The following is a 118,064-nucleotide window of genomic DNA, read 5'->3' as shown; positions in this document are numbered from 1 at the left end:
GAGGCTCAGAGCAGGGATGAGCCACAAAACCTACATGTGGATCCGATCAGGCTGTCACTCCCAGAAGTAAACTTATCAGGGTCAGACAGAGCCACCTTGGGAGTGAGGAGAGGCTATGGATCCAGCATTAAGATTGAGTTTCTGGCTAGGGGAAAAAACTGATTCTCCCACTTGCTGCCTGTCACTGTCTTCCTCCTCCTCCCTTCATCCTCCAATGTCTCTCCTTCTCGCTCCGTTGCACCTCCCCCCTTGCAGGTGTTATGACAGTGCGTGGGGTAGTGGGCACATTAACCCCATAACGCATGGCCCAATGGCAAACAGATGTTGGGGCTGTGACCAGAGTGCCATTTGCCTCCCTGCTTTTTTGGCGCTTGCCTGGGCTCCTTGATTTTTGTACGGCGCTCCCCTGTATCCCGAGTAGCCTCTTCCATTCATGTCTCTGGGAGACATTTAGTGTAAGGGTAGTTGCATTGTTTGCCATAAACAGACTCATCTCCCCAGCATGTGATGAGATCATCAGTACCTCCTGTTTCGGACCATGTTGGAAGCTGGTCTGCAAATCCGGACTGATGATCTCTTTGTGAGGTGACTGTTGCTGATGTGTCACCTGGCATGAAGGTGACCAAACAGGAATGAAATTCAAAAGTCCTGGGGGAATTTCCTGCCTCACCTGGTAGTGCATTGGAGTTGAGAGTGTTGTCAGAGCAGTACAAGGAAGCATCTGGGATAGCTCCTGAAGGCCAATAAATGTCGAATTGCGGTCCAACAATACCTTTAACCCGCGCTGCGATCTCTATTTATGCGCTACTCCACTTGCCGAGGTGGGTACAGAAATCAATTTAAAGATGCCCTTTAATAGAAAAAAACACTTGTCATGTGGACAGAATCATTTTTTCTAATAACTCAGCTAATTCCAAAATACAGGCTAGTGTAGACCAGGCCTGAGTGGTCAATAGCCTACTAACAGGGCAGTTGACTTTTAGTTTCATGTAGTAGCTTCATTGCACTAAGCTCCAAGTCCTGGGTTTGAATTGCCACCGATGATGGATTGTCACCATTACTTATCACAATTGCCACAAATTGACTCTCATTATCAGACTATTTGCAAAAAGAAATCTGATGGGCTAGAACTTACTTGCAAGAAAATAAATCTTAAATAAAAGATTAATTTCAAAATTGTATGCAGGATGTTTTAAGTACAAAAATAGGAATTTCAGGTACTTTTTTTCCCCTCACCACTATACAAATATACCAAAATGTTTGGGACAGAATTAGCTTCAATAACTGATCTTGTTTGTCCTGTTGGCTGAAAGACCAGAAAATCACATTACATTTTCTTACCTTTATAATTAAATGACTAAACTATGCATTCTCAGCTATAGTTTAAAAAGTTAAACTTCACATATTAACCTTTCATTCAATAGTAATGATGGAATACCATAATGAAACGGTGCTGCTTCCTGCACAAGCTGAAAGCCATATCTTTTTGAAACCCGGGATAAAACTATTTTTCCCGTGGATGAAATAAATATTCCTTGTAATTTCGGACTGTCAATTAATCAAGTTAATGTATCAGATAACACAAAATTAAATGAAATTAAAAATAGTTGTGTTAATTGTGGTTTTAATCAACACGTTAACATATAGAATACCAATTAAATACTCTATTAAATTTTTGGATGTTTCTACATTTCAAATATATTGATTTCGTTACAACAGAATACGTGTACTGTGCCACTTTATATTTTATTGCAAATTATTTGCATCATAAAATAAATATGATTTTCAAGCACCTCAATACTAGTTAGGTGCAGGCAAGTGCATCATCAAAGTGCAGCTACAAATGTAGATCATTATTTTTTACATAATCTACACTCAAAACAAAACAAATGTAAAACTTTAGCACCGCTTCAAGTCAAAGCATGAAAGGCAGACAAAGTGTTAGCGTAATTGGCACATAAATACCCTTGCAATGCTGGCTATAGATCAGGCCCATGCGAACACCTGTCTCACTTCAGGTGCATATAATGAGAAGAAGGCAGCGTTATGATCTGTAATGAAAACAAATGTTTGGTCTTAGCAATGCTGAACAAGTAAGGACTTGCATTCCCTGTTCTGAGGTGAATTGAAAAGTACTAGCAGTCTTATATAAATATTTAAACAGATATAGATAATGGCGGTTAGGGTTAAATATAGTTTGATAATGCAATCAGTTCACCTTAAAAGGGTTGCTTTTCATCGTGGTCTCTGAGACATATGTGCTTTGCATATTTTTTCAAATGGCTTCTTCTGTTTTCAGTTCTGTAAAAAGATCCAGCTGAAGAAATGTAGCCTTATGGGTTGGAAAAAGTCATGCCTAAAATGTGTAAAATACCAATATACATTTATATGATTAATATTAATCAAATTAAAATAAATAATAGTGTAGACACCTCTTGATTATTCAGACCATGTTCTCCCTACAGCACATTAGTCTTAGACTTAACAGGGATTCTTGCCTAATTTGTAATCCATTCTTCCAGGAGCTCTTGCAAAGCCCTGCAGCACCACTCCTGATTTTCTTCTTTTCTTCAACTTTTTAGCTGTGATTTTAATAATTCTGCGACACTTTACTGCTTTAAAACTAAATCGGGTTCCCAATAAACAGTATCTCCGTTTCTGTTAAAACCTGCTTTTTTCTTTTACACGTCTCAAAGGTATGACTTAAAGCTCCAATGCTTGTCCCACTATCTCAGATCTGAACAAATCCTTATGCGTGTAGAATTTCCATGATAGCTCATTAATCAAATACTCATAATTTAATTTCAGCAATATTACATGAGAGACTTACCTTCATGGAGGAATTCAATTTTTTTCCTGTTTCTCTTTTGATTACCATTAGGATACTATAGATTCAGGAGGTTACCTTGCATATACATTTGACTTAATAAAAGTAAAGGTGGATGGGGTAAATCTTTTATTGGGACAACTTCTACTGGTGAAAGAGAATGATTTGCGCTCTAGAGTTTCATCTTCACCTCTTGGGAGCTGAAAGCTTGTCTCTTCACCAACAGGAATATGGTCGCAGTAAAAACTATTACCAACCCTTTATCTCTCAAACAGGACCAACAATGCTACATAACAAGTGCAAACAAATTTCAAAAACACATACAGATATTATAAGTATCTGTCCAGCGGAAATTATTCATACCTCATCTGTGAGGAAATTGAAAAGGAGAGGTTATAAAAGAAAATCAAGATCAGCTTGGGCATTGCCTGGTTAAATGGGCCACCACTGTGGCAATTAAAGACATGGCCTACAAGAAAGAAAGTGATGGGGTTTCTTGTAAGAAACTAATTACAACACAGAATGATTGATAGTTAATAAATTAATAATCAAAGCTAATAAATAAAGCCAGGTAATATTGAACACTTACATCTCAAATCAACAATGACATTCCTACTAAGTAAGGAGCCTGACCAACCAGTTCCAGAGAAGCCTTCTCTCACATGGAACATGTGAGCATTGGATTTCCTACACGGGGTTGGTTTCAGGCTCTCTTCTGATTCCTACACTCTCTTCTTAATGGTTATTCATCATTGGAATTGGATTCATTCATTATATGAAATGGTTCTTCATTGGTTTTTGATTTTTGGTGGGGATAGCTTGTTTCGATGCCTTACTTATATAAATATAAGAACAACCTATTGTAAAGTATTTCAGTTTAAATTGCAGATGGTAACAATTTAGGTGACAATACCCTGCAATGAGGGAAAATTCAATTCTTATGGGCCTTTACATTTGGATTTAAGATTTTCAGTTTTGTCTATAGAAGGTGATGGGGCTTTTTCTTATTCCTACCCCTTATACTTTTCTACAGACCTCTCATAGCTAATCTTTCCTGTAGTACTCTTCAAGCTGCTAGTTTATGATTTGTCTGGAAACCTTATTAAAATGTATCAAAGATGTTGCTCCCCCAACTCTCCTCTTGCAGGTGGGTGTTTGACAGTTTACGCTTTTAACTGGGCAGGGAGGTAAAGTTACATTTAGACTGGCCCCTCTTCTAACATAGGCTCTTGTCCAATCTCTGCCAAAATTGCTTTCTCACACCTTTGCTCTACAATCCTTGTACTCTGCAATTTCTCTTATCCATTTAGTATCTTTAACTACTGCCATTCATCTTCTCTTTCCCTCTTCTCTATTGAATACTCCTGTGGACTCCCCTAGATATCATTTCCTGTCTACTCACCCTAAACTATATCTGTGGTTTCAGTAGGTGCAAAAATGAGATTTGTTGGGATGTTTCCCCCATGAGTTTCTTGTAACTTACTTGTGTTTCTGGAACAGTAAAAGGATTGGTAACCTTATAAAAAAAGGGGGGGGGGGAGCTTGTATCTCCTTAAGAAAGCTGAATGTACCATTCCTCCCAGAACACCTACTTTTTGAGTATTGAGGCTAAAAAAGGCTGCATTGTAGAAGGTGTTTTAGTAATTACTTGGCCAACTCTAAGGGTTTGGTCAATTCTGTTCAGTAAAAGACTGAACAACAAATTCGTCAACTACAAAGACACTGAGGTAGACTCCTAATTGTTAAAAGTTCCTATCTCCAATGTTACATACACTCTGTAAATCTCCTATGCCTCTCAAAGAAGTTTCCCTCTGTTTCAATCAATATTATTTCAGAAGATTAATTGAGAATCTAATTGTAGTGGGGAGACTTCAATGAAATGCTAGACCTGCTTTTCTATAGATTGAGCAGACACCAGCAGTCCCAATCCCTTGCTAGGCAAGCTTTATGCGTCAAAATCAAAGAATTGGATTTGAAGGACATATGGACGGCTGCAAGATCTAAGGGAGAACTATGCTTTTTCTCACCCTCACCAGTACTTGTGATTTGTTATTTTCTGGTAATGGTGTTTGGTGACCGCTGTTGTTAAAAAAAATAAAGCAATTATGATTTCTAATCACCACAACCAGTGGTATTGCAGCTCTTTTCCTCCTGAAAAACTAGGAGACTACCAGAAGGAGGTTAAACTCCTCTTTACAATTAACACACAATCTAAGACGTTGTGGAGGAAGTTTTTTCTTGGAATCAGTGACAACCCACTTGTGACCCCTGAGCATCTTGTGGGCCACTTTCAAAACATACTAATGGCAATAAATCCTACTCCTCCCATAAAAAGAGAACCAGGCAGGCTGAGATGGAGAATTAAATAGAAAAGGAATTAATCCTCAAGACAAAAAAATGCTGATATACTTTAGTCAGCACCTATCCCCAACATCCTACAAATTACTGAATTTGTTTGGGAAATCCTCAGGGTACAAAAATAGATTAGCACAAGTCAGAGGCTGCCTTGTACTCTAGAGGGCATCATAATATCGCCTTCTTAGATAAAACTTATCTCTGGCAGTATGCAGAATCAAGTACTTGGGTGTCCTCTTTCCAAGGAACAGAAAAGATATGGCTGAAACTTATTTTCAGTCCTTTTATCTCAGATGGCTTTGGATTTACATAAAATATTAGGTCCCCCTCTATCGCTTTTGGGGAAGAGTTAATATATAAGAAACCAATGTCTTCCGAGACTTCTATTTGTTCTTAGCGCCTTACTAGTTTAATATTCCCTCTTCTATTTCCTCCCCTCCCCACTCAAGTAACAACATTTTAAAAGTCCTGTGGGGATGTAGGCAAAAAGTCCAGGTTATCCTTTGGAAAAATGTAGCTGCTTATTAAATCATGAGGCTTGGTCTGCTCATCATCAGGCTTTACATCAGGGGCAGCTCAAGACACCAGCACGCCAAGCGCGTGCCTGGGGCGGCAAGCCACAGGGTGGGCTCTGCCGGTCGCCGCGAGGACGGCAGGCAGGTGCCTTCAGTGCATGCCTGTGGAGGGTCTGCTGGTCCCGCGCTTCGGCGGACCTGTCATAAATAGATAGCTAAGGGTAATGTTTCTTTACCTGTAAAGGTTAAAGGGAACCAAACCCTGACCAGAGCACCCATCAGGCCGGATTTAAAGTGAGCGGGGGAAACTTTGGAGGTGGTTTTGTTTTGTGGTGTTGTTTTCTCTCGGCTATGGGACTTTTTTTTTTTTCTAATCCCACTTTTCTACCATTCGTTGCAAGTTGAAAACAGTTATATTGTATTTTGTATTACATGTGTGAGTTGCTGGAATGTTAATTGATAGCTTTTGTTAGGGCGATTATTCATAATTTTTTAAGCAATAGCTCTGTTTTATGTCATCTTGATGCAGTGATGTCTGTTTTTTTCTTTTCTTTTATATTAAAGCTTTCTTTTTTAAAACTTGTTGGATTTTTTTTCCTAGTTAAAGCAAGGGGATAGGATCTCTGTGCCAGGAGTACTGTCTCTTCTCAGGGAAAGATTGGAGAGGGGGGAGAGAAGGAGGGGAAGATAAATCGTCCTCTCTGTTTTGTGTTTCAAGGGATGAACAGGAAATCTCCTGTATCCCAGGGGGGAAACAATGGGGAGAAGTAAAGAGCAGGAAGGGAGTGGGTTATTCCCTTTGTTGGAGGCCTCAGGGCATCTGATTCTTGGGGTCCTCCAGGAAGGTTTGGGGAGACCAGAGAGTTTTATCAGGTACTCAGAATCCTGACTGGCGGCAGCGAGATAAGATCCAAGCTGGTAAATTAAATTTGGAGGTTCATGCTAAGCACCAGATTTTTGGACGCTAAGGTCCAGATTTGGGACAGAGGCTTATTACAGACCTCCGCAGGCTGCAACTGAATTCGCCGGGACCGCGAGACCTCCCGCAGGCAGCACGCCGAAGGCAGCCTGCCTGCCGTGCTTGGGGAGGCAAAAATACTAGAAGTCACCCCTATTTACTATATAGCCTCAATCTTGAGCTAAATGACACAATAACTGATTCACTGATACCAGGTCCACAGCCCGGCTGTGCATGGAGGAAGAAATTATAGTCCCACTTATCACTAGCATCAGTCCCTAAACTCCAGACTTCTATCATTTCCCTAGAAAGAGATCTGTTTACATTTTGGCTGCTAGAAAACCTGGTATCTGGCTGCTTCTAGTATAAGTCAACCCTTAGTACACTCAGAAACTCAGTTTGGGGTAACTCCAAAATTAAATGCCCATAGATCCTTCTGTAGCTGATTGGACTAAATAGGATTTTGAGCATAAAGCCATAACTGAAAATTACCTTCATGCCCTTCCCAAAGGATAGCAATACCTTCAGCTTAAAAATGTTTCTGCAACATCGTTTGGACTAGGTGCCCTTTCAGTCCTCGATGCCTCCTAACTGTTGGGGCTTTCTGAATTTGTTACAGTGGTAGGTGTGACTTGCGTAGTTGTGTCTTTATTGTCAGAAAGCCCAAACAAGTTAGAAAGCAGTCGAGGACTGAAAGGGCACCTAGTCCAAACGGATGTTGCATAGAAATTTTAAGCTGAAGGTATTGCTATCCTTTGGGAAAGGGCATGAAAGTAAATTTATCAGTTATAGGCTTGAATGCTCAAATCCTATTTTAGCCATCAAGCTACAGAAGGGATTAATGGGCATTTAATTTTGAGTTACCCCAAACTGGAGTTTCTGAGTGTACTAAGGGATGACATTATACTTAGAAGCAGCCAGATACCAGGCTTTTCTAGCAGCCAAAATTGTACAGATCTCTTTCTAGGAAAATGATAGAAGGTCTGAGTTTAGGAGAGAATGCTAGTGAGAGTGGGAACTATTTCTTCCTCCATGCACCGGGCTGTGGACCTGGTATCAGTGAATCATTTTGTGTCATTTAGCTCAAGATTGAGGCTATATAGTAAAAGGGGTGACTCAGGTATTTGCCTCCCAAGCAACGGCAGGCAGGCTGCCTTCCGGCGGCTTGCCTGCGGGAGGTTCCCGGTCCGCGAATTCATTGCTAAGCCTGCGGGGAGGTCATGAATAAGCCTCTGTCGCCAATATTGGACCCCCCCCCGTTTTAGCGTCCAAAATCTGGGTGCTTAGCATGAACCTCAAATTTAATACCAGTGGAATCTTATCTCGCTGCCGGCCAGTCAAGGAATTCTGATACTGATAAACTCTCTGGTCTTCCCAACTTTCCCTGGAGGACCCCCCAGATTCAGATAGCCCTGATCTCCAAACAAAGGGAAGAACCACTTCCCTTCTCTCTTTACTCCTCCCAAGATTTTCCCGCCCTGGGGATACTAGAGATTTTCCCTGCTTCAAATCCCTTGAAACACAAAACGAAGGAGGACGATTTATCTTCCCCTCCTTCTCCCCCCTCCAATCTTTCCTGAGAGGACAGTACTGCCTGGCACAGAGATTCCTATCCCCTTGCTTTAAATAGGAAAAGAAAATCCACAAGTTTAAAAAGAAAGCTTTATATAAAAAAAGAAAGAAAAAACACATAACATGAAACAACTGCATCAGATGAATAACAAGAGCTATTGCTTAAAAGAAAATATGAATAATCAATGCCCTTATTCAAAAAAGAATATCCAATTTAAACATTCAGCAACTCCACAACATGTAAATACAAAATACAATATTAAAACCTATTGCTTTCCTTTTGTACTTGCAACTTGGAACAGAAGGGAGAAAAAAGCTTGGAGAATAGAAAAAAAAAAAAGCTCTCTCATAGCCGAGAGAAAACAACATGGCAGAACAAAGACAAAACACACCCAGAAGTTCCCCCCTCACTTGAAAAAATCCGGTTTCCTGATTGGTCCTCTGGTCAGGTGTTTGGTTCCCTTTAACCCTTTACAGGTAAAAGAAACATTAACCCTTAGCTATCTATTTATGACAAGGTCCGCCGAAGCCGCGGGACCAGCAGACCCTCCACAGGCATGCCACTGAAGGCAACCTGCCTGCCGTCCTCGCGGCGACCGGCAGAGCCCACCCTGTGGCTTGCCGCCCCAGGCACGCGCTTGGCGTGCTGGTGTCTTGAGCTGCCCCTGATAGTAAAGCCTGATGATGAGCAGACCAAAGCCTCATGATTTAATAAGCAGCTACATTTTTCCAAAGGATAACCTGGACTTTTTGCCTACACCCCACAAGGACTTTAAAATGTTGTTAACTGAGTGGGGGAGGGGAGGAAATAGAAGAGGGAATATAAACTAGTAAGGCGCTAAGAACAAATAGAAGTCTCAGGAAGACATTGGTTTCTTATATATTAACTCTTCCCCAAAAGGATAGAGGGGGACCTAATATTTATGTAAATCCAAAGCCATCTGAGATAAAAGGACTGAAATAAAGTTTCACCATATCTTTTCTGTTCCTTGGAAAGAGGACACCCAAGTACTTGATTTCTGCATACTGCCAGAGATAAGTATTATCTAAGAAGGCGATATTATGATCCCTCTAGAGACAAGGAGCCTCTGACTTGTGCTAATCTATTTTGTACCCTGAGGATTTTCCCAAACAATTCAGTAATTTGTAGGATGTTGGGGATAGGTGCTGACTAAAAGTATATCAGCATATTTTTCTGTCTTGAGGATTAAATTCCTTTCTATTAAATTCTCCATCTCAGCCTGCCTGGTTCTCTTTTTATGGGAGGAGTAGGATATTATCTTGCCATTAAGTATGTTTTGAAAGTGGCCCACAAGATTGCTCAGGGGATCAAGTGGTTGTCACTGATCTCCAAGAAAAACTTCCTCCACAAACGTCTTAGATTGTGTGTCTAATTGTAAAGAGGAGTTTAACCTCCTTCTGGTAGTCCCTAGTTCTTCAGGAGAAAAGAGCTGCAATACCACTGTTGTGTGATTAGAAATCATAATTGCTTTTATTTTGTTATTAACAACAGCGGTCACCAAACCACCCATTACCAGAAAATAACAAATTCACAAGTACATGGTGAGGGTGAGAAAAAGGCATAGTTTCTCCCCTTAGATCTTGCAGCCTCCATATGTCCTTCAAATCCAATTCTTTGATTTTGACCATAAAGCTCTGCCTAGCAAGGGATTGGGACTGCTGGTGTCTGCTCAATCTATAGAAAAGCAGGTCTAGCATTTCATTGAAGTCTCCCCCACTACAATTAGATTCTCAATTAATCTTGAAAATAATTGATTGAAACAAGAGGGAAACTTCTTTGGTGGAGGCATAGAGATTTACAGAGTGTATGTAACATTGGAGATAGGAACTTTAACAATTAGGAGTCTACCCTCAGTGTCTTTTGTAGTTGACAGAATTTGTGTGTTCAGTCTTTTACTGAACAGAATTGACAAACCCTTAGAGTTGGCCAAGTAATTACTAAAAACACCTTCTACAATGCAGCCTTTTTTAAGCCTCATACTCAATAAAGTAGGTGTTCTGGAGGAATGGTACATCAGCTTTCTTAAGTGAGATACAAAGTCCCCCCCCCCCCCTTTTTTTTATAAGGTTACCAATTCCTTTTACTGTTCCAAGAAACACAAGTAAGTTAACAATAGAAACTCATGGGGGAAACATCCCAACAAATCTCATTTTTGCACCTACTGAAACCACAGATATAGTTAGGGTGAGTAGACAGGATAATGGATATCTAGGGGAGTCCACAAGGAGTTTCAATAGAGAAGAGGGAGAAGAGAAGATGAATGGCAGTAAGTTAAGTACTAAATGGATAAGAGAAAATTGAGAGGAGGTACAATGGGGGATTGTAAGAAGAGACAAAGGTGTGAGAAAGCAATTTTGGCAGAATTGGACAAAAGACCATGTTAGAGAGGGGCAGTCTAAATGTACACTTTCCTCCTGCCCTAAGGTAAAAGCAGAATAAATGACTTGTTCCCAACACTCCACCTGCAAAAGCAAGAGTAAGTGTGTGTGTGGGGTGGGAGGCAACATCTTTGAATACATTTTAAATAAGGTTTCCAGACTAAAATTCATATATAACTATGCAGCAGTTGTAAGAGTACTACAGGAAAGATATAGCTATGAGGGTCTGTTAGAAAAGTATGAGGGGTAGGAAATAAGAAACAGCCCCATCACCTACTATAGACAAATGAATCTAAAATCCAAATGTAAAGGCCCATAAGAATTGAAATGTTGCCCTCATTGCAGGGTATGTCACCTAATGTTTACCATCTGCAATTTAAACTGAATACTTTACCAGTAGGTTGTTCTTAAGTTTACTATAAGTAAGGCATCGAAACAGCTATCCCCCCCAAAAATCACAAAACCAATGAAGAAACCATTCATATAATGAATGAATCCAATCCAATGATGAATAACCATTATTAGAAATGGAGTTAGGAGATCCAGACAGAGAGCTGACCAACCCCAGTTTGTAAGGCAAATCCAATGCTCACACTGTTCCAGTGAGAGAATAGGCTTCTCTGGAACTGGGTTGGTCAGGCTCCTTACTTAGTAGGATGTCATTTGTTGATTTGAGATGATAAGTGTTCAATGATTACTCCTGGCTTTATTTTTATTCTGATAATTTAATTTATTGAACTATCAATCATTCTGTTGTTGTAATTAGTTATCTTACAGAAAACCACCATCACATTTCTTCTCTGTGGCCATGTCTTTAAATTGCCACATGGTGGCCTCATTTAACCAGGCAATGCCCAAGCTGATCTTTATTTTCTTTTAGTAACCTCTCTTTTTCATTTCCTCACAGATGTGAGGTATGATATTTCCCTGACAGAATACTTAATATACTGTATGTGTCTTTTGAAATATTTTGTTTGCACTGTTGATGTAGCCATGTTGGTCCTAGGTTATGAGAGATAAGGTGGTAATAGTTTTTACTGGACCAATTCCTGTTGGTGAAAGAGACAAGCTTTTCAGCTCCAAAGAGGTGAAGATGAACTCTAGAGCGCAAAATCTTCTCTTTCACCAGTAGAAGTTGGTCCAATAAAAGATTTACCCCATCCACCTTTACTTTTTATGTAAGTCAAATGATATGCAGGTAAAACCTCCTGAATTCAATATAGTATCAGACTCGGATAGACCTCAAAGAAAACAGGAAAAAAATTGAATTCCTCCATGAAGGTAAGTCTCTCAGTTAATATTGCTGAAAAATTAAAGTTAAAATGAGTATTTCTGATTTAATGGCTGCAAAGTCAAGGGAAAATTCACAGAATCTTAAGTTTGTTTTGTTCTCTTGGTAGTGGGACAAGCATTGGAGCTTTAAGCTCATACCTTTGAGAACGTTGTTAAAAGAAAAAAAGCAGTGGTTTTACAGAAACTTGAGAATACTGTTTATTAGGACCCAGATTTAGTTTTAAAGCAGTAAGTGTCTGCAGAAATTATTAAATCACAGCTAAAAAGTTTGAAAGAAAAGAAAGAAAATCAAGGAGTGGTGCTGAAGGGCTTTAGCAAGAGCTCCTGGAAAGAATGGATTACAAAATTAGCAGAATCCCTGTTAGTCAATTAAGACTAAGTGTGCTGTAGGGAGACATGGTGCTGAATATCATAGAGGTGTCCTACACTATTATTTATTTTAATTTGATTAATATTAATAGCATTATAAATGTATATGGTATTTTACACATTTTAGGCATGACTTTTTCCAACCCATAAGGCTTACATTCTTCAGCTGGGATCTTTTACAGAACTGAAAACAGAAGGAAGCATTTTGAAAAAATATGCAAAGCACATAGTGTCTCAGAGACACACGATGAAAACGCAACCCTTTTATAGGTGGAACTGATGCCATTATCAAACTTAATATTTAACCCTAACCCCATAATTATATCTGTTTTAATATTTAATATAAGACTGCTAGTACTTTTCAATTCACCTCAGACAGGAATGCTAAGTCCTACTTGTTCAGCCAATTGCTAAGACAAACAAATTTGTTTTCATTTACAGACATAACGCTGCTTGCTTCTCATTTATAATGTCACCTGAAAGTGAGAACAGGTGTTCGCATGGCACTGTTATAGCCAGCATTGCAAGGTATTTATGTGCCAGATACGCTAAACATTTGTATGCCCTTTCATGCTTTGACTTGAAGCGGTGCTAAAGTTTTACATTGTTTTGTTTTTGAGTGTAGATATGTAAAAAAATAATGATCTACATTTGTAAGCTGCACTTTGATGATGCACATATTGCACTGCACTACTAGTATGAGGTGAATTGAAAAATATTATTTATTTTATGATGCAAATATTTGCAATAAAAATATAAAGTGAGCACAGTACACTGTATTCTGTTGTAACTGAAATCAATATATTTGAAATTGTAGAAAAACATCCAAAATATTAATGAGTTTAAATTGGTATTCTATATGTTAACAGTGTGATTAAAACCACAATTAATCACAACTATTTTTTAATTTCAATTTATTTTGTGTTAATTGCATACATTAACTGTGATTAATTGACAGCCTGAATTACAAGGAAATATTTTATTTCATCCCACGGGAAAAAATAGTTTATTCCTCGGGTTTCATAAAGATAATGGCTTTCAGCTTGTGCAGAAAGCAGCACCGTTTTCATTATTGGTATTCCATCATTACTATTGAATGAAAAGGTTAATTGTGAAGTTAACTTTTTAAACTATAGCCTGAGAATGCATAGTTTAGTCATTTAATTATAAAGGTAAGAAAATGTAATGTGATTTTCTGGTCTTTCAGCCAACAGGACAAACAAGATCAGTTATGAGCTAATTCTGTCCCAAACATTATTGGTATATTTGTATAGTGTGTGAGGGGAAAAAAAAGTACCTGAAATTCCTATTTTTGTACTTAAAAACATCTGTACAATTTTGAAATTAATCTTTTTATTTAAAGATTTATTTTCTTGCAAGTTAAGTTCTAGCCCATCAGATTTCTTTTTTTGCAAAATAGTTCTGATAATGAGAGTCAATGTTGGCAATTGTGATAATGTAATGGTGACAGATCCCAGTCATCGGTGGGCAAAATCAAACCCAGGACTTTTGGAGCTTAGTGCATGAGCCTCTACTACATGAACTAAAAGTCAACTGCCTGTTAGCTAAGGCTATAGACCAGACTCAGGCCTGGTCTACACTAGCCTGTTATTTTGGAATTAGCTGAGTTATTTAGAAAAAAAATGATTCTGTCCACATGAGCAAGTGTTTTTTTTCTATTTAAAGGGCTCTTTAAATTGATTTCTGTACTCCACCTCGGCAAGTGGAGTAGCGCATAAATAGAGATCGCAGTCGCGGGTTAAAGGTATTGTGGACGCAATTCGACATTATTGGCCTTCAGGAGCTATCCCAAGATGCTTCCTTGTGACTGCTCTGAACAACACTCTCAACTCCAATGCACTAGCCAGGTGAGCAGGAAAATCCCCAGGAACTTTTGAATTTCATTTCCTGTTTGGTCACCATCAGCACAGGTGACCATCAGCACAGTCCACCATCACAAGAGATCATGCAGTCCCGGATTTGCAGACAAGCTCCAACATGGTCCGAACAGGAGGTACTGGATCTCATCACATGCTGGGGAGATGAGTCTGTTATGGCAAAATGCAAATACCTACACTAAAGTCTCCAGAGCCATGATGGAAAGAGGCTACTCGAGGGATACAGGGGAGCGCCGTACAAAAATCAAGGAGCCCAGGCAAGCGTACCAAAAAGCCAGGGAGGCAAATGGGCACTCTGGGTCACAGCCCCAAACATTCTGCTTTTGCCATGAGCTCCATGCAGTTATGGGGGGTAATGTGACCACTACCCCACCACTGTCCATAGACACCTGCAAGGGGGGAGGTGCACGGAGCGAGAAGGAAGAGACATTGGAGGATGAAGAGGAGGAGGAGGAAGACAGTGCACAGGCAGCAAGTGGGGAATCAGTTTTTCCCCCTAGCCAGAAACTAATCTTAATGCTGGATCCAATAGCCTCTCCTCACTCCCAAGGTGGGCTCCTGTTCCTTGACCCTGGATAAGTTACTTCTGGTGAGTGACAGCCTGATCGGATCCACATGTTTAGTGTTTTGGGCTCATCCCTGCTCTGAGCCTCATCAGAGCTTTGTTCTCTGCAAAATATTTTTTAAAATACTCCCTTTTTCTCCTCTCGCAGGTGCAAATGTTTCAATGTGGCCCGTATCTACTCCGTCCCAGGGGCTGGTCCAGATTAGAAGGTGGAAAAAATGAACTCGGGAGGACATGTTTGTCGAGCTCATGCAGTCCTCCTGCACTGATAAGGCCCAGCTGAATGCATGGAGACAAACAATTGCAGAGTCCTGTAAAGCATTACAGGAACACAAAGAGAGCAGGGAGGCATGTGATGAGAGCAGGCAGGATGCTATGGTCAAGCTCGTGGGGAGCAAACTGACATGCTGTGCTGTATGGTGGATCTAATGTGGGAAAGGCATCAAGACCACAGACTTCCGCTGCAGCTCCTGTATAATCAAACTGCCTCCTCCCCAAGTTCCATAGCGTCCTCACCCGGATGCCCAAGAACACGAGGGGGAAGGCTACGGGGACCCACACACTCAACTCCAGAGGATCGCCCAAGCACCAGAGAGCTGGCATATGCGAACTTCTGATTTGGTTTCTGGACTTTTCCTTCCCTCCTCCTCCACCCCACTACTCAACCCTATCCCCTCAGTCTACCTTCTAATTTCTCTCAGTGTGTTGTGCATCAAATAATAAAGAAAAGTTTTTAAACAATTTTGACTTTATTTCCTTTCATATATATATAGGGTGCTGGTAATTTCAAGAGAAACAAACATAATTGTCACACCATACCCTGGCCAGTCATGAAACTGGCTTTCAAAGCTTCTCTGATGCACAGCGTGCCCTGCTGTGCTCTAATAGCCCTGTCATCTGACTGTGTGAAACTGGCAACCAGGTGAATTGCCTCAACAACCTCTCACCCCGCCATAAAAGTCTCTGCCTTATTCACAGATATTGTGGAGCACATAACAAGCAACAATTACAGTTGGAATAGTGATTGTGCTGAGATCTAACCGAGTCAGTAAACTGCGCCAGCACCCTTTCAAACGTCCAAAAGCACACTCCACCACCGTTCTGCATTTGCTCAGCCTATAGTTGAACTGTTCCTTACTACTTTCTAGGGTTCCTGTGTAAGGCTTCGTGAGCCATGGCATTAAAGGGTAGGCTGGGTCCCCGAGGATAACTATAGGCATTTCAACATCCCCAACAGTAATTTTCTGGTCTGGGAAGTAAGTCCCTTCCTGCAGATGTTCAAACAGACCAGAGTTCTTGAAGATGCAAGCATCATGCACCTTTCCCGGCCATCCCACGTTGATGTCGGTGAAACATCCCTTGTGATCCACCAGTGCTTGCAGCACCATGGAAAAGTACCCCTTGCAGTTTATGTACTGGCCCCCACGATGTGCTGGGGCCATGATGGGGATATGCGTTCCATCTATCACCCCGCCGCAGTTAGGGACCCCCAGCGCTTTAAAGCCACCCACGGTGGTCTGCACATTTCCCAAAGTCACTACCATTGATAGCAGCTGCTCAATGATTGCGTTGGCTACTTGGATCACAGCAGTCCCTACAGTAGATTTGCCCACTCCAAACTGATTCCTGACTGACTGGTAGCTGTTGGGCATTGCAAGCTTCCACAGTGCTATAGCCACTCGTTTCTCAACTGTGAGGGCTGCTCTCATTATGGTGTCTTTGCACTTCAGGGCAGGGGACAGCAAGTCACAAAGTTCCATGAAAGTGGCCCTGTGTATACAAAAGTTTCGCAGCCACTGAGAATCATCCCAAACCTGCAACACTATGCAGTCCCACCAGTCTGTGCTTGTTTCCTGGGCCCAGAATCAGCATTCCATGGCATGAACCTCGCCGAATGCCACCATGATCTCCCAGTCGCACATGCCCTACTTCTAGGAACATCTGTGTCCATGTCCTCATCAGTATAGTAATCACATGTCGTCGCTTCCTTGCCCGGTTTTGTAGGTACTGAACATACTGTTGGATATGTGCGAGGTATTTACAATGGTCAAAACTGTGGCAGAGATCTGAGCGGGCTCCATGTTTGCCGCACAATGGCGCACAGTTAATCCTTGAAAAAGGGTGCAAAATAAGCTGTTTGGTTCAAGATGGCCAATAAAAGGTGGCAAATGGTTGTCTTCTGTAACTTCCACGGGAGCCCAGGACAGCGTCCGCCACTTTCTCCAGATTGTCTGTGTGGCTCCATTCAAGATGGATGAGAAACAGCAGGGAACTGTTGCCTTCAGTAGCTTCCACGGGAGCCCAGGACCAACAACGTGGAAAAAGTGGCGAGAGCAGAGTTTGCAGCAGAAGTGTGAGCAGAGTTTGTGGCTTTGTTCATGATAGCCAAGAAACGGCAGGAAATAGTTAGATGAAAGAGTAGGTAGAAAGAGGAGAGGACATTCAAAGTGAATTCAACATACCAGGAGACAGGTAGTGCACCATGCTGCACCATCTGCTGGCAGTATGGCATCTGCCGTAGCTTTCACGAAGGGAGGAGTGAGTGACGGTACACACCCAGAAAAACCTGCAAAAATGTTTTTGCCCTATCATGCACTGGGAGCTTAACCCACAATTCCAATGGGCGGCAGAGACTGTGGGAACTGTGGGATAGCTACCACAGTGCAACGCTCTGCCATTCGATGCTAGCCTCAGTACTGTGGACGCACTCCGCAGAATTTACGTGCTTTACTGGGGACACAACATCGAATGTATGAACTCGATTCTGGAAGTTTGAATAAAATAACTTCAAATTAATTTCGTACTGTAGACATTCTCTCTAAGTGGTCTTGATGCCACTAGATGGGACAGAACACCACACCTAGGAAGTGTGTGAGATACAACAACACCTTAACTTATAATAAGATTAGATAGCTAGGAAAATAGATTTCCACACAACTGAATAAGGACCTAAAATCCAATGCCCATCAAAATCATTGGAAAGCCTCCCACTGATTTCCATCAGTTTTAGGTCAGGCCCTAACTTCTTAGGCTGAATAAGAATTCCCCTAGGGTGTCAAATGAGTCTGTGCCATGTAAGCTATAATAAAAGAATAAGAAATCCAAGTTTGAAACTCAGTGTTAGTAGGTGGAAGCTGAGCAGCTGACTTTTATACATGATTGGACTTCTTTTGTACACTATAAATGTTAGAGAATTACTGTTATACCATATGTGGAAAAGAGACACAAGATAGTCTGAATATTTTTATGAATTTCAAGGCCAAAGTTTGATGTACCATATTGTTTTAGTACTATCATAAACTTCTTATAAAATGAACTGAGTTCATAGAAGTTCATAACTACAGAAACAATGCACAAAAAGAGAAATGTTAATCTGTAACCTGACATATTGTCATTAACCAGAAAATTAGAGATTTTGGGTTTATTTACCTGGAAATAAGATTTATTCTTCCTTCTCATTTAATGAGGAGAATTGCTTCCAATTTGTACTGTAAAAAAATTGCTTTCATTAGTGTTTTCTAATATACATTTTATGAAAAAGTTCCCATAAAAATAATCAATGTTTGAGAGATCATTTCAGAGTTTTAGAGACATGCCTACAAACATGTCACATGCTACATTTCTATGAACAGTGCCTGCTGGCTTTCCTGTTTTAAATCCTAGAAAGTGTGTCCCCATATATTCTAGGATGACAGAACTTTAGTACTCATTGGATGAACATTTATGGAAACATGACTAAAAATAAGAGAAACCTAAGCACACTTACACTTAAACCTTTTTTTTTAATTCCTACATTACAACAGTATTAAAAAAATCTAATTTAAAGTACAGTCCTACTCTGAATAGTGACTATGCGAAGAAATGTGTATTCAGAGTCATATTTAATGACAATTTTTCAACTTTTTACTCTTGTTCACCCTTCATAGGCTGAAAGCTAAAGCATAATTTCCAGGGTGGATTCTCCAGTCCAATACATTCATAGATAAAGATTTTGAAGACCAGAATGGACCTTTAATATCATCTAGTTTGACTTTCTGCATTACACAGGGCATAGAATGTCACCCAGTGATTCCTGGATCAGGCCAATATTTTGTGATTGAGCTTGAGCATATAGTATTCAGACAGCACAAAGTGGATATATTCTGGCCAGCTGAGAATGCCCTTTAGATTGTCAGAATCCCAACAAGGGCAGTCAGGGTCAAACCTGAAGCTGTGAGTAGCAGAGGAGTGCATAGTCAGGTCAATACCAAGGGTCAGAGTCCAAATTAGGTTCTGAGTCAGGAGGCAAAGGCAGCAATAATGCTTACTTCAAAGCAATGGTCAGCCCTCCTGCTCTAAGAGAGTTTTTGACAATCTCTACCAGCAAAGGACCTAGTACTTCCTCACTGGCCTGCACCAGCTAGGAAGGACATGGAGCCAAACCAAAAGCTGTGAGACAAAATTCTCTCACTATTTCCAGAGAGTATTACCACCTGAAACTCTAGCAGAAAAGATGAGAAGACAGTCTGGATTAAGCAGATTATGTAAAATTTGAAGCAAATCTGCATTTTTCATGTATGAACAAATTCATTCTAGGAATTTTAAGGCAACTGTAAATCATAAGATTCATATTTAAGAAATGAGTTGAATATGTAGGAACCATCCCAAACTTAAGGATTGATCCTACGCCCATTGAAGTCAATGGAAAGTCTCCCATTGACTTCAGTGGGATTTGGATCTAGCTTTAAAGATCCTATGCAGCAAAGCACTTAAGCACGTAATTGTTAAGTATGTAAGTAGTCTCACTGACTTCAGGCTAGATTGGGGCCTATATACAATCCAAAACTGTGACTTTTTGTAGGATTGTAGTTGTTATATATTGGTTTTTAATTTGTTTAAGAAAAATAATATGGTCTAAATTAATTTTCACTATGGTCAGAGACTTTATATTTCAAAATATTTTAAAGATTTGGGTTTTTTACACTTTAAACACAGAAATGTATTTGATGACAGATAACATGAAATCATTTCTTATAAGAATCTAACTACATTTTGTATAAGTGAATTGATCTCAGACACAGAGGAAGGATCAGATCAGTTCATTTGTTCTTGTTTTTCCCCCACACCCAGGTGCATATAAATTCACTTGTTTAAAGGTCACATGCATTCACAATTACCTGGCAGGTTGTTAAGATGTAAATGTTGTAACTGCTTATAAAAATCCAGTGGAACCATAACATTAAAAAAAAACTCAAGGTCAAAAACACACATAAAATTGATACATTTTGCTAAAGAAACTTTGTGGGATTAACATGTGTACATTAATTTTCAGCCTGAAATGAGTTTTTAGGATTAATTTTGAAAACTCTGTAACTAATACTTTATAATAAAAGTGTCCTATTACTTGCCAACATAAACAAAAGAATAGTTGTCACCTGGAAAATCATGCAGGATACTGGCATAACTCTTTCCAGGACAAGGATTCTTGCTTTATGTTTGGCAAATTTTACCCATTCCTCAGAACTATGCAGATTCACTGCACTGCTGAATATAAATAATAATATTAATAATAACTAAGAATTCCAATTTATTTCCATAACTATTTGTGTGATTTAATATTTGTAGTGAGGTAATGGCTAGGGGCCCTGTGACAGTGTTGGCATTTACCACCACAGCACCTCCTGCTGGTTGCTCCAGGAATTAGCTCAGTCTATGGGGAACACCCTCTGCTGGTGGTGTCCCATCCATCATCTATTCCTCACTGGTGTCTGGACCCACATTGCTCCCTGCTCAGCAGCATCTTCAGGGATTGGGTCTCTATTGTGCTAAGCTCTCTACACACATGTGGTAACAGACGGTCCTCCTCCAAAGAGGTTACAGTTTTAATATATTACCAAAATATATTGAGAGCCATTGGGTTAAAGCATATCTTTTAAAAAGCTGCCTAGATATCACTGTTCCCTTTTCTCCTTCCCTACAAACATGAGGTTAGGGAAGGAGAAAAGGGAACAGTGATATCTAGGCAGCTTTTTAAAAGATATGCTTTAACCCAATGGCTCTCAACCTTTCCAGACTACAGTACCCCTTTCAGGAGTCTGATTTGTCTTGTGTACCTCAAGTTTCACCTCACTTAAAAACCACTCGCTTACAAAATAGAAATGAAAATATGTATCACAACACACTATTATTGAAAAATTGATTACTTTCTCATTTTGTCTGTATGAAATTTTAGTTTCTACAGACTTTGTTAGTGGTTTTTATGTAGCCTTTTGTAAAACTAGGCAAATATCTCCATGAGTTGATGTACACCCAGGCTATATGTATCCCTTATTGATAACCACTGCTTTAATAAAGCTTCTGGGAGAAATTCTATGGCCTATGTGTAGGGCAGTGAGGGGGAGCAATGCTCATAGTGGTCCCTTCTGGCCTTGGAATCTGTGAGTCCCCCTGTTCATCCCCTTCCTTCAAATACCATAGGAAGAACAGGATTGCCTGCATTGCCCTCAGCCTGCTCATAACTCTAGCAGTTCTGCATTAAAATAATGATATAATCAATTCTCATCCTTCAGGTCTTCAGTTAGTTACCTGTGGGGATCAGGAAGGATTTTTTCCTCCTCATGCACCATTGGCTTGAAGTACTCTGTTCATCCTTTCCTCTAAAAGATCAGAAATTGTCCAGAGCTGTAAACAGGACAGGGGGCTGGGAAGGATCAGTTCTCTTTGTAGATGCCTTGATAGTATGTTTTTCTCTCACACACAAGGTCATACTGATTGCCATATTTGGGGTTGGGAAAGGAGGAGTTCCCTTTCCTTTGCAGCATGGGGTGCGGTTTGCCTGCTAGGATCATTTGGGCATTTTTCACCTATCCAATTCTCTGCTATTGCAAGGGCCTCAGTCAAGGGTGGTACTTTGGGCTCTTCTCTGCCTGTGGCACAGTTTAGTAGTCTTTGGGCTTACTGTAGTGATAACTGAGTGAAATTTAATGGCTTGTGATGTAGAGGAGGTCACACTAGATGATCTAATGGTACATTCCAGCCCTAAACTCTATGAAACGGAAATGATCATGTCTAGTACAACAAAAAGCAGGCAGAGCACACCAACTGTCTATCCTTTGGCACATAATTTGTAGTCATCATGGCACAGGTGAATTCTAAGAAGAATAATGTCATGGATTTTTATGAATTTTAACAGGGAGCTCCTCCCATGCATCTGGGGCAGCATGGCAAAGAGTACAAAAATCTTGGGATAAAATTGGGCTAGAACTGATGAAGGCAATTCCTACTTCTAGTATATGCTTATTAGTCCAGAATGCCTTTGCTGACCACAGATGTTTCACAGCAGAGAAAGGGTGACCCAGTGGTTAGGATGCTAACTTGGGCATTGGGCATCAGTTCAATTCCATCCTCCATCAAAGGCTTCCTATGTGACTTTGGGAAAGTCATAGCCTCTCTGTACCTCAGTTCCCCATCTGCAAAATGGGGATAATAGCATGTCTGTATCTCACAGAGGTGTTGTGAGGGTAAATACTGTTGAAACCTTGTTATGGTTGAGTTTAAACCCCATTGAGAGAGGTGTGAACTTATTCTTCAATTAATATTCCTGTAAACATAAGTCCAGAAGATAACAAGTGTGTGTGAACCTGCTCAGGAGCTTTTGGCTGAGTCATGTTTTGTGTAGAGATGTGTGAGAGGGAAGAGAGATCACATAGAAACTAAGGACAGCCAAGAACAGAAAGTGAGGGAGTGGCAAGGGAGCCAAGCAGGAGCCTGTGAACACAATGTGACCATGGAAAAAGCTAGAAAGCTTTTTTGGGCCTCGTGATGGCTAAAGAGGCTTGGGAGCATGGGTGGCAGGTATAAAAAGCCAGCATATAATAAGTGAAATTGGGCTTACATTTTAAAAAATGGCTTTAAATTTTGTTGAGTTGTGGGTTCCAGTTTTTGGGGCTTGTGTTTGGAGCTCAGCTTTATTTTGGGCTTTGCTATTTGCGTGGGCTGGGAGTGGACTTCCGTTGGAGGAAGTTTGTGCTTATTATGCACCATGCAGGGTCTGGGGCTGCTGAGGAGTCAGTATATCAGTGTTTCTCAACTGATTACCCATAGTGGGCCACATATATGTATTGCCTGGGCCACAAGCAGGGCTGGATTAATGCTCCTGTGGACCCAGGGCTATTTGATTTTGTGGGGCCCCTGTATACAAGTCTTTTTCCTGAGACAGAGTTTGGTGCAGGAGGGGGCTGAGGCAGAGGATTAAGGTGCAAGGAGGGGCTGCGGGGTTGGGGAGAGAGTTTGGGCACAGGAGGGGATTCTGACCTGGGGCAAGTGGTTGGGGTGCAGGGTCTGGAAGGGAGTTTGGGTGCAGGAGGAGGATTCTGATCTGGGCAGTGGGTTGTGGGGGTGTAGGCTTTAACTAGGAGGTGCTTACCATAAGCAATTCCTGGTCAGCAGCACAGCAGGGCTTAGGCTGCCTGCCATAGCCACAGCCACATGCTGCTTCTGGAAGTGGCTGGCTGTTCACATGTCTCTTTGGCCCCTAGGGGGAAGGGGCCAGCAGGTCTCCATGCACTGCTGGCACCTGCAAATGCCACCCCAGTAGCTCCCATTGGCCGGAAGCCAGCCTTCTCCTGCGCTCCCCCGCCAGGGGCTACAGAGACGTGCCAGCAGCGAGCTGTTTCTGGGAGCAGCGTGGGGCTACAGCATGCAGGCAGCCTGTTTGAGCGCCCCTTATAGCGGCCCAGAGATCGCTGCCTTGATTTATTTTTGCAGGGCCCCCCCTTGAGTTGGGGCTCTGGACTGCAGCCCCTAAAGCCTCTGCCTTAATCCGGCACTGGCTGCAGAGGCAGGGTGGCAGGGCAGCAGCAGCCACAACTTCGATCTTCACTGTGCAGGGCAGCCAGACAGCTACACTGGAATCCCCCTCCCCACATGGCTCCCCCAGACCCCTGCCATACGGGGCCACCCGGGCACCCTGGAGCCAGACTCCAGCACTTGCAAGGCCGAGCGGCTGTCCCGGACCCAGACTCTGTGAGGCTGGGCATCTGCCCTGGATGCCAGACTCCCACCATGCAGGGCAACCCAGCCAGACCCCTCCACAATGGGCAGCTTGGACCCCCAACATGCGGGTCAGCCTTTAGCACACAGCTGAGCTGGGCTGCCTCCGTGTGCTAATTGGGCCACTTGAGGCCCGCCAGTTGAGAACTACTGCATTATATGCTACTCAGCTTCCTGGATTCAGTAATCTCCCTAGACTCCAGAGAAATTACCAATGAACACAGGAAGCTGGGTAGCAGATACCACCGCCTCAGCTGCCCCTGAACCGGTATAGTGCATAATAATAAGCTCAGCCTTCTTCAGAAAGAGCTTTTGCTTTTCCCACCAGGTGGTTCAAGGTTACGGGAGGGGAAACCTGTCATTTTCTGGGTGTTTTTTTGTGGCTCTGAAGTCTGCACTTCAAGCACTCACACAAAACAGCTGGTCCAGCTGCTCCCCCTTCCCGGTCATTCTGTGACCGTGGAGCAGGCAAGTTGGGGGGGTGGGCGGAGGCCGTGAAACCCAGCTGGCCAGAGGGAGCCACAGCCCACAGAGTGGGATGCTGCAGCAGGGAAATAGTGTGTGAAAGCCCACTGAGCTCCTTGCAGTGTGTGGGGGGTGGAGGGGGACAGATGCTGCATGCTAGTCCCGCTCCCCTATCCCCCTTTTTTCCTAGTTCTGTTGCATAGAACATGAAGTTACACATTAATTCTATTAAAATACATTTGTGTTTAACATTACTAAAAAAATTATGGAATTTGTATAAACACTCCCACTCTGCTCCCTCTGAAATGGGTTGTGCTTGTTTTGAAAGTCAGCACCTTTTTTGAGAGACAGACACTTGGTAACCCCCTGCTCCCGCCCTTCCCCGAGGCCCCTGCTGCATTCCTCCTCTCCTCCAACCCTTCACCTGTGAGACCCTCATTTGCCACGTCTCTCCTCACTCTTCCACCCCAGGAGGAGAGGAGGGACACAAGGAGTAGTGAGGGGCTTCATGGGAGAGGGGGTGGAGGAGAGGAGGGATGTGGCAGGTGGTGGGGATCTTGTGGGGAAGGGGGAGGAGAGGGACAAGGTGAAAGGGGAAGGGGCCAAGCGCAGAGTGGGCAGGGCCTGGGGCAGGGCAGATGTGGGTGGGGCCACAGGCAAAAGATGAGGGACAGAGGGCTAGACTCCCCCAGGAGAAGTTTCGCATGCCACCCATGCTTGGGAGCTGTAAGCTAAGAAACTGCTCCCTTTGTTTTCAGTTCCTTCTATGTTCAGAGATACAGGACTTTGTACATTCCTTGTAAATAAACAAGATTGCATCAAAGAAAGTACCAGTCACCATCAATTTCTACTTCCAACTGGAACATCCCCAGGCCCCCAAACTGTGACTAGCTGCTTAGAAGAGGGGTATTAGGAGTGGGATCCATTTTCTACTGAGAGAGATTGCGAGCTGGTATGCCTGTTGAAACAAGATGGAACACATAATGGATGTGCTTGCAGAAATCAAAAACTGCCAGTGGGATATAAAACAAGACTTGAAACAGGAGGTGGGAGGCATCTGGAGGATTCCCAGAAAAGTCAGAAAGTTGTCTTGCAGGGAGAGGTCACCATTGGAGTAAAAACTGAAAAATGTCCAAGAAGACTGGGAAACCCCACTGCAAAGTTCCCAGGCTGGAACGACAAGACACAACAAAGAGGTGACCGGCAACCTGACTGCCAGAGACCAGAATTTTTTCTATTAAATAACAGAGACCAGACAAGCTTTATCCAACTTGGATCTTGCTAACAAAGCTGATCTTCAGCAAGGACGTAAGGAGCTGAAAATTCAGCTCCATAAGGAAATCAAAGGATCACAGTGAACAGCAGCTGTCTGGAGGAGGAATTGATCCAGCCAAAGGAGTTGAGGAAGACCAGATATTTATAATAGTTTCTACTCTATTTATAACCCACAGAGGCCCAGATGGGAAAATGTGGGCTGTTCAAGCTCAAATAATTTAAAAGCCCCCAGTCTTTGAGGACAAAACTCACTGGGAGGCTGCTGCCCCTACAGCCAGTCTAGCCTGTTTGGAGGACCTGTCCAATGCTCCTTTCCTGGGATGGGAGTGGCAGAACCCTGAGGCCTCCAGCAGGGGGTCTCTGGGCCTAGTCCACCCCATCACAGAGGCTTATTTGGTTCAATTCAACATTATAGCTCAAATGAATGGCTGGGAAGAGGGAGAGAAAGGAACTTTGTTTGCAGCCTATATGGGTGGCCAAGCACTTATGGTGCGGCAGAACTTATCCCCAGAAAAGAGACTGAGCTATCCAGACCTGATGCAAGACCTTGAGATGTGGTATGGAGTTAGACATCAATATGAGCTGAACAGGGAACAGCTAAAGGCTAGAAGGAGAAGGAAAGAAGAAACCACTTGAACTAGCAGAGGACCTGTAGAGGCTAGTCCTGGCACAACCAGATACCAACAAGGCCTTTCAAAATAGACTGGTGATGGACCAATTATATAGATGCTCAGCTGCACTTGGACTTGCAGATCAAAGTCAATGAAAGAAGACCAAAAATGCTCTGAGAGGCTGTGGAATTTGCCACAGAACTTGAATCTTTTCTTGAAGCACTATACCAGAAGAGGAAGTAGTTGCTAGAGAGGAAGCTGATCACCATGAGCCCTGAAATACTAATATGTCTAATATATATGATGACAGAAAGGGTTATAATCTGGTTCATGACGATATTGACCAATTAGAATATATGATAGACGTGTTTTGTAAAACAAGGGAAATTGGCAATAATGAAAAACTAAAGGAAAAAGTTCATTTAAATGCTGGTACTCCAACAAAAATGGCCACAAAAGAAGGATGGTTATAAATTTAAAGCAGGTCATTACGGACTGTCACAGGTGTCTAGTGGAAACCTCTCTCCCAGTTTGGGAAATGGGAAAGTGGGGGAACATGAAGCTGAAGAGGCAAAGCTTAGTGGAAACACAAGCCTCAGTCCCAGATTTTGTTTAGATCTTGGCAGTTAAACAATAATGGGAATATGGCTAATAACTGTGTAATCAAGGCCAGGAAAGCTTTACAAATTTATTCTGGGGAAATTTTCTTTCAAAATATGACCCAGGTGAGACAAACAGTTTATAGATAAAGGGAGATTTCTTTCCCTTGAAAGGGCCACACAGAATTATATTGCCTGTGTTCCAAGGAGAGCAGAACTGTTTTCTCAGTATTTCTCTGCATGTCCTGGGCTTGGTTCCTGCTCTACATTCCAGGCAGCAGGACTGGCCAGCCACACAGGAGGTAGTAAGCGGCACTCTCAGCCTGGCCTGTGGTCCTGCACACACAGGAGACACACAGAGGCACAATGCCTCTTGGCACTTCCCCTGGAGTAATGTGTTTTCACAATATCTTTTACTCTGGGCTGTGCTTAAATGGTACAATCTAGCTCTTAGGTCTCATTTACACAATTTGTATGGATTTAATTAAATTGGTTTAGAAACTGATTTAGTTAAATCATGCAACCTCCCCACTCTTATTTTATGTTGACTTAGCTTAAGTTGATTCCTTAGGTCATGTCTACACTATACATGCTGCCACAGTAAGTATATCACGTCTGTGTGCATACTTGGCTGCTTGCATCGGCACTGCATGTACTCATCAGAAGCGATTGTGTCAATGCAAAATGTGGTGCATCTCGAGTAGGTGTCACTGTGTGGCATAGAATCATAGAAACATAGAAGACTAGGATTGGAAGAGACCTTGAGAAGTCATCTAGTTCAACCCTCTGCTCAAAGCAGGACCAATACCAACTAAATCATCCCAGCCAGGACTTTGTCAAGCCAGACCTTAAAAATCGCTAAGTATGGAGATTCCACCACCTCCTTAGGTAACCCATTACAGTGCTTCACCACCCTCCTAGTGAATTAGTATTTCCTCATATCCGACCTAGACCTCCCGCACTGCAACTTGAGATCATTGCTCCTTGTTCTGTAATCTGCCACCACTGAGAACCCTTCTTCATGTAGTTGAAGGCTGCTATCAAATCCCCCTCACTCTTCTTTTCTACAGACTAAACAAGCTCAGTTCCCTCAGCCTCACCCTGACCATTTTTGTTGCCCTCCACTGGACTCTCTCCAATTTGTCCACATCCTTTCTGTAGTGGGGGGCCCAAAACTGGATGCAATAGTCCAGGAGTGGTCTCACAATGCTGAATAGAGAAAAATAATCACTTCCCTCAATCTGCTGGCAATGTTCCTACTATGCAGCCCAATACGCCATTAGCCTTCTTGGCAACAAGGGCACACTGTTGACTCATATCCAGCTTCTCATCCACTGCAATCCCCAGGTCCTTTCCTGCAGAACTGCTACTTAGCCAGTCGGTCTCCAGCCTGTAGCGGTGCATGGGATTCTTCCATCCTAAGTGCAGGATTCTGCACTTGTCCTTGTTGAACCTCATCAAATTTCTTTTGGGCCAATCCTCTAATTTGTCTAGGTCACTCTGGACCCTATCCCTACCCTCTGGTGTATATACCTGTCCCCCCAGTTTAGTGTCATTGGAAAACTTGTTGAGGGTGCAATCCATCCCATCATCCAGATCATTAACAAAGATGTTGAATAGAACCAGCCCCAGGACCAGCCCCTGGGGTACTTACTTGATACCAGCTGCCAACTAGACATTGAGTTGTTGATCACTACCCATTGAGCCTGACAACCTAGCCAGCTTTCTATCCACCTTATAGTCCATTCATCCAATCCATACTTTTTAACTTGCTGGCAAGAATATTGTAGGAGACCATATCAAAAGCTTCACTAAAGTCAAGATGTGTCCTGTCCACGGCTTTCCTCATATTCACAGAGCCAGTTATCTCATCATAGAAGGCGATCATGTTGGTCAGACATGACTTCCCCTTGGAGAATCCACGTTGACTGTTCCTGACCACCTTCCTCTCCTTCAAGTGCTTCAAAATGGTTTCCTTGAGGATCTACTCCATGATTTTTCCAGGGATTGAGGTAAGGCTGACTGGACTGTATGTGCATACAGGAAGTTGTAGATCTGTTGAAGTAACAAATCAAACCCTGAAATGAAAGCAGCCAGGATGCTATGGTTATTCAGATTATTCATACTAAGCTTCAAAATGAGCAAATCGGAGCAGACTATATCATGAATTAAACTAGATTATGTTATTTAGCTGTGTGATCCAGTGTCTCACAAAGTATCTCTGCTGGGCTTCCTCCTTTGGACCAGATCATGGTCTGCTGTTGTGTGAGTACTCAGGCAAGGGAGGATATGCTCCTTGGTGCAAAAGAATTGTGCCTTCTGGTGCAAATCACCCTAATGGGAACAGGGACAAGGTAGGGTAATCGGGTCTCTCCTACCTGCCATGGTTCAGGCTGTTATAGTGGGTTCACTCCCACTAAGGAGGAATTTCTCCTGGAGCTATTCTGCACCATCCCTAAGACAGTGGGGAAGCAATCCTGAGAATTAACAAGCTAATAAAATCCTCAGTAAATAGCATGGATTTTCCTTATGGTGGGATATTAGGGGATTTTTCAGAGCTGTTTACATGAGTGAAAGTAACCCAGGAGTTCATTCAAGACTTTGTTAAACATTCTCCTTTGGGAGGGTGGAGTTAAGAGCACACACACGTTTACCTCACTGGGCTAGGCAAGGTCCAAAGGGAATGGTAAAACCTGACAAACATCAACTATTGAAAGCTTTTTCATCATTACAGTTTATTCAGGATGAGTAAAGTCCAGCCCTGTCACATGTCTCTAACTACATTAAACCTGTCAATTGCTTCATAACCTTCCAGAAAAGGAGAAGAAAGGGTAACTAAGAACAATTCTAATGGTAAGTCAGTACATTTATTTTTATTTGAGAGATATTTAACAAAATTCAACGATATGTAAAAGGAAAAAAAAATCCAGAGTAACTGCAGGATTCTTTAAATAAACACATCATATTGCTGTTTGTTTTATAACTATGATAAATTACAGAAAAAATAAATGCTTTGAAATGATAAACTCAGAAGGATCTTGCAAATACAAATACATGTGTATACACACGTAAGCAAATGTATTGATTTCCATGGCGAGTTCTGCTGAAAAACTGAAGGCAGAATATGATCCTGGTTTTAAACGAAATGTCACCTAGATATTTTTCCTGAGCTTAATAGCTGTATGTTCTCTCAGTTAAATGCTAGCTTATAATTAAATTTTCTGAGATGCTTGATTTCCTAAATAGATTAACATGGGTTCTGAAGATAAATGAAGCTTAAAAACTGAAGGCAGAATATGATGCCAGTTTCAAATAAAATATCATCAACACATTTATCCTCAGCTTAAAAGCTGTATGTTCTCTCAATTAAGTGCTGACTTATAACTACATTTTTCTGTGATGCTTCATTTCCTAAATAGATTAAAATGGGGTCTAAAAATGAAAGAATGTCTGATGCAAATGGAAGAGCTGGTGATGCTGCTGTATCAGACCAGGATTGTGAATCCAAAGGCAAATGGTAAATATTTTAATCTATTTTAAAACATTTTTAGCATGTTAACATTTTAAAATATTTAAGTTCAGATTTTACCTTGAAATACGTTTTACATTGATTACATACTTTTCCCATGAACAAAATTCTTTTGAAATCTACTATCTTTCAAATATAAATAAAATATTTAGCAGCTTATTAGGCTCCTATTGAATTCATCAGGTCAGAGAAAGTCTGTCCCACTAGCAGACTTGGGCCAGCAACACTGACTGAGCCTTTCACTGGGGCAATGGGATAGAGACAGAAAATTCTGTCATCTTGCTCCTTGTTCTTTCCCATAAAGAGGGGAGTGGCAGTTATATCTATTATACTTCATTAAAAGGCATATCTAAAATAGTGCTAGAACTGAAGCTGGAATAGATAATGGACAGCTAAAGCACATATGCCTGAAAGTTGAGTAGGAATTATGGCTTTTTAGTAGGGGTGACTAAAGCCTAGTCTACTCCTAAAACTTAGGTCTATCTAGCTATGTTGCTAAAAGGTGTGAAAAATTAACACCCCCAAGAGACATAGTTAAGCAGCCTAAGCCCCAATGTAGACACTGCTAGGCTGAAGAAGAATTCTTCTGTCAAACTAGCTACCACCTTTTGATGGCATGGATTTACTAAAGCAATGGATAAACCCACGCTGGTAATGTAGATATACCCCAGGGCCAAAGACAGTTTTATGTATCCTGAACACCATTCCTGCTACTTCATCAGTCTATCTCATATAGTAGTGAACTGTGTCAGGAATTGATTCTGTGAGTTCTGTCCCCCTCCCTATTTAGAAAATTGAACAGTGCCTCAACTTATGGCTTCCCATGCCATATAACAGGATCACCATAAGACATGAATCCTCATAAATATGTTAGAGGTAGGGGATTGAGTCCAGCCTGAGGGGAGATTCTGAGAATCAGGAGGTTTCATGGCACAAGCTGGAGAGAAGTGCTTTGTCACAGGTGAGCCTGATATGGGTGTGTGCAGGGCCAGCTCCAGGCACCAGCACAGCAAGCAGGTGCCTGGGGCGGCCAATGAAGAGAGGTGGCACATCCAGCTCTTTGGCGGCAATTCAGCGGTGGGTCCTTCTCTGAAGGAAGGACCTGACGCTGAAGTGCTGCCGATTGTGCCGCTTTGGGCGGCAAAAACCCTGGAGCTGGCCCTGGGTGTGTGCAGCTGTTACTTTGCAAAGTGCTACATAAAACCTAGGATCACCATTGACAATGTTAAAGGGGAAAAACTCAGCAAAATTTGACCTTTCATCTGGACCTTCCTGGGCATCCCTGAGGCCATAGGTCTCCTGCAAAATCTATGAACAGGGCCGGCTCCAGGCACCAGCTCAGCAACCAGGTGCTTGGAACAGCCAAGGGGAAGAGGCGGCACACCAGGCTCTTTGGCAGCAATTCGGTGGCGGGTCCCTCAGTCCCTCTCGGAGGGAAGGACCTGCCACCGAATTGTGACCGAAGAAGAAAGCGGCGTGGTGGAGCTACCACTGATCGCGATTGTGGCTTTTTTTTTTTTTCTGCCGCTAGAGGCGGCAAAAACTCTGAAACCGGCCCTGTCCATGAAATACTTAGACTTTCTGCCTTTGCTATCGTAACATCTAAATAAGTCTAATAAGCTTTGGCTGCAAAGTGCGGGATTTTTTTCAGCAAAATCTCTAGAGAGGTATGGGCCTTTTCTTGGATTCTTTGGTGGAGGATTCCAGAATGAATCACTGACCATACAGAGAGAAAGAATCATATTGCTGGAGTTCATCTTCCTCCTATTTCACACTAAGGAAGCACATTTCCTGACTACATTGGATGAAGACAGCCCCTAAAATTTTATAGGACTTTGTTGCTCTCCTTGACTTCTGAACATGGGTATCCAGTCATTCATTAGCATTAGTACTTACTGAGTGATACATTCTAAGAAGTCAGTAACACTGAGAGAAAAAACTGTCACAATTCTGATTATATGGTAAACAGAAGGCATGAGGATTGTCAGCTAAAATTTTCTCTCCACCTCCCCAGTTTTGTCCTTGATGGATGACTTTATAGAGTCAAGGTGGGTAAAAGTAATATATTTTATTGGACCAACTTCTGTTGGTGGGAGAGAGAAGTTTTCGAGCCACAGAGAGCCCTTCTTCAGGTCTGGGAAAGGTACCTCATCCACCTTGGTTTTCTAATATCTGGGACCTACATGGCTACAACTACACTGCATACAACAATAGATTACTTGATAGTCTGTTTACTGTTGCAAAGACGGCAACATCTACTAACATACTCAGTTTAATTTGTATTGGAACGTGATGTAACTCAGATACTTACTACAGCAACTGAAGGGTTTTTTCTGTCACCATAGTAAATCCACCACTCCAAGAGGAGGCAGCTAGGTCAATGGAAGAATTCTTCTGCCGACCTACTGGTGTCTAGGGACTTAGGTCAGCTTAATTATATCATACAGGATGTGAAATTTTTCATAACCCTGAGTGACATAGCTAAGCCAACCTAACTTTTTAGTTTAGACCAGCCCTCAGGAAAAGACAAACTAATACAAAGCTGTATAATGCTGGAACTATTGTCATATTTTCAACTAGATATTAATTAGGTATCAGTGCTCAATGGCTATATACATTTTTCTAATTTTTAGAAGTATTTATTAAAGGGAAGTTATGGTGAGGCTTTAACTGAGGAATGTGCCTACCACATGTAGGTGGAGTTCATAAGCTATTGTTACTGTGTGATCTGCAAGTGCTGTTAGCTGCATTGCACAAATATGATCATCTTTTTTTTTATTTACATCTGCTCAGAAAGCTGCAATTATTTATTTTGGATATGGACCTTGCTACTGTAACTCATGACTGTATCACGTCATTATTATAACACTATAATACTATCATAAAACCTTATCTACACTAAGGAATTTTAGAAAAAAATTTCCTGGTGCTATGATTCACCAGTGGGAGCGCTCCAGTAGACAAAGCTATGGCAGCTTTTGGTGTTTTGCCACTGTGTCAGTATAACTTGCACAGATTTGATTGCATGATTGGGACTAAGTGTGGATTTCTCACTTTATTTCATAAAATAACTACAGCTGGAGTTTCTGGAGTGAATGACCAGTATAATGCCCCATGGACAACAGATTGTGTTGCAATAATGTTAAAAGTGAAATAACTCCAGATAAGTTACAATCATAGAATCATAGAAGTCTAGGACTGGAAGGGACCACGAGAGGGAAACTTCTCTGCAAACTGTGCACATTTTTTCTGTGTCTGTGTCCGTATACTTTTCCATTAGGTTGTACTAAATATGTAACCATCACAATAGGTTAAACTTTGCCCCTCCAACTTTTAATTCTCCCTTCCCCTCCCACCATAGTCTTCTCCTTTCCTTCGTAACAGTTTCTACTCAGCCACTTGCTTTCTTCAAAATCAGGCCTCAAATCCTGCAAACTGATCTATGCAGGAGGACCCTTACACTGACAGTCATACTGAAGTGAATGGGGCTCCACATAGGCATAAAGATTCTTCTGTATGGCCCAGTTTGCGGGCTGAGTCCTAAATTCTTTTTTGATCTCTACAATACTTTCACCTTTGGGTCAGCTTGGAGAGAGCATAATCTACATGTTTGTCAAAAGTATGGATTCAGTAAGAAATCAAGATATATATAGGATAACCAAGCTATTTCAAAAGATTACCAGGAGTTACTATTAGTGAGTTTCTGTAATCTAGCAAATTAACCAAAATTGTTAATTTCCTTTCAAATGAACATTTGGAGAAGTACCATGTTGATGTTCTTTAATATACTTGGAGGTTTCTTAAACACATTGCGGACAATATTTACAGAAATAAACTAAGACTAATCTGAAAATCATCTTCATTTTATGTTCTTATATTTCCTACATTCTTGTTTAATTTTGTTTAGCTTTAACTGTATTACTACTTTAAATGTTAGAGTTGCAGTTAAATATTTTCTCTTTACAATATATTAAAATAATCATTCATATTCAGCAGTGAGGACAAAAAGAAGCCAAAGAAACCTAAAGTGGTCAGCCCATTAACAATGGTAAGAGATATGCTATATATATATTCAACTTTAATAATGAACTTTAAACAATGTTTTTTAATGTTTCAAGTCTTACTGATAAGGCCTGATCTACATTTCTGGTATACTTGTGTGGATACAGTTTATACCAGCCAAACTGTGCTTTTGGCTGTACGGTGTATTCCACACACATCTCTCCCCCACAAGTAAAGTAAGCTGTACTGGCAAAAATGCAATTTTACCAGTATAACTGCATCTACCTAGGAGATTTTGCTGGCAGAGCTGTATTAGTCACCCCCTGCACCCCTAGTTCCAACACCTATGACACTGACCATCATAGCTATACTGACAAAAGTTTGTAGTGTAGACCTGGCCTTAAAAGTTTTACCTGCATTACTATGTCAATTAAGGGTATTATACTTTACCAGCAAAGTTGTATCAGTAAAAACACTAATGTGGATGCAGTTATACCAGTATAAAGGTGCCTTATACTAGTATAGTTTAATTTGGTTCCTGAACTAGAATAAACTATACCAGTGTAAGCATTTTAATACCAGTATAACTGAGTTCTTTTGCTGCTGTAACTATACTAGTATAACTAAAGTGGCAAGACTTTGGTGGGGTTTTTTTGCTGCCATAAATATACTGGTGTAGTTAAAGTGGCAACACCTTTGAGGACAAGCCTACACTACAGACTTTTACTGGTATAGTAATGTCAGTTAGGGGTGTGCTTTTTTTGATATTTCTTTATCAGTAAAAGTTGTACCGTAGATGCAGTTATACTGACATTAAAGTGTTTTGCTGCGATAGCTTATTTTGCTTGGAGAACTGGTGTAAACGATACCAACAAAAGCACTTTTTTTGACAATATAAGCTATGTTTACAGTAGGAGAGTTTGCTAGTATAGTTATACCAGCAAACTTTTTCTAGTATACACCTGGCATAAGTAAAGACAACCCCTTAATAACAGAGAGATTTTTATACTGGTCACTCTAGCCAGGATGAAATCTTTGCTTTTAACTCATTCTTTTGTACTTAGGTATATTAGATATGTTTTGTGCATGTGGTATGTTAATGTTAATTACTACTGTTTAGACTCTAATATGGTAACAAATGTTAGCATCCATGAACAATAGCAGAGATTTATAGGAAAGTCCACAGAATTATTGCATTGATGTTCAATAAGTGGCTTATGAGCATCCTCAAGCAACCACAAACTTTTCTATGATCTCCTTTCCACTATGTATGAGTTGCAATATCTAGGCATTTTGTGATTAAATTAAAAACAAAAGATGAAGTATGATTATCTCTCATTTTTGGCTTTTAGATAAAAGGACTCTTATATCCTTCACTCTGGATTTGCTGATTTTTGTGGGTTCTTGTCAGTTCCTGTATTCAGCATAATTTTTAGTTAATTATTTTTAACAAGGTAGCTAAAGTACATTGAAAGCTCAAATACCAGAGAGAATGATTCTCTTTATATCGCAAAATGCCAGCCAAATTTTGTCCTCAAGGTCTAACGTCTGTTGATTTTAATGGCAGTTTAAGGGCGAAATTGTCTCTGTATCAAGAACCACACTATTCTAAATAGGAAATATTCTGTGCAGTAGGTACTACTTAATATTATTCAGTATTATTCTAGCTGCACAAAATCCCACTAGACATCTTGTTCATTTTAATTGGATGATGCATACTAATATGATATATGCAATCATATTAATGAATCTCTAGCTCAAGGTGCAGTATGAACAATGAGCGTGCTTCTTTACTTTGTTAAATCAGTACAATTACAGTGACTCCAGTGTTGTTACTGAAGTGGAGTGGCATGGAGAATCAGACCTAGTGCTCTTCTTACATGTAGAGCCTGGCCCAAAGTTGAGTGAAGTCAACATGCTTTTGATAATGCCTATAATATATCAGGAAATACTTTTTTTCTTAGCATCACATTGAAATTTGTATTGCGTGAGGACTTCATATAGTAAAATTAGTAAGGGATGCTCTATACAGAGTTTATTACTGCTTTCATTATACTGATTTAGAAACTGGTGTAGCTCAAGTGGTACAACCCCATAGTATGGACACAGTTATACCAGTATAAGTTATACCAGTATAAATAGGGACCTACAAAATTCACGGCCATGAAAAACACATCATGGACCATGAAATCTGATCTTCCCCCAGTGAAATCTAGTGTTTTGGGTGCTTTTACCCTATACCATACAGATTTCACATTGGGGGTCCTGATCCAAAAGACGGTTGTGGGGTCACAAGGTTATTTTAGGAGGGTCGCAGTACTGCCACCCTTACTTCTGCGCTGTCTTCAGAGCTGGGAGACTAGACAGCAGCAGCTGTTGGCTGGATGCCCAGCTCTAAAGGCAGCGTGCTACCAGCAGCAGTGCAAAAATAAAGGTAGCAATACCATACCATGTCACCCTTACTCCTGCACTGTTGCCTTCAGAGCTGGACAGCTGGAGAGTGGTGGCTGCTGACTGAAGGCCCAGATCTGCAGGCAGCAGCGCAGAAGTAAGGGTCGCAATACCATACGATGCCATCCATACTTCTGCACTGCTGGTGGCAGCTCTGCCTTCAGAGCTGGGATCCCAGACAGCAGCCATCACTTTCCAACTGCCCAGCTCTGACGGCAGCACCACTGCCAGCAGCAGAAGTGCAGAACTAAGAGTACAGTACCACAACCCCACACCCCCCCCCCACAACCTTGCAACCCTGCCACAACTTCTTTTAGGGTCAGGACCCCTACAATTACAACACTGTGACAGTTCAGATTTAAATAGGTGAAATCATGAAATTTATTATTTTTAAAATCCTATGATCATGAAATTGACCAAAATGGACTGTGAATTTGTTAGGGCCCTAGGTATAAAGATGCTTATATCAGTACGGCTTATTTCTATAACTTTAAATTATTTTTGTCAATTTAAATTTTAATCAGATAAAGTGGAATGATATAAGAACTGTGCGTATACAAGACTTCAGCTTTTCTGGCTTTTTGTTATTTTAACTGTGCATTCCTAATGTTGTGTTAGCCCTCTTTAATGCAGGAAATTAGAGAAGCTTTCAGCAATGAAGGTGTTCCCATTTTCACATGAAGGTGTTCCTATTTTCAGTTTCGGTACTCTGATTGGTTGGATAAATTACTAATGGTGCTTGGCTCTGCCATGGCAATCCTTCATGGTGCAGCTCTCCCAATCATGATGATAATCTTTGGAGATATGACAGATAGCTTTGTTACTCCAGGAAACATATCTTATTCAGGTAAGAACTGTCCTCGTTTTAAATTGATAACGTTAGAATACAGCTTGTATGGAGAGAATAATTGTCTGCATTACAATAAAAACAGGAAGGAATGGCAGCTTATCCTGTGGGTAATGAATCCAATGGAGTCAGCTTGCTCCTAATGACTGATTCAAATTAATCTGTGGCCCATTTATTACAGAGGAGATATACTAGAGGTTAATTTTGTCCCCTGTTTCCAGGCCTTCCTAAAATATTAAAAGCACCCATTAACTATTATACTGATTTCTGAAGAGCTGGTACTTCTTTTGAAATGTCACAGAAGTGAAAATGTCCTGTGACACTGAATGTGGAGTTGAGGGAAGAAAAAGGTGGATGAATGTGAAATTGTGAGATGAGGTATATGAAAAAGAGAACAGGTAAAATACATAAACAATATCTCAAAAATAGGAGGCAGTTTGAAAGTCACAATAATTACAGAGATATTAATAAACAAATGATTAAATCATGTATTAAAGTCTTACCCAGTAATGGCAAACCACCAGGCAAGCATGATACTCAATGTTATTTATTTATTAAATATAAATATTGAAATATTGAAATATAAATTTTCATGTGGTTATAGATAAACAAAAGGACAGAGTCCCTGCCCCAAAGACTTTACAGTGTAAGGTTCAATTCTCCAGGTATGAGCTCCTATCACCTTCCTTTTTAGGGACAAAGAAAATCTTAGTCCCTAATATCTTTGTTAGAAAAAGAAGCACTCTGGTTTAAATATGTGGGCTTTTTCCCCCCGGGAACAAAACAAATTGATTACAGAGAACACACCTTCAGTGCACTTAAATATGAAGTGCTAAGACTGAAGTCTGTTCATATTCATGTAATGAGAAAGGTTTTCAGGAAATAAAAGAAAAGGATCCTTCTCTCCTATAATTATTGTACCTCTTATGAGAACAGATAAATGCCTTTTATATTGGTCTAAGGGAGAAAACTTGACAGATCCTTTGGTTTTTTTTCATTGATCTCTTCTATGTCCTCTTTGTCCTGTAGATAATTCAGCTAAAAACATCTAATCTCCTCTTGCTAGCCCCAGTTAGATCTTATCAATTTACTTTGAGTCCCTTTTCAGTCTTTCTGGAAATCTTCACTTATTTCACCTAGCCTTTGTTAGGGGGTGACTAGACTACTGATTTTACCTGCACTTAGAATTTCCTAAACTTCTGCAAAGACTTCTGTTCTCTCTCTCATTATTTGATTAGAACTATCCTTCTGCCTTTACAGGCAGACAGTTAAGGCACAGAGGGTTGGATGCTGTTACAGTGAAGAGTAAGAGATGGCTTGTAAGATCTGTGGGACTAGACCTTGGGATGGCTGACAGCCCCCCATTGTGACAAGAGAGGACATACTAAGCCAACACCAGGGAGCACTGGGGAGATTAGGCCCTGCAGGAAGTGCTGCACAAAGGATCCAGACTGACAGTACCCTGCAGACTTCTGACTGGCCAAGCACACTATTTAACCTTAGAGTGTGGCTTAAGGCAATCACACAGATTTCTAGTCTGCTGTGACTCCTGACCACACCTTGCTTTCTACCCTCCGGTCTCTAACTCAGCTTGACTCTGACTTTTGCCTCCTTATTCTAGCCTGGTACTATCTCTGGTCTCCAGCCCCAGCCCGACTCTTGCCTATTGGCGCTTACAGTGATCCCCATCACTGATTACTGTCTTGTGGCCATTATTGATGTATGGAAACCAGCCAGCTATGACTGCTCTGCCAGACTACCTATGCCTCAGACCCTTACATGGTTTCACTATTGCTGATCCAGAGAGATATAAAATTATGTATCCTTGCACTGTCTGCACCCTGGGGAATATTAATATTGAGCTGTTACTATTTCTGACTTCCCTCAGGATTTCTATTTAGAGGAGTATAAAACATTAGTTTATAACCCATCTATGGAGGATGCTGAGGGGATGAAGTGAATCAATTTGCTTTTTGGCAGACCTGGTCAGGCCTTTCCTGAGCCAGTACTACTTTTATTTTTTAACCTGTGCTGGCCCGCTAGAGCTTCCCTGGTACAACAGTGACAATAGTGACTTTGTGCAGTTGTAATTTTATTTCCTGATAGGCTTTACGCTGCTGAGACCATGCAGTTTAAAAATAACATGAGTAAGTATATGAAGGAGACATATGATCTCTGCTCACTAACTTTGTTCCTTTCCTCTTCTAACATCTTGTTTGAAGTTATACAGTAGCAGACTTCTTCAGTCACATTCAAAACACCCACGTTGAAGCCTATATTATATTTTGTGTTCTTGAATACTTAATAAATTCGTGCATTCATTGGCGATTATTTTCCAAAACATGCCCCTTTGCTTTCCTCACAAGCATCATCCCACATGCTATACCCAGAATGAAAGGAAATGTTTCATGATACCGGGGAAAAGATTAAAAGATTTACAATTCTTGTGTATATGTCAGAGCTTCAAACCATTATATCTCTTTCTCAATAGATGCCTTCCACTTTTTAATTAGTTATTGTGGAAAACAAGTCTTGTAACAGTCTTTTTTTAATTTGGAATTTTGTGCTGTAAAGTACGCATGCACAATTCATGATGTTTAAGATCTAAATTTAACAAAGTAAGCACATTGGCAATGTTTATTTCATAATTATAATAATAAATATGGCTGCAGTAGAACTAATTTCAATCATAATTGTAATTTTTTTTGCTTTTCATTGCACTGAACATCTCAACATGCTTTACATATGTTAATTAATAAAGGCTTATACAACACCTACCAGTAGGCGTTAGAAATAATATTATCCCCCTATTGGAAATGGGGAAAGTGAGGTAAAGGCATGTTAAAGCTAAGGTTACCAAGCAAATCAGCGATGAAGCCAAGAGAATGATTCAGATCACTTGCTTCTCACCAGTGTGCTTTAGCAACTACACTTCTTTCATATCCTTAATTAACAATAATTAGTTGAATAAAAACATAGTCACCTAACAAATCAGACAATAGCTTTAACTACCATCACTGTGTTCTCACATAGACTGAACGTTCTATACTCATAAATCCAATGGCAACATATGGACCTATATTTGTAAAGTGATTAAAGGTACTTCTTGATAATACTAATAAAGTCAGTGTCCATTCTAGAATGAATATAATAGGCAAAATTCTGATATCAGCTACACTTGTGTAATTCCAGAGTAAGTGACAGCAGAATTTAGCTTTATATTGTAATTGCCATTGTTGCATTATAGGTACAAGCCTGCACTTTTGGCCTGAAAGTCTAATCATACAGCTTGTTGTATATCCTGAATTCCCACTGAAGTCAACGGAGGCCTAGGGTACTTTGCACTTCTCAGGATTTGCTCAGCACCTTAAAGGATTATGAGTTTATAAAGCAAAATTATTAAAGCATGCTTTAGTGTACACTTTTAACAAAAACTTCTTATGTTTTTCTTTAAGGGAATATTTCTTTTAATCCTTATCAGAAACTTGAAGAACAAATGACCAGGTAATTAGTAATTGTTAATTATCTTCAGGATTGCCTTTCTTTTAGTCAGTGGTAGAGGTCTCTGGTCAAACCATTATTTCCCTAAAGGTAATTTTATATTTAAACCTATGGAATAAACAGCTAGTGAGTTAGATACATGTCAGTCAAAGTGTTACATACAACTAGAGGGTTACACTCTTTGTTACTTGTGCTGTCCTAGTACACTGGGCAAACCCAGAGCTCCTTGCATTCCTCCATTCCCACTCCTCCCCTTCCCAGCACCCTCTCATCTCCTTCTACTTCAGGAACACCCTGCAAGTCCCCCCTTCCCCGCCCAGATTGGGAGGATTAACGGAGCTAAAATGAGAGCTATTATAAACTGGAATGTGTTCATAGCTGCCATGCACAGGTTCCTTGATTTAGCTAGTTTATAGACAATGACGTAGGTAGTTGAAGTTGCTAGCTTTGCTAACTTGATGACAAGGACTCTGTGCATGCCCTCTGATCCCTCATTGCCTCCCCAATTTCTCCCTTTTGGTTTTCATCAGAGGCAATAGGATTCTGCCCACTGATGCCTAGAACATTCTGTTTGCAATTGATCAGATGCATCATTCAAAAGTTAATTGTGTTATATCCAAACATGCTAGCAGAGAAATGCTATCTAACTGAATGTAAGGCTTCACAAGTTCAGCTAATTAAACAGCAAACTTTCAAATAATTCTTCATCTTCTGGTGTAAAAAAATTAAAATAATGGATGAAGACCATAGTTTTTGACCTCCATGACTGTTCCTCCTTATTTATGTCCATAATAAGGTGGCAGAACTCTTCTTTTTCTCAGACCCTTTTATGCCTGTGGTAGACTCCTACATAAAGCTGCTGACTCATTGCAGCAAAAGTAACTTGTTAACTGCGGGCTACTAGGGAGGTAGGACAAAGGAGTTACTAGACAGAAACGCTGGAGACAGTCAAACACAGAAAGGAAATTTAAGCATATGATTTTGAATTATCAACAATGCTGAATTCCAGGAAGTTGTGGATGTTGGATGTTAAATCAAGGTCAGAGTGCTCTGCTGAGGATGTTGTAGGGACTCAGCCCATTCCAATGACATTGTCCCAGCGAAAAAAATATTTTATATACACTTTCTATTTATAAACTCTTATAAAATACCATATAAAAACCAAGATAAGATAAGGCTTGTCAAATGAGTATGCAAGCATGTTACAGACATGCCAAGGGATAGCAAAGGTGTTGTCAATGCTAGAAGTATTTAATATAGTCAACACTGCAGAGTAGAAAACTTCTTCAATAGATAGCATCCATAATGTGTAGTGTTTACCTGCAATATTTAATTTAGATATTTATAGAGTACTCATCTCTGTAGTACCTAGTGATTTATTGATACTGTATGGGGCTAATTTGTCAGTAGAAAAGATTGCCTGAAACTATTCTTTTCTGCAGTGATAACAGCCGACTGTAACAGCTAACTCTCATGAATGAACCGAAAAATGTTCTCACTAGTTAACCATTATACTTCTTTTTGTTTCTTTAAAACCATCTGGGGCCCTGATCCAAAGCCCATTGAAGTCAACAGAAAGACACCTACTGACTTCAGTGAAGTCTGTATAAAGCTTTAGCAAAGAACCTATCACTGTACAAACTATCACTGTAGCTCAGAGAACCAAAAAACATAGGTCAGGGCAATTGTAGTTCTAAAAACATAAGAACATAAGAACGGCCATACTGGGTCAGAACAAAGGTCCATCTAGCCCAGTATCCTGTCTTCCAACAGTGGCCAATACCAGGTGCCCCAAAGGGAATGAACGCAACAGTTAATCAGCAAGTGATCCTTTCTCTGTTGCCCATTCCCAGCTTCTGGCAAAGAGAGGCTAGGGACACCAGCCCTGCCCATTGTGGCTAATACCCATAGATGGACTATCTTCCATGAATTTATCGAGTTCTTTTTTTAACCTTGTTGTAGTCTTGGCCTTCACAACATTATCTGGCAAAGAGTTCCACAGGTTGACTATGTGTTGTGTGAAGAAATGCTTCCTTCTGTTTGTTTTAAACTTGCTGCCTATTAATATCATTTGGTGACCCCTAGTCCCTGTGTTATGAGAAGGAGTAAATAATACTTTCTTACTTACTTTCTCCATGCCAGTCTCAATTTTATAGACCTCTATTATATCCCCCCTTAGTTGTCTCTTTTCCAAGCTGAAAAGTCCCAGTTTTACTAATTACTCCTCATGTGGAAGCAGTTCCATGCTCCTAATCATTTTTGTTGCCCCTTTCTGTGCCTGTTCCAATTCCAATATATCTTCTTTGAGATGGGGTGACCACATCTGCACACAGTATTCAAAATGTGGGCGTAACATGGATTTATATAGAGGCAATGTGGTATTTTCTGTCTTATTATCTATCCCTTTCTTAATGATTCCTAAAATTGTGTTAGCTTTTTTGACTGCCACTGCACATTGAGTAGCTGTTTTCAGAGAACTATCTACGACTCCAAGATCTCTTTCTTGAGTGGTAACAGCTAATTTAGAACCCATCATTTTATATGTATAGTTGGGATTATGTTTTCCAATGTGCATTATTTTGCATTTATCAACATTTAATTTCATCTGGCATTTTGTTGCCCAGTCACCCAAAGTTCTCTGGGCAAGTAATTTTCCCCCTTCTTTTACTCTAGAAGATTATGAACCAAAAGAATCACCAGTGCATTTTTTTGTGATTATAATAAATCACATCCTGGTAACTGCCCCTAAAACATAGGCTAGATAAGCATGGAGAAGTAAATAGAAATTAAGTAATAGGAAAGAGGTAGCAGGATCACAGAGTTGAGTTGGGGAGATAGACTGTCATCAGGAAAGAAGTGCTGTTGGGCTTTTATAAGATATCGGCTTTTATAAGGCTGTCCCTAGTGGAGTAAGAAATAGACCAGTTACTGAAAGTGATTGTTTGGTTTATGTTATGCTTAATGTGGTTAAATAAAAGTTTAGCACCCAGAGGTTGGACACATAGTTAGTAGATGAGTTTGAAGAGATCTGAAGAGTCCTCTAAAAAGTTAGGAAAAGAAGCCAGGATTGCCTGATATTTACAGACAAGTGTCCTGAGTGGAAGATTGGAGTGGTAAAAGGGCTATAGTAGTGACCCAGAGACAACAGTATTGAACAAGGTGAGTGCCCAGGAAGGGACAGGTCATGACAATTTACAGTTAAGATAGAATAAAAATTAAGTAGAGATTGAAAATCCTATAGTTCAGGATTTATATAGGAAGTCGTATAGGAATCCTGTACTTTATTAAAAAAACCTACTAAATTATGGGTGGTAAGATTATATTTCCCTATGCACAGTTTATTCCATAATTGTCCATTATAACATTCTTGCACCTTCCTCAGAAGCATCAGGTACTGCCTGCTGTCAGAGACAGGATGTGGAAATAGGTGGACCACAGGTTTGAGTCAGTGTAGCAATTCCTATATTTCTATGATCTTTTATTCCTTTTCTCTTTTCATCCAACTCTCATTTTCTTTTCTTTCTTCTCCCGTGCTCTTTTTGGGTTCTCCTTCTTCTCTTTTTCCCCCTTCCATTTTCCCTTGCCCTTGTCTTTCCCTTTCAAAAACCACAATTTCTCTTTTCTCCCTCCTTTACAGGAGTCAGCCTTTCCCCTGAAGATTGTGGCCCTACCTACTTTCGTTGTCTTTCACAGGCCTTACCCATGTACTGTATAACCAGCATGCCTGGGCTTGCCTCTGAAACTAATTTATCTTCAGAGATTATGATGTTAAATTCTAGTCCCTATTATACATTAAACTCAATTTACAACAACAGAAATTAACATAAAAATTACATGGATGAATTCAGGAATTGGGTTCTAAAAATGCACACATTACGTTTCTTACTCAAATAATAGTTATACCTAAAATCCAGCTTTCACCCAGAACATTTGTTGTTGAATTGTTAATTCACAGTGCAATGTGCAATTAACTTTCACCAATGATTCTACCAAAATAAATTTGATCAAGAAGGAATTTCGCACATAATTGAATTCACTTTGTTAAGGATTGTCATAAAAAAAAATCCTGTAATACTTGCTGTTGAATTTTAAAGATTCTTTATATAGAGACAAGGTGAATGAGGTAATATCTTTTATTGGACCAACTTCCGTTGGTGACAGCAATAAACTTTTGAGATTACAGAACTTTTCTTCAGGTCTTAATATCCTGTGACCAACCCAACTACAACAACACTGCATGCTGTTTCATTATAATTTTACAGTGTTTAAGGTGTTTGAAGGTCAACATTTAGCTAATCATTCAGCTTTAAGTTACCCATTAACCTATTTTTATAGTTCAGTTTAGGTATGATTAATTTTATAAATTATGAAATCTCAAAGTAAATTGAGTTGTGTCACGCAACAGTGGGAAAAAAATCATAGTCACTTTCTTCTAAATTGGGACAAAGCACTTTATTAGAATATGGAAAACAGAATTATCACCAAAGCTACTCTGTCTCTTTTTGTACTTCACTGCTGAGCTTTTGCTTACAACTTTCCTAATCCCTGTCCTGTCTGGCTTCCAATTCCAGCTACAGTTTTAAAGAACAGTACACATAATTTACATATCTATAGGTGTGGGAGGATCCAGATGGCTTTTATCTTTATGTAAATGTACTAATCTGGAAATGAAATATGGCATGTGCCTCACACAGAGAAAGATTAGCTGTAATTTCCTATTGTTTTATGGCTATGGCTCATGGAATAGTATTGAATAAAATTAAAATTAAAATACATGTTATGAATATACATATGAGCTAGAGGAATTTGCTAAACTTTAAATTATCATAATAAAATGGAATTCCACGTAAGGAATTTATTGGCATATACCTGCAACAAAGGTTTATTTAATCTTTTTTTTTTTTTTGTCCTGTTATGTGTGGAGGATCATTTTGATTGAACTGAATTAGCTCTATAGAAGAAGCGTTTTTTTTGTTTTTTTTTAACTTCAAGAATACATACTCATTTTAAAACTAAATTACTTTAAAGTTCTCTCACTGATGAGTAAATGAAATTGTGTATAACTAGTAAAGGATGATGACAGTCAAACATGAAATATAATTTCAATTACGTTATCCTTGCTACTTCAATGGATTCAGAATGGGATTTTCAAATTCCACCTTTTACCTTTCTTCATTGTTAGCAGTATAGTACTTCCACAGTAAAGTATACTCCAAATAGGTTTTCTACCCATATGTCAGGAGTCTCTGAGCTATCCATTCTTAGATAAAAAAGTACAGGTTTTCAGGTAACTTGTGGAGGTCACACATTTAGGTGGACAGATATGAAATATGGTTCTAAAAGGACCTACTGAAAAATATTTGCAACACTGAAGAGAGGAAAAAAATTCAGATAGTGTCCAAAGAATATTCTATATTAGTTTACTTATGTATGTAAAGTACTGAAGTTAAAATCTATACCTAAAAGACTTGTTTGGGATGAAAAAAAATCCAATTTAAAGGATCTCTGCAATTTTGTTCCTTTCAGATATGCATACTATTATTCTGCACTAGGAGCTGGTGTTCTATTTGCAGCCTACATGCAAGTTGCATTTTGGACACTGGCAGCTGGCCGGCAAATTAAGAAAATCAGACAACATTTTTTCCACTCAATAATGCGACAGGAAATTGGGTGGTTTGATGTGAATGATGTTGGGGAACTCAACACTCGACTTATAGAGTAAGTATATTTTTAACTATCAGTTGCGATATTCCCTTCACAACAGTGTTTCTTTACCTTATTAAACATATGTATGAGCTATATTAAAATATCTTCAAAATCCTTATATGAAAATCTAGTGAATTTACTATCTACGTGTTGAAATGTACAACATGGAGAACCCTGCAGACTGGACTCCTTTACTCTACCAAAGAACAAGGATGTCACAGCAGTGTCCATGCCAGCATTCTCATGCTGCCAGGGCAATTAAATCCTATCCTGAGGGATCATTACCAAGAAGGAAAAATATAGTTCAGTTTTCATGCACATTGAGGCTCTGAGCTAACAAGATGCTGAATAATTCTGACAAAAGGTCAGGCAATCTCAGCTCCCAATCATTTTCCTCTGCTCACATGAAAGGAACCGCTCTGTCTTTCCTGGGATCCACTAGAGAACTTTCAAATGAGTCCAATATATGCATGTAGGAAATGACATGGAATGGATAGATTGGGTCCAGCATGGGCAGTCTAGGATGGCCTTTAACCCTGTTGGAGGTCATTTGGGAAAGGTTACATTACATTTTCCATGGGGAATGTCTAGTTGTCCAAGGTTGAATTATATTTTCTCCTCAGGAGAGCTGTCCTGGAGGCAGCTGTTGACAAAGATTGGAAAGAGGAATGGAGGAACCCTACAGCCAGTGTGCGCCTCCACACAGTTGTCCATGTTCCTCAAGTGAATCCTCCAAGATTTGCATGTAACGTTTAAGATAATCATTCTGAGTCTACAGGGTTTTCTTCCCTGGCCTCCTCCCATGTGTGTTTCTATTGGATGAAACATTTGTGACCTATGTTAGGTGTGGATACAAAGTGTATTGTAGCTAAATTAATCTGCACTTAGAGCTTTTAGAAAATGTGACAGAATTGACAAAGCGTGCACCATCAGTAAAAAAGCTTTTGTATTTTCCACTTTCCTCAACACTTCGGATGCAATTTGTTTTTTAGCGATGTGTCCAAAATTAATGAAGGAATTGGTGACAAAATTGGAATGCTCCTTCAGGCAATAGCTACATTTCTCACAGGATTTATAATTGGTTTCATAAGAGGATGGAAATTAACCCTTGTAATATTGGCAGTCAGCCCTGTCCTGGGACTCTCAGCTGCTCTCTGGGCAAAGGTGGGTGAAAGCTGTGAATTTTCTCTGAGATGTACAATTACACTAAAGTGTCCTGTTTCAAGTGAGTGAGCCTCTTAATTTCCTCACTAAGAGTCATAGTACATTTAATTCCTTAGGACTGTTAAAAAAATCATAGCTTTAGATTTATCTACACACAGAAGTTAAATTACAGAACTATACTTATACTGGCATAATTAAAGTGATATGATAGATTAAAGTGTCCCTAGTGTGGACACAATTTTACTGATGTAACAGTGGTTATATTGATATAGCTTATTCCTGTATGGGAAAGGGAAGAAGCCATACCACTATAAGGCACCCTTACAACCATATAACTGTGTACACAGTAGGGGTTGTATCAGTGTAACTATATTGGTAAAAACTCACACACCTAACCAAAATGGTTATACAGGTACAAAAACTTTTAGTCCAAACCTTAGTCTCAGAAATAGACTTTTTTCCCAGATTTGTTATTGCTTTTTGCTGGGATTTTCAAAGGGGCCTAACAAAGTTAGGTCCCTAAATATCATTGAATTTCAGTGGGAGTTGAGTCCCTTGATCCCTTTGGCTTGTGAAAATCCCAATCTCTGGATACATATGGAAAACAGAATCATATAGATGTAGGACTGGAAGGGACCTTGATATGTCATCTAATCTAGTCCAGATGTTCCTAGCTGCCGTGTGGCCCCTTACAGACTGTAGCCAACTGGCATAAACTACTAACCTACCTGGGATCAGAATGGTGCAGATCTGCTGAGAATCAAACAGGGAACCATAACCAGTTCACTATGAGTCACCCACACATACACTTATGCTCTGGGTGAAAGCAGAAAATCTAGGTCTCAGTTTTTGATAGACGCTAACACTAAAATTTAATTTTTATATAATTGATGTATTCTTTATTTCTTATAATAAGTAGTTTGGCCCATTTTACGGTATTTAAGCAAAAGGCTTATTTTCTGATAAATGGCATTAAAATGCATTTTTGGAAAGAGGAAACTATGGTAAAACGACATAAATAATATGCTCAAGCTGATTCAATTTTTCTTCTAACAAATGTTAAAATATTTTCCTTTAATACAGATACTCTCTACATTCACTGACAAAGAGCTAACTGCATATGCAAAAGCAGGAGCTGTTGCAGACGAAGTTCTGGCAGCAATTCGGACGGTTATTGCTTTTGGAGGACAGAAAAAAGAAATCAAAAGGTCAGAAAAATGTTTTCATACATCAGCTAGTTAAACTCTCAGTTTAAATGTTTTGAATTTTTCTTGTATCTGCACTGCTGAAAGTTTGTTACCCGGGAGCTGACAAAACTGGTTCCTTGGTGAAAGTGATCTTCAAATAAAGCTAGAGTACTATTGTACTCAGTGCATTTTGGGGGTAATTAAGACAGGATGTTGCCTAATAAGAATGTTCTTTTACAGGTTTTATTGTAAGCTGAATAATGATTATTTATTTTTCCAGAGCCTCACAAAACAAAGACATGGTCAATACTCCAAAGGGTGTACAATCTAATTTCAATATCACACAATAAGCAACAGACAAAATAGACATATAAACAGACAAAGATGGGGAATGGGGAAAGAAAAGACAAGGGTAACACTAATAAGATTATGTGGTTACTCAATAAGCCATGGCATGTACACATCTTGATAGTTCCATTAAGTTAGATTCATTTATTCTTATTGTATTATGGAACAGCATTCCTGTCATTTGTCCTGAACTTTTATATAAAGATGACCATCAGAGCCACAAAACTTGGCAGGAACTCTCCACTGACTGTGGTTGCTGAAGGTGAGAGGGGCCATACAACTCATCTCAGCACCTTTCTTAGAGTGCATATCTCCATAGTATGTGAGTGCACCTCATCAGTACTCTCTTACTCATCCACAGAGTATTTTCTTCCAGCTTCTGGTACTTGGCACTGTGTGCCCTAAAGCAAGCCACTTAGAATCATAGAATCACAGAATATCAGGGTTGGAAGGGACCTCAGGAGATCATCTAGTCCAACCCCCTGCTCAAAGAAGGACCTAATCTCCAAATAAATCGTCCCAGCCAGGGCTTTGTCAAACCTGACCTTAAAAACTTCTAAGGAAGGAGATTCCACCACCTCCGTAAGTAACCTATTCCAGAGCTTCACCACCCTCCTAGGGAAAAGTTTTTCCTAATATCCAACCTAAACCTCCCCCACTACAACTTGAGACCATTACTCTTTGTTCTGTCATCTGCTACCACTGAGACCAGTCTTGATCCATCCTCTTTGGAACCCTCTTTCAGGTAGTTTAAAGCAGCTATCAAATCCCTCCCCATTCGTCTCTTCTGCAGACTAAATAATCCCAGTTCCCTCAGCCTCTCCTCATAAGTCATGTGCTCTAATATTTTTTATTGCTATCTGCTGGACTCCTTCCAATTTTTACACATCCTTCTTGTAGTGTGCAGCCCAAAACTGGACACAGTACTCCAGATGAGGCCTCACCAATGCCAAGTAAAGGGGAATGATCACGTCCCTCAATCTGCTGTCAGTGCTCTATATATACCCCAAAATGCCGTTAGCCTTCTTGGCAACAAGGGCACACTGTTGACTCATATCCAGCTTGTTATCCACTGTAACCCCTAGGTCCTTTTCTGCAGAACTGCTGCCTAGCCACTCTGTCCCTAGTCTGTAGCAGTGCATGGGATTCTTCCATCCTAAGTGCAGGACTCTACACTTGTCCTTGTTGAACCTCATCAGATTTCTTTTGGCCCAATCCTCTAATTTTTCTAGGTCTCTCTGTATCCTGTCCCTACCCTCCAGCGTATCTACCACTCCACCCAGTTTAGTGTCATCTGCAAACTTGCTGAGGATGCAATCCATGCCATCCTCCAGATCATTAATGAAGATATTGAACAAAACCGGCCCCAGGACTGACTCTTGGGGCACTTCGCTTGATACCAGCTGCCAACTAAACATGGAGCTATTGATCACTACCTGTTGAGCCTGATGATTTAGCCAGCTTTCTATCCAACTTATAGTCCATTCATCCAACCCATACTTTAACTTGCTGTCAAGAATACTGTGGAAGACCATATGAAAAGCTTTGCTAAAGTCAAGGAATAACATATCCGCTGCTTTCCTCTCATCCATAGAGCCAGTTATCTCATCATAGAAGGCAGTTAGGTTAGTCATGCATGATTTGCCCTTGGTGAATCCATGCTGCTGACTGTTCCTGATCACTTTTATCTCCTCAAAGTGCTTCAAAATTGGTTCCTTGAGGATCTGCTCCATGATTTTGCCAGGGACTGAGGTGAGGCTGACTGGTCTGTAGTTCCCCAGATCCTCCTTCTTCCCTTTTTTAAAGATGGGCACTACATTAGCCTTTTTCCAGTCAGCCGGGACCTGCTCCGATCCCCATGAGTTTTCAAAGATAATGATCAATGCCTCTGCAATCACATTTGCCAATTCCTTTAGCACTCTCGGATGCAGTGCATCTGGCCCCATGGACTTGTGCTTGTCCAGTTTTTCTAAATAGTTAATTTAATTTAACTTAATTTGCTTGTACCTCAGTGCCATCTTTAATAGAGTGACTGGTCCCTTTAAAGGACGATAGGCAGCCCCCCTCTCTGGGCCATAATTATTAGCTGCTTCTGAGTCTGTGGGGACAGGACTAAGGAGATCAGGTGATAGGTTAAGGGACACCTGGACCTCAGAAAAGGGCTGAGGGAGATCAGTCTGGGTTGTGGAACTATAGGCTGGCACACAGGGAGAAAACAGAGCCCAGGAAGGGGCTGAGAACAGTACTCCAGGGGAAGCTACCTAGGAGCAAAGTGCTCTATATTGGAGTAGGGGAAAGACTCACAGGTAGCCCTGAAAGGGGTTGAGAGCAGCTGAAGAGAAGCTCCTGAAGGATGGAAGAACTTTTTTGTTTATTGGGACATATTAGCTGGACTTTTGTTGCCCTGTGTAGCGTTTCGGGACTGACCCCTGCAATGCCTCCTGCTGGTCGTCTCAGGGAATTAGCTCTCCAGTAGTTGGAGTGCCCTCTGTAGGCCGGTGTCCCATTACTGCTTGGCCCCCGTGTCTCTCCTGGACTCCGGTGCCCCATTATCTGGGGTGCTGCCCCCTGGCAGTAACCCCTCACTCTCAGGGTCTCCCCTTCCCAGGGACCCTGAACCCCTTAATCCCAGCTTGCCTCAGCCAGTGGCTACTGTCAATCAGCAATGAGCCCCCGCTCCCTAGAGCAAACTGCAGTATAAGAGCCAGTCATCACAGGCAAGGGGGTAGGACCTGCTGTCTTCCTCTACCATCCAGTACCTCAGGGACTGGGCCTAGGACCAGGCCCGGCAGCCTGGGGAGTCAGGGCCACCCAGAGCGAGGGGCAAGTGGGGCAATTTGCCCCAGGCCCCGGGCCCCACAGGGGCTCCGCAAGCCGCTCTGGGTTTTCGGCGGCACTTTGGCGACGGGCCCTTCACTCACTCCAGGTCTTCAGCAGCAGGTCCTTCAGTGCAGCGCAAGACTCGGAGCGAGTGAAGGACCCGCCGCTGAAGTGCTGCCGAAGCCTTGGCGCACTGCTCGGTGAGTACAAGCACCGCAAGTGGCGGGAAAAAAAAAACAACACAATCAGCGGCACTTAGGCTGCTCTACCACTGCCACTTCATTCTTCGGCTGCATTCGGCAGCGAGTCCTTCCCTCTGAGAGGGACCTACCACTGAATTGCCGCCGAAGACCCAGTCCTGCCTAAGGCCCCCTGAATCCTCTGGGCAGCCCTGTGGGGAGTCGCCAGGATGGAGCTCCACTGTTCCTCTGGCCTTTCCCCAGCCCTGCTTCACTCCCAGTACCTTTGCAACTGACAGCCAGGCCCTGCTCTCTCCAAGACCAGAGAGAACTACCCTAGCTCCAAGCTAGCAGTCTTTTATAAGGACCTGCTGTGCTCTGTTTGGGGAGTGGCCCCAGCTGTACCTGCTTTCCTAAGCAGCCTGGGCTTTTTCTTACAGCCCCAGCCCTCTCCCAGGTCTGGCCTTAACCCTGTCAGGGCCGGAACGGGTAATCACCCTGCTGCACCCTGGAAAGGGTTGTTTGTTTACAACATGGCCAGAGGTCCAAGCCACATCTCTAGCACTGACCTGTATGTGGAAAGCTGAAGAGACTCACTTTGAGGAAAGCATCTGAGGCAGGGAGCACCAGCAGCAGCATACTCAGCCAGCAGAGGTTGCTGCACAGCAACCACATCCCATTGCACTCTATATAATATCCTACAGGAGTGCTGCGATTACACATTTTTAATGTTTGTGAGGTGTACAGGTATTGCGGTGACAAGACCATTTAAGCACATAGATAGATTTTACAAATTATGACTCAGCTCTGAAAAATGGTGCCAACTATATCTGAGGATCTGAATCTCTTGAGCCTCTGTCAGTCCCGTGGTTATACAAGTAAACATGACAAATCTGTGGAAAATTGCGGGGAGACAAAAGGGCAACTGTAGGGAGGATGTCTGGAGGTCCTCTGTTGGACTATTTCTATTTCGTGCTTTTAGGATGATTTAAAGACATTTAAAATGAAAAAATATGAGGAATAAATTATTACATAATTTTTAAAAAATAGCCTTGCAATTATTTTTGAGACAATTGTTTTCCTAGTCTGCAATACTTCTAGTCTGTATTAGGAATTACAGTACTTGTCTTTCATGGACAAGACGAATACAGGCTCTTGAAGAAGGCTTCCCATTCTATTCCCACTTATTTGGGACCTTGTGGATATTTAAGTACACATAAGGATTCCACCCAACCGCCAGATTTATCTCAGGTTTCTAATAGGGAACTGCACTGCAATTCTGAATATGTCCTTTTGACTGTTTGTTTAAGAGACATGTTATTATTTTCCTTTTTAATCTAGAAAAGAAGAACTGGCTTTCAGAAAACTGAATACAGCTTAGCTAAGGTAGAGAGAAGAGACTAGTATATCTGAATGAAGTTATAAAACTCTTATCTTATAGTGAAATTAAAGGACAGATGTTAGAGAGTTTATTCCTTCACTTTCACACTTCCCTGGTCCTTCTCGCATGAACAGAGAGCAACAGTACCCAATGTCCAAAGGTACAAACAATTCAATGTTTATTGGGGTGAACTTCTAGCAAGCTTAAATCCAAGTTCCTTTTTCCTTATTTTCGAATCTCAACTTACTTCCTTGTTTGCCCCTAATTTATATAATAATATTCACAGCTATACCTTAATCAATCATTCTACTAAAATTTACCTAACCAATCCTAACATATTGTAACATGAATAGCTGACTAATTATATCCCACTACCTTAATTAGTTTACACCCAGCAAAATTAATTATACAGCAGACAGAAACAATCACAGAACCAGACAGAGACCATGCAAATAAACATACTAAACAATACAGAAGTGAGGATTTCACAACTACATCTATACAGACATAAAGGTTTTTACAACTACATCTATACAGACATAAGGATTATCCAGATGTGTCTATTGATAAGTGAGTTCTTACCCGACAGAAAATTTATTAAACTAAATTTTCTTCCACATCTTCTAGGCTCTTCCCTTTCTCAGGAGGTGGTAGATCGAATCACCTTCCTAACAGCCCCAGATTGCCTTATTTCAATATGACAAAACAGGGCCTCAGACTGTCACAGTGAGAGAAGGCCCTTACACAGATAGAATCAAAATCATTGTCTTTCTTTTATTCCTCTGTAACTAGCTAAGTGATAAGAATTCACCTAACTTCTTAAAGTATAGGCCTTTGCAGACAGGTTTGAATATCTATATCCTAACAACATCCCTTCTCTTTAATCGATCCTCTTTTTTCTTACAGTTGGCGCTATTAGCTAGCAGGCCTAGTCACGGAAGCAGGAGTGGTCATTACATTAATTAATGTAAATTTTTTATATATCTGATTGTTATTTGTTTGTTAAAATGGTGTCTGTACCTAGAAAATTATTGATAGGCACAGTGAAAAAAAGAAATGTAATATGCTATCTTTTTTTAAATTCCCAACATGTGATTTTTCTTGCAGGTATCATAAAAATTTAGAAGATGCCAAAAATATTGGAATCAAGAAGGCTATTACAGCCAACATTTCTATGGGTATTGCTTTCTTATTGATATATGCATCATATGCATTGGCATTTTGGTATGGAGCCACTTTGGTGCTATCTGAGGATTATACTGTTGGAAAAGTCCTTACGGTAAGTGTACCTCAGTAGATCAACAATTTTAATTAAAAATACCAAGCAGAATTTTGGGAACTTGTCTGGGTTTAAACCCGGGAGCTGCGGGCAGCCATGCCTGCAGACGGTCAATGTAAACAAAATGTCTCACTGCCTGCCAGCGGATTACCCTGACAGCATGCAGGTTGCCCACCACTGGTTTAAACAGAATGAGTGCACTGAGTTACAGTGCATATAACCCTATTGAAGTCAGTGGGGATAAATATGCTGTACACTGACACTGAATTTGGCCTGCTGCACCTCAGTTTTCATCCATGCTAAGTAAAACGAAACATAATTATCAAACTACCACTGTGTGGGCATTGGATGTCTCATAGGATTGATAACATAATAATCCTTTCATCTGTAAGTTGCTAGTTTTAGTTCAGACCAACTCAGTAATGACCAAAAATTGTTTCCATCTGATACTACTTGGTAATCACTGGAGTCGGAGGCCCATGTTATATGACAGAGGTATAACCTTTTGTAACTACCCCTATATCATGTGGGTGGAGCCAGGAAATGAGGACCAGTCTCTTTCTAGTACTTCTGTGTGTCACAACTTTATTACTGCCAATATACAAGGTCAGGTCAGTTCCTAATGGACAGATGTTCACATCACTAAAATCACCATCCTTTTTGGCATATGACTGGTACCCTTGCTGGAGGTCTGGGTAGAGGAGCTAAGAATTCAATGAATATAGAGACTGAACTATCATCTCACTTTGAGATGATCCCTCCAGCATGGGATTCAGGCCTTGATTAAAGAATTTGGGAGCCCTGTGTAGTATGGAAATTGGGCCCTGCTCCCTTCTATGAACTGGACAGCAATACCTCATACATACCCCATTGCACACAGACTCTAGAATGCCCTTCCTGCCCCACATATACCCCAACAACCCTTCAAAACCCTCCAACTTATCCTAACAACCACCACCACACACAGTCCAGCAGCCCTGACATACATCCCACTCACTACAGCCCCCAACATCTCCCCTTCATCCCAACATGCTGGCTTCCAACAGCACAACCTTCAAACCCTTCAGCTTCCAAGACATGTGTCCCTATGCATGCTCCATTTCAGATGTGTATGCATCTCCTGCACCTTTGAAGATTTTTGGTAGCAGTGCTCATTCGGCCCACACATTTGCCCTATATGTCCTCATGGTCTCTAGCAAGGATATATAGGGCTGCATGGGTGAACCGCCATCAATTTCTTCTGAACTGTCTTTGGCCTGAGATGGAGCACTGAGCATGTCCAATTTACTGTGTTTGTTAGATAGTAATTAATTAGTTCTATTTAATTAGTTTGGAGTTATTCTTTCTCTTTTGTGCTTTCCCCCTTTCAGGGGTTAATTTTGGACTCTTATTTCTGGGGTATGCCAGTATCCCCAGGTTTTAAATGTTGTTCTTCCTGCTGGGAATCCTTCTTGGTTAGTATTGGACTCTGTGTCCCACCCTCTTTGAGATCACCAAAAACGTCAGGGGATGAGAGGTCTATGTCTGTACCTGCCATACCAACAGTCTTGCACTGTAAGTGAAAATGTCATCAGGAGAAGAACAACTATTAGATCTCCTTAAAGCAGAGACCGCAGACCCCAAGTGGAGTATTACTGAGGCTCCAAGTACATCTGGTACCATGAAGGTATCTAATGCTTCTAAAAGCTCTTCCAGAAAAGAATTGGTACTGAAGAGATCCTCTGCTACAGGTAGTCACTCACAACTATCTCAGCAGACATTCTATGACAAAGAGATTGTCACTGTCTGGCTCCTTAGTACCCTCAGTATCTACTTCACCACCCTGGACTGCTCCATCTGAATCTATGCTTGCACAGGTTCACCTTACAGCAAATACTAGCTAGTTGCAGTTAATTTTGACCTCCATTGTTCCTCTGGTGCCACAGGAGTTCTGTTACTCAAGAGGCCTCTTTGTACCCAATGAATTGAGTTTCCTTTACTGTCTAGTTTTGCTCATCTCTCAGTACCAAGATCCAATGAGCCACTGACAGCACCTTTCTTGTCAGGACCCTCTGGTTCCCCATCTTCTTCCATCCAGGGAAAGCACTTATCACCTCCCATGGAATATACGAATGACTGTGACTTGCAACTCTCTGTTTGGGGATCTCCTATTTACTCAAAGGAATGTTATTCTCCTCCACATACAGGGAGAAAGAAGGAGAGGTGACCTTGACCTCTGACCACCTAGGGTAACCAACAGTGGCTACCTGCACTTATGCCTTATGGTCCACCTTATTGGTCTTACTGGGATCCATGGGTCCTGTATTGTCAGCAATTTCTAAGGGCCCTGCTTTCCCCCTGCAGGGAGCATAGACATTTTTGCTCTCCCATACCTTCACTCCCTCCTTACCAGTCAGAAACAGTAGAGGACACCTTTGAAGAACAAGAGGCAAGGGCTTATCAGGAAGTAACACCTCAGATGAATCTGTCCTTGTCATGACTCGATGAGGCTGAAATGCCTGTACCATCTTCAATGGCAGATGAATTCAGGCAATTCCAGCAGCTAATGAAGCAGATGCACTTTAGATTCCTCTTGAGCAATCCCAGGACTCCCATGATAAACTCCTGGATATTTTACAGACCTCTGCTTCAGCACATGTGGCACTTCCAATTAACACGGCTCTTATAGTACTGGTCAAGACCAACTGGTAAACTCCAGTTACAGCACTCCTGACTTGCAAGTATGCCGACCAAAAATATTATGTCCCAGCCAAGGATTTCGAATTTTTATTTTCACATCTGTCACCAAATTCCTTGGTTGTAGATGCTGTTAATGAATGTAGGAGGCAGCATAACAGAAAAGCTACTCCCTATAGCAAAGAGCAGAAGAGCCTTGATCTTTTCAGTTGCAAAAGCTATTCCTCTGTGACAATACAATTTTGAATAGAAAACCATCATGTCTAAACAAGTCTACAGTAATTCCTCACTTAATGTGTGTTCATCATCACGTTCAGTTTCCTCAGGGAATGTTTGCAACTGCAGCCATGCATCTATTGTGTCTTCTACCTCCGTTCATGCTGCCTTGTAGGGTATGAGGCTACATTAACAACAATATGTTAACCCCTGAGGACTCAGCAGAGTGCTAGTTCATCATTTAGCAGCAAGGCATTCCCTGGGAAATATCCCACCCTCTTCTATCCTCTGAGTCTACCACCTCAACCAAGCTTCACAATCATCATTGTTATGTATGGTCTTAAATTGTTTGTTTAAAACTTATACTGTGTGTATGTGTGTGTGTGTGTGTGTGTGTATTTATACACACACACACACACACACACGTCTTTTTTGGAACCTAACCCTCCCCCCCATAAGAATTAATGTAAATGGGGGGGGAGGGTTAGGTTCCAAGGGGAAAATTGGATTCACTTAACATCATTTTGCTTAAAGTCAGGAACATTACAACATTAAGCGAGGAATTACTATACTGAATATTTGCCAGAAGAACAATGAGAGAATTTAAAGGCCCTCACAAGCGAGGGTCAGCTCTTGGTGGAGACATTTCTATGGGCTTCTTTGGATGCAATTGATGCAGCCTGATCCATATGCTTGGATGCAGTCCGATCCATATCCTCTGCAATCATGATGTGATGAGCAACTTGGCACCAACTATCTGGTTTTCTGTACAGGCCCTTCCCTTTGATGGTCATAAATTGTTTTCTGACTGTATGGACGATTCACTTTACAGACTGAAGGTTTGGGACCCACTATCAGATCCCTGAGGATCTATGCATCAGCAAATAAGAAAAATATAGCAAGTCTCAAACAGTGCAGAGGTCACGCCCAGCTCAATTTTTTGGTTTTCACAAACCACCTGAGCTTCTAGCTAAGAGATCTAGGTATTCAAAGAAGAAACCATCCATTTTTATAACCACTTCATCGCAGCCACTTGCATTGTCCAAGCATCACTTTTCATGGCTTGGTCGAGAGTCCAAATCTTCCATTTCACAAGAATCTACTGTTGCAATCTCTAGCCCTCTTTCCCCCTTTTGGATTCCACCTCTCTCATTTTTTATCTGCTTGGGAAACAATAACATCTGACAAATGGCTTTGGAGGTTGTAACATCCAATTATTCCTTCCATTTTACCTCTGTCTCTCTCTCCCATTCCCTCTTCCTGTTCCTTTTCTGGGACAGATCTCATGATAAATTGCTGAATCAGGAGATTGCCTCTTTTCTATGTTAAGAAGCCATAGAACCTGTTCACTTCAGCACAGAAAGAAAGGGTTCTATTCCAAGTATTTTCTGGCCCCCAAAAGGATGGAGGATGGAGACTAATATTAGATCTCACACACCTCAATAACTATATGAAACACCAGAAATTCAGGATGGTGGCCTTTGCACTTATAATTCTCTCTCTAGATTCTGGGGATTGGTTTGCAACTCTCAACCTTCAGGACACATATTTCCACACTGACATTCACTCCCTCACAAGAAGTTTACTTCATTTCCAGTCAGCCATGACTAAGGCTACATTTTAGTCACAGGTATTTTTAGTAAAAGTCATGGACAGGTCACGGGCAGTAAACAAAAATTCACTGCCCGTGACCTGTCCATAATTGTACTATATATCCTGGACTAAATCTTGGGTGATCTGAGGGGGACGGCCCAGGGATGCCAGGGGTGCCCTATGAGGGGACAGCCTGGGACCCACACTGCTGCTCAGAGTGGGGGGTTGGAACGGCTGACAAGCTCCCTACTTGGCTCCCCAGAAGTAGCGACATGTCCCTCAGCTTCTAGGCAGAGGCGCGGCCAGAGGGCTCTGTGCGCTGCCTCCCCCCATGAGCACCAGCTCTGCAGCTCCCATTGGCCAGAAACCATGGCCAATGGGAGCTGCTGGGGCGGCGCCTGCAGGCAGAGGCTTCACGCAGAGCTGCCTGGCCGCACCTTTGCCTAGGAGCAGAGGGAGGGACATGTCGCTGCTTCTGAGGAGCCTCCCGAGGTAAGCACCATCCAGAGCCCTCACCCCCTCTCATGCCCCAACCTCCTGCCCCAGCTCTCTCCCACACACAAACTCATGCTGCTGGGGAGGGGGGACATATTGACCTGAGACTGCCCCAGCAGCAGCCAGTGCAGCTGGCCCAGGGGCTGCCCGAGCAGCTTTAGATTTAGATTCTGCTCCTAATGTAACAACCATGTCAGTGTCATGCAAATATGAACTGTGTCTAAAATGTTTGGCTCTGTGTTTGCTGGTAGTAGGCCTGGGATACTTTAACCTTCTGAAACCAACTGACAGAGATTGGAAAAGATATTCTTTTAAAAATACATTAAACATATTCTGTTTTACTTCTGAGTCAAAAGGAGCTTTAAAAACTGCTTCCAGTGGATGGGGCAGACTGTCTGGGACATTTATAGCCCTAATGCACCCTCATTCCTGAGTTCTCTATAAAAGGGAAGCTGGAACTTTGCATAGTTTAGGGAAGCTGAAAGAGTAACAGAATTGTCTTTGGAGAATGACTCACTACAACCCTGTCTACACACAAAAATGGTGTGTGATATCTGAGGTAACTCAACCAATCATCACCCTTATTCTACAGCTAATTTGCACGAGACTGCACAAATGATGGAGTATTTAGCCTCAGTACCACAGTTCTTCAGACATTAATATGCCACCCGTACAACAAAATACAAATTCCTCAGGCACAACTTTCACATAAATCAATACAAATCTCCTAGCATGACTCGCACACTCACCTGAGTCATCAGTTTACTGTTTCTTAGAGCTGTGTTCCCAGAGAGCTGTCTGCTCAGGGAACCACCTGCCCCCCACAACAACACAACCAGCACACACAATAACTCCAGACACACAGAGACATAAAACCAGCCCACATGATACTAAAACTCTTACCATAAAACCATAAGCTTGAGCAACAAAGGAGCGGGTCATCAAAAGTGGAGTCTTGTAAAAGAGAAGAATTTCTAAAGAAAGATACTGTCAGAAGGACTTCCTCTCTATTTTCCCAAGAAGATGGAGAAAACCTGTTTGGTCAGATAGGAGAATAAAGCTATTAAAAAAATGCCAGTCTTTTCAAAACTTCCCATGAATTTTTTTCAGTTTGCAGGAGGGAGTGACGAAGCAACTGAAACGCAAAAGATTTTCAGTTTCTGAAAAGCATTTTTGGTGAAAAGTTTCGGTTTCTATCCTTTTGTCAAAAATGGGAAAATCATGACAAAAATGAAAATTTTCCATTAAAACATTTGTTTTGGTCAAAAAGCCAGTTAACATTTAAAATATTTTTAGCAGTAAAAAGACTCAGTCCCTAAAGGTTGGTTGTCCTGTTTATTATATACAGATTTGTTTACTTACGTCTGTAGGGAGGTTAACCTAACGCCTCAAACCATCTCTGGCTTGTCCTAAGCATCAGCACCCGAGTCTAAGCAATATCTATCTTGGGATCATCTCATGAAGGAACATGATTCCCATCTTAGAGTCCCTTTTCTTCCTCTTGTCCTTTATCTTTTGCCTCAGTAGCTGCCCTTCCTTTCTTTTCATCTTTGAATCTAGACATGCTGAACGTGTATAACAGACATGAAAGCTTTTGCACTAATATTAGTAAATATTCATGAATAAATGTAGTTACCTCATTACAGTTTGATGACTGGATAACCTGGTAGGATTCTTGTAATTTTTTTGTTTAGGTCTTTTTTGCTATATTAATTGGAGCATTTAGTGTTGGACAGACTGCACCAGGTATGGAGGCATTTGCTAATGCAAGGGGAGCTGCCTATGCAATCTTTAATATCATAGACAATGTAAGTATCTTTGCTATGACTATCATTTGAAAATAAAGTGAGTCAGATTTTTTTAAGTCATGGCTCTCTTTCTGGGTCTGTGATTAGCAGGCACAAAAAATTGTGAGTGCAATTTGAAGTCATTTAAATGTCTAATTATCTGACATGGTGTGGCAATGAGATACTTAGATATTTAAATAGCATCATGTACACTCATGAATAAAATTGTAGGTGCAAATTTGTGCCTGCAATTGTTTCTACTTGCAACACTGCAGAGTCAAAAAGGAGGCCAGATTAAAGCAAAACTGAAAATCAAACCCCAAAAATCCTTGTGAAACTTGCATAATCAAATATTTTTTTACTGAGAGTCTAAACAAGAAAGAGGAGAAACCAGTAATGGGTCTTGTGAGTCTAAGCTTAGTTTTTTGTGATATTATATGTCTTTAGATATTCATAATTTACAGGTCTGAGTCAATCCCTGGTTTACTTCCAGTTATTTGACAGTTTAACATCTACTGTAATGTCCAAAATGTGAAACAGATTATTTGTTTTCTTATAAATAGGAATGTGTGTATGTAAGCAATGACACTGTGGGAGGTGTATTTATCAGTCAGTTGCTCTGCCTACACTAATCTGTTTTTTCTAAAATTTCCAACTCTTGCTGCACTGGTGGTAGCAATGATTGGAGTACTAGTGTAGGTGGGGCTTACATGCTTGCTGCTGTTTTTACAACCAAAGATTCCAGATCTGCTCAGGATAGGGCTAGAAGTAATAGTGATTAAAAACTCTGCTTCACAGTCTATACTAGTGCTGCAGCTATTGTTATAGCCAGTGGAGCTGCACCACTGATGGCGCAATTGTGAGCGTTTTCTCAAAAAAGTATAGAAGACAAGGCCTAAGGGCTAGATTAGGCAAGCCTTCAAAACTTGGAACTCCCACTGACTTCATTTAAAAGCCAATGGAAGTTCCATGGACTGAGAACTTGAGAATTGGGGCTTAAGAAGATAAAAATATTTTGAATAAGGCTGTCAAGCAATTAAAAAAATTAATCTTGATTAATCATGCTGTTAAACAATAATAGAATACCATTTATTTAAATATTTTTGGATATTTTACATTTTCAAATATATTGATTTCAATTATAACACAGAATACAAAGTGTACAGTGCTCACTTTATTTTTATTACAAATATTTGCACTGTAAAAAACAAAAGAAATAGTATTTTTCAATTCACCTAATACAAGTACTGTAGTGCAATCTCTTTATAATGAAAGTTGAACTTACAAATGTAGACTTATGCACAAAAAACCCCTACATTCAAAAATAAAACAATGTCAAACTTTAGAGCCTTCAAGTCCAATCAGTCCTACTTCTTGTTCAGCCAGTTGTTCAGACAAACAAGTTGATTTACATTTGCAGAAGATAATGCTACCTGCTTCTTGTTTACAATGTCACCTGAAAGTGAGAACAGGTGTTTGCATGGCACTATTGTAGCCGGTGTTGCAAGATATTTACGTGCCAGATGTGCTAAAGATTCATATGTCCCTTCATCTTCAACCACCATTCCAGAGGACATGCGTCCATGCTGATGATGGATTCTGCTCGATAATGATCCAAAGCAGTGTGGACCAATGCATGTTCATTTTCATCATCATCTGAGTCAGATGACACCAACAGAAGGTTGATTATCTTTTTTGGTGGTATGGGTTCTGTAGTTTCTGCATCAGAGTTTTGCTCTTTTAAGACTTCTGAAAGCATGCTCCACATCCCGTCCCTCTCAGATTTTGGAAGAAACTTCAGATTCTTGAAGCTTGGGTCGAGTGCTGTAGCTATCTTTAGAAATTTCACATTGGTATCTTATTTGCATTTTGTCAAATTTGCAGTGAAAGTGTTCTTAAAACGAACAACATGTGTTGGGTTATCATCCGAGACTGCTATAACATGAAATATATGGCAGAATGTGGGTAAAACAGAGCAGGAGACATACAATTCTCCTCCAAGGAGTTCAGTTACAAATTTAATTAACACGTTATTTTTTTAACGAGCATCATAAGCATGGAAGCCTGTCCTCTGGACAGGGCCAGCTCCAGCATTTTTGGCGCCATATGCGGCACCACAAAAAAAAAAAAAAAAAAAAAAGCTGCGATTGGCGGCACTTCGGCAACAGCTCTGCTGCCACTGCTTCATTCTTTGGCGGCAAATTCAGCAGCAGGTCATTCCCTTCGAGAGGGACTGAGGGACCCGCTGCCGAATTGCTGCTGAAGAACACACCTCTTTCCGTTGGCAGCCTCAAGCACCTGCTTGTTGCGCTGGTGCCTGGAGCCGGCCCTGCCTCTGGAATGATAGCTGAAGCATGAAGAGGCATATGTCTACACTGCCATGTTTTTTCACACCCCTGCTCAAGAAAGTTTCAGCGCTGTAAAGTGGCAGTGTAGACAAGGCCTTATCTTCCTAGAGGTGATCCATCCAGGTCAGGGTGAGGCAATGTGATAAAGATTGCTGCCAGCTGTGCTGCAGCTGTCCTGTGGATAAATAGAGGAACTCAATCTCCAATGTTGTCTACTAAATTCAAACAAAAGTTTTTACTGGTTCTTTTTTTTCAAAGTTCTCTCCCCCTCTATTGCATATGTAGCTAAGGAGCAGAGTAATGAAGAGACAAAACAGGTAATACTGGTGACATGGGTTGGAAGCCTCACCTCCCAGTGTAATTGTTGATTTCACCCAAGCCACCAAAAAATTACACTTAATATCGCTAAATAATTACGTTCTGTTCTAAGACTTTTAGCAGGTGGCATAATGTAATGAGAATGTCATTAGGAAACATGATCAAATTTACTCTTTTCTTCCTTTTCATTTCTATTTGGTGTTTTGTTCTATCTAGGAACCTCAAATTGACAGTTTTTCAGAGACTGGCTACAAACCAGACCACATTAGAGGGAATTTGGAATTCCGTGATGTTTACTTCAATTATCCATCTAGGCAAGATGTAAAGGTACTGGAAATGAAGATCACATACATTCCAAATTAAAGATAAATTGATCATTTAGTGACAGGGAAACATCACTATAAATACATTTTCAAAAGGTGGAGTTAGCAAAAACCTCTCTCTTTAGCTTGTACTGCTAACTTGTGTGAAAACCACAAACTGCCTTGTCTTCACTAGGATTTTACCTCAGGCTAGCTAACTTAAGTTAAGAAATTACTTAGTTTTCCTAGTGGAAACAGATCCAGAGTGGCTTTGCACAAAAGTTAAAGGATCTGTTGCTATTATAAACCCAATCCCATCTGCTAATATATTTATATCGAGAAAAAATATTTATTTTAGCCCAGTAAGAATGATGGTATAAAGACCTCCACAAGTATCTATGGTATAAGTCTGTTAAAATGTGTTTAAATACAATATATTTTCATTAGGTAATGTCAGTTTCTGTTAAATTTAATTACTTCCTTCCTATGGCATTACAGAAGAGCTCTCTTATAATTAAGCATTATTAGCTTCTATTTCCCCCCTAAAGAAGTACTAAAATTAATTTTCAGTGTAACATGAAAATGCCCAAGTGGCAGATCTCCATATCTTCATCTCAGCATAGGTTTTCAAGAGCTCTCTTCATTCCCTGAAGTTGGGTAGGTAGTGCTGACAGCCACAAGGGCCCTTCTGTGTAGACCAGGAATCCATTTCCAGTCAGGAGTAGGGCAGTACTGTAAAACTGAAAGCCTGCGAAGGGATTCTTCTTTTGCTCTTCCACCACAGAGTTTAATGGCATCTTCCCTGCTCTGCCTCTCTGGTTGAGCAGAGGAGGTAGGAAAGATTAAATCCCCATGGAATGCAGCACTTCACACCAACTTTAGCTGTGAAATGCTGCATTCAAAAGGATTAGTCCAAGAAAACCTGTTTATAGTAAAGGGAAGAAACTCCACTCAAAGGTCATGTCTTCATTAGGGAATCCTCCAAAAAGCATCCCTTCATTGGTGAGTATTTTTCTGTAAAGTCCCCTAGTGTTGGCATTCACTAAAGCTTTATCTACATTTGGGACATTTTCAAAGATTTGCCACCATTGAGAGCACTTGTTCAGATTCACAGGTGACAGCAAAGTTGGGAACCCAACTGTATAAGAGCTGCTGGCATTTTAAGCAATGTATTATCTAGAAATGTTCAGAACAGGGCTAATCAACATTGTACGTAAGATGCTAGCATCCCATCTACATAATGGATCTCAATTTTGCTATCAGTAGTAGAGCAATATTAGTAATGATATTGCAAAATTTCCCTAGCGTTGGTTAAGACTTTGGCCACATCTACACTACCAACTTTTATTGTCATAATTCCCCATCGGGGTAAATTATGGCTATCAATTTTGCCAGTATAGACAAGTGTAAAAATTCCCATATGAATGAGTACAACTGTAGGGAATTCAAAGCAAGAAAAGAAGCTTTTGCATCACAACAAAACAGACATGTTTTGATATGTCTGTGTTCGCCATATATTGGTTCTACTACAATTAGTTCACCCTCCAGGTTGCATGGTAAATGCTCATAAAAAGGGTATGGCTAATAAATGAGGATGCTACTACATAAAGACAGAATGTAGTATGTATATGTGGCAATGGTTCAGCAGAAAACGCAAAGTGAGCCCTGGTGTAAATAGCAACTATATTGTGCAATGTACTGATATTGAACCAAGTTCTGCTGAAAATTTGGAGAAATTCCACTGAAGTCGCTGGACTTTCTCCAGATTTGTATGGAGTAAGGAAGACCAGAAATTGACCCATTATGTTTTTGTTAATTTTTTTCATTATTATTTTCTTATGTAGATATTGAAAGGCTTGAACCTGAAGGTTAATTGTGGCCAGACAGTAGCCTTGGTTGGTAGCAGTGGCTGTGGGAAAAGTACAACTGTTCAACTGATCCAGAGATTTTATGATCCAGAGAAGGGCATGGTAAGACATCTGAACTGAGCTGGATGCTTTATATATCAAATTACTGTAATGTTTAGCAGTGGCCTGACTGCTGATGTTTAGATGGCAAAATACAAATGTCTTCCTAAATAATATAGGTAATCTTGGAGGAGTGTATATCCTTGATTGGGACATTTACATCCATGTTTTAATTTTCTTTACATTTAGATTACTATTGATGGGCAGGATATTAAGACCCTAAATTTAAGATATCTGAGGGAGATTATTGGTGTGGTGAATCAGGAACCTGTGCTATTCGCTACTACTATTGCAGAAAACATCCGCTATGGCCGTGAAGATGTCACGATGGAAGAGATTGAAAAAGCTGTCAAGGAAGCCAATGCCTTTGACTTTATCATGAAACTGCCTGATGTAAGCAAGTCAACTCTGTTGTCAAATTCTTCTCTATTAAACCTTCTAATACCAAATAGCTCCTTAAAAGGAGTTTCCATAACTCAGAAGTTAGAGTGAGCTAAATCTATAATTGCCAATTCCAACCTTGCCAGGGCTTTTTCACATCTTGCTTGAAAGATGATAGAATCAAAGTAATTTTAAATCTGCAAGTCATGGTTTGATGAATACTTTGCAGATGGTTTAGACCAGCAGTTATCAAACTGTGGGTCAGGACCCCAAAGTGGGTTGCAACCCTGTTTTAATGGGGTTACCAGGGTTGGTTTAGACTTGCTGGGCCCAGGATTGAAACCTGAACCCCACTGCCCAGAGTTGAAGCTGAAGGCAGAGACCTTCAGCCCTGGGTGGCAGGGCTCAGTTTACAGGCCCCTTGCCTGGGGCTAAACCCCTTGGGCTTCGGCTTTCACACACACACACACTGTGCCTGGGGCAGCAGGGCTTGGGCAGGCTCAGGCTTCAGTCTTCACTCCTGGGGACACATAGTAATTTTTGTTCTCAGAAGGGGGTCGCAGTGGAATGAAGTCTGAGAACCCCTGCTTTAGACTGAAAAATATCAGAATCCTGCAAACACAAAAAATAGGAAGATAAAATCATATAACCTGCTTATGATACAGTCTCCTTGGCTGTACTTTGGTAAAAGAAAAAGATTTTGTGGACATTGCAGATTGAGCACATCTCTGTCTTTACACTGTCTTTTAATAGTATTACATGTTAAAATAAATATGTCATTGAGAGATCTGAAAACCTATCAATACGTTTGCAGAAGTTTGAAACCATGGTGGGAGAAAGAGGGGCACAACTGAGTGGGGGTCAGAAACAGAGAATAGCTATTGCACGAGCTCTGGTTCGCAACCCCAAGATTCTTCTGCTCGATGAGGCAACTTCAGCTTTGGACACTGAAAGTGAATCAGTTGTGCAAACAGCACTGGATAAGGTCTGTATAACTTTAAAACAAAAATCTTTAAACTTTTCAAATTTTGCATAAGCAGGTGTGAGCTAAATTTTCTGAGGTAAATTTTAATTTATATATAATTTATATTTATTTGCCATTGACTTGAGGGTACACTGAAATGCTTTTAAAATAAATACATTTAAAAACACAATTTGAAATTCTAACTCACCAGCAATATATTTAGCTAAATGGCTTCACTAAGGGTTACATTTACTTAATCACTTCGACATTTTTTAAAATTTTACCCTAATTGTTTAAGGCAGTTGGCTACACAGATCTTTGCCTATCCTGTATTCTTTGTTGTCTGTATTGTGCACATGCCCATGTTTACAATATAGTTCCAACTTATTACTCAACCACATCCTTGAAACTTCTTTCCCCATTCTTTCTTGGTCTCCTTATGTGAGTATTCATATTACTTTATGGGTAAGCATGATTTCATGTACAGTACATACTTCCAAAATGAGGTTCCATCAGCCTCTGCCTGGTCTTTCTGGTGTGTCTGCCACAGGTACTGGGGTAGGCTGGGAAACATTTGTCTAGCTGATGATTTGGACCAGATATATGTACACCCAGCCCTTGATCAGTCGCACCATGTGCTTCTTGGCAATATTATGCAATCCAGGATTCTATCACATGCCTTTTGTGGCACATATATCAGTGTGACTCCTGATCTATCCAGACATCTGCATCTCCTCTTTGAGACACAAGATTTTTCAGAGAAGGATCTGCTGTTGTGTGAAGCGTGGGGGAGAAAACATTATAATTTACCTCTGAAAGATTTGCCATGAGCCAGGCATTCATGGAGTAAACGCCATCAGCTACAATAGAAATTGAATCCCCATCAGTCTTCTATTTGATTAAGCTGGACTGAGGGACGTCTGACAGGATAAGAATTATGTGATCCCCTAAATTGCCAGCACAATAATCATGCTCTTGATGTTCATCATGTGCCTCTGTGAGTCAGAATACCTCCCCGTGGTGCTCCTGGAGCAACGTAGCTCTACTCTATCCTACCAATGCAGGTCTGTGCCTTAGAGGCAAAACTGAGCCCTTTTGAAATTTATAATTTTATCCAAATTCTCCAATATTCACATAGTGTCTCTGCTCCCTGAAGCCTTTTCCCAGCATGCACAGTCAGGAACCTCTCTTCCAGTTCGTAACTCCTGCTAGACGTGATTGGGTTGACGGAGGCACATTGTCTGGAGAGCATTCACTTGTCCAAACTGTGAATCTGGATCCTCTGAAATCTTAACAGAGAGCTTTCCATCAGTACATCTGATTGTACATTTTTTTAATGATATTCCATACAGGCTGCTCTGGGGCCAGAAGCCTGGGCTTCCAGGGTCCTTGGCCCCTGCTTGGGCAGTTGTGCCATGGGAGGGCTTCCATGCTTCCTGCATGGAGTTGGGAGCTCAGCAGTCCAAAAAACTGGAGTCTGGAAATCCTTTGGGTTCTCAGACTTCTACTCTCACTGTCATGGAATTGGGAGCCTACAGATCCTAGAACTCTGGGGAAGACCTGCCATGCAGGGGGACAGCTGAGGTTTCCAAACCCCTCAGCTAGCTATTGCTCAACTCCAGACTCAGGTCTAGAAAAGGAGGACTCCTCCTTCCAGTCCCTCTCAAAGATCTGCTCAGTTTATAGTTTCTGCTCTTGCAGAGAGAACCATCTGGCTCTTTTATACTTATACTTAATTATCTTCTGTTAGGGTTTGCTTCTAACTTATAGGAGTCTTCTTAGATACCTTGAAATTGTCAGGTTATCAGTGTCATATTCTTTTTTCATAAGATACTAACTCCTCCAATCCTTAACTTGTGGTTGGGAGTGGATTTTAACATCAGAGCAACAGTATTCTCTTCACATACAGCTAAAACAAGTTATTTCTTGGATTGGGAGTAAAAGATTATTTCAATCCTTAAAATTACGTAACAATATTAAACTGTCAGATCTAGGTGCTGTTCTTCTCAGCACAGACCACATGTTACTATTGGCACCTTCGGTGTCTCTTCAGAAAGGAACGTAATAAACAGTCAAATGAAATATTGATGTTCATTGAAGAATTTAAACTGAATTACACATAGCTTGGAGCCTCTAGCTGGACTGTAAGATTCTTGTATCAGTTTATTCCAGAATTAGTGTTAAAATTGACATTTAAAACCTTCTCTCATCTGATTTTTAAACCAGCTAACTCAGGCATTTGAGATATAATTTGTGAGACTAAGACAACTCCAAAATCAGGTGGGTAATGGAAGTAACTTCATAGAGAAAATTTTAGAGAATTACAGGTGTAGCTTTTACTTAGCTTGAGTAAGGGTTGCAAAATCAGGACTTTACAAACATTAACTAAATGAATTCTAAAGTGCTTTGAAGTAGAGCTTTAGGAAAACGCAGGCTTTCCTTTCCCTGGAAACCTCAACATTTCAAAATTACTTTCTGTTCTGAATTGGAACAAAAAGTTGAAACATAAAAATTCCAAAATGTGTTTTGAATTGGCAATGTTGATACAAAAAGTTTCAATATTTTTGATCAAAAAGGAATATTTTGAAATATTGAAACAAGATTGTTTCTGATCTACATTTGAAACAAAATAATTTTGAAATGTTTAAACTGCTTTTTGTTTCAGTTCACCTATTCAGAAAACTGAAATTTGACAAAGCCACAATTTACAATGGGAAAATTTCAGTCAAAATATTTCAACTGGCTCTACACTGAAGATGAAAAATCTATATGTACATGTAGTTATTAAATCTACTTTTGTGCCATTTCTAGGCTAGAGAAGGCCGCACCACCATTGTAGTAGCTCATCGTTTGTCTACAGTCCGAAATGCAGATCTTATAGCTGCATTTGAAGATGGAGTCATCACAGAACAAGGGACCCATCATGAACTGATGAAAAGAAACGGAATTTACTGCAAACTTGTTAACATGCAGGTAATTTTCCTGTAACCTGTCTTCTAAGTTTCATCATGTTCTGTGTTGCTGATTTTATATTTGATTTTATCAATCAGAACCCCAACTTCACAACATTTTGTCAAAAATGAAACTGTAGAGGAAAGAGTAGAAAGTGTTGCTTGAGACAGAAGAGCTCTAAATTGCAGAACTGGGAAAGCTCCAAAAATATGCACAGGATCAGTGCAAATAAATGGAAATGAATAAGGGAATTTTGAGGCCAAAAGTCCTAAGAATATTGGATTAGAGATAAAGCAAATTAAATGAGGAAAAGTAAAGACAAATTGTGTCAGTCCTAGCTCTGATAGATACTCTGAATACTTAGCCATCTACTGAACTTATCCATGCCTCTGGTGAATCTGGCTCCAGAAATTTCTTTTAAATCTGGTCCATCTTCATCATCCTCTTTATCTTTTAAGTCCAGAATTTTCATAGAGTTACATAGTAGTTGGGAGATTTTGCTTCCCTTCTTCAGTATTTGGAAATATGCTCACTGAGAACTCACTTCTGCTAACTTTACTCACAATGAGCCTGATTCTCATTTACTTTGAGATTATTCTGCACCACTCTGATCAATCCTATTCAATTTATTCATAAATGATCTGGAGAAAGGGGTAAACAGTGAGGTGGCAAAGTTTGCAGATGATACTAAACTACTCAAGATAGTTAAAACCAAAGCAGATTGTGAAGAACTTCAAAAAGATCTCACAAAACTAAGTGATTGGGCAACAAAATGGCAAATGAAATGTTAATATGTGATAAATGTAAAGTAGTGGCACATTGCGAAAAAATAACCCCAACTATACATACAATATGATGGGGGCTAATTTAGCTACAAGAGTCAGGAAAAGATCTTGGTAGTCATCGTGGATAGTTCTCTAAGAGGGCCATGCAGTGTGCAGAGGCAGTCAAAAAAGCAACAGGATGTTTAAGAATCATTAAAAAAAAGAGGATAGAGAATAAGACTGAGAATATATATTGCCTTATAATAAATCCATGGTACGCCCCACATCTTGGAATATGTGTACAGCATGTTGGTCTCCTCACCTCAAAAAAAGATATTCCAGCAACTAAGAAAAGGTTCAGAACAAGGGGCAACTAAAACATTAGAAGCAGAGAATCCTGTGGCACCTATATAGACAACAGACGTTTGGAGCATGAGCTTTCGGGTGAATACCACTTCGTCGATTGAAATTAGTGGAAATTTCCAGGGCAGTGTATATATATTATGCTAGCAAGCAAGTAGAGAAACGGAGGTTAGTTCAATTCAGGAGGATGGCCCTGTTCTAGGTAGTTGAAGTTGTGAAAAACCAAGGGAGGAGAAACTGAGTTCTGAGTTGGCAAGCACATTCATCAGTCTTTTGTTCGAACCCTGACTGGATGGGTGTCAATTTGCAGATGAATTGAAGCTCACAGTTCTTCTTTGAAGTCTGGTCCCTGAAGTTTTTTGCCCTGCAGGATGGGCTTCTGGGTACACGTCTGGCTCTGTTGATCTGTTCCTTATTTCTATGCGGTTAGTCATTTCTAGAACCATGTTGCAAAATAAGTGATGGGCACCATTAACACCACCTATATCGAAAACCTACCGACCGCTATGGCCTACTTCATGCCTCAGCTTCATCCCGGGCACATCACCACAATCCATTGTCTCTACAGCCAAGCAACTGAGGTACAACGCATCTGCTCTAACCCCTCGACAGAGAACCAACACTACAAATCTCCACCAAGGCCATTCTTTCAAAAATACATACCCGCACGAGGAAATTAGGAAACAGATCAAAACAGAGCCAGATGTGTACCCAGAAGGCCTCCTACTGCAAGACAAAACCCAAGAAAAAACCAACAGTTACTCCACTGGCATCACATACAGCCCCCCAGCTAAAACCCCTCCAACGCATATCAGGATCTACAACTCATCCTGGACAATGATCCCACACTTTCACAGCCTTGGATGGCAGGCCATCCTTGCCCACAGCAACCTGCCAACCTGAAACGTATCTCACCAGGCAACTGCACCACCGCACCATAGTAGCTCTAGCTCAGAATCAATCCATGCAACAAACCCCGATACCACTCTGCCCACATATCTATTACCGGCGACACCATCAGCAGGACCTAACCAGATCAGCCACACATCACTGGTTCATCACCTCACGTCCACAATGTTAAATTATACGCCATCATATGCCAGCAATGCCCCTCTGCTTATGACATCGGCCAACTGGACAGTCTCTACGGAAGAAGGATAAATGGAGCACAAATCAGATATTAGGGAGCAAGTATACAAAAACTGAAGGAGAGCACTTCAACCTCCCTGCCACACTATAGCAGACCTTAGGTGGCCATCCTGCAAGCAAAGAAAACTTTCAGGACCAGACTCAGAAGAAGAAACTGCTGGAGTGCGTTCAGGTTGCGAGTGCGTGTGCAGAGAAGTGTGAGCGACAGTCAGTCGTTCATGTGGTTGAGGAGCGAGTGAGCGGTGAGGTGTTGTCGTCTGTGATAGACGTGGAGCGAGAGACTCCGGTTCTGCAGCTTCCCCGCTCGTGACGAGAGAGATTGTCGTGAAAAAACAGGTCCCTTCATACCTTCTGCATTGAAACTAACCTCTTATTCTGCTAGTTGCTTGCTAGCATATACATATACCTGCGCCCTGGAAATTCCACTACATTCATGTGACGAAGTGGGATATTCACCACGAGACAATACTATGTCTTTCAAAACGTGGCTCTCCAGTCGGTTTATTAAAATGGTGCATTCAGGGGCTCCCTTCGTGCTAAGATGACTTTACAGATTCAGACTAACACGGCTACCCCTCTTGATCATACTTTAAAATGAGTTTTATGGTTGTGGAGAGGGTCCCATATTGACGAAAGATTAGAGAGGCTTAGGCTCTTCAGCGTGTAGAAAAGAGAGACTAAGAGAATATATTATAGGGAGGAGATATTGATAAATCATGATGTGATGTGAGAAAGTGGTAAGGCGCGACACATAAAATGTGATTTTTACTTACGTGTGCCACCCTGTAAATGGGAATACAAGAACTAGGTCAGCCAATTGATGAAATTGAATAGCCGCCACGTGGTTTAAAACAAATAAAAGCGAAAGTTCTTCTCACCAGTGTAGTGAGCCCTCAACCCTGTGGAACTCTACACTGAGGAGGTATGTGGAGGACTAGGACTATACCAGTGTTTAAAAGAGAACTGGATAAATTCATGGTGGTTAAGTCCATAAATGGCTATTAGCCAGGATGGGTAAAGAATGGTGTCCCTAGCCTCTGTTTGTCAGAGGACGGAGATGGATGACAGGAGAGAGACCACTTGATCATTGCTTGTTAGGTTCACTCCCTCTAGGGCACCTGACATTGGCCACTGTCGGTAGACAGATACTGGGTTAGATGGACCTTTGGTCTGACCCGGTACAGCTGTTCTTATGTTCTTATATAATGGAAATGGTCTTAACGTGGGTGTGACTGGTTTACAGCCATTTTAAAATCTCCTTTATACTGCAGGCTTTGTCTACATTACCTCGCTTTTAGTGACACTGCTGTACCACTACAACCGCGCTGCTAAAAGGTGCTCAGTGTAGCTGCTGTTCGTCAGCAGGAGAAAGCTCTAAAAACTTTCTGCCGACAAAAAAGTTCCTGCCAACAAAGTGCTGTTCAGACTGACGCTTTTCATCAGTAAAACTTTTGTCATTCAGCGTGTGTGTTTTTTTAACCACACCTAAATGACAAAAGTTTTCCAAGGAAGTTCCAAAATAGCCAAAGCCTAAGAGAACAATGCAATGGAACTCAATACAAACAAGAAACAAGCTCAATAAACAGCACTTTATTCAACAAATTGTCTTATTTCATTCTTGAGGGGTTAGATTCTACGCAGCCTGAGTCAGAATGGCAGATCAGACTATGAGCCCAGAGAGGATCTTCAGAAATACAGTTAATCTGTTTTATCACCACTAGATTACCATATATCATTCAGAGCTGATCATTATTCCATTTAGTTAATAGTGGTTTTGGCTACTCTTGAGTTTAATCATTTGAAAGTTCAAGATATTATATTAATAAATTATTTTCTTAGCATGCTATTGTGCTCCATTTCAGACAATAGGAACTGAAGTTCAGTCAGAAGAAGAAGCTGAAAACACCACCAGCGTGGCACTGAAAGAATCAATTGGAAATGGCTTGAGAAGGAAATCGACTCGAAAAAGCATCAAGAAGTCAGAAATACAGGATGATAGCCTTGATGTGAAAACTGTTCAACCTGTATGTGTCTTTGCTGGAAATATTTTTTTTTATTATGCTGCATCTAGTATCCTTTGTTTCCTTAGTGGGACAGTAATATTCAGGTAGAAGTGATTTTCCCACCTAATGCATAAGAAAATGCCAAGTTTGCAGAGAGTTCACTCAGTGTGAGATAGGAGAAAAAGGAGGCTCTTGCTTAAGGGAACATAACAATAAATGTTAATATTGTGTGCAAACATGGCATACAAAGACTGGATCAAAATCTGATAATATGGTAGAAACAAATAAGGATGCTTGTTAACGAGTTAGTCTACAGAAGTACTGAGAGACCTGAGTGGATGTGGGGGGCAAAATATTTGGAACAAGTATGTAGAGTCTGAATCACATTTTGATCTGGTCATATTCATAACTTCCTTGGCTTTGCTAAACATGAACATTCATACAAACAAACTGAGGCTTTAGTTTGTTTAAAAGTTTATGGAAAGAATTTAGGTCCATAGCTCATGAAAATAAATTGGCTAAATTATGAAACAGAATGCCATGAAGCAGTCTATATAGGTTATATCAAATAGTCATGGAGCAGAAGCAAAACCATGTAATCATTCACACAGTTCACTTCATAAATTCTGAATATCATATAATTGAATTCATACTTGCTACAAATGCTTTGCGATCTGTAGGCTGACTTGTTTGCATAACAAACATTAGTAAAAATGATGATCTAGTTGTGGATAATATAAACAAATTGTTCATAATGAATAATCAAGTCAGATCCACCTAATACCATCAAATGCACTAGCAAAAACAAATAAAGTGGTCCTAACCCTGAACCTTTTATCTGTGCAACCTCGCTGAAGACAAGAGGAATTTTGTGTGTAAGCCCTGCAGGATAAGTTTCAAAATGTGATTGTCAGAATTAATATACATGTGTTCTAATAACACATTTATCTTTTTCTGTCTCTTGTTTCAGGAATTAATATTGTGTACTGAGTAACAGACAGAATTACTGCATATAATTCATGAGTTGTGTTATTAAAAAGCAAATAGTTTTGGGTACCCAGGAATGGAAGCTGGGAGTATCTAATTGACTATCCATATGCCTTCTTCCCCACACCCCGATGTGTTACATAATTGTTCTAATGAGATTCATATATTCTAGGATGAAAATGTGCCTCCAGTTTCATTTCTGAAAGTTATGAAGCTGAACAAAACTGAATGGCCTTACTTTGTAGTTGGAACTTTCTCTGCAATTATCAATGGAGCTTTACAACCTGCATTTGCAATAATATTTTCAGAAATTATAGGGGTAAGTTCTTACAAAATATGCAATAAACTATCAACCACTTTTAACTTTGACTTTGAGTCCCACCTACACTTAAGTTTCCATCTATCTTAAATAATTTAAAAAAAAAAACACCAAGAGAAAAATGCAGAAAATACATGCTATGTAAGGAGAACTATATTTAAAAACTAGATTAATAGTTTTCAATAAGGTACCTGTGGGGCATAAAAGGATACTGCTAAGGTATTGTTCAGAATTTAACTCATTTTGTTAATTCACAGTTGAGTTTAATAAATGCCTGGAAACTTATAGAAAGTTATGTCTAAGCCACAAATGCATACTGTGCAAAGTGCCCAAACAAGGTTTATGCACCATTTAAGCCCTGTTTTTGTTGTTGTTGTTGGTTTGTTTGTTTTTTGGTCATTATTAATATAGAAGAACTGAAAAAAAACATTCAAATTACACAGATGGTTTATCCTTAAGAACATTATCTTAATAAATTCACATGTCCACACAAGTTTAATAAATTATATTCATAACAGTTTCCACATTTTTCCCTTACCAGTTTCACCTTTAAGTTTTAAAGAATCAAAGGGGTCTCAGACAGTGACAAAAAGAATATTATGTTAATGAGTTAAGTGGTGCACGGACCTTGTGCAGATGTCACTTTTACCCATTGTTTCTTAATGGAGGGTTACTGATTCTGAGCGGTTATTTTGGAAAGTACCAGTGAATAATTCATTTGGAAGAAAGCTAAAGAATTAGATGAAATTTGCAAACATCTAATTTGCAAAAAAATCTTGGTCCAATATCAAATTTACTTGTTATCCCTTTAATCACGTTTAATACATATATTTAGATTGTATATGGAACAATTTTTATAGTGGGGGGTGCTGAAAGCAGAAACCATATATTTGGTTGTTATTACTACTTCAAGTCAGAGGGTGCTGTCACACCCCCAGTACCCCTAGTTCAAGCCCTCTATGGATATGTGTAAATACAGCAAGGTAATCAGGGGCGACTCTAGCTTTTTTGCCGCCTCAAGCATGGCAGGCAGGCTGCCTTCGGCGGCTTGCCTGCGGGAGGTCCCTGGTCCCACGGAGTCGGTGGCATGCCTGCAGGAGGTCCGCTGGTCCCGCGGCTTTGGCGTACTCATCACTGAAGCTGCGGGACTGGCAGATGTCTCCTAGGCAAGCTGACGAAGGATCCCTGACTGCTGCCCTCACAGGAACCGGCAAGGAGCCTTCCGTGGCTTGCTGCCCCAGGCACGCATTTGGAGTGCTGGTGCCTGGAGCTGCCGCTGAATGTAATATGGGAAGATTTGTACATAATTTAATTAAATAAAATTAACTTTGAATTCTCTTCAATAGATTTTTGCAGACACAGACAAGACCGTTGTAAGAAACAAGTCCAACTTGTTTGCACTGCTATTTTTAGCACTTGGGATCATTTCTTTGGTTACTTTTTTTCTTCAGGTAGGTTTTATTATTTTGCCTTTAATATAATTGTTCACATTAATTTAGAAACTAGATCTGAAGATATTAAGCATTCAATGTATTTGAATCACATAACAAGGGAGAAAAATAAGTGATAGTATACTTCCACTTAAAGTGCATGTGGAGAAGGTTATATTGTGCAATTAATTTAAGACTATATAGAGATAAATTCCTCAGAGATTAATCTAACAATATTACATTACTTTACAATACTTTTTTTTCCACCACAAGATGCTTCCCTGTTTGTAATGAGTTAAACTCTTTTGGCCACATTTTCAAAAATAGTCTTTAAACTTCCGCATGCAAAATTGTGCACACACCCATTCTCCCACATGGAGAATCACATATTTTTTCTGAAAACTACCATTTTCATGTACAAGTCAGACAACTGTGTGAGTGTGTATACCTGATTTGCACAAACATGTTTATTCAGGTGCAACATAGACTTTCATCACTGCTACCAGCTTTGTCAAATCACTTGTCCACTTCCACACATCCACCATTGCACCTTCTTCCAGGTTGCACCTTACACATGCAGTGATTTTTCTAAAAGGATCTGCAGGGCCTCTACTCCCTTTTTTCCAAATCCAATCTCAAGTCCCACTCTCCTGTGACACCTGCAAGAAAGGAGACGTTGAGGGGTGGCCTTTGTAAGAAGGTGCAGCTGAGCCCCACTGGCTTCTGCCCCTGCTGCACCCACAAACCAGCCAGAGACCTCTACATCGGTGCAATCAGTTGTGCTCTTTACAGTTTACTTTCCCACCACCTTCTAGCTTCAGCTTCAGTGTCACAGTCCCCAGAACTGATAACTCCTGCAGCCAGCAGAGATGAGCTCTCTCTAACCCAATCCTTTCTTTCTCCCCCTTGCTTCTCTCCTGCCAGCATTTATGTAGCCCTGGCTAATGAGGCCAGCAGCTGTTCCCCCTCTGCCAATCAGGCTTGGGCTTACTCAGCTAGCTCCTATTCCTCTTTCTTGATTAGAGCTGGCATGACAGAGGCCTGCTCAGGGCTCCTGAGCCAGCACCCTGTCATAGCCTTGCATAGGTGATATGAACTTGTATCTATTAAAATATATTTAATGTTGTGAGCTGGCACCCCAGCATGTCAGTGCCCCCCTTTGGTCAGATAGGGCGCTGTGAAGAGTCTGCTCAGATTACAGGGGTGGTCAGTCTCCCTTTCTTGTCTGAGTCTTTATAGTCCTGTTCTGGAGGCAGGGACATTAATTTCTGTCCCCTCGAGCTTGCCTTTATGTTTGGCAGGGATTATCTGGCCCTCACCCTCAAGGGACTTGAAACTCCTTTGGCTCTTAAGGGATAGGTAGGGGAAGCCAGGCCCACCCACTCCACTGGCTTCCAGTTCAGGGCTATCATTCTGCCACAAGTTTTCCTGCTGTGTCCTGAGCTTCCTACCTCCCTTGGTTCAGTAGGTTTCTGCAGTCTGTGGCTCTGGTCATCCCTTCTCTGGGTCATTGTCAGTCTGGGCAGGGCCAGTTCAGGCTTTTTTGCTGCTCCAAGCAGCAAAGAAAAAAAATTAAATTAAATTTTTTAAAAAGCTGCAATCGGCGGCACTTCAGCTGCTGCTCGACTGCACCGCTTCCTTCCTCGGCGGCAATTCGGCAGCAGGTCCTTCACTCCGAGAGAGACTAAGGGACCCACCGCCAAAGACCTAGATGTGATGTCCCTTCCTATTGGCCGCCCCAAGCACCTGCTTTGTTCGCTGGTGCCTGGAGCTGGCCCTGACTCTGGGGCAGCTTCTCAGCAGCTTAGTGATAGAACCCTCATGCTCTGACCTGCTGGTCCCTCTGCTTTTCATCTTTTATTTTCCCAGCTGCTCTGAGGCTCCCAATCAGCACTGGCTGGCAGTTCCTACATTAACCCCTTGGTTGCCAAGCCTGCATGGCATCTATGCATCCCATGACAAATATATATAAAAAGTGTACGTATTGAAAATCTCACCATTCCTAAATTGTTTACTTTCTTAGTCCCTGATCCATTAGTATGGATTGCAAAGGCAGACCTCTTTGCCCACCTTGAGTGCTAATTGAAGTCAATGGGGTTGTGTGCAGATTCAGGGGTCTACCCACAAAGAACAACTTGCATGAAGAGGGCCTTAGATTCTAAACTTTTTGGGACAGGAACTCTCTGTTGGTATTTGTACAGTGTCTAGCATAATGGGTCCCCGGTCCTGATTGGAGTATTTGACTGCAACCACAGTAGAAATTATATGGGTGTAAATAAAGAGATGATATTTTGAAATTTGGCCCTTAATTGAGTTTTTTTTTTAAATAGAGAATGGGCTACATTTTCAAAACATGATGCTAAAGTGTCACTTACAAAGTATCTGTACACATGTAACCACGTGTATGTTTATAAAACATGTATTTGCATGCACAATTGCCCATTTTGTTTGTGAAAATGTCTCTTTATATATGGATGCAACATAGAGCCTGAGTCTTGAAAATTTAACTATATGTGTGTATGTATATATATATATATATAATAGGTTTGACCTGCAATACATGTTATCATTTTTATAAATTTGGGGATGATGTTATAAATTAAACATATGAATGGTAGAAGTGTATTGTGATATGGCACTCCCAAACTAGCGAGAAGAAATTAATACAAAGATGTATCTATTTCATAAGATGTTTACACAATATGCATGCTAAGATGTACTTTTAAATATGTCCAGTTACTTTTTTTTAAAGTCACATAACTGTGGTAATTTTTTTACTTCATTATTGTATAGTTTTCAACAATTAGAACTAGAAAAATAAATGTGTTCACTATAAAAGTGCCATAGTAATTTTGCTTTATATGATATAGAGGAACTGATATGTAGTTGTGTCCAGGTTTTATATTGAAATAGTATAAAATTTCTTCACTATAGAAATGTATTCAGTAGATTCTGAGAACAACTATTTGCAGTAGATTTGTAGAGCTGTTTCCCAGCTGCAGTTGTAGAAAGTGTGGGAATAAGCAAAATTATAACAATAATGACACTGACAAAAGTTAATGTCATGATAGAAAAAGTGGCAATAACGTTTCCCCATCATTTTCATTGTCATGGTCCCATTTATCACCTACTTCCTATGACATTACATTGATTCATGCTTGTGACTAAAAATAAGTTTAGCTGATTACCAAGTGCTGAAGCACTGTTGATGTGTTAGGACTAGATGGCTTAAGTGACTTGAATTGGGGCACTGAGAGTGAAATCCTGACTCCACTGAAGTTGATGGGAACTTTGACATTGACTTCAGTGGGTCAGGATTCCACCCTGAGCCTTTTACCTTAAAGTCACTGACCCATGTAGTTGTGATAGAAAATTGCTCCCTGAAGCATATTAGTGGAGCAATGTAGGAAAATGTGCCTTTGCTTTACACTTTTTATTTAGAAATCCCTGTGCTCTAAATCTGCTATCTCTCACAAGTAGCAACTGTCTTTTAGAAGTTTTTTTAAATTGTTTATAGCTAAAATATTGTGTAATCTATACAATGTGTTTTTGCCTATGTAGATACAGATATTCGTGTGCTTATCTGATAACATCAGAATAGTTATAATTATATAATAACCACTCTGTTTATTCTCAAAGGGTTTCACGTTTGGCAAAGCTGGAGAGATCCTCACAATGAGGCTTCGATTCATGGCATTTAAAGCAATGCTTAGACAGGTAAGATTAATATGTATTTAGGTTTCCAGAGTTTTATATATCCATGTTTGTTTAGGTTTTTAAAATGCCGTAAAGTTTCAAGTCATACTATGACCTTGTCTACACAAACAATTGCCCTGATTTATTTAAATTAGTTTTAGAAACTGATTTAAATAATTAAGTGCAATCTTCTTGTGTGGACACTCAAATCAGTTTAAGAAATACTTACATTGATTTTATCTCAAGTCATATGAGGCACTTTTGAACCAATTTAAGAGTGTCTGCACAAGGAGGCTGGCTTATTTAGTTAAATCAGAGCAGCTTTTGAATGTTGACATGGTTTAACTGTATGACTCAGAGCTAGGATGAACAGATAGCAACTATGAAAACTCAGGACAAGAGGTGTGGGGTAGTAGGCACCTATATAAGACAAAGCCTCAAATATTGGGACTGTCCCTATAAAATTGAGACATCTGGTCACTCTACTCAGAGCATAGTGTGCACTCTAGGAACCTGATTCTGAAATTCCAACTCTTGTTCTAAGTATGAAGTTTTGCACCTCCAGATAAATGCACCTACATATTAGGATCCGCAATTAATAATTGTCACAGATGATAAAATTTACACATCTGACTACACTCACAAAAGTAGAGACTGAGTCAAGGCCTTCTTAAAAGTTAGGCCCAATAAGTGGAGAAATCCTATGGAATGTCCCATGTTACAGAAGTCATCGTATCCATTCACAGAATAGCAGGAGGCCTAATGCTATCTGGAGATACTGGTGATAGCACGCTGAGCAGCAGGACTTACAGCACCTTTTAAAAACAGAAAGCATGCACTCCCACTGTACCAGCCTCCAGTTGCTAGCCAATGAGCAGCAAGGAGAAGGACCCTGCCTATGCCCTTTATCTGCCATGCAAGCCCTTTTTGATTGTGTAGTTTTGCTAGTTGTACTTTTGTGTTCTTAAGACACTGCCTGCAGCTTTGTGACAGCTTTGAACACAGATGTACTGGAGGTAAGGGACTTCCTGTAAGCTCTCCCAATTCTAATGCATCTTTTCAAAGGCAGCCAAAATTTGGACCTAAAGATCTTTTTTCTGTGCTGCCACCTTCATCTGTTGCTTTTTCTGATAGTTGCTTCCTTTTAAGCCCAGCCTTGCAGAAGTGTATCTCCAATCAGATAGAACTCCACCCCTTCCTCATCCGCTTCAGCAAGCTCCTTCCACAGCACCCCACTCATCTGAATGTGCAGTGAACTTCAAGAGCTACCTGGGAGCATATTAAATTGTAACTTGCATAGGCAGTTTATTTTTATCTCTTTTTATATTTTTTTTTAAAAAAAGCAAAGAAACAATGTAAAGCTAATGTTTGTTCTATGCAAGAAAAGGGCTACATACTTTTAAACAAAAAAATCAGGAAATATGTAAGTTAAGCTTCTCACAGTAACTTTAGCTCATCCATATTATTACTAGAGCTGAATGAATAATTGATTTTTCTGGCCAAAACTGAATTTTCATTCAGGCTGAACAAAACCTTTCAAACAGTGTTTCAAAATGACATTTCAAAATGAAATGGTTTGTTTGACATTTTCATTCCTCCCCCTCCCCCCCCCCATTATTTATTCAGCTGAAACTATTCAACGAATTTGACTTGTTTTAGTGGATAGTGTCCATCACCCTAAAAAAAACTGGTTTCTTACCCGTATTGTAACTGCACTTTTTGGTGAATTTACTATTTGATTGAAAATTTCCTTCCAGCTGTAATCATTACACAAATGGACCGCATCTTGTAAATAGTGCAACCATATTACTAAAGTTATGCATGTGCTTCAAGTGATTCGGGATCAGGAATTTATGTTTTCAATTAATTAATATGTAATGTGGATGAAATAATGTTCCTGTGAAAATTTAACTTTTACATTTTCTGACTTTTCTGGTGTTTAAGTATATCACCTTAATCTTGCATTCGTATGTTTTTCCATTTAACTCAGTAGCTATCATTTTCAAAGTGCTTTAAAATCATTACCCAATTGATACCCTAAACATATTAACCCATATTGCTTTAGAGATATAAAAGAATACAATGAATTAGCCCTTTCTGCAGAACGTAGTAGGATACTGTTTTCAAATTTTGGTACTGGTGTTCTAATTAATTTTCCAGCCCTACATAGACATTTAACAGATGTTCTCTCAGACTCCACAAAGATTTGCCAACAGTATTCAAAATTCAGAGACTTTTCAGGGCAAACTCATCTTGTGTTTTGTAGATTTCACAGCATTTTATTATATGGTAAAACACCTAACAGGCTTGTCTTAGCTACTTCAGAGAAGAAATGCCACATTAATCTGAGTTAATCTTTTTAATAAGCTTTACATTAAGTGAGACTGTGTCACTTTCAAACTATACTCATCAAAGTGGCTAATTTCATAACATTAATATTCTGTGCAGACCTGATTACCAAAAATAAATGAAGTCCAATCCATTTACATAGACGATACCTGCTGAAATTGCAGTTAGCCTGAGAAAACACAGTGCTGTTGTTGTTAATGAAAATTACTGGCATTTACAGCTTCAGGTAATTTATACATCTTGAGTTATAAATTACTTTGCGCTCTGCCATGTTTATTACACAATCAGGGCTAAGAAACTGGTTAAATCTAAAGAACTAAAACTTCATACGCTCCTCTTATAATCCAAGTTTAATTCAATTATCTTTTGCAGCACTAATTTTTCATTTGTTTTATTTTGTGGTTTATGGAAGGCAAACTATACTTTTTCAGATCCTAGTAAATATGTTTCATGTCATTTTGTAGGACATCGGCTGGTTTGATGACCCTAAAAACAGCACTGGGGCATTAACTACAAGACTTGCTAATGATGCCTCACAAGTGAAAGGAGTATGTAATATACATTGTTTTGGCATTTTTCATATTTGGGTTGGCATATAGTAATGTTGTACTATGGATTTTATTTGCTTTATAGCAATCCTAATTTTGGTGACAATTGAAAACCATTATTTATTAAAAGGTTTTGGATGTCACACCAATGTATTTTATAATGATAGAGAACATGATATGTATTTACAATATAATATTCTAGTGAACTATTAGTTCTTATAGTCTTATTGCTGTTCAGTGCTGTTATCTCACCTACGAATCCAATTAACTATGAATTTATTTATTCAAGGAGTCTGTTTAAAGTTATCAGTCTAATCACTTTAGGTATGTATGTAGCACCCATGATCATAGTATCTAAGATTCTAAGCCTGCAAAACATTTAAGGTTGTGCTTGACTTTAAGGATTTTAGTAATCAGTAATTTCCGTGAGCCTACTCACATGCTTAAAAGTTAAGCACATATTTAAGTGTTTTGCTGTACTGGGATCTAAGTGATGAAAAAATGGTTCGTTCAAACTCCCCCTCCATCAGTTAGGCAATTGCATATTCCAACATGTTCCTGGCAGATTTGAAGTTATAGTTGTAAATGCAAAAATATGAGATTTATAAACTCCCTGTTCAGCCTTTGTAGAGGAGTCTATAAATTACCATTTAAAATCTGAAGTGATCATATGGAAACTAGAGAGAGAGATGGATCAGCAGCAGCAGAAGGTGATCTAGACGATGGAGTGATCTTCCAAAGAATATGCAGAAAATCCAACTTTGGGGACATGTCAAACTAGACTAGATAAATACTCTGGGGAATAATCCTGATTTCTAGAGATGGGTCTAGTTCAAAAGTATTTTTCATGCCTAATTTCTATGTTATTGCTTTATGCAAAATTATGGAATACAGTTGTTTTATTTGGGTTTTGTTGTTCCAGGCTACAGGTGCCAGACTGGCTTTAATTACCCAAAACATAGCTAACCTTGGAACTGGAATTATTATATCACTGGTCTATGGCTGGCAGCTGACTCTTTTGATTTTAGCCATTGTGCCAGTCATTGCCACAGCAGCAGTCATTGAAATGAAAATGTTGTCTGGACATGCAAAAAAGGATAAAGAAGAACTAGAAGTTGCGGGAAAGGTGGGTTCCAGTGAAGTTCATCTCTTTTTTAATATTCTACTGTACAATCATGTTCAACAGGGCTTAGTAATGGATCAAGAATATATTCTTTCTTAGGGAAGTGGAACTCTGCATTGTTGTATTCTATTCTTTGTATATGTTGATGTATCTGCTAGATGTGGAGCTCAAAACTGAAAACATCTACTATTAATTAATATTATTTACACTGTGATAACACCCAGAATATGCTCAGCTCTTAGGATCACATACCTCTTCTTTCTTTTCTTTATTTTTTGTCCTTCCCTTCTTTCTTTTCTAGCATCTTTTGCTTTTTTGGTTTCATCTCTCTTCAGCTTAGCACACTTCTCCTCTTTCTTCCATATTACCTCTATCTGTGTGAAACTGTCTGTACATCTTCACCAACGAAGAAGCAAGAATGCATGATAGTTACAGTGTAACTAATACCACCCACCAGTTCCTTTTTTCATTATTTTCTTTCCCGAGTGAAAAAGGAAAATAAAAATTGAAGAAAGGGTTTAAAGAAATTTTTGAAAGGAAAAGTTGAAAGAGGTGAGAGTCACTTTATGCCAAAACTCCTTTAAGAGCAGGGTATCCATTCTATCACTTCTCTGTTCTTAGCCTCTTACAAGTTTGAGGATCCTAACTTTGCACCCAAAGGATAGCTCTGTGGGAATGCCTACACTTTAAGTTTGGGATGTGATTCCCAGGTTGAGGAAACATATTTGCGCTAGCTCTCATTGAGCTAGCATGCTAAAAATACAGTGTAGCCATGGTCGTATGAGCAGTGGGAGGGGCTAGCCATCCCGAATGCATGCCAAGTGTCTGTGACTGGCATGCAGTTGAGGCAGCTAGCCCCTCCTGCTGCTGACACTGCTGCGGCTACACTATTTTTAGTGTGGCAGCTCAATCAGAGCTAGCATTAGTATGTTTCCTTGAGCTGCTCAAAGTGTGGAAATACCCTTTGTGAGTGCTTTTGTCAGTGTCAACATGTATCTTAGCATATTTCATAGCCTAACTATGTCCTGCCTCTTCTATACTCCCCTTCCTACCATCCTATTATGATCACACAGAGTTGAGAAGATGACTTCAGCTAAAGGCTCTGGATATGAGAAGTCTTGATCACAGTTTCTCTCTTTCCTTGCTTCATGTCATATTGATAGGAAAGCTGCTCAGAATGGCTTTCTCTCCTTCCAAGTCAACCAGAAAATGTTCTTATAATTCTCCAAAGTTACCTGTAGGCTTTTTCACATAAACAAAACGCTAAATCTGTTTTTAAATGACAGGATTTTTGTCGTACATTTCTCTAGAGTGGTTTCCTGGCAAGGTCAGATAGCCAAATAGTAAATATTTCATGGAATATTGCCACTAAAACTTGTTAAGGGTATTCATCTGTTAACCCTTCCTCCAGAGACATTTTAAAAAATAGCTGAGAGGATTCAAGTCATCTCTGCTACCTATCTTATATTTACAAGAAATAATAATACTTTGTTCTTCTATAGCAACTTCCTTCTGAGGCTTTACAAGAACTTTACAAACTAACACATTATGTCTCACAGTACTCCTTCGAGGTAAGTAACTATCACCGTTGTACAGGAAAGAAAAGTGGCAGAGAACTGAGGTGACTTACCCAATGTCACAAAAGCAACTGGTAGAGCTAGCGACAAAACATAGTTCCATGTAAACCCTAAGCCTATGTTTTAACCATTAATTTCTTAGCCATGAGTGACTTTCACCTAAATATTTCCTTGTTCACAACAGCATTGTACGCATAGCCAGTAGACAAATCTGTTACATTATTTTCTACCTTGTGCATTGTCAAAAGAATTGTTAACTAAGTTCTAACTGGAGATCCTTGACCTTGAGGCATTCAGAGGTGTGTATTTCAACTGCACCTTTGCTACAACTACAAAGCATCTCAGCTGAGTCCAGGTTACTGGTGATCAGGGCTGGTGCAACCATTTAGGCGGATTAGGCTGTTGCCTAGGGCGCCGAAATTTGGGGGCACCAAAAAGCGCCCCCCAATTTTTTTTAAATGGTTGAGCAACCGCTGCTGCTGGAACAGAGAGGGAGTCTGAGCTGCCGGGGGCAGCCGGCAGCCCAGGGTGTCCCCTGGGTCAGGGCGCTGCTGTGGCAGCCGGTAGCGCAGGGCTTAGGCAGCAGGTTCTATATGTTTGTGGTGCTCGAGCACCAGCAATATTCAGGGCTGGGGGCCCTGCTCCAGCAATATTTGGAGCTCGGTCTCTCCCATGAACCCCTCATCCTCAGCCCCAACCCTCACCTTCATGCACCCTAATCCTCTTCCCCAGCCCTGAGCCTGCCCCACATCATGAACCCCTCATCCTCAGCCCCAACCCTCATCCCCCTGCACCCTAATGCTCTTCCCCAGCCCTGAGCCCCCCCACGTCATGAACCCCTCATCCTCAGCCCCAACCCTCATCCCCCTGCACTCCCTCCTATCGCCAAACTCCCTCCCAGAGCCTGCATCCCTCATCCCTTCCTACACCCGCAGCCCCAGCCTGTACCCAAACTCCATCCCAAAACCTGCACCCCTCCTGCACCCTAATCCCCAGCCCAGGACCTGCATCCCAGAGTTCCCCCCCAACCCCTCCCAGAGCCTTAGGCAAGTGGGGGTGGAGTTTGGGGGGGTAGGTTCTAGGCATCACCAAAATTTCTATAAACTTGCCACCCCTGCCCCTGGGTCGGCGTGCCACCGGCAGCCCGGGGGTTCCACTGCGCAGTTGCTGCTTCACTTCTCCCACCTCCCAGGCTTGCGGCGCCAATCAGCTGTTTGGTGCTGCAAGCCTGGGAGGAGAATTAGAGCAGGACAGCATGCTTGGGGAGGACACGGAGCAGAGGTGAGCTGGGGTGGGGAGGTACCCCAGGGCTTCTCGGTCCAGAGGGTGGGGAGCTGCTATGGGGACGGGGGGCACGCTTCAGGGTGGGGAGCTGCTGCAGGGCTGAGGGGGCGCAAGGTAGAAGTTTCGCCTAGAGCACGAAACTTCCTTGCACTGGCCCTGCTGGTGATAATGTGTAATGCCCATGGACTCCAGTCATTGTCAGCCGGGATCAAATCTGGGACCTTTGGTGCTTAATGCATGAGCATCTACTGCATAAGCTAAAAGACACATCTGTCTTAGCCAAGGCTGTAGCAGGCTGATCAATCTCTAGCTGGTATAGCTGCCACACAAAGTACCACACCAACCAGGCATGGGTTACATACTTCCCCTAGCTGAGGAAGTGTGTCGTGAGCTTCAGAGCCTTTCCAGTTGATATCCTGAATGAACCACCACTTGTAACGCCACTCCATTGGCCACTCTGCTCAGGATGTCTTGAGATCCTACCTAACACATCTTTCAGGGATTTCAGCTCAGTGATTTCAGCTATTGGTAGGGAGAGCCTCACTGCTAGTGCAAGCTGGGCCGTCTCTCTCATCAGAGACTGTCCCATAGCAGACCTAATGCTTAGACATGGTTTTCAGTGATTTCAGCTCTATTGATCTGCAACAAAAGACTCTCAATTGAGTCTTAATCAGCTCTGTCATCACACAGTGGAGAGGGGAAGGGTCAAATGGTGTCTAGGACCCTTAGGCAGAGCCCACACCGCTATGTACAAAAACCTGACCACACCCTCTCTCATCTCTACTAGGCTTTGGCACCCCCGCCTTAGCAAGTGCAGTTCATTTGAGGATGAACCCCTCAGTCAGGGCATGCCAAGCACAGTTCTGCATCCCTTGATTCACACAACAAGGATAACAAGCCTTTATTACCCCTCCACCCAATAACAAAGTGACTTGCAATCCAACACCCACCAAAAGTGGTCATTTGTGCAAAACAACTCTATCCTGCTGCTCACCTACACACAGTGGATGAGTCCATGCAAACAAGGTCATCTCCTAGAGTCCTCTTCCCCAGCTCATCACTAGATGTCAGGGGAGAGCTCATTCAGACCCTGCTTACAAATGCATAAACCAGAAAGAAAACTCAGAACCAAGGATGAATTTACAGGGTTGGCAGATAAATATATATATATATATATATTTCTCCCATATGTTCTTCCAGTACTGTTCAGTTTCTGCTGCTGGTGGCTCTGCTGTTATTGTGTTGTTGCACTGCAGTTGAGAGTACACCTTGGATGGTTCCTTGGAGAACAGGGCATTTACTTTTTTGGCCTCTGCTTCTCTAGTGTATCTCCTTAGCCTGGTAGCCAGTGCTGTGAGCTTTGTTTAGCAGTCTCTAGGGCTTTCAATGGAGTCAGGCCTTGTATTTTTCAGTAGCCAAGTCTTATCCTTAATCTCTACACCCTTCTGTAGTTTCCACCAGCTGACTAACTTCTCTCCGAGTCGCCTTGATCTTATTCCTCCAACCTCATTTTCCAGGTGGGTACATACTGTTGTTCTTCTTGATCGTGTAGCCAAGCATCTCCAGGATTACAGAGGCTGTAGCGTATACCAGTTCATTGGTTGAGTTATGGGTAGTAGGGATTGTGATGAGGGCTCTATTGGCATCTTCTAACATACTATCTGATGGTACTTCTCCACTGAGCCTGGTAATCGGTCTCGAGGATTGACTGTAGCTAGTTTTCCATGATCTTATGCCTCATATCAGCTGCTGTGCTCTGCAATGGAGGAGGTGACAGTGAAGTTTCAGCTTCAGGTGTGGGCCGCACATCCACTTGTTCTTCCAAGTCTTCTTGAGTCTGGAGTAATTGTGTGAGTTGGTCTATCTCAAGCTGTGAAGCAGCTTCCTCTTTACTATGTTGAAGCGTTGGGGTAACTAGCTGTTTCTCAGTAAGTGTGGATGTAGGTCTTTTGTCCATCCACAGTCCCTCATACTTTCATATATCCCCTCCATTAGGTCTACTGTTTGATAGCATTCCATCAATTCCAGGTTCTCTTGTCTCGTCATGAATGGTTTGTTCCAGTAGCCACTTATCGTCAGATTGTCCTGGTTCCTCAACATCTGGCGCGGACCTTGTTAATCCGGGCGACGTCCGAGCCGGCATGACTCTCCTAGTTCGTGTCACTCTCATATTTTGAGGTAGGCAGCTGAAGCGTTAGGGGTCTTTGCCAAGGACCCCTACTGGAAAGTTGGGTACCAACCGGGATTTGAACCCGGTCTTCTCGTATCAAAGGGCGGTCTCCCGTATCAAAGGGCGGCGCTCTTAACCACTACGCTATCCAGTCGCGCCAGCAGAAACTGAACAGTACTGGAAGAACATATGGGAGAAAGAGAAGACTCATAACACCAGTGCAAAGTGGCTGCAGGACCTGAGAACAGAGCACAGCATCTCCCAGAACAGAAACCAGTCACCATCACAGTAGAAGCATCCAGCAGCGGGTCAAAAACATGAAGAGTGGACAGCACCTGGACCAGACATGATCCACACCTACTGGCTAAAGAAATTAACAGCAGTGCATGAACGCCTAGCAGCACAGATGAACCAGCTGCTAGCAGCAGGCTCCACCCAAACTGGCTAACACAAGGAAGACAGTGCTGATCATGAAAGACCCCTGCAAGGGGACAGAACGGCCAACTACCGCAATAACCTGCCTCCCCACAACATGGAAGTCCTATCAGGCATCATAGCTGCCAAGTACAGGACCACATGGGCCAGACATGAGCACAGCTCAGAAGGGCATTGGGAACAACAACCAGAGGCTCAAAACACCAGTTGCTCATAGATAGAGCAGGTCGCCCAAGACTCAAGGTCTAGACAGACAATCTGAGCACAGCCTGGTTGACTATAGAAAGCCTATGACTCATGCCGCACACGTGGATCTGTGAATGTCTGGCGCTATACAAAGTCAACAGGACACTAAGGACCTCCTCAAGAACTCAATGGGACTATGGAGACAAACACTAGAAAGTCAACTCAAGGCAATTGCAAAGTGGGCCATCAAGTGCGGCATATACAAGGATGCACTGTCCCCGTGCTGTCTGCATAGGCTTAAACCCCCTCAGCCAGATAATCCAAAGGACTGGATACGGGTACAGGTTCAGGAGTGGAACTACCATCAGCCACCTCCTCTACATGGAGACATCAAGCTGTAGCTAAGAATGAACGAGACATCGACTCGCTATATCCACTGACGCAGACTTACAGTGAGGATATCGGGGATGTCATTCGAGACTGGAGAAGTGTGGCCGGCATGGTAGTGAGAGAGGGAAGTATCAGACTGATGGGGTGGAAACTACAGCGGGCCACATAGCAGACATACAGACCAGCTACAAGTACCGTGGCATCCCGCAGTCACATGGAAACCACGATAGGAAGCAAGGAAGACGCAACATCCAAGTATCACCAAAGATAAGACAGGTCCTGAAGAGGCAGCTCAGTGGAAGAAAAAAGATCCACGCCATCAACGGATACGCCTGCCGGTCATCAGATACCCTGCCGGTATAGTGAGCTGGCCAAAGGAGGACATGGAGGCTGCGATGTGAAACCCGGAAGCTCCTCACAATGCACGGAGGTTTCACCCCAAGTCCAACACCAGAGGACTGTATACCAGCCGGAAAAGAAGGCGGGCGGGGCTTGGTGAGCGTCAAGCCACTATCCTGATGAAACCGGAACATCCAGGAGTACATCAGTAAGAGGCCCAAAGATGAGCTGCTGAGAGAATGCCTGGGCAGCAGCAGACATGGGAGAAGACCAAGCAGAAGAGTGCCATGGCAAGCAAGACCTTCATGGGATGTTACCATCGACAGATAGCTGAGGTGGGTGGACATTGGGAAATCCTACCAGTGGCTGGAAGGCTGGACTAAAAGACAGCACTGAGGCACTGATCATAGCAGCACAGGAAAAGGCACTGAGCACCAGATCATTGAAGCAGGGGTCTACCACACTAGAGAGGACCCAAGTGCAGACTGTGCAGAGAGGCCTCAGAGACATCCAACACATATGGCAGGATGTAAGATGCAGGAGAACAGCATACACTGAACGCACAACAAGTGGTGGCATTGTGCACAGGACATCTGTTACAGCGTATGGGCTAGACCCTCCCAAGACCAGATGGAGATTCCGCAGAAGGTGTGGAGAATAGCAGGCTAAGATTCTGTGGGACTCCAGATCCAGACGGACAGGCAGGGTACTGCGGCAATCAACCAGACATCGTGGTAATAGAACAAGGAGCAGAAGACAGCGGTGGTGATAGATATAAGCAGTGCAAGCTGACAGCAACATCAGGAAGAAGGAATATGAGAAGCTGGGACGAAGACAGGGCCTGAAGAGGAACTAGAAAGGATGTGGAAAGTGAAGGCCAAGAAGTAGGTCCCAGTGGTAGGAGCCCTGCGGCTGTGACTCCTAAGCTGGCGTGAGTGGCTCCAACAGATCCCAGGAACAACATTCGAGAGCTCTCTGTCAGAAGAGTGCATGCATGAGGACAGACTCAAGATACGGCGGCAGACCTCAAACGCCCAGGCCTCTGGTAGAGGACCCGAGGTTGAGAAGGACACATACCACCCATAGGCGTGAGGAGGCGGAATTTTTTTTTTTCTACATCTAAGCAGATCAAATTTGACCTGGAGTCTTTGAAAGACAAAGCTCTATTCATGCATTTTTAGAGTGACTTTTCAGAACAGCCCTTCAAAGGGGTGCACATTTCCAGTAGGCCCTAAGAGAACTTCATGTTTCTGCTTGCATAGGAGCCTGATATTGGACTGGGCTGCCTAAATTTTGTTATTTTAAATGTGAGCCTGTTGTATACCACTTTCAGTATCTAGCCCTTACTGTTAAACTATTTGTCACTGCATATTGTTATGTCTAGTTGATCTAGGCAATTATTATGCTTTGGTTTAGGGAAAAAAGACACCAATGAGGGAATGTGCCAGCTAAACTGTAACTTTTATCCTCCATTGTCTTATCCAGCTGAAGGATAATGTTAAATACACTCATTTCAATTATCCTTTGTTTAGTGTAGGAGGCCTATGATTTATGAGCCTGAAGTCTTCAGTGGGTTACTAAGCATTTGTCACTGTTAAAATAATCTAATTTGATGAGTGAGCAGTTATACAGATTTAAATAAGAATAAATTTAATTAAAAAGGAAATGTACATTTGCTTACATGATTGCATAATACAGAAGCAATGCAAACTAGCCTCACTGATTATTCAGAAATTATAGTTTTTGTTTTATGAAATTAGTTTTCCTCTGCATAATAGTAATTTTTAACTAATCACGCATCCAAATAATTGTTAGCTTTAGTGTTCAGGAATAACTGTGGAAGAAGCAGGAGTTCTGGAAATACAGAGTCGAATTAGTTGCTGTGGGGTTTCACCCTCAACTATTTGCCTTTTAACTCTTGCTAATTCCCTTTGCTGTTTATTACTTTCTTTCCTAATTCTGAATACTTCTGCTACTTTTTTCCCAGGCTACCTTGTAGTATGATCTGTCTTCACAGCAGGGTGGGGGAGGGGGGGGAGAGATGGGGACTTAACTAACATTTAAAATTAACTATTAGTATGCCATACTATAAGAAAAGCTAACAGAATGTTAGGAATCATTAAGAAAGGGATAAATAATAAGACAGAAAATATCATATTGCCTCTATATAAATCCACAGTATGTCCACATCTTGGATACTGCTTGCAGATGTGCTCATACCATCTCAAAACATATATTGGCATTGAAAAAAGGACAGAAAAGGGCAACAAAAATCATTAGCGGTATGGAGCAGCTTCCATCTGAGGAGAGATTAATAAAACTGGGACGTTTCAGCTTGGAAAAGAGATAAGTTGGGGAGATATGATGACTAGTGTGGAAAAAGTAAATACAGAAGTGTTATTTACTCCTTCTAATAACACATGAAATAAACATCACCAAATGAACTTAGTAGGCAGTAGGTTTAAAACAAAAGAAAATATCTCTTCACATAATACACAGTCAACCTGTGGAACCCTTTGCTAGAGAATGTTGTGAAGGCCAAGACTATAAGGGGGTTCAAAAAAGAACTAGCTAAGTTCATGGAGAATTGGTCCATCAGTGGCTCTTAGCCAGGATGATCAGGGATGGTGTTCCTAGTCTCGGTTTGCCAGACGCTGGGAATGGGCAACAGGGGATGGATCACCTGATGATTACGTGTTTTGTTCATTCCTTCTGAAGCACCTGGAGTTGAGACAGGATACTGGGCTAGGTGGACCTTTGATCTGACCCATTTTTATATTTTGACTTTGATATAAGAAGTCTTGTTCATATTAAATAATTTCCCGTAATAAACTATGGATTCCTAGTGGGATTTTCAAAAGCATCTAGGGGACTAACCAGCTAAGTCCCCTTTAAATAGATGTTGGGTGCCACTTATGAAAATACCACCCTGCTCTATTTATTATGGCCTCAAGGAAAGTTTTTTCAAAAGCATAAAGTCAATAGGACTGCCATTTGTGCCTTTGAAAATCTTCCATAATTTTTTGAAAGTGAGCAGTAATATTGGATATCCCATTCAGGACACCTTCAATAGGGTTGATTCTTCAGAAAATTCTGAGCATCCACCTTCTGAAAATCAGGCCACACAGAAGTGAGCACTAATACTCACTGGTCACTATTGAAAATTTAATTCGGTGATTTTTATATCATTTATCCCAAGCTCTTTTTACCAGGTCAGAATTAGAAATTACTGTGTGATCTTATATTTCTGTTAATGAGCATATGCTCTCTATTACAGATTGCTACTGAAGCCATAGAAAATATTCGAACTGTTGTTACTTTGACCCAGGAAAGAAAATTTGAATTTATGTATGGACAAAATTTGCAAGGACCATATAGGTAATAGATATAAATTTTTTTTAAAAAATCAAACTTAACTTTGTTTTAGAACTGAATGTAAATTTTCACTAATAGACTAAAACAATTTATTCTCTGCTGGTGTATCACAAAATCTCCTATATCAAACCCAGTTTTAACAATATACAATATCTTTTGCTTCAGACAAACACAAGCCATCATAACCATAGTTGTTTCTGTTCTTTGATTAAATGAGATTTTTCTTTTTATGTCCTCTATGGTATTATTGGTATTTGCTATTGCAGTACCTGGCATGTCCTCATCAGTTTTATTTCTCTTGAAACTATGTTCTTGAAATCGAGCATTTCATTTAGCAATTCTTGCAACCAGAATTCCTGTATTTTGTGGTTGTACATTTACTTCTACTTTGTATACTGAGGCAAAACTCTTATTAAAGCCAATGGAATTTTGCATTGGCAAGGACTGAAGGAGCAAGTTCCAAAATTGTATAGTAGTTTCAATAGTAGAGCACTGAGCAGTTACACTATTTCATCAGCCTAACAATACAGGCAATATAAAGCATCATATCATGTTTGACATGTTTGGTTGGGGCTCAAGGCAAAACAAAGGACAGTATATTGCTCTATTGGGATTACTTTTGCTCCCTGCGGAATCAGGACTTGTTAATAATTTCCTTCTTGTGCTGTGAGGTTGTGCAATTTCAAAAATATGTTTAATTAAATCCTTGAAACTTGTAACCATACCACGGATTGTAAAATAATTTTAACACAATAGTGTTCAGACTCTATAGGGTAGGACAACAGTTGCTCCTGTCAGATGTGTTTGGGATATCAGCTATATGGGATCAAGGCACATGGGATTCTAAAACATACAAGAATACTGTTGTTTTAGGACCCAGTCCTGCAGGAGTTTGGGGAATGACCTCATCCCAAAGTACTGAGAACTTGCAATTCCTGCTAAAGTCAGTGGAAGTGAAGGGCGCTCGGCATCTTCTCAGAAATAAATACTAGAAGTAAAATACAGTTATGTATATATTATCTCACAATACTCATTCTTTGTTACAGAAATTCTGTGAAGAAGGCACATATCTTTGGACTTACTTTTGGCCTTTCACAAGCAATTATGTATTTTTCCTATGCCGGATGTTTTCGGTTTGGTGCCTATCTAGTGGTAAATGGACACATGGATTTTAAAAGTGTGTTTCTGTAAGTGTCTTTTTGCAATTTCTTTTTTGTCCATACAGGGGAAGGTGTTTTATATATGAGGGATAATAACCTTATGAAGGTAAAACCAGGAGGACTAGAAGAACAATACATAGACCATTGTTCGTCTACATGCTGACCTGCAGCACTGGCCTTCATCTTGAATTAAGATCAATAACTTCTGTTATCTTTCCAAGTTGCAATGCTCCTAATAAGCATGTCAGCTGGGGCCTTCATTTAATTATATATGGAATGCTGGTAGATGTTGGTATAGCTCTCAATGTGCCTTGTCTCAAATGTTGTGTACTGGCTTTTAAGGAAGGACTAAATAGAAATAGCGGAGGGAGTATTTTGAAAATATGACTAATACTTAACATGTTATAATTTTGGCTTCAATAGTCCACCTTTCTGATGTCTGTTAGTGAAGTGCCTGCAGGCCCCAAATGAGATTGGAGCCCTATTGTGCTAAATGCTACATGTGGCTAGCTAGAGTCTCTATCAGAGTTTATGTAGTCAAAATAGAAAAGACAAAAAAAGCATGTGAGGAAAGTATTATTAGTATCTCTATTTTACAACTGGGCGCTGAGAGCCCATATGGTGTTGATTCTGCAAGTGCCTACTTTTGGTTGCTGCAGTGCATACCTACGTGCAAGATCAGGGTCTGAGTGACTTGGTGTGACAGGGTGGGACTCACCACACTAGTGTCTCCTGCTGGTCATCTTGCAGATCAGTACGCCAACTCCCAGTGGTGTCTCACCCACTGTCACTTCTCCTCCTGGACCCGTGTTGATCCAAGGACCATAGCATCCTTTTCAGGACCCAGCCCTCTGGCTGTGCCATACTCTGCATTCCCCCTTTCCAGGGGTCAGTACTGCAATCCCACTGTCCAGCCACTTCCTCAGTGGCATGGGGGAGGGAGGAACCTGGGCCTCATAGCACCTCCCCCATTGGCTGCTTTTCACATAGCCTCCCCAGGGCTCCATTAACCCCTTACAGGCCGGGGGGGGGAATGTGCTATAAGACACTCTCCCCCTTAAGACCAACTGCCCTGGGCAGGGGAATTACCTTCCCTGCTTCCCCCACAGCTGTGCCTGCAGGACATGCCTCTCGTGCCTCAGGTTTTCTACCAGGAGGAGGAACTTGCCATTCTGCTCCATGTCTCTGAATTTCCCTCTGAACCTCTGCATTATTTTTTGCTATTCACCAGGCCTCCTTGGTGGCTTTCAGTTTCTCCCATAACACCTAGCCTTGGCTCCCAGCACCACTTCTCCCAAGGTCTGAGTCCCAGCTACAGCTTGGCTTCTTAAGTGTGAGTTCCCTTGTCTGTCTGGGTCCTCTCCATCCCAAGTCATCTTATCCACCATCTCCCTAGCACCTCCCACTGGGCATGGAAGATTGCTCCCTGCCCAGTCATCACCACCACCTGACCTAGCCTGGTGTGACCCACAGTGCCTGGGGCAGCCCTCACTGGAAATGCCAAGGACAGGCTTCAAAACGGAGAGCAGATACCCACCAGTCTTGGGAGTAACACTGAAGTCAAACTCCCCAACCTGTCACCAGTTGTGCTTCTAATTCCCTACACTGGTTATCAAGAAGCAAAACAAGAAATCACACAGCTCCCTTTATTGCATTCTAGTTCTCTGGCCCCCAGTCAGCGCCTAGGTCCAGTACAGTGAGAAGTTATTTAAACAACTCTGCTCACATATACAAAATGTTCTTCTGACCCCAAAGGGTTAGCCACATTACCAGGTCAGTATAGGTTTGAATCTTACCCAAAATACTACACTGCCAGCCAATCCTTTAATGTCTAAAACTAAAGGTTTATTATAAAGAAAAAAGAAAGAACAAGAAGAGGGATGGTAAATGGTAAAACAGTCAAATACATACAAAGACTTAAAAGTCCATCAGGTTCCTGGTAGTACTGGTGAGTTTGCTGACTTGAAAGTCCCTCTGGAACACATCCACAGCTTGGATGGGTCATTCAGTCCTTTGTTCAGAGCTTCGTTTGTAGAAAGGTTACTCCAGAGCTAATAAGCAGGAATGAAGACAAGAAGCAGGACTGAAGACAAAATGGACAAGATGCAGCTGCCTTTTATAGTCTTTTGTCATGCAGCTTGGTTTACTCTGTTCCAAGCACAAGCTACCCAGCACATGGCCCGGAAGTCTTAGAGTTCTGTCCATAGGCATGCACCTGCATGCCTGGCTGAGTCATAAGGTGTATCCCTTGTCTTCTATCCATGGGTCAGTTGAACAGCTGATGTCCCTTGGCTAGGCAGTGCTGATGCCAATCTGTCTGGGTGTGTCACCCAGATGCGCAGCACAAGTTTGGAACTACAGACATACCATACATATAACTTACAATACAAAGGTGATACAAACACATTAATGAGATTATCATACCTGGCAAATTATAATATTTGTGTAGATAATTTACACAGCATATCTGGCATAACCTATTACAATTTTACAATATTGGTATTCATAATATCCTAAATTCCATACAGTGTCACACCTGGTTCCCAGGCACCCCTTTTCTATCCTGCCTTCTCCTAAGGGGGTAATACCTTCTTATACAGCCCTCCTCATGGCACAGATAAGAAAACCTTTGCTTCCCTTTGGTCAGAGGCCTCCCATGGTCCTTCCATTGCTCAGGCCCTTCCCCTGGGCTACCCTTGACCTTACCACTCCAGTATGGGCACTCCCTCTGCAGGTACCTCTGTTGCCCAGAGGCCCAACATGCCCATCCCCTCCCTGTTCACTTCACAGGCGGAACTCTCCTGGGCTGTCGCTCTTTCCTACTCTCTGCATAAGGCTTCTCTCCCCTATCCCAGTAGGGGCAATCTCTCTTCAAGTGTCCCCTCCACCCACAAGTGTAAGACTGTTCTTCTCAGGCTTCTGGCCTCCTGACCTGGGGCCTTGCTTTTGCCCCAGGCCCTCTGGCCCCTGCTCCCCTTCTGGAGGATCTTGAGCAAATAATGCTGCTCTTCCATCAGCTGCCTCAGGCATTCCTGCAAGTGTCTCTGTGCCTTCCACTGTTGCTGCTGGTTCTCCAGGGTCTGGCTCATTAGGCCCTGGATCGTGTCCAACATTATCTTAGTCTCTCACTCGGTCCCCTCCCCTCAGAGGTGACTGTGTGCCCGCATTCTGTACCATGTGTGACAGGGTGGGATTCACCATGCTAGCACCTCCTGCTCGTAATCTTGCAGCTCAGCTCCACAGGTCGATACGCCAACTCCCAGTGGTGTCTCACTCACCATCACTTCTCCTCCTGGACCCTTGTCACTCTAAGAACCATGGCATCCTCTTCAGGACACAGCCCTCCAGCCATGACATACTCTGCACTCCCTCCTTTCGGGGGCCAGTACTGCACTCCAATTGTCCAGCCACTTCCTCAATGGCATGGGGGAGGGAGGAACCTGGGCCTGCCCATTCTCCAGATCCGAGCCCAGCTGTGTCCCCTCCAGCCTCTCAGTATATATCCCTGGGCCACTTCCCCACAACCCCAGCACCTTCTTCACCCTTACCTCAGGGCCTCAATATGCCAATCAGCCAGGAACTCTCTCTCACTCCTCTGTTCCTGCCCAGCACTGCTCTGTCTACAGTGCTAGCTTTCTTCCACCTGCACAGCAGCCAGTTCTCCCTCCTTGAGCTCCAGGGAGCAACTGACCCTCCTCTGCCCTGCAGCTTTTCTTATATGGGCCTGCCAGGCCTTGATTGGCTGTGCCTCATAGCTCTACTCCTATTGGCTGCTTTTCACCCAACCTCCTGAGAGATCCATTAACCCCTCACAGGCCAGTGTGGGGTGGATACCCCATCACACTTGCCAAGTCACCCAAGAGATCTGTGGTAGAGCCCTTAAATGAATCCACATCTATTGGATGAAATCCAATGGGAGGTTTGCCAGTGATGGCAGTGGGACTAGCATTTTAGCCCTGGAAGTGGGTTAAGATTAACATGTTGTCTTTCTTGACCTACCCCTAGAACAGCGGTTCCCAAACTGGGGTTCGTGAACCCCTGGGAGTTCACAAAATGTTACAGGGGGTTCTTGGGGAAAAGATTCCCTAACGGCAGACAGAGCTGTTCCTAGGAACCCCAGCAGGGGCCAGCAGCCCAGAGCCCTTGGACTTCCAAGAGCTAAGCAGATCAAAGCAAGCATATCTATTACACCGAGGAGGTTTAAACTTCAAGACTTCTTATAAGAAATGGAAAGGGATGTGGGTATTTTTTGCTGTTTTTAAAATTAAATAGGCAGCTAGTATTATTTTTAAAATTATTATGAAGAACAAGTTTAAGCTTTGTTGTAACATGTGTTATTTGCCTGGACTACTCAAGACCTCAATGCTTGTGTAGGAGGAACTCTTTGAGTTAGCTTCTTAAATATCTTCATGCTGTTTCACATCTGATACTCCTTGATGAAACGTAGGAGCCTTGTCGTATAACAGTCTTATCCAAAGTGATACAAGCTATGAAAGTGAGATCTTGGAAGAGTGTTGCCATTTTCATAATGTAATAAAAATACTGTAATGATAGATAATAATTAATAATAAATAGTATGAAATAAGCATGTCATAAAAACAAATTTTATGTTTCCAAGATCACTGCTTTTATAATTTATACTCAGGTAAAGGAGAAAATCCCTGGAAATATTCATTTTTAGGAGGGGGTTCACGAGACTTGACATTTTAGTGAACGGGGCTCACAGGTTGTTAAAGTTTGAGAATCACTGCCCTAGAAAAATAAAGATACCTTTTTTAAAGTAAGATAATGAATAGCCTTCTTGTGGTTACTACACTGATGTATTTGGATATAATTTACAATTACATATTTCCAAAACATCCGTGTACTTGTGACTGGGATAATTGGCTAACTACTGTTGAAAGTTAATCCCTCTTACATACTTAGATATGCCAAATAGCACCAATTATTAATTTTTAATTATTAATCACATTTATTATGGTAATGCCTAAGGGCCAACCAAGAATGAGGCCCCATTCTTCTAGGCACTGTATGGACACAGTAGCAGACAATCCTTGCCCTAAAGAGCTTAGTCTAAATAGATAAGACAGAGCGGGTGGGGGAAGAGGTAGAACACACAAGCATGTGAACACTGTAATGGCAGCAATGTCATGAATTCCACAGTTTTTTGCAGGTTGGGAGGGGAAAGGGTGAATTAGGAGGCAATCAATTAAATGGAAATTAAAGTGAAGGAAGAGGGGGCATTAAAGAGAGAGTGTGTGAGAGAAGCAGAGTAGGGGAGAAGTGGGCAAAATGGGGAAGTTTGGAGTGAAGCTGAGATGAAAATATTGTGAGAGAGGACAAGGGTTGGAGCAGACAACCAATCAGCACAGAGCAGAGAAAGTCCAGTCAAAGCTACTCAAGCTGCTCCGACTGTCTGGAATTTCTAATTGGTTTCTCCCTGCAGAGAGAGAAAGAGAGAGAGAGAGAGAGAGAGTCTCTCTCGCCTGCACAGTTTTAGATCCGTGGCAGCTTGGTGGTAGGCCGGGGTCACTCTAGCTTAGCCCCATTGTATGCCCTCACCCATATACAGCAATCCATGTTTTAGCTGTTTCTGCAGATGCTCCTTTTGCCTTCTTCCCAATATCCAGAATCTCACTTAAGTCCTTACCTGCCTCCCTGCTGCTAAAATTTGGGATCCTGCAAAAAGTTAGCAATTGTATTAATAAATAAAGGAAACACCGAGTTTGGAACAGAAGCTTGTTTCTTACTTTATTAAAAGTGGATACATTTACTCATGGTACAAGACTACTCATTACAATGATATTTAACAACTATTAATATTTTTAACTCTAGCCATCTCCCTCTCAATAGTTTCCACCCATTGCTCCACAACCTCATTATTTGATATTTTTTATTTTCTCTCTCGTCTTGTTCGCGCAGGGTATTTTCAGCTGTTGTATTTGGTGCAATGGCACTAGGACAGACCAGTTCATTTACTCCAGACTATGCCAAAGCCAAGATGTCAGCAGCACACCTGTTCATGCTGTTTGAAAGAGCCCCCTTAATAGACAGTTACAGTGATGAAGGACTAAAGCCTGTAAGTTGATCATTGTGTTATGGACAATATCACCTACTACCCTAACTAATGTAATACTGAGGTTTTCTTCCCCCACTCACAAGTTAAGTGTTTAGATTAACTGATCCTTGGGGCCATTAACATTGTTTCATCCAAAAACTATGTGGGCCAAATTCTGCTTCTGCCTGCTCCTTCCTTGCATTTCTTTGTGGAGAGCCCTCTGCAAGAGCCAGTGAAAAATGGGAACAATGCTGCAGAGGCAGCCAGTTCCTCTTCTATGCAGGAGGAGCATATCCATGCATGGACTTTGGAAATATAATCAGGCCCTACATTAACATTGTAAAATGTTTTGAGATTCAATTTATAAGCAAGATGCTAATAATAAATATTAGTGTACTATAGGAGCTAAGAAGAAGGTGAATCTAGGTGGGCATCACTCAAAGAGGTAGACAGGACGATAGCAGGTCAGTGAATTATTTTTATTGTGGTATTGCACACAAATAAAGATGGCAGGACTTTGCTCCAAGGAACTTACCATCTGACTAACACTTCTAATTTTTAAAATAATAACAACAAAGTCTAAGAAAATGCTGTTAACACTTACCAGGAATCATAAGTTTGACAGTAAGCATTTGAGTGCATATATGGTCATAATTAGTAATTTAATTTGAAAAAAAAACCCTCTAAAGCAGGATCACTTTGGTACACAGGCCAAGAATATCAGATGTAGCTATTGTTATTCAGTGCTTAACTTGAGACTCTCAAAGGGACCTGATTTACAGAAAGCATTAGACGAAGCTGGTGACCCAAAATTACCATAATTTTTGAAAATTTGTCCTTATGTTAAAACTGGTGTGAAGCTGAACTAGCAGAATCTCTGTCTTCAAAATAATTTTACACTGTGTGTTAATTTTTGAAACGTCACAAAAAGGACCGGATCCTGGCTGTATTGAAGTTAATGGCAAAACTCCCACTGAAATCAATAGGAACGGGATGGTTCTAGTTCTCTGTACATTGTTTTATGATCTGTCAGAATTCTCCTAAAAATTGATCAGATGTTACCATTTCAATTATAGAATATATTTGGTGGCAACATAGCATTCAAAGAAGTGAAGTTTAACTATCCAACTCGACCAGATGTTCAAGTGCTTCAAGGTTTGAATATTAATGTAGAAAAAGGACAGACCCTGGCGCTTGTAGGCAGCAGTGGCTGTGGAAAGAGCACTGTTGTTCAGTTGCTTGAGAGATTCTATGATCCTCTTGATGGAGAACTGGTAAGTGATTCCTTGTGAGAACCTGGTTAAATGACAATTTACCTATCTTATTCTTGTTAATATAATAAAATGTAACAGATACTTTTGATATTTTTGTATCCTTTGTGAAGATTAAGTTGAGGTACTAGTGGATTTTTAGGGTTCTGTGTTTAACCACAGTGAAAGTAGTCAGAATGCAAAATTTTGCACACTTTCCCTGTCATTTTGAGTTAAGGGAAGTGATTCATGGATGAAAATTGCTACATGGGCCTGATTCAGAACATACTGAAGTCATTGGAAAGACTTCCACTGAATTCAATGGGATTTGGATCGGGTACTATGATGGCTAATTATTATAAACCTATAAAATGTATTTGATGCAGATACACTTTTATATATTGTACTAATATAAATGCCCCTCCCTCCTGTATCTTAAAACTATGAGCAGCAGAGAAATATAGGACTTTTGCTCCTTATTTTTAATGTTAAAGACCAAATCTATGCAATTTAAGGTGCATCCAGACACCATAGTGATGAATATTTCCTAAATGCTTACAATAATCTAGGTTTGAAACGTGTGTAAAGTGCATATAAAACCTCCCTATTGCATAATTAACATTTAAAAAGCACGTTCATATCAATTTTTATGACATAGCAAATGAAGGTTACTTATTTGTGACCAGAGTTCTTTGAGATGGACTCTGCATATTCCCAGTCTTTGGATACTCTGACTGGATGCAGCCAGGATGGTGGAACCTTCTAGTAGCAGTGACAGTTAGGGCACCCCATCCATCTTTCCTTTGCCCTTCGTGTTTGAGTGTGTTCTGCGAGCATGGTTATGAAAAGGGGAGCGTCACCTGTTCCTGCCTTAGTTCCCTTCAAACACTAAAGCAGAATACTGATTAACCCTAAAGGTAGGAATCTACAGAAGTGGGGAAGGTTGGTGGGGAGTGTGAATATGTAGAATCTATTTTGAAGAACTCCATTACAAGTAAATAACCTTCATTTCCTCTTCAGGTGTCCTTTGCATATTCCTGTTCTGGGGATAGTTTGGCAAGCAATATTGTAAACTGGAAGGAGGGAGTGGAGTCCTAATTAAACAGCAGTTGGAGCATCGCTCTGCCAAATTGTGCACCAGGCCTTGTTGCCACATCCAAAGCACAATGTCTTGTAAAAGTGTGAATTGAATTCCACGTACCAGCCTTGCATATCTCAATAAAAGGAATATGTTTAGTGAATGCTGCAGTTGTAACAACCACTCTAGTAGAATGCAGAACTAGAGGAGAAAGTGAAGCTCCATTATAAAACTTCAATACACAGTCTGACCCATTTGGACAGGCAATGTGCTGAAATGTCCCAACCCTTAAAAGTACCAGCATATGAGTTAAATACATTCTGTCCAAGTAATATAAAACTGTTCTTATCACATCCCAGTAGTGTACTCTAGATTCCCCTTGTATGAGATTTAGGGGAAAAAATACAGGTAAATTAATACTTTGATTAACATGAAACTCTGAAACCACTCTGCAAGAATGTAGGGTGTGTGCAAAAAATACTTTTATCTTTTTAACAGTAGCATAATGGGGTTCTGCCATCAATGCATGTAACTTATTAATTCTTCTAGCAGAAGTGAAGGCTACTATACAAGCTGTCTGTCTAGAAAGATGAATCAAAGGGTATATCTATACTACAAAATGAGGTTGAATTTATAGAAGTTGATTTTTTTAGAAATCGATTTTATACAGTCAATTGTTTGTGTCCCCACTCCAAGACCATTAAGACTATTAACTCGGCTGAGTGCATCCACAGTACCAAGGCTAGCATCGACTTCTGGAGCGTTGCACTCTGGTAGCTATCCCACAGTTCCTGCAGTCTCCGAGTTGAACTCCCAGTGCCTGATGGGTCAAAAACATTGTCATGGGTGATTCTGGGTACATGTCATCAGGCCTTCTTCCCTCCATGAAAGCAATGGCAGACAATTGTTTTGTGCGTTTTTTCAGCACAGACGCCATAGCATGGCAAGCATAGAGCCTACTCAGATCACTGCTGCAATTATGAGCACTGTAAACTCCACATTTTATCCTGCAGTATATGCAGAATCAGAACCTGCAAAAGCAAAACCAGGCGAGGAGATGATGGCAGCGTGGTGATGAGAGTGATGAGGACATGGCCATAGACTTCTCTCAAAGTACAGGCCCCAGCAATGTGGACGTTGTGGTGTTAATGGGGCAGGTTCATGCTGTGGAACGCCGATTCTGGGCCCGGGAAACAAGCACAGACTGGTGGGACTGCATAGTGTTACATGTCTGAGACAATTCCCAGTGGCTGCGAAACTTTTGCATGTGTAAGGGCACTGTCATGGAACTTTGTGACTTGCTTGCTCCTGCCCTGAAGTGCAAGAATACCAAGATGAGAGTAGCCCTCACAATTCACAAACGAGTGGTGATAGCCCTGTGGAAGTTTGCAATGCCAGGCCACTGCCGATCAGTCAGGCTGCTGTGATCCAAGTAGCCAATGCAATCAAAGAGCTACTGATATCAAGGGTAGTGACTCTGGGAAATGTGCACGTCATAGTGAATGGCTTTGCTGCAATGGGATTCCCTAACTGTGGTGGGGCAACAGATGGAACCCATATCTCTATCTTGGCACTGGAGCACCAAGGCAGCGAGTACATAAACCGAATGGGGTACTTTTCAATGGTGCTGCAAGCACTGGTGGATCACAAGGGATATTTCACCAACATCAATGTGGAATGGCTGGGAAAGGTACATGACACTCGCATCTTCAGGAACTCTGGGTCTGTTTCAAAAGCTGCAGCAAGGGACTTCTTCCCAGACCAGAACTAACCACTGGGGATGTTGAAATCCCTATAGTTAGCCTTGGAGACCCAGCCTACCCTGTACACAGGCAGGCTGGACTGTAGTCAGGAGCTGTTGAACTATAGGCTGAGCAAGTGCAGAATGGTGGTAGAATATGCATTTGGACATTTAAAAATGTGCTGGCACAGTTTACTGACTCAGATAGACCTCAGCGAAACCAGTATTTCCATTATTATTACTGCTTGCTGTGTGCGCCATAATGTCTGTGAAAGTAAGGGGGAGATGTTTATGGCGGGGTGGGAGGTTGAGGCAAATCGCCTGGCCACAGGCAAACAGCCCAGCAGCAACGGGCACCTCTGAATGTCCCCTTAATAAAATCACCCTATTTCAACCAGGTGACCGTAAATGATCACTCTCCTGAGGATAACACAGAAAGATAAAGAATGGATGTTGTTTGAATGCCAGCAAACACTGCGACCATACGCTGTGTTATGCAATGATTCCAGATTATGTGCTACTGGCCTGGCGTGGTGAAATGTCCTACCATGGTAGGACAGAATAAGGCTGCCCTCCCCAGAAACCTTTTGCAAAGGCTTTGGGAGTACATCCAGGAGAGCTTTATGGAGAGGTCCCTGGAGGATTTCTGCATCATCCCCAGACATGTTACCAGACTTTTCCAGTAGCTGTACTGGCCGCAAATGCCAGGGCAAATTAATCATTAAACATGTTTGCTTTTAAACCATGTATAATATTTACACTCATCAGAGGTCCCTTCTCCGTCTGGCAGGTCCAGGAGGCAGCCTTGGGTGGGTTTGGGGGATATTGACTCCAGATCCAGGGTGAGAAAGTTCCTGGCTGTTGGGGAAATCGGTTTCTCCGTTTGTTTGCTGTAAGCCATCTTCAGCCTCCTCCTCATCTTCCTTGTCCCCAAAACCCGCATCCCTGTTGCGTGCTACTCCATTGACAGAGTCAAAGCACAGGGGTGGGGTAGTTGTAGGGGCACCTCCTAGAATGGCATGCAGCTCATCACAGAAGTGGCATGTCTGGGGCTCTGATCCGAAGTGGCCATTTGCCTCTCTGTTTTTTTGGTAGGCTTGCCTCAGCTCCTTAAGTTTCATGTGGCACTGTTGCAGCCTCTGTCCTTCATGCCCTTGGAGATTTTTTCAAATGTTTGGGCTTTTTGTCTTTTGATACGTAGTTCTGCTAGCACAGATTCGTCTCTCCATACAGTGATCAGATCCCGTACCTCCCGTTCGGTCCATGCTGGAGGTCTTTTGTGACTCTGGGACTACATCATGGTCACCTTTGCTGATGAGAGCTGCACTTACCTGCAGATTGCCACGCTGGCCAAACAGGAAATGAGATTCAAAAGTTAAAGCCTTCTCTTGAGCAAAAAGAGGGACATTTTGTATTGAATCTGGTGGCAAACAAATCTATGTCTGGAAACCCCCAAAGCCTGAAAAAGTTTGGAACAACTGCATCTTTTACAGACCATTCATGCATCTGTGAGGAGTCCCTGTCCAGACAATCCATGATCTCACTGTTCTTCCACAATATGCAAATTGGGTAAATGTTGTATAGGATGCACCAGTCCCAAAGCCTCATTGTCTTGTTGCTTAGTGGCAACAATCAAGTTCCTCCTTGTTTGTTCAAATAATATACTGTGGACATGTCATCCACAGTCACCTGAATTACTGCATCCTTTATCTGTAGAAGAAATGCTTTGAGAGCCAGATGGACAGCCCTGAGTTTTAAGATGCTTATGTGTAACAAGGATTCTCTGAAATACCATAGCTCTCAGTTGAAAAGATTGCAGAGATGTCCCCACCCCAGCCTGTCTTAGATGCATCTGTGGTGACTATTAATGAAGGAGGAAGTGAATTAAACTATACTCCTTTGATGCCGTTCTGTGGTTTCAGTCACCAATTTAGAGAGATACACATTTTCCTTGGAATTATGAGAATTTTTAGCACACTTTCCACACTGGGTTTGAAATTCTTTCATAGCCACTGCTGAAGTGGCCTCATTCTAAGCCTGACATACAGAATCACGTATGATGTGAATGCCATAAGACCTGTAACACCAGAAAGCTGAGATGGTTGTAGAAGTAGTTTCAGTATAGTGGTGGTTCAGTTTCAAAAACCTCTATTCCAAAAAGAACATCCTTTCATTTATGGAGTCAAGGATTGTCTCAATGAAGAGAATACTTCACGATGGAATCAGAAGAGATTTCTCTTTGTTTATAAGTTTCAAACAAAGAACAGGTTATCTGAAACTCTGTTACTATTTCCTTTTCTGACAAGCCTTTAGCCACCTATCATTTAACTTGGGAAGAAAATCCCTTGTCTTATCAAATGTGCTGCTACTGGAGCCAAGCATTTGCTAAAAACCCTGGAGAGACCAGGGTAAGACTTTGTATTAGAAATGGTCTGAACCCAGAACATAAAAGTAGATATTTGCAGTGAGATTGTTTTATGGGAATATGGAAATATGTAACCTTGAGTTCAGGAACTATGAACCAATCCAGAGTAGACAGGGAGAGAATGATTGGCACAAGAGATAACATTATGAATTGAAACTATCTGATGTATCTTTTTAGGCCTCTGAGATCTAAAATTGGTCGGAGACCTCCATTCTTTTTTGGGATTACAAAGAATGGGAGTAAAACCCTTTGTATCTGTGAATTTATGGTGGTACTTCTTTTCAGCCCCTATATGCAGTAGAGCTTGTATTTCCATTCTTAATAATTTCTTATGGGAAGAATCCCTGAGAAGGAAGGGGCAGGAGTTTGCATGGAGGAAGGGCTTTGAATTGGACAGTATAACCTTCCTTTACTGTGTCCAAAACTCACCTATCTGATGTGATAGTTGTCCATACATCATAAAATTGGGATAGATGGTCTCCCAAAATATAGATAGGATTTTCTGAAATTGGTTCAAAGCTCTTGATTATCATGTCAAATCTGTGGCTTGACATTTTGCAGGGAGGATGTGGCTGAGGAATTATTTGTCCTTATCTAGGATTTGTAGGATTTCTTCCTTTCCTGTCATTGAGGATGCTTGTTGTAGTTGCTGCATTTGTGATAGTATGGATGTCTCCTTTGATTAAAGTCAGATGAAGATGAAGAAGGTGAAACATATTGCCTATGATATCTGAACACAGGTTTAGGTGTTCTCCCTCAGTAGCCCCAGAGATCTAGCTGTGGAGCAAGGCTCTATCTTCTCCAATATCTCATCAGTTTTTGTACTATATAGTCCACCCCCTTCAAAGGGTAAGTCCTATACTGTAGATCTCATTTCCATAGTAAGAGAAGAAGATCATAACCATGAGTGCCTACATAGAGCTAATGTCAATGCCACAGATCTCAGAGTGGTGTCAGACACATCAAATGATACCCTAAAGGCATTCCTGGTCACATTTTGACTCTATTTGATGAAAGCTGATAACTTTTTCTGAATCTCTCAGAGATGTTTGGTGAAGATTGACATGTTCTCCCACAGCTGAAACTAATACCTGGCCATCACTGCTTGACAGTTTGCCACTTGCATGTTGAAGGAAGCTGAAGAAAACAATTTTCTCCTGAGAGAGTCCAACTTTTTCCTTCTTTATCATAAGGCACAGAGAGTGTTGAAGACCTGACCTAGGTTTTTGAAGCATTGCTGCTAGAACAAGAGAATCTCTCAGGTGGAATTTGGTAGAACTTCTCAGCCTTTTTTGAAATTGGTTGGCATGATGCTGGATTAGAGACAAAAGGAATTTTTGCTGATGCCAGAGCCCTTCTACATGGGCACTAAAACTGTAGACCCAGACCCAGAATGTCAAAAACTGTATGTGTGGCCTCCTTCAAAGCCACCTAAGGTAATTTTAAAGTGGATTCCATTCTGTCCACTAATTTGTGAAAGTGAATTGCATCGCCTGAAGGAGATGATGCTGTTGTTACTCCCACATTGAGATCAGGCGATGAATCACTTTCTGGTTCCATGAAGTTTTGGAATTCATCCTGTGGAGATCCCTCCTGAAAGTCCTCTTCCAAGAAGCTATCCAGTGCCAAAGAAGAGGAATGTTCCCTATCTCTAGGATCTGAGTGTTCTGATTGAAGATGATCCAACCAGAAAGACAGATTTTTTGTTATGACTTTCATAAATAGGAGTTGGCTAATATGGCCAAGGCATCCAAGGAGGCATAGGCCAGTCTTGTCAGTTTCCCCAACTTGGTATCATATCACCAGCTTGATACATGGGATATCCAAGAGTATTACTTTGAGGAGGAAGACTTTTCATAGGAAATACTTGGGTCTCTGTTATGAGACTTGTATCTGGCTCAACCACTATTTCTGGATCTGACACCAAAGCAATCAGTGAAATAGCTGATGCAGGGATCTGAAAAATGGAAAGTGGCAAGCCAATTGGAGTCTTAGATGGTGGGCATATTGATTCAGAAGATCCCTCACATTGAGTAGCTTGTCTCAGTCTCTTATCAGGATAATATTGCAGTAATATCAGATCCATTAAAACATGCATCTGAATGAAATTTGCACTGTAACCATGTAGCAGAGCCACCTTTGGCTCTGCCTCTGCTGCAAACTGCAGCCACTGGGAACTGCGGGAGGCTATGCAAATGTAAACAAACTGTCCGGCAGCCTGCCAGCAGATTATCTTGATGGACTGCATGGTTGCCCACCACTGCTCTAGGTGCTTACAAATTGATAGTTAAATAATTTGTTCCAGTATCTTTCCAGATATCAAAATCTACATCTTACGAGGATGATTATAATCCTGTGTTTGAAGGGAAATTTCTTCAGACTGGCTATTTTTTATACAGCATCCAGCCCCAAAGCACTCACAATCTAAGGGCTTGACTATGTGGGAAAGTCTTGCCAGTTATACCAGTATAATTGTAGCAGTTTAAATTCAGAACTTAACTTATACCTGTAAAACACTGCGTTGTAGACTAGACCTAAGAGTGTGGTTTTACTCAATTCTGCTGTGTTTGCTTTGTGTATCACTTTATTTATTTATAAATATGTACAATTTTAGAAGGAAGAAGGCTCAAGGTTAGAAAGCTGGTCTAAGGAACTGGGATTGGAGGCTTGAATTATCTCCTTTGAGATTTCCTTATGAATAAACTGAAGCCACCAAAATCATTGTATAAAGTATTTTGCAAAGAATAGTTGCTATTAGCTATACAGAATGGAAAAGTTAATGTAACATTTTTTGTGTAAGCCAAAGCTTTCCTATCTCTGACATTTAAGGATTCTTGCTTTTTAGCTGCTGGATGGCCAAAATGCAAAGGCATTAAATATCCAATGGCTTAGAGCTCAGATTGGTATTGTCTCACAAGAGCCGATCCTGTTTGACTGTAGTATTGCTGAGAATATTGCATATGGAGATAACAGTAGAGAGGTGTCATCTGAAGAGATTGTAAATGCAGCAAAAGCAGCCAACATACATTCCTTCATTGACTCTCTGCCAAATGTAAGTTAAACCTTTGCTTCTTACTCAAAACGAAAGGTGACTGACCAAGAAAAATAAAACGGAGTTATGCCCTTTTATGCTTCTTTGGGATGTAAAGGAACCTAAAAGGGTTTGTTTTTTCCATGCCTGTTTATTACCTTAGAAATTCAAGTCTTCTCTGCAACATTTTTTTCGGGAAGGCTCCATAGGCCAGTGGAGAACTAGGTTTATGAAAACAAGCATGTGAAACCTGATTAATTGAGAGAGATAAGTGCTTTTAATTAAAGATTGTTTAAAGTATTTTGTTTGTTTTGTTAGCCCCTCGTTATCTAAAACACTTGGTAGAAATGATCTTTGTTAAAGGTTCAGTTAGGAGCTGAGAACATTGCCAGACTGAATCATCCAACAAATCGTATGTAACCCTTACAGTGTAACAAACAAAAGCTAGTGCAGGCTTTGAGGGAGCACCAACCAGTTCATTAGTAAACTGTATGAATATTTTAAAAGCTAACATTTTTGGATGCCCCAAGTCAGATGTGACTGTCAATTAGATATGTACATAATTTAGATTAAAACCATAACATTCTCTTTGTTAAGTTAGGATTTTTCCTTCAAAGTGAACTCATGAGGGGAAAGATGATTCAGTGGTTAGGATGCTAGCCTAGGATTTGGGAGACAATAAAAGGGTAGTTCAATTCCTTGACTTGCCACAGACTCCTGTGTGAGCCTCTCAGTTCCCATCTGTAAAATGGGAATAATACACTTTCCTACTTCCCAGGAGTTTTGTGAGGATAAATACATAAAAGATTGGGATGTTCAGGTAGTATGGTAATGGAGGTCATATAAGTACCTAGGACGGACAGATGTTTGGGGCCTTCAATAATTGTAGTCATCTGCTTTCAAAGAACTGCTGAAATAAAATAGCCAAGAGTACAAAACACATGCTTTATTGCTCTGCTTCTCAAAGCTAGTCCGCCGCTTGTTCAGGAAAAGCCCCTGGTGGTCCAGGCTGGTTTGTTTACCTGCTGCGTCTTCAGGTTTGGCCGATCACAGCTCCCACTGGCCGCAGTTCACCGTCCCAGGCCAATGGGGGCTGCGGGAAGCTGTGCAGACCAAGGGATGTGCTGGTCGCCTTTCCCACAGCCCCCATGGGCCTGCAATGGTGAACTGCGGCCAGTGGGAGCTGTGATCGGCCAAACCTGAAGACGCAGCAGGTAAACAAACTGGCCCGGACCACCAAGGGCTTTTCCTGCACAAGCACTGCTCTGTTGGACTCTGTGATTTAAGTCCAAATTCAGGCTAAGTTGCTGGTTGGATGTGCCTTCTAAACTTGTGTTTGTTGTATTTAGAAATATAATACCCGTGTGGGAGACAAAGGAACTCAGCTCTCAGGTGGTCAGAAGCAGCGTATTGCTATTGCTCGAGCTCTTGTACGTCATCCTCAAGTTCTGCTACTGGACGAAGCCACATCTGCTCTAGATACAGAAAGTGAAAAGGTATCTTGTTTGTGTACATAGAGGGAATCTAAAACCATCGCTGTTAATACAGCAATTGCAATTATCACTTTGATTTCCATAAATGCCTGTAAAAGTCCAAAGTCTGGAAATCTAGAACTTTTCTACAAATGAGATGCATATATACTGAGGCATTAACTCATTTGTATAAATGACAGCAACTGTCTTTAGATTACTCAGATCCAAATATCTTACTACAAAACTGTCTTCAATTACTTTTCTATTGCTTACTGACGTCAAAAGGATGTAAAAGGCTAGATCCCCCTTCTTCATCTTTCTCCCCCCATAAACACACTTAGCTAAATCTCCCTCTCCCCAGGAACTCTGGCATGTCTAGGCCCTCACTCCAGTTAGGGCAGGACTTCTGAAACAGAGACCCCATCTACAGCAACACTTTGATTAGCACACAACTCTCCTCCAATCATACAGCTTCATCCCCAACTCTTCTCCCCCATAGAAGAACAGCTGGAGTGATACATTGCACAGGGTGTATCTCTATGGCAGTAGGCTAGTTAGAGGCAGTACTGTAAAAAACATCTTTATGGTTGGAGTTCTCCAGGATTCTAACCACAGAGTAGTAGCTCTCAGAAGTGAGACAGCAAGTTCAAACAGGCGCGGCGCTCGGGGGGGGGCGGGGNTGACACTCTCTTTTTTTTTGCTTCGGGCAGCAAAAAAGTTAGAGCCGGCTCTGACAATACTTGGTCTTTCTGCTGAGATTGCCAACAAGGCTGCCAGCTGTGACGATTTTGATGATGTGGACACGGGTCCTTTAGCAATTCTCCTGAGATGTTTATCACTTTAGTTCAAATAGGTATCCAACCATTTATCAATATTGAGAGCTCTCGCTCATTGTGAACACAAGCTAGTTTTAAAACAGGAAGCTAGACATTCATCCCATTACTGTTCTCTGGAGCCATTCAGCCTCATCTCTCTCACTGGTAATTTATAATTTAAATTAAAAGATATCAGATCAGATACCTCACTTACTAACAGCTGGAAGGGGTTTCTCTGCATTACTTGCCAAATAAGTTAAAAATGTATCTTCTGCTTTGGTAATTGAATAGGTTGTCCAAGAAGCACTGGATAAAGCAAGACAAGGTCGCACCTGTATTGTAATAGCTCATCGCCTGTCCACTGTGCAGAATGCTGACAAGATAGCGGTAATCCAGAATGGAAGGGTCGTAGAACAAGGAACACATCAACAACTCTTGGCTGAAAAAGGCATCTACTATTCTCTAGTTAATGTTCAAGCTGGACCATGAAACGTGAATTAAAAGCAGTGCCATATTTCTGAAGTGTTATTGTGCAATTGTTTTAATACTTTGCAAAAGACAGTATTAACAATCAGTCTTAGTACCTTTGTTTTTAGGAAGCCCTGTAAAGAGAAGAGGTCCTGTTAAACCCTGGAAAGCCAAGAAACACTGAACCAAACATATATCAATGTCCTCAATTATTTCATAATTTAAACATTTAGGCCGGCAGCTCCAGCCACTAAGAGTTCTGTTACTGGTTCTGTCACTGTCTTAACCTGTTGTCACAGCTTGGCCTCATTTCCCTCTAGTCTGGATGGATACAAGTTTGTTGTGAATGGATCCAATCCCTAAATCTCATGTGCTTCTAAGCCGCCCTGAGTTTGGGTCGTGAGCTGATCTTGAGCTAGTAACAATGATCTCTCAGGCACACTGCCAGGTGCATGTGCCACCCTTCCTGGGAAGGGAGGCCCCGGAATCTGGCCACCTAGACCCCAGAAGCAGTGCCCCAACTATCCCAAGGTTTAGACAGGTTCCCCCAGAGTCCACTTAGCTGTCACAGCTCTGGTTTTCTGGTTATACCCTTCAGGGACAACCTGGCAGCAAAGCAATGAACACAGGCTTAGCAAAGGAATTCTTAACCACAATCACTTTATTATTAAAGCACCAGGAAGTTACAGATCTATGGAAATCAACAAATGGTCCTGAATGCAATCCCCCTGGTCCAATCTCACCCTGTATGGAAGTCCTGGTTCTGGTCAGCATCCTCACGCATATACCCTCCTGCCGGCATTCTCTCCAGCAAGTTCTGCTTACAGGTGCCAATGGTATAGCCCTTTGTTAGCAAAGCAGCCACCCATTTCAAAATGGCCTCTATCCCATTTCTATCCATGTGTTTTGGCTTGTGAGGTTCCCAGCTTTGTTCCTCACTCCTCCACTGTTAAGCTGACATAAGCCCTGATGTAGACACCACTTTTCTGACAGAAGAATTATTCCATTGACCTTGCTACTGCCTCTTAAGGTGGTGGATTTAGTACAGCAATGGGAAAACCCCTTCTGACACTGTAGAAGCATCTACATTAGAGCGGCACTGCAGCTGTGCCACCGAAGCACTTGAAGTATAGATATTCCCTAAGTGTTTACTGTAGAGCACTTAGGAAAAGTGGCCATTTAAACAGTAAGCTAGTTTCCACTTTAACTATAATTGTGTTACTACCCCACTATTGTATGGCACCTAGCGCAGTGGGTTTTTTATCACAGTTGAGGGCTCTAGGTGCTTTTATATTACAACTACTAATAATAATAAACAATCCCTGATGGCTCCAGGAGCTCCCACACTTCTAAGAAGGGTAAACAGTGGTGATTTTAGAATATTTGCTAAGTTAGTTTCATCATCTGTACCAAGATCTCCCCTTTTAGAAAGTCTGGTTGCTATGCATAAAGCAGTATATCTTTAAACCAAACAACCAACATGATATAAGCTTTATTTGTAAGATGAAATGACCAAGTTCAGCAAACAAATGTCGTCTTTAAAATACAAAGACAGCTTCAAATCCTGAGAATCTCATCAAAATTTATACTGAGAGTCAGCTTTAAATGTGTGCTTTATTTCTGTGGAGCAGCACTGATGTTTGTAGTTAATTCATTACAAGTATGTCATCCCTTGGAAACTTACAAGTAACATTCTAGCTTCCTCTCATTATTTTGAGAAAAGGAACACCATGAATTTAAAACTATATATATTAAAATTGTAGCTTCCTCACCCTTCACCTGAGAAACTCCCTATTCATGCATAAACTGCTGATTTGAAATAATCCCGATGATAAAAATGGAAGAAAGCTATTAATAACAATTATTTATAACTTGAAGACAGCCTGTTATTCTAATTTCACCTTGGGTCTTCCACAAATGAAAATTAATAAAAACTGTTACCAATGTCCATTTTAAAAACACCATATCCTACTAGCACTGGAACAGCTATTCTCAGGTGCAGAATAAGTGCTCCACGGAAATAAACAAACACATCCAATTACAACATACGCTATCAGCTACCACTAGGAAGTTAATAAAAAAGATCCATTACAAATTCTTTATATTCCAAAATCTTGGTAGTCTGACATGTTTGTTTTTTGAGGCACAGTTTAATATTACATAGTTCTACGCTGATAATTTGACAAAGTTTGCAGTGTTAGAGCAAATGGACGTATTATTCTTAAAAGAAATTTGCATTGTTGCTGCAGTAAAGCCCATAAAAAAATGGCTAGGTTTTGCATTAGTGCTGTTAAATGTCCATGCTGAACTAGCATTAAGGGTTATATATTGAATTTGACCCCCTCCTTGTGACTAGCATTTAATTCAGCAAATGCGATACACAATAATGAAATATATTGAAATGTCACCATCAGCTCTAAAACTGGGATATGGTCATTAATTGTATGATGTCCTGAAGAACCTCTAATAAATTCTCACACAGCATTTTTGCATCTGTCACTGGGCATGATTTCCAGACAATGCTGGCCACAGCTAGCCTATCAGTATAAAAGGTTAATTAATTATTGTATCTCATGATTAACTAACACACACACAATTGTCATGAAATATGTTGTTGTTGGGCCAGATTTTGAAATGTGGTGTTGAAGTTAGGCACCTAAAGAAAATTGTCCTGATCAAGCACAAAAAGGGCTCATTGACTTCAGTAGGCCATGTACATGCTCCAGCACCTATGTGTAGGGATACTAAAGAAGGTTTATATTAGACATGATTTATATGAAAAATGATTTATTGTTAGAAATGATTTAATGTTAATTAATAGTTTATAACTAAAGGTTTATATTAGAAATAAATGTGATTTCCCAGATTTAGCCTCTAACCTGCAAGCCACCAGCTGTGTCTGTGTGAAGCCTGCTCACAGAAATACTTTGTATAAAACTTGTTAAAGGTTAATT

At 41.1% G+C, this 118,064-nt stretch overlaps 1 protein-coding gene across 1 annotated transcript; it reads left to right on the top strand.

Annotated features, from left to right (window-relative positions):
- The first annotated feature begins 34,262 nt into the window (after positions 1-34,262).
- On the top strand, positions 34,263-115,131 carry LOC116839971 (phosphatidylcholine translocator ABCB4-like). Its single transcript, XM_032806284.2, has 26 exons — positions 34,263-34,309; positions 37,414-37,561; positions 41,017-41,065; positions 46,589-46,780; positions 47,761-47,932; positions 49,016-49,140; positions 54,955-55,126; positions 61,801-61,914; positions 64,776-64,886; positions 66,706-66,831; positions 67,018-67,221; positions 68,024-68,194; positions 70,985-71,146; positions 75,264-75,425; positions 76,564-76,710; positions 78,057-78,161; positions 81,780-81,857; positions 84,650-84,733; positions 85,656-85,859; positions 95,515-95,615; positions 96,659-96,799; positions 102,695-102,851; positions 103,907-104,104; positions 112,170-112,376; positions 113,705-113,851; positions 114,934-115,131. Exons 1-26 carry the CDS (start codon positions 34,307-34,309, stop codon positions 115,129-115,131), a joined length of 3,678 nt encoding a protein of 1,225 aa, XP_032662175.2. The 5' UTR covers positions 34,263-34,306.
- The last annotated feature ends 2,933 nt before the right edge of the window (positions 115,132-118,064 follow it).

The sequence above is a fragment of the Chelonoidis abingdonii genome, chromosome 2 (genome assembly GCF_003597395.2).
Source record: "Chelonoidis abingdonii isolate Lonesome George chromosome 2, CheloAbing_2.0, whole genome shotgun sequence".
NCBI classification, from domain to species: Eukaryota; Metazoa; Chordata; order Testudines; family Testudinidae; genus Chelonoidis; species Chelonoidis abingdonii.
The sequence above is the reverse complement of the archived record's forward strand: the minus strand, read 5'-3'. Positions and strand labels throughout refer to the sequence as shown.

Excerpts from the sequence above, each read along its gene's own strand:
- LOC116839971 (XM_032806284.2), top strand. Across the intron at positions 84,734-85,655 it reads ATGCCTCACAAGTGAAAGGA|GCTACAGGTGCCAGACTGGC; the intron begins GTATGTAATATA and ends TTGTTGTTCCAG. Across the intron at positions 85,860-95,514 it reads AACTAGAAGTTGCGGGAAAG|ATTGCTACTGAAGCCATAGA; the intron begins GTGGGTTCCAGT and ends TCTCTATTACAG.